This window comes from Falco punctatus (assembly GCF_963210335.1).
Source record: "Falco punctatus genome assembly, chromosome: 3".
In the NCBI taxonomy this organism is placed as follows: domain Eukaryota; kingdom Metazoa; phylum Chordata; class Aves; order Falconiformes; family Falconidae; genus Falco; species Falco punctatus.
Genome location: NC_137582.1, coordinates 117202682 through 117341389, shown reverse-complemented (window position 1 = coordinate 117341389; position 138708 = coordinate 117202682). Strand labels below are relative to the sequence as shown.

General features: G+C 52.2%; 4 protein-coding genes and 1 long non-coding RNA gene across 13 annotated transcripts; 3 read left to right on the top strand and 2 right to left on the bottom strand.

The window, feature by feature from the left end:
• Positions 1 to 27138: 27138 nt before the first annotated feature.
• COL9A2 (collagen type IX alpha 2 chain) lies at positions 27139 to 43789 on the bottom strand. The gene is made up of 32 exons (XM_080379405.1): positions 43707 to 43789; positions 41738 to 41812; positions 40878 to 40913; positions 40721 to 40783; positions 39298 to 39351; positions 39012 to 39047; positions 38759 to 38782; positions 38559 to 38612; positions 38173 to 38226; positions 37918 to 37965; positions 37565 to 37621; positions 36646 to 36699; positions 36282 to 36335; positions 35531 to 35584; positions 35248 to 35301; positions 35107 to 35160; positions 34868 to 34921; positions 34602 to 34655; positions 34271 to 34324; positions 34047 to 34091; positions 33819 to 33872; positions 33382 to 33435; positions 33250 to 33303; positions 32533 to 32604; positions 32404 to 32439; positions 32131 to 32175; positions 31874 to 31906; positions 31410 to 31556; positions 30775 to 30829; positions 30509 to 30697; positions 30238 to 30315; positions 27139 to 29612 (listed from the first exon to the last, which is right to left on the bottom strand). The coding sequence occupies exons 1-32, from the start codon at positions 43776 to 43778 to the stop codon at positions 29407 to 29409; spliced, it is 2073 nt and encodes a 690-aa protein (XP_080235531.1). The 5' UTR covers positions 43779 to 43789; the 3' UTR covers positions 27139 to 29406.
• A 3279-nt stretch (positions 43790 to 47068) lies between these two features.
• On the top strand, positions 47069 to 66277 carry SMAP2 (small ArfGAP2). The gene is made up of 10 exons (XM_080379391.1): positions 47069 to 47228; positions 60549 to 60682; positions 61258 to 61343; positions 62215 to 62293; positions 62664 to 62750; positions 63210 to 63291; positions 63787 to 63887; positions 64005 to 64170; positions 64431 to 64753; positions 65140 to 66277. Exons 1-10 carry the CDS (start codon positions 47126 to 47128, stop codon positions 65263 to 65265), a joined length of 1287 nt encoding a protein of 428 aa, XP_080235517.1. The 5' UTR covers positions 47069 to 47125; the 3' UTR covers positions 65266 to 66277.
• Positions 52843 to 59126, top strand: LOC308060539. Its single transcript, XR_013926772.1, has 2 exons — positions 52843 to 54555; positions 55278 to 59126. It is a non-coding gene; the product is annotated as an uncharacterized lncRNA (long non-coding RNA).
• Positions 66278 to 67042: 765 nt separating the features above from the next.
• Positions 67043 to 95216, bottom strand: RIMS3 (regulating synaptic membrane exocytosis 3). 3 transcript variants are annotated; one of them, XM_080379401.1, is made up of 6 exons: positions 78952 to 95216; positions 77351 to 77492; positions 77109 to 77221; positions 75368 to 75469; positions 75111 to 75250; positions 67043 to 74887 (listed from the first exon to the last, which is right to left on the bottom strand). In XM_080379401.1, the coding sequence occupies exons 1-6, from the start codon at positions 79169 to 79171 to the stop codon at positions 74675 to 74677; spliced, it is 930 nt and encodes a 309-aa protein (XP_080235527.1). In that variant the 5' UTR covers positions 79172 to 95216; the 3' UTR covers positions 67043 to 74674. The 3 variants fall into 3 exon arrangements, with proteins under 3 accessions (XP_080235527.1, XP_080235525.1, XP_080235526.1); XM_080379399.1 differs by lacking the exon at positions 67043 to 74887 and having other exon boundaries at positions 74917 to 75469; positions 78952 to 79221; positions 81854 to 95216; XM_080379400.1 differs by lacking the exon at positions 67043 to 74887 and having other exon boundaries at positions 74917 to 75469; positions 78952 to 79221; positions 88667 to 88673.
• Positions 95217 to 95352: 136 nt separating this feature from the next.
• On the top strand, positions 95353 to 132549 carry NFYC (nuclear transcription factor Y subunit gamma). 7 transcript variants are annotated; one of them, XM_080379394.1, is made up of 11 exons: positions 95360 to 95510; positions 111987 to 112091; positions 113917 to 114029; positions 117810 to 117881; positions 119371 to 119484; positions 121857 to 121952; positions 125915 to 126088; positions 126410 to 126568; positions 130203 to 130310; positions 131059 to 131118; positions 131651 to 132549. In XM_080379394.1, exons 3-11 carry the CDS (start codon positions 113925 to 113927, stop codon positions 131768 to 131770), a joined length of 1008 nt encoding a protein of 335 aa, XP_080235520.1. In that variant the 5' UTR covers positions 95360 to 95510; positions 111987 to 112091; positions 113917 to 113924; the 3' UTR covers positions 131771 to 132549. The 7 variants fall into 7 exon arrangements, with proteins under 7 accessions (XP_080235518.1, XP_080235524.1, XP_080235520.1 ...); XM_080379393.1 differs by having other exon boundaries at positions 111907 to 112091; XM_080379397.1 differs by lacking the exon at positions 95360 to 95510 and adding an exon at positions 99429 to 99599.
• The last annotated feature ends 6159 nt before the right edge of the window (positions 132550 to 138708 follow it).

Genomic DNA, 138708 nt, shown 5'->3' with positions numbered 1-138708 from the left:
CATGAAGCATGAAAGGGTGATGGCAGAAGAGGACAGGATCCCCAGTGTCCCCCGGCGTGGTCGGTTGTACCCCATCCCTTCGGGTCATGCTCTCGCCCAGCACAGCCGTGAGTGCTGGAGGCAGCTGCATGTCCCCAGCTGCGCCTGGGAGCCGGGGCTCTGCTGCCCACCCTGCGGCTACTCCATCCCTGCCTAAAGATGTTGGATAAAACCACAGCAGCACAGAAAGAGCAAGCAGAAAGCATCCTTCTGTGCTGCCCCAGCCCATTGGCATGAAGCAAGGAGAGGCACCCCTGGGTGCTGGTTTTCCCTCTGGACAGAGGTTCCCACAGCTGGCACAGCTCAGCCCAAAGTCATTTGCAGCCACAGCACAGACCCCATTGCTTGCCCTGTGCATGGAGCTGGAGCTTCAACCCGGCACCTTCCGGGAAGAAAAAGGATGATAGCAGCGGCACAGCAGCCGGGAGAGCGAGCTGGCAGGTGTGGAAGCAAAGGTCTTTGGAAAAACTTTGCATACTTAATTGGTCTCAGTTCAGAGTCCGGCCACCAGTCATCAAAAGCCTCCGCAGTCTGGCTTTTTAATGAGGGATTTTCATATATTAACACTTCATTAAGTCTGTAGCCAAGTCATTTTTAGGGCCATTTAAAATGCACGGGCCGCGTGGCCCTGACTCTCACCTGGCTTCTTACAATAATAGTTGGTGCAGCCCATCGTCACCCGCTGTGTCTCCACCACCAGCTGTGGGGAGCTGGGAGCAGAGCTGCGGTGACGGGGGTGCAGATGTGAGCACGAGGTGAAGCAGATGAGGATGTGCAGACAAGAGCTCGGCAGCTTCATCTCCAGGTTGGTGGCTCCGGGTATCACCGCTCCACGTCCCCCAGCCCCATCAATGCTGGGGGCTGCTCGGGCACAGCGGGGGCTCTGGCAAAAGCCCTGCCTCCCCAAAAGGCTCTTGCACATGCTCTTGAGTTGAAGCTGTGGACTGAAGGGCCCCAGGAACCAGATGAAGAACAGCTGAGGGCTTCACCATGAGCATCGCACGTGATCCCCAGCACCTGCATCACTGCAGTGACTGGAGCAGCGCCCTCGCTGCTTTTGCCGCCTGCAGCAATGGGTGCCGAGAGATCCGTGCCCCGCTGTTAATAGCTGGCTTGTTCCAAACATTCATGAGATGTTTTTAATTAGAAGTTTTGTATTTTAAAATAAATCCCCGAAAGCTAAAACTTACTCAGAAAACAACCATCTGTCATCCTAAAATAATACGAGCCACAGTAGAAACAAGCCGTGGAAAACTCCCTGAGTAATGGCTGTGTGTACAGTAAAGTACAAGCAGGAAAGCAAAAGACTGAAACAGTGGTTTCCCCCAGCTGTTATTTACTATTACTCTTTTTATAAATTAAATATAACTGTATGTTAGCCCTTCAGCCTGAAGATGGAGAGATAAGAGTATGTACAGGCAGGGGCATGCTGCGTCCAAGAATTACTCTCAGGAAATATTGCTCCATTTGCCCTTTTAAACAGTCATTTCAGCTTATTACTGAGCACATCACTGTGGCTTCTTAGAAATCCTTCACCAATGCAGCAGTCCTTGGCCTCTTTCCCATTAAAGGATTGCAGCACACATCAACAGGGTTATTAAATCAAGCCTCAAAAATTGGAGGGGCGTGTTTGCACCTTCCAGAGAGGACTAAGGTTAGCAGAAGGTTAAGTGGAAGAGGCAGCAAGAGGGCACCGAAGGTGAGCCCTGCGCTCCAGCCAAACCCCAGGGCAGTGGTCCCCTCTACCCTCTACCCAGGGGCTGGCGAGTCCTGCAGTCTTGTCTGAGTAGGTCCAGGGAACCTGATGTTTTCCCTGCGGCTGCCTCATTGCTGCAGCTTTTTCATGACAAAGGAATGGTGCCAAAATCTACCTGTAATATTTCCATCCCCTGGCCTCGTCCTGCTGCCTCAGCTCCCAACATGCGTGGCACCATCATGGTAAGAAACGTAATTTAGGTGATGGATGGGCACTGCTCGATTCCTGTAATATCCTCATGAAAATTTTAAACAGTGCAGATTACCTTACTATACATAGCTGCCTGCTCTGGGCACCCCTTGTGTGGCAGGGGACCCTCCTGAAAGGCTGGAGGGGTCGTCCGTACAGGCATGAAACTGGTCTTTCTGGTAAGAAGGCAGAAGGAAAGGAGCTGGGCTGTGCTGGGACGAGGCTCTCCTGTTTTCAGGGAGAGGATGCCGGCTGGCAGGGCCAGACGTCGGTAACGCCAAGCTCGGGCACGGCTGCCCATGGTGTTGGTGCATGAGGCAAGGCAGGTTTTCCAGATGCTGCAGGGAGGTGAATCTGCCAGTAAGCAGCTTTGCAGTATTAGTGAGGCTAATTCTTTCGCTGGGTAGGAGCATTGTATTTCAATATTGCAAAGAAGGTATAATACCTTTTCCCAGACTTAGGAAGGTAATTCCAGTGACCCCAACCCAGACACGGATCAGTGTTAATAATAACTTCCTAACATACACCGAGTATGAGGACACCCTGCAGATGCCCTGAAGCATGAGGTCAGGCAGGTTTGTGATCCCAGTATCCAACCCTTCCCTTACCCGGACTGTCGAGCACCGAGGTGTAGTATAGCCAGCCCAGGAGAGCGTTAACCGTGGTGAGGGATGGGAGCTGTCAGCATGTCTTTGGCTCCTGCTCCTCCGCAGCCTGCTGCATAGGGAAGCGGAGGCACCCGCGTGCTTCCTGGGACCCGTACCGTGTCTGTGCACAAATGCACACACGAGCTGGATTTCGGCCCCTCCATCCCCTGACCAGCAATTTCTACTCACTGCTGTGAAGCTGATGGCACTGAGTGGCTCTAAATAGGTTTGTCCCCAGGACGCCTGCTTGGCTAGTCAAGGGCTCTGTCTGAAAGGCGAGCCAGCCTTCCCAGGTCATTCTCAGCCATTTTCCAGCTGCAGAGAAGTAACAGGCAGCAAATTAGTCAGCAGTGTATTGGGAATAGATTTTGTGGGAAGAGAAAGGGAGAGTGATGCAATCCATCCCCCGTGCCGCTTGCAGGAGGTGTTTGCTGGGCTCAGCCTGAGCAGAGCCAGGCTTCCCGGTGCAGAGCATTTGACAGATACTAAAAGAAGAGTCAAATCCCTTTGATTTTTAAATGTCTGGGTCTTGATCCCATAACGCTGTCTGCGCTGCCTGGGAGAAGCCACCCGCATTGAGCGATCTTCATTTACATGTTGTAACAGTGATTTATTCGCCATAAAAGCCGTCTCTGCCTCCTCTGCCTGCTGTCTCCGCCATGCCCCAGTTCCTCTGCTGAAGCCCTGCCACGAGCTCGCTTTCACCCTCCTGTGCCTCCTTCGCAAGGGGGAAGGGAACAGTGCCAGCCCATCTTTACAAAAATCCTTGGGATTTATAGCTGTCAGCATCACCAGATCCATCATTTCTCCTCCAGTGATGTGTGCTGCATAAATAGACTGGAAGATGGGAAGAGTGGAGCAGTGAAGCTGGTTGTTCTCCCCAGCAGAACTGAGACTATTCAGCCCCTTCCCCATCCCCAGGAGCTGAAGACCACGAGCTCCTGGGCTCATCTTGCCCAGATCCCCCTGACCTTCGGGCTCTGCTGCAGCCTGGATGAGTGCGGCTGGATGGACACACGGCTCTCCGGACCGGCAAGCTCTCCAGATCATCTCCAGATCCTGGTGATGCCGAGGGTGCAGGCAGCTCGTGGGAAAGACACCAGCTCTGCAAGGGAGAGAAAGGCAGAAGTGGGGAGGATATACATGAGGAGCAGCTCATCAAAAGTACCCTGCAAGTTTGCTCGGAGCCCATACAAACAGCCAAACCCAGGCTGCTGAGGGGTGCGTGCTTTGGGGGGTGAGTGTCCCCCCACAAGTGAACAACTGGAGCCTCGGAATAAGCTGAAGGTTGTGTTGCTGGGGCATTATTGATGAGCCTCCCTGGAGGAGCTGGGACTGCTTCCCTGGCTCAGTGTCTGGGCACTGCAGCGCAGAAATGATTGAGCATCCCAAAGTCCAACCTGCAAGGGAATAACTCTCTTTTGGTTCAGACCCTAAAGAGACTTAATAACTAACTGAGCTTCTGCAGAGGAGGTGCCCTGCCTGCCTTGCCTCGCTGCATTATCAGGTGCCCCGTCCCGCTGTACCTCAGTGCCCAGGGAGAGCCCACAGCACCTTGATTACACAGTCATTACTAATGAACAGTTTTGCTCGTGCTTGAATGCTGTGATGGAGGCACGGCTCATACACACAGCTAGGTATTGCCCTTCTCCAGAGGAGCCACGCTTTAAACAGGCAAGATAGAGCAAGAAGGGAAACTGAGGCACAGAGCTATGAAAAGGGTAACCTAAACCAGCAGCAGCGCTAATTTATCTTCCGAAGCCGATGCCTCTCCAAGAAGCCAGCGTGACCTTCGAGGAGCCTTCCTGCCTCGCTCTTTGCCTTTGCACCGCCACACAGGGCAGGAGGTGATGCCCTGCTCATCACCATGCTGACAAGAGGAAGAATCACCCCTTCCCCGTGGAGAGCAAGGCATCGCCGTCTGCGACAGCTCTGCTGCAGATCTAGTTAGACCCCAAACTTTCCTCTGAGTTGGTAAATCTCCTGCTCTCGCTGCCCATAATCTTCCTGCTGATTACTCCAGCGGCACCACTGCTGAGGAGTGAGGGAAGGCTTAAGCAGGCAGGGACTGCAGCCCTACACATTTAATCAGATTGTTTTGACCAGATTTGCTTTTTAAAGCCTCAGAACTTCAGTGGGGCTTTTTTATGTTGAACCTCTCCCTGTGCAGACACCGGATTGTTTCTGGCCAGCTGAAAACCTTCTGCTACATGAAGTAATTTTCTGTTAGAGAAGCTTTTGCAGTGGAAAGCATGGCTCATCGGTAAAATCAAGCCAACGGGATTGTAGCTATTGATTTTTTCCCCACTTCTACCACTATTCAGCTGCCTAGAAAACATTGCTGTAGCAAATGATAGTCACTTTGGGGCAGCCTTGTAATTGCAGGAGCTCAGCAGACAGTGTACCTGCATGTAACCTTGTTGTCCTACCAGCAAAATTTTCAAAAAATTGAAAGAAACTGTTTAAAATCTGTGTACAGACACCACAAAAAAAGAGCCAACTAGCCATGCACAGGCCTGCACTCTGTCCGAGGCTGTACGGGTCAAGAACGATGAAGTCTCCTTCCTTGTGTTTTTTAAACAAGAAGTTGCCAAACACAGCTGTCCCGGGGAGTCAGGAGTATAATCCCTGGGGATGCATCTGTACGGCCAGGAAGGGATGTAATTGCGCTGCAGACAGGGTTGAGCTTGCTTTAACCTGGAGTGCTGGGGGCTGGGACACAGGGTCAGCTGAGCGGGGGGCTTCGTAAGCTGCCGAGGTCAGCTCTTCCATGGGAACGTGCTCCATGACCCACCCGCGCAAGGCGAAAGGGGCTAAGGCACACGGGGAAGCGCATGAGCACACGCATTAACGCCACTGTGCCACACTGCCAGCAGCTGAAGCGCTGCGGTGGGCAGCCGTGCAACATGTTGCAGCTTGACCTTGGCTCTGACCTGCCCGGTCCCGCTGGGAAACAGCTGCCGCCGAAATCCCCCAAGATCCTGCCTTCGGAAAGCTGCTCTCTGCTGTTTCATCATCTCCTTCTCCACGCTCCTCAGCAGCAGCACGGGCTCCCCTCTGCCGGCAGCTCGCCCCATGCCAGCCCTGCCTGGCACACCAGTGAGCCAAGGTGTGTCAAGCAGGGACCGCTGGAAAAAGAGCATCTACATCCCAAAGTGCCGGCCCCCTCCAGCAGCGTTCCTCATAGCGAAGCCATGAGCTCTGCCCAGCCTGAGCATTTGGCGCGGGACGCCCGATGAGCGCAGCACCTAACGACGCTGCGCCGAACTAATGGGGAGAGATGGTTTTGGAGCAGGATTGTGCTGCCAAATTGGAGCTGGGCTGTGGTGACCTCCTTCGGAAAGCCCCTGCTAAACAGATGGGAGCAAAATTATGTTGGCAGCATAGGATGATTTAAAGATAACTGCATTCAAATTTTGTCTCCAGCCCAAAGAGATGACAACAGTGAGTGACAGAGCTGCCAGGATTTGAGGTCGATGCAGGGTAAATGACAACCAAGGCCCAGAAATCGTGTACCCTGGGAACTGGGTTTCTTGTGAACCCCTCCCCAGTGCCGGGCTGCCTCGCAGCATCCCGGACCCTCCTCTGCCCCCTCCCCTCATCAGTGCAACAGCTGCCCCGCCGGGATAAGCCCCTTCCAGCATCTGCTGAGTCTCAGCGTCTGGTAGCTAATTAGCTCTACAGCAAGCCATCATTAGGAGGCCCAATCAACGTTATTTCATTTATAAACAGGAAACAGCTGTCCCTTTCTTTGCATACAGAGCTAATTTTAAAGTGCATTAACCCCTTTGGGGAGAGGGGCTCCTGCAATCTGACCTTGGGTGCTGTGGGGCTGCGTTATGCTCGTACCTGTCTGGTGCCTCCGAAAGCTTTTGGATGCAGCACATCCCCACAGCACATCCTCGTTTCAGCACAGACATCACCACCTGGATCCATGTGAGCTGTGGCCAGGGGAGAACTCTGGAACCTTCCCCCGCGCTGGAGCCCCGCAGGAGGGTTACACAGCAGAGGATGTTTTCAAGGTGGCTGTTCCTAACCCTTGGAAACATCTCCACATTGCGGTTTAGAGAGACCTTCGGGTAAGAATTACCCAGGGTGTGGGCACTGGCTTCCCAGGGAAAACAGCTAACGAATTTTGCAGCTGGGTCAGAGGAGAAGAGTCTGACCCTGCAGCCAAGCTGTCCCAGAGTTAACTCCGAAGGGCCCCGCGCAGCCGGGAGAGCAGCAGCAGAGGCACGGCGTGAGCTGCAACGAGCCATCCATCACCGTCTCCAGCAATTTGTCCTGTGTCTTGGAGCTGTCACGGACCTCATCGGCTCCTGCAGCTCACCAGCCCACGTGCTGCTGGTGCCTGCCAAGCAGAAAGGACATCAGGAATAAGCCTGCCATGGCTTTCCAGGGCACATTACAGATGCCCCAGAAGGGCAAAGATCCCGGTTTTCTTTGCACACCGTGTCATCACGGCTGATTTTACCTTCGTTTAGGATCTGCTGCCCACAGAGGTGGAAACATCTCCTGCGGCACTTTGCCCTGCGCTGAGCCTAGCTGCAGGAGGGATGGAGCCGGCTGGATGCACAGTGCTGTGACCATCCTTGGAGCTGCCTGGGTGGAATCCTTGCGACCTTGCGATGGAGATGGCTCACACCGCTCAGACATCCCTCCTCTGGCAAGTCAGCACCTCCCAGATGACAGGGAAGGTGAGTTGTACAGAGGAGGTGGCTGGACCGTGGCATTTTGCCTTCTAAACGGAAAAGAATTGATTGTTGTCCCACTGCAGCTCAGCTCCTCAGTGCCTGATTTTCTGTACCCCGTGCTTAAAGCAGAGAGAAATTGGCTTCATCATATAGTTTCTACCCACCACCCTCAGTGGTTGGTCCAGTTTAAGGCACCTGAAGACTATCACAGCCTTGCAATGAGCTGTTTAAAACAAACTCCTGGGCTGTCCTGCTCTGGGAGCTTGTTTCCCCTCCGCCTTCACAGAGCCAGCCGGGAGCGAGCAGCGCTGCAGGGACCCACGCTGCTGGGGGGGCTCAGCGCGGGGCACGGTGGAGCCGATGCACATGGCGAGAGTGGGGGTGAGCCTGATGTCGGGGTGCCTGGCCAAGGCACGGTGAAACCCTGGGTGTGCTGCACCCATCAGCCGCTCTGGGCAGGAGCGATGGGAACGCACCTCGGCTGCTTTCCAGGTGAGATGGAGCACGGATCCCATGTGGGAAAATTCGGCAGTTTGCCGGTGCGGAGATTAACATTCAGCAGCGCAGGCAGCAGCAGTGAGCTGGGGTTATTCCTAACGCATAAACACCATCTGCACCCTCGGAGCGGGGCCCAGCGCCTCTCGCAGCAGCACAGGTTGCGGCACCTGCTTGGAGAAGCTCACAACGTGGGTGATGCCCTTGAAATCCTGCCCTGCCACCCCCAGGTCTGCCCAGAGCAGAGGAGAAACCAGCTGGATAAAAGAGAGAAACAGGGAGTGAGTGGAGGGGAAGGACGAGCTGGGAGCCCATCAGCCCCTGGAGATGCTGTCACGGGGGCCGGTGTGCTGGACCACGCCAGGCACTGGTGTTCCTCCGTTGCTGGTGTCGGGGGGGCTGCGCAGGCTTAGCTGAAAGGCTTTGGCATTAGTGTCCAGCCCAAGAAAGTCCATTTTTACATCCCATTTGAGGTATTCTCCCAGGTTCCCAAAGGGCCTTTCTGAGAAAAATTTAAAAAATTATATGTATTTACAGGGAATATCAGACAGGACAAATTTTTCTGCCTTTTTCCCATTTATCACCCTGAAGAGAAAAGCTTGTGGCCTCCTTAGCCTACATTCACATGCCGGGATCTTTTACTTTTCTTTTTTTTTCTTCTAACCTAGTTACATTCCCATAAATGTAGTCTGGCCTCGAGGTATTAAAGATGTAGTGAGCGGCAATGCAGCCCGCACGCTCCCAGCTTGGCGGCGGGGGCTGGGCTTTGGGAAGAGCCTGGTGGACGGCGGGAAGCCGGTATACTGGGATTCAATGGGAAAAACCAGGGGGATTCAATGACGAAGCCAGAGGGGACAGGGATGTTTTATTTGAATGTCTGAGAACAAAAATGAAATGCAACGATGATTTGCAGAATGGAGAAATTAGGAATGGGGAAGGGAAAAACTAAGAGAGTGGATGGAGGCGGTGGGCATGGCTGTCTGGGGGCTTTGGCAGAGCCTTAATTAAATTAGGGCTCTTTATAATATAATAACCAACTTTCTTCCCGATCAGTCATAGTTTATTCATGCGTTGCTCATTATTTTTGGAAACCCTCCACTTTCCCCCCCTCAAAAGGCGCTTTGCTTGAAATGTTAATTATCACCTGAGCTCCGGGTGCCGGCTGGGGCTCCGATCCCTGTAGCGAGGCTGTTCGAACTCTGCCACCGCCGCCTCCCAAGGCTTTGGTATTACACGGAACTTCTTCCATCGCCATTAGCATATGCAGTAATTTATACAGGGTTTTTAATTGAATACTCAGACCTCGGGGTCACGTAGGGAAATCGAACAATACCAGGAGTGGCTTCAGCTCCTGAAATGCCTGGGGGTGGGTGCAGCACGGAGGGTGGCAGGGGGTGAGCTCAACCCAAGGAAGATGCTGATGGCTTTAGGAAGGAGAACGGTGCCCGTGGGGGTCAGGAGGGTCCCCACTGCCCATGATGGGGCAGTTCCTGGCCAAGAAGGGGAAAGAGGAGAGCGAGCATCTCCAGCTGCATTGGGGAAACTGAGGCATGGAAGCAATTTAAAGCAGCTTAACACAGGCTACCTGTCTGTGGCTGTTCTGTTTTTCCCTAAAGACCCCCGAGTGCTGGCTCTGATTTGTTTCCGTGGTGTTTAGCATCATTCTGGGAAACGCGGAAATAATAATAACTATTAAAGGTAATAATATGCAATGATCTGATGACTCACGGGTTAACTCTCACTCACAGACAATTATTCCCAGAATGTAAAACATTTTAACAATATTAATGGTGAAATAGCAACGGTGGCCCTTTTGTAGGGATTTTTTTGTTTTAAACTTCCATTAATTCTTTGTTCAATTTGATGCATATTCAAAATGGTGTAAGAGGGGCCCTCACTGTTTCAATTAGCATTAATGCACAATTATTTTTCTCCATATTTATGCTGCTCTTGCAGGGCATGGTTTTGGTTGTTTCTGGGAAGGGGGGGGGGGGGGGGGTGTTGATATTTGTATGTTAATTCAGCATTTAGAATATCCTTCTCCCCAAACTGTTTGCATGGTGATAACGTATAATGAGAGGGAGAGAGATTTATGGCTAAAAGACTAGAGGAAGAAAAGGGCTGCCTATCAAAGCAGGAGATAAATCCTGGCTTTTACCAGATCATAAGATATAATTGCGTCTAACACAGAGATTGCACAGAATCAATTCATTCCTCAGCACTGTTTACTGCCGGGAATTTGCAGCAAATAAACCAGCCTTAAAAATGTCTCGACCCTGCGGCGCGGTGGCGTTTCCTCGCCGTGCTGGGGCTGAGATGAGCGCCCTGGCCACGGGCTGTGCCGCCCTGCCCTGCTGCTGCCGGGGGTCTCACCCCCATCCCGCACCCATGGGTGCCGCGCTGCTCTGCTCTGAGATGCGTGACGGGGACAAACTGGCTGCCAAAGAGCTCCTTGGGAGCTTGGGGCTTTGTGACACCTCTGCGCGCTGGGATGGGAATGGGGGGATCTCCGTGCGCAGTTGTTTTGCCTGGAGGAGATATTAAATTTTGAAGTGCTGGTAGTCACCTCCCTCCCACGCAGCGGGGCGAGTGGGAGATTGAAACGAGCTTCCCCCATCCCTTATCTTTAGAGATACAAAACCTTGATTTTGAAACACCTCTTCTTTTTCTTTATTCCTTTGAAATATTTTTTCTTTATTCTTTTACAACACTTTTTAAATTTTATTCTTTTTTAAAACTTCTTATTTCTTTATTCTTTTTGAATGCTTCTTTTCCTCTATTCCTTTAAAGTACTACTTACTTTTTAAAATGTGGGGTTTTTTCCTTAGCCCTTCTGCATCCCAATGTAATGACATCGGGGTACAGAGGAGGGTGCCTCGGTGGCAAAGCCAAGTGTCCAGCCCTCGGTCCACAGCAGGGTACCAGCGCAGAGCGAGGGGCTGGTGCAGGATCCCACCCGCAGCTCAGCACCGTGAGGCTTCCCAGGCTTCAGCAGTGATGAACCTCCCCCCCATTCCCTTCCCATCAGCTGCTAAAGAAGTCTTTTACTTTTTTTGAGCAAAGAGACAGAGGAAGGCTCTGGGGAGTGGCACAGGCGAGCGCGGTGGCGCAATCTTCCCACGGCCCCTTTGCAGCGGTGCTGGCTGGGCGGGAGGGAGCTGAGCCCAATTGATGCTTGTTAGCCATGCTTTAAAAGGAAAATAGTTTACAGCTTCCACTCGGGGAGGGAGATGAGCCTGCTGTTCTCTTCTCTAGAGGTGGGAAAAGGGCTGGTGTGGAGATGGGGAAAAGCTTGTGCTAGCGGGGCTGCAGCCGAGGGATGAGCTGCTGGCACCCGGGGTCCGTGTGCTCTGCTCCTCAGCAGGGAGGCTGCTGCAGGTCTTGCGGGTCTGGGGGAGAGGGGCTGGGATCTGCTCCCCGCTGCCTTCCACACGCCTCTCCTTTCTGCTCCAGAGAAGGGGGGATTGCGAACCATCAGGCCGTTTCACCCAGGCAGGAGCCAAGGATGCTCCCACGGAGGGGCTGCACAGCATCCCTGTGGTCCACCAGTGCACGGCTCTTGGTGAGCCCGTCGCCAGGCTCAGGGATGCTCCAGCCTTTGCCTCTCCTCCTGCGCTGAGCCCACCCCAGCACCCAGCAAGGACTGGGGATGGGACAAAGCAGGAAAAGTTGCAGAGGGGTCTGGTTTATTCCCCAGTTTAGGGGCTGAACGTGCTGCAGAATTCCCTGAACGGAGCCATAAAGGCAAGCCAGAAAACCCCTCCCTTTCCCACTCGGTTCCATAAATCACACGTTGATTCAGGGCCCTCTCAGCCACGAGCTGGCGGCTGGGAAAGCCTGACCTGTAATAAATGCAGCAGCAGCGATCCCTCTCCCTGCGGTGCGGGTTTATGGAGGCACGTGCTGGGGAGGGGGATGCTTGGGTGACCTGGTTACTTTGGGTGACCTCCTCATCTGCCTCACCGAAACCATCACGAAATCTGCTCAAGGAGCTGGTGCTCCACATACCCCTTAATTCCCTGCGAGTCACCCGTTGCCTCTGGCGTAGGCTGCATTTTAATTGCTGTTTCAGTCCCTTACAGTTAACTCCTATTTGTACACCAGGGGGAACAAGCCTCGGTACAAACCTTGGCTTGCTATTGAGGGTGCTGCCATAATTAGCACCACTGAAATATTTCTGCTGGGCTCCAGTTCACCTCAGCTGCTGCATGGTTCTGAGTAAGTACATGAATCCAACTGGGCAGCTGTTCTCTGGGTCTCAAAGCTGGAAAAAAGGAGGAAAGAAGGAAAAGCCGAGTGGCAGCATCTGCCTGTGGCTGGGGAACCTCCCGACGAGCTGCAGACAGTGCTAATGAAAGGGAAATAATTACAAAATTATACCTTTCTGGCAGATATTTAGGGCTGGTGAACGATGATGGTAAATGGAGCGGGTAATGTCCCATCCACTGAGTCTGGAGCCAGCAGCTCCAACTGCGGTTATGGCAAGGGTGGGTAAAAAGCAGAGCCAGGATTCTCCAAGGAAGGTGCCAACGTGCAGAAACGCTGAGTCCTGATCCTGCACTTGGCCTTGGGCCAAACCGTTGCCGAACTTCAGAGAGGGCTCCTGCAGCCAGCAAGGAGATGGAGGATTTAAGACCTAATTTCCCATTAAATGCGTACAAGCTAAAAAGGGCCAAGGGGATTTCTAATGCCAAAGAACATCTGCAACGGCGAGATGAAGAGTTAGGGATGAAGATATTTATAGATTAATTTATTTTGGCTCCTTTTAAGAGCTTCGGAGACATCCTTTTGTCCCCTAAGAGCTGGTTTCTGTCAAAGGCAAAAAGCTCCAGCAGGGCAGGGGCAAGAGCGGAGCTGAGCAAGGACCCGGCTGCGCTGGGGAGCCGGGGGTGTCCTGGGCTGCTCTCCTGGGGCTCAGGGAATGTTATTTAAACTGAAGAGCATGAACCAGCACTGAAAAAGCACCAAGACAGACCCTGGGGTGCAAACACAGAAGGTTTCAGCCTAACCTCCAGACCATGGTCCCAGCAACCAATATTTGCCCTCTAATTGCTGATTTTTCCCTTCCCAAGAGCCAGGCGATGACATTATTCCTTCAGGCGAGCAGCAGGAGCTCATGGCTCGAGCTCTGAAGAGCTGGAGGTTCAAACCTCATCCTTAGCTCATTAGAGTCCCTCAAGCAGAAGATATTTAAATATTGGGACCCTACTGTTCCAAGCTTACAGGGAGGTGTACATTAAAGCTTCCCTTATTCCCTAACCTGCCGTTATAAGTCGCATCAGCTCAGCTCAATTTCCTTGCACCTTGTGTTATGATGGGGAGTAAAATACACCCTGGAGAGAGCGTGTCCAGCACTGGGGACACCGCACAAGGGCAAGTCACCAACCCAGCTGCAGGCACGGGGGATACACAGCTCGGTCTGAAAGCAAACATGAAAATACAGCAATTTTAGGAAGTAGCCAACAATCTTTTAGTAAGTTAAAAACGCAGTTGTGAGTGTTCTTCTGGTTCTGAATTTTGTCGAACATCTCTCATCGCTTGGGAAAGATCCTGATGACAAGAGCTCACGCGCCTGCCATGCGGGCTCCTAATTTCATAGTTCACTGTATTAGAAAATAGGAGGAGGATTTGAAAAAAAGGAAGAAGTAGTTTAAAACACCTCACAGCTCTTTATGGCAGAGCAGACCTGGGTCCTGAGTCGCAGCAGATGTGGGAGCGAGACGTGCATGCAGAGATATATGCCACAGATGCATTTATTTTAGGATACGCTTAGCATTAATGCACACACGTATGTTTGGGGGCTGAATACAGTTGTAGGAAAACTGAATACAGTTGTAGGGCACCGTCAGGTTGGGAAGGGGGTTACCGTCCCCGCAGCCCCCATTCCAGGTCACGGAGCTGCAGGGCACACATGTGCACACACATCCCCTGTGCGAGCCTGACTGATGGTGCCCAGCTGCTGCTCTTTGATGCCTTTTCCAGCAAGCCTGCCCCACGTTGGCAAACCTTGGCCATCATCATCATCACCCAGACCCTGCCCGAAAAATTCCTTGGCTGTGACGGCTACGGGGCAGCGCACAGTCCCTGCATTTGCTGATGAACCGTTGTATAAAGCGTCGTGTTGCCCTGCACATCAAGCATCTCCCACAGCACCTACCAGAGCAGGATCCCAGATGCCGTGTTCATCCTTGCCGCGCAATGATGCACAGCCGGCAAACACCAATCCATATTCATCTCTATTCATGCATATGGATATATAAGCAGCTATGTCCTAAACGCATGCAGGGGTGTATATAGGGGTCGGTCTGCGTGTTTCCCAGGGATCTGTAGGCTTGTGTGAGTGCGCAGCTGAGAAAAGCTGCTGCAGTCACAGGTGCGCATTTGCAAAGCTGTCCATACCTATATACCTACATGCACATTTTTAGTGCCTACAGGGACTCGAGGCTTACAGCTCTTACACAGGCAAGTTACAACGTTCTGGGCTGCTTTTGTAAGATGAAGAGACTAAGAAATAGTGCTCCTCACCAAAGCCCATTGAAAATCCCACATCTTTGGGAGATATCCATTCCTTTCTGCCTTGCTCTCTCCGCAGTGTTTGAATTTCACAGGCACCTGAAGAGGCACTGTAAGCGGATGGGGAAAAATAAAGTAAAGCAAGATCGATACAGAGCAGTCGGTGCAATTCATGTACATAAGAATGGACTCTGCATCTCTCTCATTCTGTATATTTTTCTGACAAGTCCCACAATATGAAGGAGATGGGTATTTCCCACCTGTTCAGTGATTTGCTGTGAGCAGTATCGTAATGGCACCCAAAGGGCTTTGGCTCAGACCGTTGTGTCTTACCAGGGAGGGGGAACGGGGAGCAGGGGCTGTAAATCCCTCCTGTGATGGGGATCTGGGGACAGGCTGGAGCCCTCCATGGTGGCAGGCTGGGGTGCTGGTCAGCTGCAAGCACCTGCTTACCTCCATTGCTACTATTTCTCCTAAACAAAAAGAGGTGCTGAGCCAGCTCTCCCATCTCCATACCGATGTCCAAGGAAAACTGGGGGGTGAGAGGGCTATTTAGCTCAGAGCAGGGAGGCAAGAGACCTAAAGGGCTGCTGCAAAGACCAGAGGGAGCTGCTGTTCCCCACCCCCATGCTGGGATGGGAAGAAATCACAGCAAAGGGAGGATAGTAAGAAAACCCTGGCTGTGGGAAGAGTGAAGATGCTCTGAAGGCTTCCCCAGGGAGCCAGACAGCATCTCAGGGCTTGTCTACGCAGCAACAGCAGGAGCATGCATCTCGAAAAAGCCGTGTGATTTTTAAGGCAGATGAATTCAGCTGGGTTTTGGCTGGAAGCTGGAGGAGGTGGAGAGAGAAATTCCTTTGCAAAGGAATTCCAACCTTTAAGCTCGCCAGCGCTGAAGGGTGCCAGCCCAGGGTACACAGCCCCACGCGTGGCTGCTCCACACGGCCCGCCCCAGCCCCACCGCCGGCCTCGGCTGGATAGAATCATAAAATCGTTGAGGTTGGAAAAGACCTTTGAAATGATCAAGTCCAACCGTTAAGTTGGCTTGGTCCCCCCCCTAGTGTCGGAGCGGCGGGGGAGCCCGGGCACATGCTGGCACCAGCTCTGCCTGCAGCAGCGAGGGTGATCACAGGATCGCAGAATCGTTTCGGCTGGAAAAGGTCTTTCAGATCATCGAGTCCAACCATTAACCCAGTTGGTTAACTGCCAAGCCCACCACTAAACCCTGTCCCTAAGTGCAACATCTGCACGTCTTTTAAACACCTCCAGGGATGGTGACTCCACCACATCCCTGAGCAGCCTGTTCCAGCGCTTGACAACACTTTTGGTGAAGAAATTTTTCTTAATATCCCACCTAAACCTCCCCTGGTGCAACTTGAGGCCGTTTTCTCTCAGCCTAAATATCAGCAGATGAGCCTCAAGTGCCATTTTCAAGTTACTTGAAATACAATGTTCAATCATAAACAGACCACAGACCTTTTCCTCTAATAAACAGCAGGAAATTTCCAAGGGATTGATTGTGCCGTAGCTCCAGCCGCCTATAAAAATCTACAGGAACAAGTAGTTTGTTGCAGTGCTACTAGATCAGTAAGTTGAAGTAGTGAGTACACAAGCTCCTATTTCTGCCCTGAGTGTACTTTGGGGCTCTATTTTAGACCAGACTCTTAGACCTAATGGCTCTTTACACGCATGGATCGAAGGGGCACTCGTTAGTTCAGACCCAGCTGCCCCCAGGTCATGCTCCAGGCTTCATCCCTTCCAGCTGTCCATCATCTGCAGCATCAGAAATAGAAGAGGAGGGGGTTGCTCAGCTGTGTTTGCAGCGTCTGAGAGCTTGGCGGGGGAAGGAAAACCAAGCCAGAAAACTCCTGCGACCAGAAAATACCCTGTTTCTCCTCTTTTTCCCCTCCCAAACTGATAACATTCCCACCCAGCCCTGGAAGGAAGGTGTAGGTGAGCTCCCTGCAGGGGGAATCCGGCCACCAGCCAGATCGGTGCAGCGTGCCGGGCTGCCCTGGGCAGACAATAGGGAATTTAGTCCGGTTTTCCACAGCTTGCAGGAGGACGGATGATACCTGATCTAGCATAAAGCTGTCATACACACATAGCCTATCAAAACTGCCTGAGCAAATATGAACTGGCAGAGTGAATTTATACTGGATCAGTGTGTTATGTCATATAGCCACAGAGGCTTTTTATCTGGTGCTAGAAGCCCTGAAGCTGGATTTACAGTGCCACGAAACCCTGTGCCTGCTCTCTAGAGATAGGGAGTCAGTTTATCCCAGGAGGAGCAGAGCACCTTTCAATCCATCTTTATGCAAAGATGGATTTTTATGGGTAGTATTATATTTCTCCTTTCTTATAATGCTGTTGACACAGTTTGTTTCGATTTTGACTTGCCTCACCCACGCCAACGTGCAGCGGCGCAGACACAGGCACGACAAGTGCTGAGTTTGCACCAGTATTTATGTACATGCAAATCTCTTCACTTTGAGGCAAGCCATGAAAATCCGTCTCTATCTTGAGCCAAATCCTTAGAAAAAAAAAATATTCTTACGTATCCCAGGGTCGCCCCAAGCACCTTTGGCCGTTGTGTGTCTGAAATGTGGGCTTTGCGGCTGATGCATCCAAGATTTAATGCCATGCAAGCAGTAAATAAATAAATAAAGGAAGGGGAGTTAATGCAAAATGTTAGTGTTTCTCAGACTACAAAGGGGAAAATACCGACTTGAAATAAGCAAGAGATTTGCGGAGCTGGGCTTGGAAGGAAAGCTGGCTGAAGAGCCGGCAGAGATGATGTGGTGCCTTTGAAGATGCTCCCTTGGCAATAGGAGCTCGGCAACCTGCAGGAACGCACATGTCAGGCCAGAGGTGATGGAGAAATGGACTGATGGAGCGGTGAGCTGCCATCAGCAAACAGACAAGAATAAACAAGGAGAGGTGCCTGTTCGTTTGGACTTCCCTAATATTTTGTGCCTTTTGGTCTTGACCACTGCAATCAAGCTTTTTGCAGCATCCCTGGGTACTCACTACTCCTTCTGCCAGCACACACACACCCGTCTTTTCTCCCAGCACAGCCTGTGGCAGACCCTGGGGTTTCAAAGTGACCCCCTGGGCCACAAAGAAGGAAGAAGCGAGACAATCGGATGCGATTGCAACCCCTGGGAGAATCTAGGCTCTTGACGCAGAACTCATCCAGGGAAAACAAGGCTAAAGCATCCTTCCTTCTCTTTAATGGGAGAATCTATGGGAGTTTCCAACAGCCCATGAACTCCAGAGCCGCCACAAAGGTTGCAGGCAGGACCAAGCCCCTGGATGCTGCAGATGACCCAGCGTTACATGCTCCCTGGTCTTCTGATTTCTCAGCAGCCAGCAGGATGCTGGTGAGCACCGGGCTGGGGTGGGAAGGCTCCAGCTTAGGAATTTCTTTCTGCCAAGGATATTACCATGGTGGTCTCAGAGTCTTGGTGGGTGGCAGCAAGTCCCTGGGTGTATCTGCAGCAGGATGCTGGGTCTGGGGAGCTGCTCCCACCCCACCAGCAGGCACTGCCTCTATAGCTTGCTTTAACAGCGTCATGGGGAGGGTTTCTCTCAGCAGACAGAGACCAAGGCAGCAGCTTTAGCAATCAGCAACAGGGGTCTCCTTGCAGGAGTAGAGCTGCAGGACCTTGCTTTTGACATGAGCAGGGAACACAGGGTTTCTTGGTGCTTCGAGAGCTGCTGTTGCCTCGAAAAGAGAGCAAAAAAGGGGAATTGCTGGCACTATTTGCAGCTTGAGCGGTTTTTCTCTTGCAAATCATAATTACCCTCATTAAATCCATCACTACAGGAATGGAGACACAAGATGAGTAATACAGACGAAAAGATTCAAGCCCAGATTCAGGGCCTCATAAAGCCCAGGCAATGGCAGGGCCCCGATGCGAGGGAGGATCGGGGTCATCAGCAGAACAGCCTTTAAGAGGACCCCTGCCACCCCGAGACCTTCCAGCAGAACCAGAGGCAAAGCCGCTGCCTACGGACTGAGCTGCTCGTTCTCCTCCCTAATCCCACCATTGCGCAGGAAAACCTGGGGGCAGCCTGCCTGTGTACCACAGGGAAGGGGCTCTCCCATTGCACCCCTATTATTATTGCACTTCTATTATTATTATTTATTATTATTATTATTGCGTTCCTGTTATTGCTCACCTGCTATTGCACCTGCAGTAAAGCCGGGGCTGTCACTTGCAAAGCTCCTGCAGAGAAATTTTAGTGGAAGGTGTTTCCAAACCCCTGTAAACAGGTCCCTAATAACTTCCCAACACACTCTTAACAGACCATAATTCTGTTTTTAAACTGCAATCAAATCCTTTCGTTCAGGCAGCAGTTTCAAATGTGGCTGGTAAATACAGCATAGTGGGTTTGCGTGGCAAGGGTTTGGTAGCCGGGAGGGATACGGGGGTGGCTTCTGTCAGAAGTTGCTAGAAGCTTCTCCCATGCCCGATGAAGCCTGTGCCAGCTGGCTCCTGGCCGGACCTACCGCTGGCCAAGGCTGAGCCCATCAGCAACTCTGGGATAACGGATTTAAGAAGGGGGGAAAAAACCTGTGCAACTGCAGCCGGAGGGAGGAGTGGGAATAAGTGAGGGCACAGCCCTGCAGACCCCCGGGCCAGGGCAGGAGGGGGCAGGGGGGGTCCTGGCACTGGAGCGGAGGTTCCCTGGCAGCCTGCAGGAAGCCCCCGGCGAGGCAGGCTGTGCCCCCAGCCCACAGGGGAGCAGACATCCCCCCCCCAGCCCATGCAGGACCCCACGCCGGGACAGGGGGTGCCTAAAGGAGCTGTGACCCATGGGCAGCCTGTGCTGGAGCAGCTGCTGGCAGGACCCATGGCCCGTGGGGAGAGGGTGCTGGGCTGGGGCAGGGATGGGGACCCCATGGGGACCCATGCGGGAGCAGGCTGTGCCTGGGGGGCTGCGCCCATGGGAGGGACCCACGCTGGGGCAGGGGGAGAGGATGAGGAGGAAGGAGCGGCAGAGACAGCGTGTGGGGGACTGACCACAGCCCCAGCCCCAGCACCACTCAGCGGGAAGAGGGAGAGACATCGGGAGTGAAGTGAAGCCTGGGAAGAAGGGAAGGGCAGGGGGGAGGTGGTTTTAAGTTTTAGTTTTATTTCTCATTATTCTACTCTGATTTGATTGGAAATCAACTAATTTCCCCAAGTCGAGCCTGTTTTGCCCATGACAGGAATTGGTGAGTGATGTCTCCTGGTCCTCATCTTGACCCACACACCTTTCGGGACACCTTCCCTCCCCTCTCCAGCCGAGGAGGGTGGTGATAGCACAGCCTTGGGGGGCACCCACCACCCAGCCAGGGTCAGCCCACCACATGCCAGGGTTCTCCGAGGCATCACACCTCTGAGGCTTGAGCTGCTTGCAGCTGCTCTTTGCAGCTTTGAGATGTAATGACCGTTTCATCTGATAGTCCCACGCTTCCATAATACCCTCTCTCTGCTGATAGCTGCTCTCAACCAGTGACATCTCCTTCCCCGGGGAAAAGTCACCATCCCAGCTGGTCCTGGGGCTCCAGCACAGCTCCAGGCTGCAGAAAGCGCTGGTCTGTGGGATGCAGAGGGCCAGGACTTGCCGCTCCCCAGCAGAAAGGCAGCATGAGAAGCAAGAGAAAAATTTACTAGTGAGGACAATTTGGAAATCTGGGTGTGTTTGGGATGGAAATACATTGTGAAGGGCAACTGAGGCTGTTGAGAGACATCCAAAGGGCGTTCTATCAACTGTGCAGTCATTAGCTCTCTGCCCATCAGTGATATTTCTAAGCCAGTCCTCACCGGGGGACCTAAACTGCTTCGGCATGGAGGTGACAAAGGATGCCTGCCGTGGCTGCCTGACGTTCCTGCATCTGACAGGTGATGCCTCCCGATTTATTGCAGAGCTCAGCAAGGCTGCTGCGGGTCCCACCGCCCGATATCACCCCAGTCCTCACCTCGAAGCAGCAGCTGGGTAAAAGCTAGGCGGTGCCTTTCCTTCTTGGTGTTAGAAATGTGTTTCTTTTGGAAAACATACAGAGGGAAATGAAAGCTGACATGACCTTGATGGAATTATTAAGGCTATTGATCGGGCTGGGAGTTCAGCGTTGCTAATTCCATCAATAATAAATATGATATTGCAACAGTCAGGCCTGATGATTGGTGGTTCGTCTATGGGTTTAATAACGTTTGCCTCTCTACAGCACCCTTCATTTGTGGATCTCAAAGTGCTTTGGGAACGTTAATGAATGGGTGCTTGCAATCACAAGGTGATGTGCCCAGCATCGGTCCTGAAGGATGTTGATGGATCTACTCCCATGGGCACCGCTCCTGCTAGAGACCAGACCAAGAGGCAGTTAAAAGCTGCTTTCGCCTGTCATAAGCCGGTGACTGGTGAGAATTGTTCCCATTTAATGAAAATCCCCCTTTGTTGGTGTAATTCACAGTTGTACCCATTGCATTGATTGCTGTCTTGTACAGCATGTGCAGCTGGAGCAAAGCCAGCACGTGGCTTTGAGTCCTCTGCAAGCGTGACTCCACCGATGACATCTCTGCAGGAGCTTTTGGTGGGGACCGACTTCAAAGAAGCAAAATCTGATTCTGCCAAGCGCCTGTACCAAAAGCTCAGGTCCAGCCACCTTTGCATGTGGTGGATGCCGGCAGCCCCACACCAAATCCCGTGCCAGCTCCAGTCACCCCAGGTCTCAAGGCATTCAAGGAGCACGGGGAGCCCTCACATGCCTGCATGCCCACGAGAGATTTGGGCACAGAGCATAAAGCAGCTCAGCAGCAGCACCCAGGACCCCTGTCACTCCTGGCCAGGCAGCTTTGCTCCCCTCAAAGTGTGTCCTGACCCCAGCCAGGCTCAGTCCTGCCCTTTTCCCCCTGTCCTCACCTCTGTGTCCCCATTCCCCTCACCAAAATTCCCTGCCGGAGCATACAAGCTGCAGGATGACTCCTCCAGCCTGGCCGAAATTGCCTGTGACCCCAAGCCACAGAATATAGCACTGGTGGGAAGAGAGACGAGAAATTTAGAGCTGTAATTAACCCCTGCAAAGAGATATTTTGGTTTCATTTCAGGCTGCGATCCAAAGGGTACCTGAACATGACAGGCACCTGGCTAAATTGCCTTGTTTATTCAAGGCCCAGAATCACACCGTGAAGTTTGTTGTATTGATTTCCTCGTGTTGAACACGACTCTATAAACAGCAAATCTGCTGGGGATTTTTCTCTCCTTTTCCTGCAAGACAGGGAATAAAGGGCAGAAGAGAAAGGAAGGGATGGAGCAGGCACAGAAGAGGCATTTTCAGTGGGCCATAAAAATGGATCTGACACCAGGCTGCCTCCTGACGGGAGCAAAGTTATTGCAATGGAAATCATCTTTTAAGGGAAATGCAAATGGTGCTCAGGAGCCAGAGCCAGAGCCGGGGTGAGCCAGCACCACCGGGGTGAACACAGCACCGCCGTGGGGCTCCCCAGCCTCCCACAAGCCAGCACCCCAGCCCCGCCAGGGCTGAGTCACTTTTTCCTCTGCTTTTCTCCATTTATCACCTTTATCGTACTCCTGAGTCCAGGAAGGCAGATTCTACCCTGAGTCACACCGGAGCAAATCCCACCGGAGCCAGGGAAGGCAGCAGCACCAGCCCCAGCATCATCCCCCAGCCCTGCAGCCCCGCAGCAGCAGCAGGGAGGGCAGGATGATGCTCCGTGTGATGCAGATCCAAACAGACGCAGTTTTTGGAGCCAGCACCGCAGCTGTGTCTCTGAGGATTTTTTTCCCTTTGCCATGCAAGCCCACATCCCGGCAGCATCCCGGTGGAGTAGGCAGGAGCACGGGGATGGGCAGGAGTCCTCGTCTGCGCGCTGCTGGGCTCTGTGGGAGGACGAGCGTGGGAAGGGGCTGAGTGGGCTCGTACCCAGCGATTTGCATTCGCCCAGCAGCAGGCTGTTTACCCAGACTGCGCTTCCATAAATAGAGGCTTCTGCAGCCCATACGTCTGGATATTAAAATACGTATGTTCTACATAAGGGGATTAAATGTTTATGAGCCATTATAAATTTGTGCTTTTCATATTTCATTCGTAGATCCTTTACTGAGCTCGAGCTGGGCTAACAGACCTGTTTCTGATGTGTTTCCCCCTTTTCCTTTCACGGGGCCGGTTTGTCGCTCACACATGGAGTTCTTCTCCACACCGTGTGGAGGATGGTATATTCATGTAACTCCGACGTGGCAGGCGGAATACGAGGAAACACAGAGAAAACCTCTTCCAGAGAAGAGGGACTTTGGGTTTTCTCCTTGACTTTCCCTTTCCTGGGAGGACACGCTCCCCATTTAGAAAGCAAGCATGAGAAAGCCCAGGGAATGACCAGCCTGAAGCTAATTACCCGGACTGACGAGTTTCCCTGTGGCACCTGCCAGGGTGGGCAGCACCCACTGCTGCTGCCTCCCCTCCCCAGCTGCATGCACAAGGCTGCTCTGCTATAAATGCAGGCGCTGTGGCTCTGTCCTGTGGCTGGTAGCTTGCACTGGGGACCTGCAGCATCTTTATGGAAAAGTTGTGGGTGTTTGGTGCCTGAGAGCTGGGTCCCCCAGATGCTGAGGGGATGTGGTTGCTGCAGCGAGGTGGAGACTTCTCTGTGAGCAGGTAGTGCAGCATGGGGGCACAAAGGGGGGCTGGGGATGGAGGTGGCTGGCCAGGAGCCACCTAAGCACTGAGTGCTAGGGCAGAAGGGAGAGGAAAAGCAGGAGAGGAGTGTGTTTTCCTGCTCCCTGCTGTTTGCTCAGTCAGAGCCAGGGTAGCCTGGCAGCTTGGCCCCATCCCTGGAGTGGGACTTGGTGTGGTGGCAAGTGGAAGTGCCAGTTTCTCAGCTGAGAGGAGAATGAGGTTGAGAATTAATCCTGCTAATGAGATGTCAGGATTAGTTTGTATGCCCTTGTCACCAGGGCAGGGTGACAGTGTGTGAGAGATACTGAAGGGTCCCCGAGGCAGGCAGCTACTTGATTTTTCCTGGAAGGAACCCAAGTTGCTCACCACCAGTGTTGCTGGGGGCTGCGAGACACCTCTGAGCTCGTCCTTGAAGGTTCCCGGGGGTGAGGGAGCTGAGGGCTGCAGGCAGGACCTCCACCCATCAGTAGCAGGGTCTCCTCTTGTTTTGCCTGTCAAGACCCAGAGCCCAGTGTCCTGGGACAGCAGTGCTTGGACAGGGATTAGCATCCTGCATCCATCCATCCATCCCCCTGGCCATCCACACAGCCGGTGGCTTGGGCTGTCCTGCAGCCCCCAGAGGCAGTGCATTTCCAGGTCCCCCAGTGAGACCTTGCCATCAGCAGGTACTGAACAAATTCTTGCGTTTTTTCTCTGCTGAACGGAGACTCTTGAACCTTAGGAGACCTGGATGGAAAGCTAGTGCCCTGTGTTTTCTGGCTGCTTCAGGAGGATGAGTAAAAACAGGATTGGTGGCGTCTCACAGAGCAAGAAAAAGGCTGAAGCACTAATCCTGACTCTGTGTCTTGGCTGAGGCTTGCAGGTGCTGTTTAGGGGCTGAGGTCATGAGTACACGTGTGGACAAGGGCCAAATATCTAGGAAGGGAGCTGAGGGCCCCTTCATCATGGGGTATCCCAGGCGAGCCCCAGACCCAGCTCCCCCCTAAGGCATCACCCCGCTCCATCCTTCCAGTTGCTTTCTATCAGCATGAAGTAATTAAGTTCATAAGGCATCAGACAATCAGCTAGCAGCCCACAAGACGTTGTGTTTAATCATGTACTAATGGCATGTTCTTGGCAATAATTACAAGATAACAGTGTTTGCAGGCTGTAATCAGAACAATTCTAGTAATTAAATCAGCCTTTTGTCAGCATGCTCCTTCCCCCTTTGCCGGGTGTGGGAGAGCTGTGGCAGGACCCCTCCAAAGGAGGAGGGTGCACCCCAGTGAGCACTGGCCGTGCTGGTGGCCCATTGGCACTGCTGATTGGAGTCAGAGAGAAATGGGGCTGCTCACGTGGAGCTGGCTGCAGCAGAACCTGTTACCAGCCCCAAACCCCCCCCCAGGGAGGGCTCGGGGGCTGCGCACCCCTTCTGAGGGCAGGTGGCCATGCCCTGCTCTACCCAAACGTGCCCCTCGGCTGGCCTCAGTTATGTGCAGGGTGGCCCCTCTGCCCCTAAGGGGTCAGTGGCACAGCACCCCCAGCCCCTTCCTCCCCCATCTGCTTGGGGATGCTGCAGGCATCTGCCGCAGGACAGGCACGGAGCGATGGCAGCGGTAAGGGCAGGAATTAATCCCGCGTGTCTTGCCTTCAGCATCCATCCAACCCCCAACGACCCTTCCCTCCTGTGCTGTACAGCTGAGCGTTTGCATTCTGTCCAGGCGTGAACCCATGTGCTTCTCCCCCCAGGAAGCCCCTCTCTCACATTCAGGCCCACTCCTGCACCTGCTCACCCACAAACTTTTAATTTGGTCCCTAATAAGATTTTGCAGCCTCATTATACCAGCCAGGCTCACCATTTACATTTAAATGAATGGGCTATTAACAAAGTTAATTCCCTGTGACACCCTATAGCTGCGTCCCTGATCTGGAAGAGTCTTGTCACTTTTTTTGGGCAAAGCCAGTATCCAAATTTGACCTTTTCCTTTGAGAAATGGGATCAGCTTCTCCAGCTGCCTGCATGCCCCTCGGGCATCCTGCTTGTCCTGGCTTGGGGCATCCTGCCCACAGGGCACGGATGGGGCTGGCAGCACCATTCCCTGCAGTAGAGGGGAAATTCATTCCCCCAGGATATTGCTGATGGAGCATGAGCTTCATCTTCCCCCACACGTCCTGGCTGGTCCAACTCCATATCGCACTCTGGGACACAAGCAGCAGAACAAGCCATTTTAAAAATAACTCCCTCATTTTAAGAGGCAAAAACATCAAACAATAATCCAAGAATAAAAATAAGCAGTTTTATGGCTCCTCCAATAATTAACTTAGTTCTCAGCTGTTAATTTACGTACCCAAAGTCCTCTGTTTAATATTCTAATTTGTGGTTAATCATCTATCAAGAGAGAACAAACGGTGATTAGCTCATTTTTACCTCCTCGAGGGTGAGGGAGGCAATTTGGTCTAATCAATGCATTAGCTTGCTCAAGGAAACTTTTCTCCCATTTCCCTGAATTATTCATCTGGCAGCGCTGCCCCTTGCCACGGGCACATGCGGTGGCCTTGTGCCACAGAAATGTCGCTGGGGTGGGATGCGAGGATGATGCCGAGAGGTGGCTGTGGGTAACCAAGCAGGAGGCAATGCCTCCCCTGGGCAACACTCTGCTAGGGATGCCCGGGGGTACAAGGGTGGTCCATGAGATGCTGGATGTCCCCTGTCCCAGCCGCTCGCTGCCGGGGCTCTCCGGCTGCCCGGAGCTGGGCAGGTGGGTTTCTCTCCTCCCGCAGCACACGTGGGAAGGGTCCAGCCGGGATGGAAGGCAGCCGTTCCGCTGCCTCCTGCCAGGGCTGTGCCCCAGCGCTAATAGCACATTCAGCTGCAGCAATGGTGCACGTGGCCCCGGAGTGGAACAAGTGGTGCTTGTCCAAATGCAAACTGCAGCCAGCACCGCCGGCCTCATCAGCCTTGAATGGTAGTAATCAGAGGCTCCCTAATTACTCCAGGCTACAATTGGACTTCCTTCCCCACACACACATCACCACCCCCACCCCCCACCACCCCATGGCTTTCAAAGCAGAAGGGAAGAGAATGAAAGCTGTGACTCTTGCAGGTCGTCTCAGCAGGCTTGACGGGGCAAGCGGTGTGAGCCCAAAGGGATCTGCCTTCATCTCTTTTCATTTCTTCCCTTTTGTCTTTCCCGTCACATGAAAGCCATGTGATGATGCTTGACTCCACACCTTCATGTTTCTGGAGCTTTTTGTAGCTGCAGGGATGAGCTCGGGAGCAGGTTCTTAAACCCCTTGAAATAATTTTAAAAGATTCCACACATTTTTGCTTTGACAAGAAGTCATGAGTGGCCATGGCCTGGTCCCTGATAGTTGAGTGACTACAGACGGTGAATAGACCGGGCTGCTCTCAGCTGCTGTGGTTTTTGAGCCCCAAGTCCCTTTGCCTGTCACCACAGGGACAGAGGTGACAGGGCCCTGGGCTGGCTCCCCATGGTCCCATCCACAGGAGAATCCATGATGTCAAATTCAGGCAGGAGCAGGTGGAAGAGAAAAAAAGGAAGAGCTCCAGACAGCTGCTTCTTTAGCACTTTTAATTAAAACCTGAGCTTAATCTTCCCAGACACTGGCCTTGCCAGCCTCCGACTCCGAGGCTGCGCAGAGCCCGGCTGTGGCTGCGCTGCCTTGCAGCATCTGCAGGGCAGGGGAGCAGGGATGCACTGAAGGTCACAGCTGCCCCTTGCTGAGGGGGACCTCGGCCACCACGGCAGCTGGCACCTTTGGGGAGGCTCTGAACACCAGTGGGCTCAGCCAGACCAGTGTCCCTGGCTGTGCTGGAGCACTTGCTCCATCCCATCCCCGTGTTGCCTGGGGATGTGTGTGCTCAGGTGCAAGAGCAAGGAGCCCCTGGGCGTCTCGCAAAGCATCCTGCACCCCCCCACACCCCGCCCCGGGCAGCCCAGGACCCTCTGCAGGCACAGCAGCAGCTTCGTCCGCCACAGCCTCTCCTTGCTCCGGGACCACAGCTCAGCTTCCAGCCCTCCTCCTGTCCCATCCCTGCAGCAAACTTCGGCGCCCCTGGTTCCCCCCCCACTTCTCCTCTGCGCCCCTGGTCCGTCCCCCCCCCTTCTCCTCGTTTCCCCCCCTTCTCCTCCACGCCCCTGGTTCCCTTCCCCTCTGCATCTTCCCACCCTGCTGTGCTCATCCCAGAGGTGGGGGGGGTAGGGGGTGGGTTTCTCCCTTTCCCCTAATGGCGAGGGGGAGAGCACAGCCCTGTGCGGGGATGGGGGGACCGCCAGGGGTGACAGCCGCGTTTGGTGGCAGTAGCCCGGGGGTGGCTCCCTGGGAATGGAGGATTCAGCGGGCTGCAGCGCCCTCCTGTGGCGGACAAAAATAGGGACATGGGTGTGATTCGGGCTGCGCAGCCGGGATGTGGCCCCAGATGTGCTGCACAGCTGGAGGCAGGGGTAAGCCCGGCCCCTGGCTGTCCCCGAAAGGGTTTAATAACCTGAATTCCTCCCTGAAAAGAATGATGATGAATCTCCCCATTTGTCCAGAAATGGAGACAAGTGCTCAACAAGGCTATTCCTTCACCCCTCCTAATAATGATTTGTTATTATTTGGGGCAGAGATTGGACGCTTTCCAGCTGTTTCATTTCCACAGATACTTGGGTTTCAATCTCTCTTGTCTCTGTAATAGCATCCAATCTGCTATTTATTGGATGAATATTTATGAGGGCTCTGATGAAGAGGCAGATTCAGAGCGCGTTTGCCACTCATTGGAAGCAACTAGTCTGGCCCCTAATTAGTATGCAGCCTTCTTAATTCCTTGATTAAATTCCAGCTTGCAAATAAAACATTTGCAATTCACTTCCAAACTTACTTTTTTTTTTTTAATGAAGGACTGTCCCCTCAAAGTTAACTGATTGCACGTTAAGTGACAAGGCAGGGGTTTGCAAAGGACACAGAGAAGGTAATTTAAATGGAGGAGGAGTGGAGGATGCTTCTGAAGAGTCTGGGGACATGGGGACAGATATAGATCCATGTGGGAGAGCGCTCTGCTACGCAGTGAGGTGTGTAAGGGAAGAGTAGACGGTGCTGGGTCTGCCTGGGCTGGGAGCTGGTCCTTGCCAGGATTAGCCCCCTCCTGCTGAAGCGTGCCCGGTGGGGCTGCGACTTGCGGGTGGTCCCAGGGCTGGTGGCAGCGATGCTCAGTGCCACGGGAGGGACACAGCCAGGCTTTCCCACCGCCACTCCCTGGGATTTGTTACCCTGCCAAGCTGAACATGCTTTGCTAATAAACAAAAATTGATTTTTATTTATCTTACAAAGCGAAGCCCCATTGCTCCCGCCACACAGCTTTAATCCTTTCTGCTGTCGATGGCAATAATGAGAAAGACACCTGCGGATCCTGTTAGAGCCGCAGGCTTCCTTTTTAACTATTAAAAGATCAATACCCTTTGCAAGGCTGCTAATAGTTTTCTGGCCCATTTGATTGCGAGGAGCCTTGGGCCAACTTGGTCTAACTTGAAGGTGCCCGATGCATTTCTGGTAACTTTACTCAGTCTCCAACCCAGGGAGTTCAGGGGCAACAAATTCCTCTGCACATTTGCAGTGGTGCAAGAAGAAGAAAAAAAAAAAATAATGAGCTTTTGCTTAAGCAACCTATGGAGCAGTTGAAATCATCCCCGAGGATGGGAATGAGCAATTGAGACACCCAATAAGAGCCTTGAAGCAAGAGAAAAGGGAATTTCAGCCCTCAGATAATCCCCCTTCCCAGTATAGTCCTGGTTTAATGCAAAGAAATCAACACATCAGTTCATTGACAATTCATCTAATTTTTATTGTCCGTTTTTAAAAAAGTTGGTGGGTCTCTGTTCATAGTTATAAAATAATCCTATTTTACAAAGATTTACAGCTCTGTGAGTGCCCAGCAGTGAAGAAGGCTGGATCTGGTAAGTCTTAAATTATCAAAACACAATTTTTGGTTGTTCTTTTTTTTTTTTTTTAAAAAAAAAAAAAAGAGGGGGGCAAAAAGGAAATGAGCAATGAGCCGATTCAGCACCAAGCAGGACATAACAGTGAGAGGGTTTGTATAAAAGAGAATTTATTTCTTTGGGAAGGGGCACAGGGAGCGGAGGGCGGGCAGGTAATGAACCCAGTAATGAGGACAGGACTTGGCGTGACCTTTCTTTATTCCTCCCCGTCCCCCCAGCTGTGGGAGGGGGGTGATGCCTACACCAAATTAAATTCCCAAGGCTGCGTTTCCCCTCCGGCAGCTGCCCCAAGCCCAGCACCCTCCCACAGCCGGGATGGGCAGAGGTCGCTCCCTATGGATTTGCAGTTTTCTGGTCTTTTTGCTGCCAGCCCTGGCACAGGTTTGCCAGCCAGGTCTGCTGCAGTGCTGGTGCCTCTTCAGTAGATGGGTCCTTTGACAGCCCCGGGCTCGGTCAGGCGTGCAGCGGCGTACGCCGAGGCTCCCAGGCAGGCGGCCGGCTCGCAGAAGCCCGGCAAGCCAGTGGGACCCGGCAAGCCCGGCCGGCCAGCCTCTCCCGGGGAGCCCGGCAAGCCCCGCTCACCAGCCTTGCCATCCAGCGCGTGGCCAGGGATGCCAGGGAGACCTGCAACGGGAGCGTGGTCCTCAGCGGGTGAGTGGGTGCTGAGCCCAGGCTGTGCCGGGGCAGAGCAGGGGCTGGGATGCAGGGAACGCTGCCAGTGAGGATGGGGATGCGTTAGCGGAGCAGCACGGCAAGTGCTCTTCTCCCAGGCAACAAGCAACGGGACAAGAGGAAAGAGCCTCAAGTCGCACAGTGAGAGATTTAGAATATTAAGAAAAATTTCTTCACTGGAAGGGTAGTCAACAGGCTGCCCAGGGATGGGGTGGGGTCTTCATCCCTGCAGATGTTTAAAAAACATGTAGACGAGGTGCTTAGGGACGTGGTCTATTGATGGACTTGGCAGTGCTGGGGTAATGGTTGGACTTGATGATCTCAAAGGTCTTTTCCAACCAAATGATTCTAAGTGAGCAATGCCGAGGGGCCAGGAGAGCAGCTGGCAGAGCTGTGGGCAGCGAGGAGGCAGCAAAGGGCGCTGCAGGTCGGAGATGTGCGGGATGAACCCATGCAGGTTTGCAGGGATGGGCCAGAAGCTCCCAAACTGCTGCTGGGTTCCTCATCCCACCAAGGGGCGCAGGGCTGTGCTGCCCAGCAGGGACCTGTGGTCCATGCTGGGGGCAGGGGGGCTTACCTGGGATCCCCGGGGGTCCTGGCATGCCTGGGTGGCCACGGCCAGTGTCTCCCCGCTCACCCTTCTCGCCTCGCTTCCCTGCAGGGAAAGAAACCGGGAGGGAAGGACTTGCAGGAGCTGCAGATTGAAACACAGACCCTGCAGAGCTGGGGAGGGGGCTGCCCATGCTCAGGGACTGGGGTGGGGGTCAAGTGTGGCAGGAGGAAGCAGTATCAGCCCCAGGGAGGGTATTTTGTCCTGCATGGTGTGGGTACGACCACCCCCCACCTACCTTTAGGTCCTACGTTGCCGATCTGCCCAGCAGCACCCAGGATGCCGGGGACACCTCGAGGTCCCATGGGTCCATGTGGGCCTTGCTCACCAGGTGGCCCTGGGGGACCGGGGGGTCCGGGGGGTCCCATGGCACCGACTCCACCCAGGGCAGCTCTCTTGGCACTGACTGCCACCTCTGCCAGCTGCTCTGTAGGGCAGAGAGAGGATGCGGGATGGGACACGGAGGCAGCCACCAGGCCAGCGGTGCCCCACTTGCCCCCTCACCTTGCAGCATCTTCAGGACCACGTCGACGATGTGCTGGTCCCCGGCATCCCGACCCTGCCAGCAGTGAAAGGAGGGACATGCCGTAAAGGGAGATGGCTCCTTCTGTCCCCATCTGCACCCGCAGAGCTGGTCCCATCCTGACCCTCCAGCTCAGAGCACCCCCCTGCACCCAGTGCCACCTTCCCACCCTTCTTCTTTTCCTGCTTGGTCCCAGGACAAGTGCTCCAGCCCCAGCTCACACCATGCCTGGCCACGCTACAACCTGCTCCCAGCGTTAACTTTCTGTGGTCCCATTTTGCAAGTCTAAAAGGAGGGTTCTATGGAAAAATTTTGTCTCCGGGCAGGCTGCAAAGGCACATGTTGGAGGTAAGCCTGCTGCTGGTGCTGTATGCAGTGAGAAATAATTAATTCTTCTTTTCCAGAAAGGCAGGATCGCAGCTCAGCCCTCCTGGAGAGCTCATGGGGGAGCACTGGCAGCTCCTGAGCCAAAGGGCAGCCTTTTCCCAGAGGAATGGGTTGGTAAGAAAAGGTGGGAGGCAGTTCACCTGCAGCGCTGAACAAGCCGATGGCAGAGGGACACTACCTGCGTGGTGCGGGAGGCGCGGAGGGGGTGCGGGGTGCTGGGGGTACTCACCGCTATGCCCCGCTGGCCTGGCATCCCCGGCACACCACGCTCCCCAACGAGTCCTCGTGGGCCAGGGGGTCCTGGGTAGCCTCGTACGCCGGGTGCTCCTGCATCCCCCGAGGGGCCGGGGAAGCCGAGCTCGCCCTGGATGCCTTGCTGCAGTGGGGATGGAGAGCGGCATCAGGAGTGGGGAGCTCAGCCCTGCCCTGAGACCCACAAGGCTTCCAGTACCAATCACCGCAGCCAGGCTCTGAACGCCAAAGAGGGTCTGAACCCACATCCAGGGCTGAACGTGGTCACTGAAGCCCTTCTCCAGAGAAAATACTCTCTGAGGCCACCAGTGTGCAGCATGCACCAGCTCCAAGGATCACCACTGCCTTGGTCAGGAGGATCGCCTCCAGCCGCAGCTCCTGCAGAGCCACCCAGCACGAAGGTATGGGGAGCCCCTCGCCCTCAAGCCCCCCGTCACTCACCTGTCCCTTCGGCCCTGGCTCGCCCGATTCACCCTGGGGACAGAGGACACGAGAAATGCAATGGGGAGACGGCATGAATTTAGAGGTGCAGGTGGGGGGAGGCACAAAGACAAGCCAGGAGTGCAACCGCAGCTGCACTGGGGTGCAGTGCTGCAGTGCCTGGGGCCGTGCTGGGCAGGAGACCCCAGCGTGGGCAGGGACCCCTGTCCGGCCCATGTCCCTCCACCCCAGCCCAGGAACCACCGACAGGGACCCACCTTCTCTCCCTTCAGCCCCGCCAGGCCATGAACACCGGGGTCTCCCTAGAGGCAAGGCAATGAGAAATGAGAACCTTGGCTGCCAGCACCCACCTCCCCCACAGCCGCTTTAACCCCCTTGGCACCCGCTGTGCCCCACCGGGATGCCAGGGGGATTGATGGAGAGAGCGCATGGTGTCGCTGGGTGTCAGCCCCCTGCAGAGGTGGGTGCCAGCCCTGTTAGACGTGGGTGTCAGCGATTCCCCACCAATTCACCGAGGGTGATGTACTCACAACGCTGCCTTTGGGGCCGGTTTTCCCTGGGGAGCCCTGGAGAAAGGCAAGGGGGGGTCAGCCCAGCTCAGCGCAGCTTCCCTGAGCTGGACCCCAGAGCAGCCCACCTCCCGCACCAGGAGCAGTCACCTTGTCTCCTTTGACTCCAAGCAAACCTTGGGGTCCTGGGATCCCCGGTGGACCCTGCTCACCCTTCGGCCCCTAGAAATCAAGGTAACGTGGGAAAAAAGAGAAAAATGAGTGAGAAGAGGCAGTGGGAAGACCCTCCTCCCCCATCAGGGCATCCTCCCCATGGCAATGAGATGGGTGAGCAGCTCCCCATTGCCTCCGGTGGTCCAGGCTGCCCCACAGCATCCCAACCTGCCCCGAATCCAGCCTCTTGGGGGGATAGCTCAGAAAATGATGAAGGAGCCTCCCCTCCAGCTGTGTCAAGGCAGGGGGCTTCACCATGGATGGGGCCCCATCCCCCAGGAAGCCAGAGGGACAAAGGTTGCTTTTTGGCCATTTTCCACCCTGGGAAAGCCTCTGAGAGGGGCCAGGCAGCCCCTCACCGGGCTGGGAGGAAATTCCTCTCCCAGCTGGGGCTGCAAACCCAGCATGGCCCCGGGACCACTAATCCTCACGCTACTTGCCCCATCGGCTAATCCCTCACCCCGGCAGCCAGGCACAGCGGGACGGGCACGTGACTGACCCCGGCCACGATCAAAGCAAGCGGTCCCTGCAGGCGGTGCCAGCCATGCCCCGCTGTCCCCATCCCTCCTCCCCAGCCGCACGCCTGGGGCTGAGCATCCCTGAGCTGTGCCAAGGCGAAGCCCGTTTCCCAGCCCGGCTGCGGGCACAACTCACCGCTTTTCCCTGCTCGCCGGGGGGGCCCACGAGGCCACGCTCGCCCCGGTCACCCTGTGGAGACCCGGGAAGAGAGCAGAGTCAGGGGCAGCTCCTGGCAGTGCCACAAACCCTGCGGTGCCCCGGACTCACCTTCATCCCAGGGACACCCGGCGGTCCCTGCTCACCCCGAGGTCCAGGCTCACCCTAAGAGGGGAGGAAAAAACCAAGAACAACAAAAGCCCCCAGACCAGCCACTTCTCTTGGATTTGCATGCCGTCATCTGCCCTTCATCCTTCCCCAAGGAACGTGTGGCCCTGTCCTTGTCCCCTGCAGCCACGCCAAGGGCTGCCACTGCACCGCGTGGCCAAGGAGGTGCTGGATGCAGGGCTGGATGTGGCCCCAAGGGCTTCCCCCGTGAGGAAACTGCTGGGGGGGGCAGAGGGAGGAGAAAGGGCAGGGGGGTTGAGGGGGAGCATAAAATGCCCAAATCTGCTTTCTGTTTGACAGCAAATAGAGGGGAAAGAGAAGAGCAACCCTCAGACCGTAGACCGTGCCCAGGAGGAACATGGTGACCCCTCTGTACTTACAATCTGCCCTGGGGCACCGGTGACGCCAGGATGGCCCCGAGCACCTGCTTCACCCTGCAATGAGGAAACAAGGGGTTCAGGGACAGCAAGGACAGGGAGGGGACAGCATGCAGACAAGGCTGTGGGCTTAGGGATGGAGCGTGGAAGCTGCCGCAGCACCGTGTAGGGTGAACAGGGCTGCAGGACGCTGGGAGGGGGTCACTCTGGTCCTGGCTGCCCCAGACCCACCTTGTCTCCTGGGCCACCTTTGCTTCCCGGCTGCCCTGGCAAGCCCTGTAGAAATAAAACCGGGATCAAACCTTGAGCACAGCACCGGAGGCAGCACTCTGCCCTGCGGCAGCATCTATGCTGGGTGCTGGCCCCACACCCTGGCATCACCCGCAGCTGGGGGTGCACCCCACTGGTAATGGGGTACCTGCCTGGGTGGGGGGATCCCACCCTCCCATACTCACAGCTTGTCCCCGGTGTCCCGGTGTTCCTGGGCGGCCGGCTTGTCCCATGCCACCCTGCGAGGGACAGGGAGGGTGTTACCATGTGATGGAGAAAGATGCAGAAATGAGGTGTCCATGGGTGGGACAAGGGACTCCTGGTCAAAGAGGGACTCTGCCCTTTACCCCTTGGGGACAGCCACACTCCGCTAGTCAGGAGATGCCACATCAAGGGTGGGAACCTTATGCCACTTGCCATCCCAGTTATTTCCAGCAAGTGCTGGTACAAGGAACATGCCCATTCCCCATTCCCGGTGCAGGCAGCACCCAGCAGCCCCTGCCCGCAGCAGCTCACCTTCGTGCCTGGGATACCTGGGGTCCCGTCTTTGCCATCAATGCCCGGGAGACCCTGCAAAAGGGGGAAGAATCGCTCAGTCTGACACCTCCGAGAGGGACTGAAAGGGTCATGGTGGGTGCAAAAAGCTCATGGTGGGGACACTCCAGCCCTCTGCTGAGCCAGGGTGCAAGGAGGCAGGATGGCCCCAAACAGGACAGAGTGATTTTCCCCTTGCAAGGGGCTCAGCCCTAGATGTGGGTGGGGGTGCCGCCAGCTGTACTTACATTCTCCCCCTTGGGGCCGATGTCTCCTTGGGGGCCCCTGATGCCACGACCACCCTAGAACAGGAGAGAGCCAGCGTTATTATTCCAGCTGCCTTCTTGGTGCAGGATATGGAGCTGGGAGAGGGAGGAGATGCCCACCAAGGGTACCCCAGCAGAGCCCCGCTCCGTGCCAGGGAGCGGGGCAAAAGGGGGCATTGGCATCACACAGCGCTGCCCTCCCCATGGGGTAGGTTACCTACCAGATCTCCCTTCTCACCGGGGTCCCCGGGTGGTCCCCTGGGGCCTTCCCTGCCCTGCAGAGGAGAAAGACAGGGGCTGAGCAGTGAAGTGTGGGGTCCCCCACCTGCCCCACAGCCCCTGGGATGAGGGAGGGCACTCACCGGCCGCCCAGCCGCTCCGATGGTCCCGACCATCCCCTTGTAACCAGCAGGACCCTGCAAAGAAAGCATGGGGTGGGGGTGAATTCGTCCCATCCCAACCTCAGCCCCCAGCCAGGTCTGACCCCACTAGCAAGAGGCAGCATCCAGCTCCCCGGGATGGCCAAACAGCCGCGTTAGTGATGCTCCTGGGAAGCAGCTGCCAGGCTGGAAGAATCGCCACGGCAGCTGGTCCCCCTGCCCCCAGAGCCAGGCACAGCTGCCCCTGCATCCCACCGGCACTCACCGTCTCGCCCTTGGGTCCCGCCATCCCAGGGTAACCCCTCAGGCCCTGCGGTCCCTGCGGGGAAGGAAAAAACAGCCAGTTCAGCTGGAAACAGCCCCAGGAGCAGCTCAGGGGGAAGCCGCAATTAGAGGAAAAGCCGGTACTGGCAGTCAGCCGGTTTTGCCAAATGCCAGGTATTGCAGTCCCGCCGCTCGCTCCTAATTCTGCAGCCCCCCACCAGGTGCCTTTCCAGCTGTCGGTTCGATAACGGCAACGGGCCCAAACTGGTGCTGCTTCCCCCACCAAAGCTCTTGGCTTCAAAGCGGTTTTGCCCTTTCCCAGACCGGAGGGGCTCAGCCCCTTAATTGCTTTTCATCTTCTAAACGCTCAGCGAGCTCAAACAGCTTTAATCCCCACACCCCTGCGGTGCGCTGGACACTGCGCCCCCCGTTCAGGTGGGGTCAGGGGGGCTCAGTGTACATGAGCAATTTGTCCCTGGCCGATGTGTTATCCGTGTTAACATGCGCCAACGACCGAGGTGCTCAGGAATCCGTCAGGATGCAGCTTTGCCACCCTCCTGGTGCCAGCTCCATGGCTGGGAGGAGGAAGATGGATGGGACGAAGGTTTCTCTCTGGTCCCAGTGGTGGGTCCCCAGGAGCAGAGACACACTGGGGTCATATCCCCAAGTGTCTGGGGCCAAGCACAAACTGGCTGCCCCCAGCCCTTGGGGCACGCGGAGGGCAGAGCAGCCAAGAGAAATAAGTATGTTACCGGAGGGCCAGGGATGCCTTGTTCTCCAGAAACGCCAACGTCACCCTTGGGGCCCTGGGGAGGGATGGAGGTAAGAGAGGTGAGTGTCGGGGTGGAGCAGGGGTACAAACCACCCTGGGCACCCAAGACCCCCGCAACTGGACTTGGCAGATGGGGACAAGTGTCCCTCCCAGGGAGCCACTGTGGAAAGACCACCCTGCCCACCCTCTGTCTCCCAGCCCTAGAACTCCCTCCTCTCTCTCCCACCCCTTTCCTTCCTTCCCCCTTTCTCTTCCCAAAGCCCCATGCCCTCCGGTCCAGCCCCACTCCCCCAGAGGCAGGCACACCTGGCTCCTGCCGGGAAGCTGCCAGAGAGGTCACTCACCTGCTTGCCCTGCCTGCCGGGCTCCCCGAGGGCACCGGGGCGGCCTCTGTGACCCTAGGGACAAAGAGGAAGATCGTGAGCATCCCTGGGCAGAGCAGCAGGGCTGAGGCAGTTCCCTGATGGCCACATCACCCAGAGTCACCCTGCCCACGACGTCCCACCCTGGGGTGCCTGCTGGTGATATGGCTGGGCCCAGCATCCCACTGGTGATGTGGCTGGGCTGAGAATCCCGCTGGTGACATGGCAGGGCTCAGCATCCTGCCAGTGACGTGGTAGGGCCCAGCATCCCACTGGTGACATGGCAGGGCTCAGCATACCACCAGTGACATGGTAGGGCTCAGCATCCCACCGGTGACATGGCAGGGCTCAGCATCCCACCGGTGACGTGGTAGGGCTCAGCATCCCACTGGTGACATGGCAGGGCTCAGCATACCACCAGTGACGTGGTAGGGCTCAGCATCCCACTGGTGACATGGCAGGGCTCAGCATCCTGCCAGTGACGTGGCAGGGCTCGGCATCCCACTGGAGACATGGCAGGGCTCAGCATCCCACCAGTGACGTGGTAGGGCTCAGCATCCCACAGCTTTAAGGCAGTGCGGTGGGGATGCTCACCGGGTTTAATCCTCCAGGCTTTGCAGCACAGGGAGCCTGGCAGTGGCACGGCGGGGGCTGGGGCTTTGGCACAGGGTCTCGCTCCCCAGGAAGGGGCTGCCAGGAGCTGGAGAGCTGCAGGGAACCTCTCCCATAGCACCTTTGTCCCCAGGGCTCTCCGTGCACACATGTCCTCGTGCTCCCAGGGGAGCACAGCAGCTCCTGAGCTCCCTGTGCCTCCTGGCTGGGGAAGGCTCCTCCACTGAGGCACAGCCCACTGGAGGTGACAGTCCCTGTTGACTCCCTGGCAGCCCCAGGGCTCCCTTACCTTCAGCCCCTGCAGTCCCTGGGGGCCCTTGGGACCTGGTGGGCAGCTGGTCGGGCACTGGTGGGGAAGAAGCACAGACTGAGTTGGGAAAGGACCCAGAGGCTGCGGAGAAGCCATGCTGGGAGGGACAGGCTCCCACACCACGCAGTGAAGCCGGGCTGTGCGGTGACACAAAGGGACCCACTGCTCACAGCACAGTATCGGCTGGGGACCCTGCTCCTCCCCGCCCCATCAAGCCCCCAGTTACCAAATGACACTGGTGGCTGCATTTCAGGCCAGGGCAGCACACGTCCTTCCAGTGGCCATTACCCTGCAAAAGCCTGCGGAAGGGACAAGGTAATGGCAGCTCTCACCAAGAAATCAGCGCTGCCTTCCACTCCCTGGATGTGTCCCGCGGGGCCCTGGAGGGAAGGAGACCATCAGCATCCAGGGGTTAATACCAGCAGTATTTTACAGGAGGGGTGAATGTTACACCTGGGAGGGAAGGGAGCAAGGCACGGGGCAGGAGGTGGGTGCCAGAGCCTGAGTCCCAGCTCCAGCCCTGGGCTGAGCCAGGGTGGAAGCTTCTCCCTCCCACAGAAAATGCTGGTGACTGCGGAGATACTCACAGGTTTCCCTGGAGGGCCTGGGGGACCCCGTGGGCCATCGGGTCCGGGGTCACCCTAGAAAAGAACAATCCCAGGAAAGGAGATTTAGCTGGTGGGAAGGTGGCAGGTACTGCCAGAGCTGGGGTGGAGAAGGGTGACGAAGCACCAGAGACCCAGGCTGTCACAGCAGGAACTGGGGCATCCCCCAGCTATGAGCTAGGAGGGGATGGATGGCATGAGGGGACCTGGCTGCAGGCACAGGGTCCATCGCCCCTCTGTCCCCACTGTAGGACCCCACTCCGACATTGTGGGGTCATCCCTGTTTACCCCAGGAGCCCTGAAGTGCGGAGAAGCGGATGCTGGTGTAAGGAGCAGGGGGGTTCCCATGCCCCCTCCTGGCCCCTCACCTTGGGTCCCAGCACTCCAATCTCTCCAGGAAGGCCAACCTGGCCTGGAAGCCCCTTAAAGAGAAGAGAGACATTGACCAGGTGAGAGAGTTCAAGCCCTGAGACCCCCCCTTTGGGGCTGCTGAGATTTGAGCTCTTCCAGTGCAACTCCAGGCAGGGTCCCTGGCCGCCCACCCCAGCCCCACGATCATGGCACTTACGGGTGGTCCTGGCAGCGAAGGACCCTGCAACAAGAAGAAAGACACGGTTGGTCCAAATTGTCCAACTCCCCCAAAACCACCAGCATTCCTGCCCCGAGCAGGGCAATGTCCATGCCACCACCAAGGATGCAGCTTGGGGGGATGGGGCTGGATCCCCACTCCACTCCCACCCCACTCGTGGGTGCTGAGGGAGTGGGTGCTGGAACCAGGAGCGGGCGCATCACTGGTGCCCACAGGAAAGGCAAATACTCACGGGAAGCCCTGGTGGCCCTGGGAGTCCAGGCTGGCCCTGCCGGGACAGAAGGGGAGAGTCAGGAGCCGAAACAGGAAGGTCTGGCTCTGCCAAGCCCTGATCCGCTGCTAAAATTCATCCCTCCCTGGCCCCAGCCCCAGTGCCCCGCGTTGCCAAACACTCCATCACCCAATTCCTGCATCCGTGCATCCCCTCCACGGTGGCGGGGCTGGTCCCAGCCTGGCCAGGCTCCGGGCAGGGAAGGTGGGAGCCCGGAGCGGCTGCCCCAGAGCAGCCCCTCACTCACTTTAACTCCTGGCCCACCGATGGGCCCTGGCTCCCCTTTCGCTCCCGTCAGGCCCTGCAAGAGGAGAGATGGCAGGAGGTTATCGCCAGCCCTTCTGCTCTCCAGCCAGGCGTTTTTGCTGGGGCTCTTTCCATCGTGAGGGGCCAAGGGTTATTAGCAGGGAATTTGTGCGTATCGCTGCTGCGCACATCAGGCAGCAAACCTGGAGATGAAGCCAGTGCCTGGACCCCAGCCCCGATGGCACAGAACCTCGCAGCAATGCTCTGCAGCCCCTGGGAGCTGCCCTGCGCTGAGACCCCACGCCGGGGCTCAGCAGGGACCCTGGCACTGCTGGGCACATCCTGCACAGCTGCCCCAGCCCCAGCACGGAGCTTGGCCCATCCGTGACCTCGATTATATCAACTCCAAGTCACTGCCTGGCTCCCCTGTCCCTCGCTCCAGCCAGGCGAGGGCTGCACCCGTGCCAGGTTGGGATCCCTGTGCCTGACGGCTTGAGCATCACTCACGGGCTAACATCTGCACGCTGCCGGGCATGGCACGGGTGGAGAGCCCCCCAGCCCCCCTCTGCTCTGCATCCACATTCAAGGGAGCCAACCTCTTTTGCAGGAAGATTAGCCTGGATGAATAATGCATGCTTGTAATGATAGTTATTATTCTATTCATTTATTATTGAAGGATAACTAAACCCCCAAAGATTTATGAAGTGCTGCCCAGAGACTCAAAAGAGGACTCTGTATTTTGGGTTTCCTTTTGATGAGCACCTTCTGGTGCTCACAGGTGCTCACCCGTGCAGCACTGCACTGGGGATGGGGGACAGGCACCCAAACCTCCCCAGGCACCCATCACACAGCCCTGCGTACCCCGGGGGAGGGAGCGTGGGGCCATGAGCTGGCCCAGCACTGCATCAAGGCAGGGCAAGGGGGCAGCTCAGCCCCCTTTCTACCCACCACCTCTGCCCTGAGCTCTGCTGCTGCTGGGGAAGGGACAGTGGGGAAGTCACTGATGCCACCAATGTGGGTGCCAAGGGGGTGGCTCCGGGGAGGGGAGTGGGACACGGGGTTGCTCCAGATTTATTCTGGGAGAAACAAGAGCTGAACCAGGGCTCAGGGCAGCAGTTGCTGTAAAGGACAAGGAAAAGCTTTTTTGTGCTCAGGGGTGTCGGTGCCGTGCTGTAGCTCTCCTGGCACAGGTCTCACCTGCATGGGGTGGAGGGGGGGGGACACTTTCGGAGCCTGGGCAGTGGGAGAGGGTGGCAGCAGCCCTTTGCATGCTCTGCCTGTGTTTGCTGTGATTCAGAGGGTGCTTTCAGCTCCCACACCAAAGGATTTTGGCACTTTCTTATGTGCAACAGAAAAAGACCCTGCTGTGACCTGGGGGCTGTGGCCAGGGATGCTGGGGTGGGCGTGGGGGGGGTGGTACTTACGTCAATGCCCGGCTTCCCTGGGGATCCGTCTGGACCAGGGGCTCCAGGCTCCCCCTTGACACCCTTTAAAAGAGGAGAGGTATAGGGGCAGATTGGAAGTTGCTCCTTGAGAAGGAAAGAGACCACTGGGGAGCTGTGGGCAGGAATGGGTACTTACCGGGGACCCAGGGGCTCCAGCAGGGCCTTTGTCACCCTGGGGAAAGAGAAGAAGGCTGTAAAAAGGGGTCTGTCACCCCACAGAGCCAGGCCCGGCAGCACAGAGGGCTCAGGACCCATGTCCCCCATCCACCTCCACAAGCCGGAGCAAGATGCTGGATCCCCCAACGTGTCAGCCAGGTCAGGATGGGGCCGGCATTGAGAAGAGAGGGTTGTGCTGGGGTTGTGGGAGGGCTGTGGCTGTTCTGGGTATAAATAGCACTAAAATAACACCCTGGGCACAAGTCTCAGAGAAAGGGCACTTTCTGCTGGCTCACAGATCTCCCCTCTGTTCAGGCTCCCTCCCCACAGCCCGGGGAGGGTCCGGAGCCACGTCGCTGCTCTAAGGACTCCTCACCTGGGTGTCCTGTTCCCCGCAGCCCCCGGATCCCCCTCCTCACTGGACATCTCTGGGCTGATCCCTGCACCCAACCCCTCCAGGCTTCTCCACTGCCCAGCCACGGGTGCCCCGAGCACCCTGCACCGAAACCTCCCGGTCACTGTGCTCCTTAAAAACCACTTCAGGCCCCATTTCCCAAGGTGGCCAGGAGGCCACGGGCTGCCATGCTGGGGAGGTGGATGGAGGGCGGTGCAGGAGCTGCACTCCCCAGTGCCATCACTCTGCCATCACTTTGCCACTGGCAAAGCCGGGGATGCTCCATCTGCCCCAGTCCAGGAGCAGCACAGTGCGGGAACCGCACGGCATCGGCATCCTCTGCCCTGTGCCGAGCCTCTGCCCCGACACAATGTCCCTCTTTGTGCTGCAGGTCCCCTCCCTCCCCCCCTCCAGCCCGCACAGGTTCCCGGCTGCACCATACTCACGTCAATGCCATCAGCTCCCGGCACTCCTGGGGGACCGGGGGGCCCTCGCGGGCCGGGCTCTCCTGGTGGCCCTCGCTAAGGGGAAAAAGGGATGGGACCCACGTTCAGGAAGGAGCAGCAGGACCCCGAGAGATGCTGGGGGTCAAGGGGAGCCCAGGGCGCAGCGCTTGCCACCAGCACGTGCTTGGGGACCCGCCTCCAGAGAGCTGGGATGGAGTGAGCACCCCAAGGCATCAGAGCTCTGCCCCTCCCCACAGGTCGTGCCCCCCAGCAAGGGCATGGATGCAGAAATCCAGGATATCTTCCCCCACACTGCCATAACCAGCACCCCATCCCCTGCCCAGTTTCTACCCCATCGTTCCCCCCTCCTGCCCCGACGGAGCAGGGTCTTGACGGGGCGATGGCAGCACTTGCAAAGGCCCCTCTCGTCTTGGGGGTACAACCCAGCCCCGGGATTTCAAAGAACACCAGCAGGATTTAGGTGCCTGAAGCTCCAGCACAAAACGGGGACCCTCGAGCCCCTCCGTGAGAGCAGTGCTCCTGCACTGGGCTGGCTCGCTGCCCACAGCACCACTCCACAGCATCACACAAAAGCCCCATTCAGCCGGCGGCAGCGGAGCTCCCTGAGCAGCCTGGCCCCAGCTTTGAGGTTTGCTCAGGGCTCCGCAGGAGCGACTTTGCAAAGAAATCTCTGTTATCCTAACGGTGTGTTTGGGGGGAAGAGACTCCAGTCCCAGAGACCGAACCCCTGGTGTTCCTGGAAGTGAAAACCAGACAGGCTGGCTGGGGCTGCATGCCTGCAACTCCTCTGTCACTTATGTATTTTAAAGTGAAATATATAAGCATGAGAGGTGTTGCTGATTTGGTCACAGGACCAGGAAAGCCCCGGCTGCACCTTGGAAGTGAAACCAGTGGTTGGGGTGGGAGCGAGCACCGGTCCCTGGGAGCACCCATGAATGACACCTTTGTGCTGCCCCAATGATTTCCAAATGGTTCCAAATAGTTCCAAGAGCTCCCACGTCCCTCTTGCTCCGACCCGAGCCCACTGCCCCGGCCAGACCCTGCCACCACAAGCCCATGGGCATCCCGGGGGGCTGCTTTACGAAGGGAGCTGCCCCCCACCCCCCACCCCAGCTCTCCGCAACAAGGCTGTTTGTGCCAGCAGGCAGCTCAGGAGCCACATGAGAAGATTTTTCCAAAAATCTTTCCTGAAAATCTGATTTTTGCAGTTTGCAAGGCAGGGAGATTTTTCCTCTTTACAAATGGGATCTCAGGAGGAGCACTGCCTGCCCCACTCGCATCACTCACCCCAGGAGCAGGGGGACACCTTGCCTTCGCTTCTTTCTGATACATCTTCTCCTGCCCCTGGGTGAGTCCCGAGAGCCCACCAGGACCCCCAGCCCCTCTGCCGCTGGTGTTCCTCCCTGCTGCCCCTCAGCAAGCCCCCACAGAGCCCCAGGGCAGTCCCTGGAGGGTCAGAACCCCCCTTAGTACTGCTCAGCCCCCCTCAGCCCAGCTCCGCAGCGTGTCCCAGCAAAGCAGAATAAAATAAGCGTTTTCCTGGTGATGGGAGGCAGAAGATCTGGCAGCCGCTGGGGAGGGAAGCACCAGAGAGACCCCCATCATTACCCCAAGGGGAAAATAAAGCTCAACTTGTTTAGCTAATAACTCCCAAATTTCAAGGCATGCAGCCCCGCCCTGTCCTTATCCCATGGGACTGGAGGCAGCTTTCGGCACAGAGAGGTCCCCAGTGGGTTGGGGCTGTGGGTCCCGGCTGGGGGCTGCTCCCACCCCCCACATTCCTGGGAAAAGTGAAGGAAAGGTGCTGGGGAAATAAGCAGAAAGTCCCAGGGATGCTCAGCACTGCAAGCGAGCATCTGCGACGGGGGAGATGGGGACCATTCCCTCTCCATCCCCTCTCCGTCCCCCAGCCCAGCCCGGCGCAGGGGGGTCCAAGCAGAAGACTTACAATCTGGGCCAGGCAAAGGCAGGCGGCATGGAGCAAGAGCCCGAGCTGGAGGATGGGGGAGCAGCCGGCCATGGCGAGGGCGGCTGGCACCGAGCGCCGGTGGCCTCCTCTCGCTGCGCTCAGGTACGGCAGCAGCCCCGACTGCGGAGCCGGGCACGGGAGGAGGAGGAGGAGGGGGCTCATTAATATGGAGCAGTGGGATGAGGGCAGGCAAGCAGCCCCAGCCCCCCCGCCCCTGCTCAGGTGAGCCCGTGGCTATTTTGGGCTGGATGGTGCTGGAGGATTTGGCACGTTGGTGGCGGAGGATTTGGCACGACGGCAGTGGGGGATTTGGCACGAGTGGCACAAAGGGGCTTTAATGTAGGCAAGGGGCTGGGAGAAGAGGGGGACAAGCTGGGGGGCTGCTGCTGGACCTGCACAGTGAGACCCCAGCCAGGATGTCTGTGCAGGCACCCCAGGGGCACCAGGGTGTCCCCTGGGATGTCCCCATCGTGATGCCCACACCAGTGCCACAGGGCATCGTGCTGCCCGGGGCTGGGGCTGCGGTTGCCCCCACACCCTGTGATGGGGTGGGCACTGGGAGCTGGTTCCTGCCACCCCGGGGAGGGTCCAGGGGGGGGCGGTTCTGACGTGTCTGACCCAATCTCTGCCCTGTGAGCCCCCACGCAGCCCCAGGCAGAGCAGCTGCCCCACTGTGGGTGCTGGGGCACCCCTGAGAAATGGCCTTATGGCCCCAGTGTGGCACGGGGAGGGGAGGGGGGCTACACCAGGGGGTCACCCGGCTGCTCCCCACAGCCCTGGCAGGGCATGAGGCCCCCGTCCATGGGGGGACGGATGCCCCACTCACCACCCCCCAAGCCCAGCTCCCCCCACCTGGCTCAGCCTTTGCTGGCAGCTGCCCCTCCAGCTCGCCACCCCCCAACTCCCACTCCCGGGGATGGTGGGGATGATTCATCTTGGCGATTTCTTCCTCCTCCTCACGGAGGGCTTGAAGGCTCCATGTTGAGACGCTGAAGTCTGATTCATTGGTATTGGGGGGGGGGGGGGGGGGGGGGGGGGGGGGCAGTGGCCCCAGGAGCCAGCAGGCTGCCACCTGTACCCCAGTGCAGGTCAGGGGTGGCAGAACAGTGGTCTGCGCCCCCTCCAGTGGGCACGGGGCCATCCCAGCACATGGACCAGTTGGGGCTAATGATGCACCGCTCTGGGCTAGTACCCTCTCTCCAGTTCTTCCTCCCACGTGCCAGGTGGGCACAGGGAAGGCCGGGGGGCTCCTGCCCTCCCCACGCCTCCGAGAGGTGGCAGAAGCCCTTCTGAGCTGCACTTACACCAAAACCTGCTGTTACCAGACAAAAATCCTTTTGGCTCGAGGCTGAATGCACCTTCTTTTCAGAGCATCTAAATTTGGATTCCTCAAATTTAGGAATCTGAGACCTCCTTGGAGCTGCTGGGGTGTTTCTGCTGGTGCCCGAGGCGGGCGCATCGCAGCGCTGCCACCGAGCCCAGCACCTTTCTGGGACACGAGTGTCACTTTTTGGAGGAATTATGTAATTTTGAGCGCTGCTTAGATTACTACACAGTGACATTATTTTTTTTTCCTCCTTTTGATGCCATTGCTCATTTGATTGCAGCTTTTTATGCGTCGCCGTTGCTCAAATTCTACCCCCAGCACCCCAGCACAGCAGCACCAGGGTTTGGCTTGTCACCTCCGTCTTTTTTCTCCCCACTAATTTTACCGTGGGATCCAACTGGAACATTTGCCCTTGACCAGTACTGTGTACCCCTCCCCGAGCTGCAGGGTCTGCCCCGCTGCCCCCAGGGTCCCCCTCCTGGGAGGATGGGAGGCCTGGTGGCCTGGTGGTGGGCGGTGGGCGCAGAGCTGTGGGGGCAGCCCCCGTGCCGCTGTGGGGCCAAGGTGTGGGGCTGAGCCTGGCCTGGGTCCTGATGAAGGTGCAGAGCAGGGACGTCCCCCTCTGCCTCCTCCAGGGAGCACCCGCTGCGCAGCCCCCCCAAACCCCCTGCACCCCACAGCCCCCCTCCATCCTGAAGCCAGCACCCAAGCCACCAGCCAGCCAGCACCCCAAAACACCCCAGCAACATGAACCCCCACACAGTCCCCCCAGACACACAGCCAGCACTTCCAGGCCCCCCAGGCCCCCCAAGCCACCAGCAGCCCACCCAAGTCTCTCATCCAGCATCCCTAACCCCCCCAGCACCCCCAGTCCCCCAGAAGCCCCCCCCAAGTCCCCCATCCATCACCTCATACCCCCATCCAGCACCTCTGTATCTCCACCCAGCACCCCTAAATCCCCTATCCCCCAACCTGCCCCAGCCAGCACCCCTGGACACCCAGCCAGCACCTCCAGACCCCCGATCCCCCAGCAGTCCCCCCAAATCCCCCCGCCAGCACCCCATACCCCACCAGCACCCTCAAACCCCCAAGCACCCTGAACCCCCCACCCGCCACCCCTGCACCCCCACCCAGCACCTCCATGCCCCCCAGTCCCCCAAGCCTTCAGAAGACCTCCCAAACTCCCAGCCAGCATCCCAGCACTCCCAGCTAGCCCCCCCAAATCCCCTAGTACCCCAAACCACCATCCAGCCCCCCAAATCTCCCAGCTAGTCCCACCAAGTCCCCCAGCACCCCCACCCAGCACCCCCAAAACACCCCAACTCCCCCAGCCACCCCTCCAAATCCCCCAGCACCCTGAACCCTCACCCAGCACCCCCACCCCCCCAGTACCCAGCATCCTCCCAGCATCCCCAAAGCCCAACCCCCCAGCCAGTCTTCCAAACCTCCCAGCACCCCAAACCCTCACCCAGCACCCCCACCCCGCACTCCTATGCCGCACCCCACCCCTCCAGTACCCAGCACCCCCAAAGCCCCCCCAACTCTCCCAGCCACCCCTCCAAACCCCCAGCACCCCAAACCCCCACCCAGTACCCCCAAAGCCCCCCTGCTCCCCCAGCCAGCCCTCCAACCCCCCCCAGCACGCCCACCCCCTAGTATCCAGCACCCCCACCTAGCACCCCCAAATACGCCCCAACCCCCCAGCCAGCCCTCCAAATCCCGCAGCACCCCAAACCCCTCCCCGCACCCCAAGCCCCCCTCGCACCACTGCACCGCTCAGCCCCCGCCCCGCCCAGGCTCCGCCCCAACCGTGCTTGTCACGTGACCATGCCCATTCATGCCTCCCCTGCCACCGCCCCGCGTCCTCCGATTGGTTCCCGCGGGCGCTGAGGCTTCTAAGCGAATCAACGGCGAGGGGGAGCGGCGGGGGGAAGGCGTTAAAGCGCGTGCGCTGCAGCCTATTGGCTCATCCCCCCCATTGCCCCGCCTCCGCCGCCGGCCGGAAGCAGGAAGCGGCGGGTGCCCGGGACGGCGGCGCCGTGACCCGCGGGCGGGCTGCGCCGGCCGCGCCATGACGGGCAAGTCGGTGCGCGACGTGGACCGGTACCAGGCGGTACTGGCCAGCCTGTTGGTGGAGGAGGAGAACAAGTACTGCGCCGACTGCCAGGCCAAAGGTACTGGCGGCCTCCCCGCGGGCCGCGCCGGCTGAGGGGGGCGGCGGGGCCTGGTGGAGCCGGTGGGGCCGGCGCGGTTGTGTCTCCCCCCGTGCCGGCCTGTGGCGGGGCGCTGCCCCCCCCTTCTTACCGCTTGCCGCCGGGGCGAGGAGCTTTCGGCGCCCTCCGGTGTCCCCCCTCCCGGAGGAGCCGCTGCTGCGGCGGGAGGGGAGGGCGCCCGCTCCGGGAGGGCAGGCCTGGCTGGGCCCTGGGGGGCAACGGCTCCGCGCTCTGGCCTCCCCCGTGAGGGGGCAGAGAAGGCCTCGGCCGTGCTGTCGAGGGCTGCTGCGGCGGGGCCGGGTGCTTCCAGGGTAGATGTTTCCCTGCTGCTGGAGCAGGCGCTTGGTATTTGGCTGAAAATACGTAAATAAATAAAAAACCGCCCAGATTTGCCTTTATTTAATTCGCTGTTAGTCGCAGCAGCAGTGCTGCAGCAGGCTGGGCAGTGCTCCTGCCAGAGAAACCTCTCCGGGTGCCTCAGACCCCGCTCCTGCAGCTTGGCTGTGCCTATCCCTCAGCCAGTGAGTAGGAACTGCCCGGGATTTGCTGCTGGCAACTCATCCGTCACATCTCTGCCTGTGCTGGGATGTCGGTATGAAAACACAGAATCGCATCTGGGGACCGCTCTTCTGCAGGAGTCTTGTGTTAAGAGAAACCTGGAAAGCTGGTGTTGCGTAATATTGGAGGGCATTCCTGCCGGAGGAGTAATATCCTGTAATTTAGAGCTGCAATGTGGGCAGCAGATCACGGTTAAAGGATCAGGTAGGAGCAGTATTAGAAGGTGCAGTGTGTAAGGAGAAGAAAGGAACTGGAGCACGTGCCACTGAAAGGATTTCGGGTCCTTGTCCTGTGCTTCCTTTTCTACTTCGTGTTGATTTCAAGGCATGTTGTGATCCTTACCTTTCTTAGAAAGGAGTGGGAGAGGGGTAGAGAGGAAGTCAGGTGTAAATGTTTGCATTCCAGAAGACAAAACAATTTAACAAAACAACTGTTACTTGTTCCAGGGTGATGCAGATACATTTCTGTAGTTTCCTACTGTGAAATGCTTTGCTTTCCTGTAGCACAAGAGTTGAGGTTAGGCCCATGCCTACCTAAAATCCTATTTTAATGTGCAGTTATGATTTGGAGAGATCTGAACTTGAGGCAATGACCTCAGAGCAAGGGCTGTCTTTCTGTGCCCGATTGTAAGTGGGAGTCTTGGTCACCTCAGTATGACCTCTAAAAACTGCAGAGAGCACTGCTGAACAACATTAAAAAGGGTGCTATTAAGATTTGCTTTCAGCTCTGCCCTAAAAAAAACCCAAAACGTAGTCGCCTTATTGTAACAACCTGTCTTGGAGATGGTGTGTTTTGAGGCATGGTTCACAACTTGCTTTGGTTGACCATGTAGATTGAACATTGTGATGTTGGCAGAGAGCAGAATGTGCCTCTTGCTTTGCAAATCCCTTATCTTTTGGTGCCCAATGCCAGCACCAAGGGCAAAAATAGCTGTCTTATCTTGTCTTTTGAGGCACGAGACAGTAATGTACAAAATGTGGAAACAAATTCTCCTCACAGTTCCAGGGTACTTGTTTTGATGTGATTATGTGGCTTCTCCCGTTCACAGTACCTCCTGGAAATGTGGTATTCTGGTTAATACTACATAAAAAAAAAAAAATCGAAGTGTGCAGTTCAGCATTCCCACAAAAGCTGGAAGCTGCTTGTGTCTGGGAAGATAGATTCCTGCAGTCATGAAGTGTAGGCTTCTGTTGCACTGAGTTATCTGACAAAATAATTATCCATTATGCTAATGAGGTTCGTGGAGATGTGAAATCTCATTCTTGAGGGCAATGTACAGAGTTTGTGGCCACGGGAGGTTGTATGAGATAAGCTCTCCAGCCCGGGATCTGACTGATAGTTGGTGCCAGTCAAAGCGTGATACTGGGCTGTGTTTTGGTTACTGTGGCTTGACGTGGTGTGCTCCCAGCAAGGCACTGGAACTGGTTTGCAATGGCAGGAAGGGCCTGGTGTTCTTAACTGCTGCTGTAACTGCAACCTTCAGCTTTGCTTATGGAAATGAGCCCCAGGTGTACTTGCGCAGAGTAAAGAGCACATTTTATTTGATATATGGCTTCTTAATAACTAAAAACTCTGCAAGTCTGTGCTAATGAGAGGCCACGTGGTATTTGCTAGCTCCAGGTGGCTTCCCTCAGTGTTTCTAGCACTGCCTGAGAGGATAGCTGCTTTTCTGTACAGCTGATTGTCGCTCTGTTTTAACCGATTGCAAGTCTGGCTATGCTAGTTGAGACGCACAAAGAATGTGCTCGTGTAAAATCCTGTGAGTAGTAGTTTGCCAAGGTCACGGCTGAAATCTGGTTGCTGCTAGCAAATGATGCTGGGGGGGTTAGCTGGTAGTGGCAGGTCTTTATTTCTTATGCCAGCTCCCTCCTTTGTCAGCTCACATTCAGTATCCTAAGGGTTTTTGCGTGAGTTTCAGCAAAGTTGAAGGCGGAGTAAGAACCTGGCAGCTCATACAGCACCTATCGAGACAGCTTTACACTAAAACGCTGCCCTTTGACCATCTGGGTTTATGTTGAAGTGACTGAATTCTGTAGTGGTTTGCCACTTGATCTGAGCGTTTCAAAGCATGACACATAGGCAGAGGCTGTTCAGATGCCACCCACACTTCCATTGTGCCTGTTCCCAATGACCTAACTACTTGCTGGGTTTCATTACTGTATTTTTTCCACTTCTATATACAGAACTAAATGAGATTACCGTACCTGTTAGTGTGAGCCGCAGCGCTAGTGTGTACCTGCTTGATTTCATGCTCTACAGGAATTCTCAGTGTTGGGGGAAAAGTCTGCTTTTCAGGAACATCAGCTCTCTGCTGTTGGCTGCTGGTTGGACTCAGCACTCTGGGACCAGTATAGTGAACGTGCTCTCGTTTATTATGCCATGCTGGTGAACAGTTGGGTATCTTCCATTTCTTCTGCCCTCAGAGTGATTGCTTACGGAGAAGGTGGCCTTCTGTGTTCGTGTTATTTGCATTCCATCAGGCAGTGTGTACAAGTGATTCCTAATCCAGCTCATGCCTTTAAGTGTGATAAGGGAGGAAGACTAGGTTTCTCCAATATATTTTCCTTCCCTCATATATCTGGGATTCAAGTAGCTTCTGTGGGCCACATCATTCTTCCCAAGGTGTTTCTTCTGACAGGCTGTTGGAGACACTGGTGGCTTCACGTGCTTTCTGTGCGTAACTTTTCTGGAAGAGCTACTCAGAGGAGCCTGAAAGAGCTGCAGAAGCACGAGCCTGATGGCCTCCCTGGACAGCTGTTAATGTCCTGGGTCTGAGCTGCTGGTGGAGGGGGAAAAAAGGACATGGAAACTGGGAAAGAAAGCTCGGGGTGGTTTTTGCTTCTGCAGCAATAAACGCTGCAGTGGTTAGAGGCTTTTGTTTTGGAGGAAGCTGGGTGAGATCTCTCCCCTGCTTCTTCCTCTTTGTATTGCAGAGTTTCTGTTCAAAGTGTGGGTAAGTGGGGTGATCTGATCAAAAGCGGCTGGACACGTACCAAGCAGTACATCCTGTGCTGAAGCAGAGTGTGGCTAGGCTGCTGCAGTGGAGCTTAGGGGTGAAAACCTGTGTGTCTGAGAGGGGTCTTCATTACATGGTCAAAATGGGACTCGGGAGCTCAGTGGCAGCCTTTAGGACATAATCTACCCATGCTGGGCACAAACAGAACAGCAGATTTTCCCCTTGCAAGCACAGCCAATGGTTTCTTGTCTCAGTGGGTTTCACATGCAGCTCTGAATACTGTCACAATATTATTATTAATGATCAAAAGCAGTGATCCAGCATGGAGTCCTAGCACCACGTGCAGTGATGCAGCTCTCCCCTTGGGACTGCCCAGCATGGCTAAGGTGGTAGCATGGCTGTCAGCTAACAGCTGGAGAGGTAATTGGCATAATCCTCTTTTTGACAGCCTTTGCTGTACAAATTGCTTGAACAAAACACCTTAAAAGAGAAGCTGTTGATGAGGGGGACCTCTTCTACCAGTGCATGGCGAAGGGCTTTCTGAGGGCGGTTGTGGTTTCGTGTGTGAGGTAGCATGACTGTCAGGCAGTCTGACTGTACTGAGTGTCCATCAGAAGATTCACTGCTGAACATCAGAATTGAGTCTGGAGGCTGAAATTGCAACGTAGCTGGAGGGATGTGGTGTAATTGGTGCAAGTTGGACTTGACCTAAGCATTCGGGTACCTTCCAGGAGATGGGAAATGTCTTGTGTTGAGTAACACTTATGTTAACTGGATTCTTCTCTGCGTTTCTGACTCTAAAGCTCTGTGCTGAACTTGTGTGAGATACAGCTAATTCTATTTGATTCTCTCCTTCTCCCAAACTCTTCCCCTCTGCTCTTCCAGTCCTATCTATCCAACAGGCTCCTTGGATCCAGTTCTGTTGACGTCGGAATGGCAGGTTCCTCCACAGGGAGCACCAGCGAGGACCGCGGTATCTGTCCATCAGTTAAGGTTGCCCTGTGCTCCTGGTTTGTCTGACTCTTCCCTTCATCCTTGTGTCTTGTGAGAACTGTGGGTTCCATGCTGAAATCAACCCCTTCTTCTAACTTCAGTGGTTAGATGGGAAACCCTTTGTCGCTAAACACAACACCAAGCCAGATCTGATTCTTCAGGCAGTCTTTTCTGAAACAGGGTAGAACTTTGGGGGGGGGGGGGGGGGGGGGGGAAAAACAAACCCAAACTGTAAAGAGGTGGTTAAATATTGGATGGGGAGCAGAAGGAGCAGGTTGAAAATCCTGGCGCTGGGGTAGGTGCAGTTAAGGAGGGATGATTTCCAGTGGAATGGGAGAGTTGGCTTATTACATTTGGTTTAGTCCAGCCAAATGAGTATTAATATAAAACATGTTAATATTCAACAAAAATCTGTTGACTCAACTCTTCCATCAGCAGACTATTGAATTGCAGCTGAGTTTCCTCTTCAGCAAAAGCAATTTCAAGACTTAACTTTTTAAATAGCTGCCTAGAACAACTGCATGTGATGAAGAAATGCTCGTTATGGGAAAACGGAGCAGTGGGTAGTGATGCATAGTTTGCCTGCAGTGGGCTTCAAAAACCAAAGTGGTGGGACTAAAGCTTCTCAGCTTGCCTTAGAAAATCCTGTATTAGGAGAAAGCTCAGGCTTATGTAATGGAAGCTTGCCAGAGGGGGTGCATATGTGCTTGTGTACTTGTTTTAATTCTTAGCCGCAGTCACAATATTCTGCCGTTATCTTAATGAGCGCTGCATTTTTTCTTCTGCTTTCGAACTGTTCTACTCTTCTATCAGGTCTGAAAGGACTATCTTGTGCATAAGGCAGTATTAATTTCAGGTGGGTGTAAATGTTCAGAAACTAGCTTTGTCTGTGAGACTGGCTCATCCCTTAGTGACCTTCATCTGAGAAGCCTGAGCAGTGCTGCCGTGGTCCAGGGCTCTGGCAGGGGGGGAGCGCAGCTCTGTCTAGCTGTGAGCCTGACTCTACCTATACCTGCCTGAAGTAAGTTGTAGGTTCCCACTCAAGCCACAAAGCAAGGGCGGGGGGGGGGGGGGGGGGGGGGGAGTGGAGCAGAAAAAGCATCAGCCTTTCCAGTGGGGGACTTATTCTGGAAGTGGTTTGTGCTTGGGAGAGTTGTAGGAAGATACCCTTTAAGGAAAGAGAGGCAGAGCTCTGAGTCATATAACATGGATGCGTGTCTCTACATCTGCCAGAAATAGGTAACAAAGATAATCCTCTGAGCGGGAGGCATCTCGGCAAACCGTGTCAGCTTTAATAGCGTTGTTCTTCTGTACCAGCTCGGTTGACCCACCTGTGGAATGGAGAGCCTGTGTGGCCAGTGGCTGTATAGCAGAGGGTGTAAATTAAGGGTCCAGAGATGCCATGTGATTCTCGGAGCATAGCTGCAACTTTCAGTAAAAGTTTGTTCCTATAGTAACTGCCAGAGGAATTACATAAGGTATCAAACATGTTCAGGAGCTCGTGTGCCAGCCTCTTCAGAAAATGCCTCTGCAGTTTAAAGGTAATTCATCTTTCAAAATGCAAGTAGGTTATCAAAGCCAACTAGAGAATCAAGAATAGCTTTGGTCTCCTTCAGTTGATCCAGAATAGTGATTACTTCATGTGTCCTCGGAAATCTAGGACAAAGTTTGAGCTTTTAAGAGAAACTGTCTTAAGAGCAAAGCTTCATCTGACTGCGAAGCTGGATTTACCTGTGCTACGGTTAGACCTACAATGCCTTGTTAAACTGCTTACCTCTATTTTTGGCAAAACATGCCAGTCCTTCCTGGCCAGGTTACACCCTTATGAATGTCAAGTCATTTTTGGTAACTGATAGTGGAAACCAGTTTACGTCTAGCTCTAGATTGAAGAGATGATCAGTCAGGCAAAAAAGTGGCCCAGGAGCTGAGACTCCTTCCTCTGTTAGGAGCTGTTTTAAGGATTTAGTGACTTCTGCGTATCTCCACAACTCAAATGAGACTGGCAGACAGAGTCTAAATGCTTTTAACACATGGTGAAGAATTAAAGACATAAGGGATTTGATGGCAGGGAAACTCTAAGTTGAATTTCGATGGTGTAAAATAGTAGTGCTAGTGTGAGTTTCCATCCTGCTGCTCTGTTTACATGTGCATTTGGGCACGAGGATGGTGTTTACAAGCTACCAAAATTTTTTGCATTTCATGGAATTTCAGGCCTCCTTGAAATCTGCTGCCTTTCCCCTAGTAACTTCCAGGACTGACTAGTGTGTAATTTTGGTCAAAACCTAGTGACCGCAGGGAATACATGGATTGTGAAACCTGACTGATATTTTTATCTCTCTAGACTGTGTTGCCATCGGTATTAGTAATGTTAACGAGCCCTCTTGCATGGATTGTCACTATAGCATCTCATTGAAATTGTCACTTTCACAGTTTATTTGCTGAAGTAATAAGCATCACTTTCTTAAACAGCAGGAAGGATCCACCTTGCTGTTTGCAGCATCTATTTTAATTTCCTCCACCTTGCTCCATCTGCGTTTGTACAATCACAGTGCTGCTTCAAAGAACAAGATGGTAGCAGTGATAAGAGGTGCACTGAAGGCTGCAATTCTTCTGTGAGCTTACTGCTACTCAAAGTTAGATCAAATGCTGCTGCGTAGCTTCTTTTGAGGCCACGAGATACTCAGTGTTACGCGTTTCTGGTAAACTGTAGAAGATTCAAAGCCTGTTCCTGAGAGGAAACGGAGCCAGCATCAGTAAGCTTGGTCTGACTTGGCCAGTAAGGTACCTGTAGCAAATATTATGGTTTGGGGAGGATATACTGGTTGCTACTAATGCAGCCAAGAAGATTTTTTAAGGCAAAGCTCCAAGCTGTTGTTGGAGTCTATATTCTCAACCCCCATAGATGCCTCTGGCTCTTCCTTTTTCTTGCTAAGAGTGGTTAAAACCTATAACTAATGCAGCAGTCTTCTACGGGGGGGGGGGGGGGAAGGGGAAGGCAAAGAAATTCTGAAAGCAGCCCTTGCGTCTTTCGGAACGGAATGAAGTTGAATTTTTGAACCGCTGAACTACTTGACTAGGTGTATATCCTTATCAGACTCCCTTGTAGAGCTTTTTGGATTTAGCAGCTGTTCCAATGGCTTCCTGAAAACTAATCAAATAGCTTAGCCTGGTGCTAAATCTGGGGGTACAGCGGGTGTTAGCACTTCACAAATCTCAGTGGTAGGTCCGTGAGCCCTGCGTCAGTATGGCCCTGCTCAGGCCATACTAACTAGCCTGTGTTGGTGAGTAAACAGCATAATTTAGAGATCTTGATGCTGAGTTTAACTGTGCATTTTACTTACTAGCAGAGTTTGCCTCGTTTCCCCAAGCTGTTCTGAATGCTTGACTGTAGAGCACATCTCTGCAGTAAAGAGCAGAGGAAGTTCTTTTGTAAGACAGCCTTTGTCATAGCTTTTCTATGAGTGGAATGAATTTCAGTAAGTCATTAAGCAATCTCTTTCCAGAATAAGGAAGCCACAAGTCAAAGGAAGCTCTTGGATACTTGACTATTTCTTCATTTGGCTCTGGAAAAAATTAGGGCTTTTCAACTTTGACTGGATGAGAAATTTCCAAGTACTGGTGAAGGCTTGTACGAGAGGATGTGCGTGTCATCTCGCAGCGATTATCTGGCTCCAGGGAGGATTTCCCACATCCCCTTCCCCTGTGAGTGCTGAGGGGGTGGCTGTGCGGTGCCATAGTCCCACACATGGAGCAGTGTTAGGGGGGATCAATGGGCTGAGCAGGCACATTTCCCTCTTACAGCTGGGCTCTTGCTGGAGTGCTTGCAGGCAGGGAGCCTGCGAGGCAAACGATTGTTTGCACTAAGAATATTTCATTAGGCTTTGAATAGCGATGCTCTCTCCTTCCTGCCTATGAAAGCATCTATTTTTTCCTGAACCCCCCCCTTCTCAAAAGAGCACTGGCTTTGCAGCCAACTTCTGTTTTATTTTTAAATGCCTTTCGGAGGGTTATTACCAAAGAAACTCGTGTGAGTAGCTTGAGACAAAATTTTAATGCCTGAATAAAGGGTGAGGAGTGAATCCCCTTGGGATTCCTTGATTAAAAATGCCGAGGGTGTGAACTTTCAGCAAAGTGACTGAAGACATGATGTGAAGGGGAACAGCCAGGCTGTGCTGGGGTTGCGAAGGGAATTGGGAGCCTCTCCAGTAAGGGCAGATCATTCAGGCAGTCCTTGCAGGCATTAATGATTCTGGCTTAGATGCTAGCTGAAGCTGCTATGACCAGCTTGGTATGCAGTGTTTATTTTGACAGGCTGGGATATAAAACAGGCTGTGAAACTGTCTCATGGAAGCACTGCCCAGGCAGCTCGTTTTTTTCGCACATAGCTTTCTAGTCTCTGCTGGATGGTGGCGCATCCTCACTTGGGAATACGCTCAAATATTCAATGCAGCTTTCTGAAATGAAAACTGACTGAGCAATAGATGCTTTTAAGCTCATGATCTTCCTGCAACCGCTGCCAGGCTAGGAATATATCCCAGGGTGGTCTCATCTAGCCTTAATATTGTGCCAGAACCAAGTGTATAGCTGGGCTTTCAAATCTGTTTTGATTCTTACTCAAAACTGGTGTTTTCTTTAATCTCACGGTCACCTGCAGATGGCTGGCATTCTCCAGAAAGGATTTGGGCACATATGAGGTGATGTACAGGGGCATGAGATGCTTAATCAGATCAGAACAAGCTATGCCCAGCTGAGGTTAGTGCCATGTAACTTACTGCGGAAGTTTAAAATTGGCCAAAATACTGAAACCAAAGTGACTGCAGCATTAGGCTTGCACGTCTGATACTGGCTGTCATTGCAGCAAACCCCCAGTTTTGCATATGGGAAGCGAGTTTTCATTTAGCCCTTAAACTCTATAGCAGTCTGGTGGCTTTTAGAACATTAGCAAGAGCATTCGTGCGAGGACCACTTTCTTTTATGCCACTTTCTAGCGGGTTAATGAGCAAAATGCTTCTGTTAGCCTTGTCCTAAAATCTTTTGCATGTGAGTCTCCATGATTAGGTGAAGCCAGAGGGTACTGTGGTCCCTGTGGCATGGCGTGCCCTCCTGGGAGCAGTTCGTGGTGTCAGGGTGTGCACAGAGGCTGCAAGGGAAGATGGTGCTCCGCTGCAGCCCTAGCAATGCTGATAAGCACCGCTGTGGTGTTCTTTAAAGCAACTTACCCACATAAAAACATTTTTCTCTGAAAAATGTCACCCTTAACTTCTGCAAAGGTGTTTTGCCCCTTCTGTCATCACTCAGTCACTGTAGTTTCTGTATACAGTCTTCAGCTTGGCTTAGTTTTGGGGAAGTTAAATGCTGCAACATGTAACCGAACTCTCATCTGTAAATACCACCTGGGTCTTTCTGCAAGTCAGTCACCTTGAAAATAGCATGTGAAACTGTGGGGGAAGCGACTCTATGAAGTTCTCCCCAGCCAGAGCTTCACTGGGCACTTCCTCCTGTGATTTCTAGCGAGAGCTGCTTCGTCGTGCCCTCAAAAGAGGGAAGTGGGAGGCTTGTGTACATTTAAGTGATAACCCATCCCCCCCTTGCCCACAAAACGAAGTCCTTCATCATAAATAAAATCATAAAAATGCCGTTTTATCTTAAGAGTTGGGTGCATTGGATACTAGCAAAGCTGAAGGTCAAAACAGAATGTGCTTGGGCTGGTGCTTCTGCATGTTATGTTCAACCTAACCAGGACATCTGAGCTTTGTCCTGCTGCTTCCTTGCTGGCAGCCCGCTCAGGCCAGGCTGTCTTGCTTGGGATGCCCTTGCTTTCAGCGAAAGAAACCCTTGTAGTGTTCCTCACCGCCCAAGGCACCAAACGATAATTTTAACGAGCATGATGTTATTTGGAGTTTGATTTGGGGAGGCAAAACGGATTGCCTTGCACCGCTGCCGACAGGCTGCGTGCTGCTCAGCACTGATTATTCAAGCAGCAGCTCTTCCCTGTTGTGTTGCGTCTTGCTGTGTCAAACTCTCGCTGCTGTTGAGGCAAGTGGTTCTCTTGTGCAGCTGCTTATCTTAAAGCAGCTTTTCACTCTCGAGGGGTGTAGCTGTATCTTGTTCCTCTTTTTATCACAGTGTGGATAGAATACAAGGCTGCGTAACTAGGCTAAAAGAATTGCCAGTTATATCCAAAAGTATGGAGGGCTTGGATCTGGAATTCAAAATCATATGCCTTGCAGAGCTGCGGAGCTTTGGGCAATATTTTGGAGAACCATCCCAAGTATTGCTCTTGAGTGGCTCTAGAGTCACCACTGTGTCAGAGAACAGACTGCTGAAATTCTGCCATCGGTCTTCTCCCTGGCTCCAAACAAAAACGACCCCCCATCCCCAAACTTCTGGCAAAAACAACCCCATGTCCCCAGACCTCTGGCATTTCCTCGAGGCTGCAGACCTGAACATGGCAAGGACACCCAAACCCTGGCTGGAATAAGGGTCAGTGGAGAGAACTACCCTTGGTTGTGTAACAGTGTTATCTCTAAACCAAATGCTAGCTGCTAGGAGGATTTTTGAAAGCCTACGTATTATTTTTTTTTTTAAATATTCACAGGCATAACGAAGCTGCTTCAGTATTGGAATCACCCAGAGCTGGGATCTAAGAGTTGCAGCAGTGGTCAGCTGTTAGTCCTGCACTCAGCCCTTGCTATTTCAGATCCTGCATCACAAATAAAGGAACACTAAAGCAGCGTGGCTATAACAGCCTGTACCACTGAGTCATTCTCTTATGTGGCATCGCAGGGTAGGAGGAGGTTGCAGGGGCTTGAGCTAGCACATGTGACAAACCAGTGAGCTGATTACTATAGCCCTGATGTAGTATCTAGCTGGCTATTAATCCTTTTAGTCCTATAAAGGCTAAATATATCTAGAGTTTACATCTAACCTTGAATCTCATGCTTAATCCTGCTGGCAGTCTCACGTTATAGCCTTCAGGGTGCATCCTGGGGAGAAGGGCACAAATAAATGAAATGAAGGAGCAGAGTTTTCTGGCTTCAACCTTGGTGTGCTACAGGCGTAACACTGAACAAGCCTTTTGTCCCCACGTCTCACTTTGTCACTGGTGTACTCGGGTGCTGCTGAAAGTACAGGCCCCCGCTTTGCTGCGTTCAGCCCTAGATATTGATAGGTATGGTAAAGGAACCAAGGTATAGGCAGCAGTACGCTCCTGTTAAGGTCTTCACCAAGAGCTGTTCCTAAGCTGGGAAGTGACTTTCACCAGTTTCATTGAATTAGTACCATTCTCCAAGGCCACTCTTCAAGTGAAAAAGCAGAATGCAATGGCAGGCCAGGTGACTTTTTTCTTTTTTTCTAAAAAAAAAAAATCGTAACATGGGTTAGCTGGAATAGGTACTTGGAGGGAAGTTAGAGGTTCCATGCCTTTGCCCTGGAAGGGACCATGAGCCACTGATAGCATGAGCGGCACCAAATCCCTTGGGATACTCTAGGCTTCCCCAGTAAATAGGAGTTAAACTGTTAACAACAATCTAGCATATCTAGGAGAGTCAAATACAGCGCTGCTTTTTTAGGGCTTTGAAATTACACTTTCCCCCTCTTCCCCCTCCCACCTCAGCCTCATTAGCTTTGAGGCTTGCTATTTTAGTTATGGCAAGAAAAGACAGAATAACTCTTCATCTGCCACAATGCCTGTAACGCTTAGAAAAAGGGCTAGAAAAAAAGAAAATTAGTTTACTGGAGGCTCTTGGGTCCCTTACTCAGGGTGTGGCTGTGCAGTGGCTGCCTGGCCAGCATGGACAGGGATATCTAACCCATGGTGGAAGCTGCCACGGATGATTTAGTTTTAAAACCTGCCTGTCTTGTACTGCAGAGGACTGCTTCCGAAGCTGGCTTTCCTTCAGCAGGACTGAGGGTTTCCATGGCCAGGGTCTGTTGGCCCTGGCTGGGAGGGGGGCTGCACGTGGTGGCAGTGCCTGTGGACCTCCTCGGTAATGCATTTGCTGGGTTTCCTTCAGAGACCTGTTTGCAGTGAGTAAAACTAAGCTTGTTAATCTTTCCCCTGTGGATTGTTTGGTTTTTTTGACCCTGGCATGATCTCCCTTCTACACCTCGGAGCTGTCCTGCCTGTCTGAAAGCCGCATGCAAGCTGTGAACCTGAGCTGAGCTGTAGAAACTGCGGAGTGAACTGTCCATCGGTCTTGGGCCGGGATTGCAACCTGGGTTCTGCCCCTGGCTCTAGGTTTTTGGTGGCCAAAGTACCGGGTTTTGCGCTGCTCTCCTTACTCAGCTGTAGCTTCCTGCAGAAGACTTGATGTCTTCTTCTGGTCCCTATGTCAAATGCTGAGTATTTTATGCTGCTTTTCCTAGAGCAGTAGTGAATATTCTGGAACAGATTCCACTGCAGTAAGGTTATCTGAGAAAGATTCTCCATTGCTAAAGCAGGAACACGGGCTTATATTGACATGGCTGTTACATGGGTTTAAGCAAGGTGAAATCGGGGGTTTATAGTGTCTGGAGTGTTTGCCTATTCTTCCCTCCTCCTCTTAGACTTGTCTTGCATAGAGCTCTCAAAATGGAAGAGGGAGGCAATGAAATACTAGCTTTAAGTCTAATGATTGGGAGACAATATTTAAACATCCTGCTGATGTCTAATTCCAATGGCTAATCTGGATGAAAATCTAAATGCCTCAGTCCCAGTTCACTTGGTACAGTTTCTCAGTTGCTCAAGGCAACTACAGGTTGACTTCATGTGAAACACTTGTGTTTCTTCGCAGGGCCACGATGGGCATCCTGGAATATCGGTGTATTCATCTGCATTCGTTGTGCTGGGATCCACAGGAACCTAGGAGTTCACATATCCAGGGTAAAGTCCGTCAATCTTGACCAGTGGACACAAGAACAGATACAGGTAATGTGAGCGAAACGTGAACAGGGTTGTTCTGTTAGCGGGGCTCAGTAAACTTGGAAGTCAACAAAGTCTGAATAGGCCAAAGGTGCAGGAAGATGACGCCAAGTTAGGTTAGATCGGGAGGGAAAATGTCATCATTTCAGGCTCTGCAAACATCAGGGTAAAGACAAATGCTCGGCAAGTTTCTGTAAAAATGCCAGTGGCTGCTACTGTCTGGAGCAGGAGCTGCTGCCCACCTGCTCTCCATGAGGTTTCCAGAAATCAAATCCTGGACTTACAGGGTGACTTCAGGTTCCTGATGTGCTGTTTATCTTTGACTATATATTATGCTGTGGTGCTTAGGACTGGCTGATTGTAAGGGGAGGGGGGGATCATGACGACTGCATCAAGGATTCCCAGCTAGAAGGTTTGCACCAAAGGCCTGAAGAGTGGCTTTCAGGTACAGAACAGACTTCAAAAGTCTACACATGTCTTCTAGTTAACACAGACTCTTGCTTGGTAACCTGGCATGCTAGTATGTGTAAGGGCTTTAATGTCTGTAAAACAAACAGCTCAAGGATTCTTTTGAATTGCAGTGCATGCAAGAGATGGGAAATGGAAAAGCAAATCGTCTTTACGAAGCCTACCTGCCAGAGAACTTCAGGCGACCTCAAACAGATCAGTATCCTTTCTTCCTCTGCTGCTGGGGAAATGTGGAGTCTTTTCATCTTGTGGCTTTGTAGCTGCTCCTCTTGCACAGGAGGCTTAACTTCATGTGCTGGGGCATCAGCTGTGAGAATGAGCTCCTAGCAAGGCACCCTCTGAGTGTTGCTTCACTTGCAGGCTGCTTGCTTACAGAGTGAGGCAGAAGAGGGCTAAAAGGGTCATTTCTGAGCTGTAAGGGTGGAGAAGGGCAGTGCAAATGTTACAACCTGAAACTGTTGTGTGAGATGCACTGTAGAGTCCGTGGTGAATAGGAGGGTTGACTTTCAGAAGTGCCGAGCATTTAAAATTCTCAGTGGAGACAGATTAAAAAGGTGTAACACTTCTGAAAATTTAAGCTGGAACTTTTACCTTTCAGGAGGGTTTCTAGATGCTGGGTGCAATGGGGGTGGTGACATGAATCTAAAGAAACACAGGAGAACCTCTCCGACTTTTTTTTTTTTTTTTTTTGTCTTGAGCTGGTGGCTGAGGTGCTTTTGTATGCACAGGATTCATTTCTCCAACCGCTGTGTGATTTGTGTTAATGATATGTATGCTCTGAAGTGATTGCTAAAGTAAATATAAATCAGTGAAGAAAATACACCAGGAATTTAAGCCCTGATTTAATATACCTTTTATAGCACTGCCATGCTTGGAATAACCCAAGGGCAAAAACTGAGTAGCTAAAGTAGTTGGATCCAACACTAAATTATTTTAAGAAAGTTACTGCTGGAAATGCTCTTTAAACAGTCATTAGTTTAGTTACAGCCTGTACCTTGTATCCACATGTCAAATACTACTACGTAAGTCTTCTATTCTTGAATTATTTGTCTTTAACAAGCTGCTTGCAGAGCTGTGGAGAGCTTCATTCGGGATAAATACGAAAAGAAGAAATACATGGACCGAAGTATTGACATCAACGCATTTAGGGTTTGTTTCTAATCACTTCTACAGAAGCTTGAATACATGTTGAGATGCAAGTGTGTGTCTGCCTTATGAGTAAGCGGTGACACTATGAAAATAGACAGTTTAAATGTTTCCTGTATTAGTGACTAAGCTCTTCTCCGAAGCTGATTGCATTCAGTCATTCTGTCAAAAGAATTTAAATTGGAGGGAACCTTTGAAGGCCGTCTTGTCCAACTCCTCAAAGCAGGGCTGTCTTCAAACAGAGGTCTTCAGCTGTATCTTTGAGGTTTTCTTAGATTAGTAACAGCATCATGTAAAGCTCTACATGAACTTTCTCTTTGTGTAATGACATGAGTTTTGACCCTCATGTCAGTGGGGTGTTTTTTCCTTACAGAAGGAAAAAGATGACAAATGGAAAAGGAGTAATGAGCCAGTATCAGAAAGAAAACTGGAACCTATCGTCTTTGAGAAGGTGAAAATGGTAAGACCAAAAGGCATGGTCGTGGATCAATTGTAAAGACTTCTCTCAAGCATATCAGAGGTAATCCAGCTTGATATGGAAGCATTTTTTCTGGCCTCGGTCATAGCAGTGGATGCATTCGGTCACACTAATGGTAGTAGCTTGTTTTCCTCTGCTCAACCAGATACTAAGCAGATGTGTTCTGCCATGCAGCTCTGAGCAGGTTGGAATCCAGCTACTCCCTGCTTAGCTTTCCAGCTTGAGCAGTTACTTTCTTGCTAGTTTAGAGCATGCTTGAACTTGACGGTGGGTTCCAACATAATGGGACAATAAAACAGTGTAATACTCTGCAGTTGTTTGCTTTGGAAGCACTTATGGCCCCTGGAAAAAGAATTTTAAGGGTTAATCTCATTAAAGCCTCTAAAGTAGCAGAGCAAAATCAGAATTTGAACAAGGCTTCTGATGTTCGTTTTTCCCTAGCCTCAAAAGAAAGAAGAAATGCAGCAGTCTAGAAAAAGCTCCCCTAAATCTACCGAACCAGTAATGGACTTGCTGGGACTTGGTAAGAGCCTTTCCAGCCTCAACACACTGTTACCCTGACCCTGTCCATCTTTGAGCGTGTGAATTTGATGAGCTCTTAGTACTTATTTTCCATGTCAGGTGAAGAATAACTGATAGGAGCCGTAGAGCATTTTGCTTAATTACTCCAGTGCAACTCGAGCATGGTGCTTGACACTGCAGCAGAAAGTTTTCCTTATGTTTTCCTTTATGCTGGTGCAGTGATTGCGCCTGTAGCATTACAGGAGCGGCTGTGGTGGTCTCCAGACAGCATGGCTCCCGGCTGCTCTGAGGTTAACAGGGCAGTTGTGGTGCAGTGTGCTTCTTGGTCCCCAGCCAGTTCCTTCTCAGCACCAGCAGGATGAGCAAAGAGCTGGCAGTGTGTGGCTGCAGTAGGTTAGGGGTCAGGTCACTGGGTTGAGTGGCATGTTGGCAGGGAGGCTGCCCCTCAGCCTGAGGCCATCTGGGTGAGCATCCATCGCGGCTTCGTTTCTCCCAGATGCTCCTGTGACAACCACAGTTACAAACGGCCGGCCTAGCAGCCTGGAGAAGGATCTTGATCTTTTTGCATCGGTGGGATCAAACTCTGACTCCAGGAAGGTAAGGAGGGAATAACAGTGCTCGACAAAGCCGCGTTAGATGCTGGAATGAGATGATGATCTGTGTCTTCCCCTAGTGCTGAGTGCAGCTGTTGCACTTGTGCTGCCTCTGTCTCAGGTCACTGGCTCTATGCCAACATCTGGAAGTGCTGGTTCTGTTCCCGAAAACCTGAACCTCTTCCCTGAGCCAGGAGGCAAAGGAGAGGAAGCGGGGAAGAAGCAACTCTCTAAGGACTCTATCCTCTCCTTGTACGGCTCTCAGACACCTCAGCTGCCTGCGCAAGGTAACAGCTCTCAGAATAGAGCTGCTGACTGGCAGCGCACTAATTCAGAGTGGGTGGGGTGTCCTGGTAGCTGACAAGCGGAGAAGTGGGAATGTAGGTGGTCCTTCTTGAGAACTGGTGAGTCGCATAATAACAGCTTAGTCTGGATGTTTCGGGGCCAAGAGAATGTTGTGATAGTCCCAGAGTTAAAGGTTGGCATTTCAGCCCCTGGCAATGAGTGTAGCGGTTCTTGCCTTCATTGCTTCTCTGCCTTTTTCCAGGAGCCATGTTCATGGCCCCAGCTCAGATGGCATATCCCGCAGCGGCGTATCCTAGCTTTCCAGGAGTAGCCCCCTCCAGCAGCATGATGGGAAGCATGATGGCACCATCGGTGGGAATGATGGCCCAGCCTGGAGCTGCCGGGATGGTGACTCCCATGGCCATACCAGCTGGATACGTGGGTAACGTGCAGGCTGCTGTCATCGGCGTCCCCAATGGGATGATGGCAGCGCAGCAGGCTGGCTACGTGGCTGGCATGGCAGCAGTTCCCCAACCAGTCTATGGTGTGCAGCCAGCACAGCAGCTTCAGTGGAACATCGCTCAGGTGAGGTGTCATCTGCTGGTGACCTGAGGGTGGGGGAGGCACATGTGACTAATCCAGCCTTGTTACCTGGAGATTTCAGTGATTCCACAGCCTGGCTCCTGGGGCTGGGTGAGGTTCTGCTGATGCCACAGGCAAACCGAAGGATCACCAAGGGGTGACTTGGTCAGAGGTCTTGGTGCTTGGTGGAGAACAAAAATCAGGGCAACGTTAGCTGAAGTGAAAACTTCCTCAGCTGGGCATGCACCTGAAGAGCCAGTGGCTTCACGATAACCCTTCTAAAAAACCTGCTTAAGCCTGGGATGTGGTGGGGATCGTGAGTTTTGCCTCTGCTGTGGGCTGGCGGTGTCCTCGACGTAGCCTTGACTTCCCTCCTCTCCCCTTTGCAGATGACCCAGCAGATGGCTGGGATGAACTTCTATGGAGCTAACGGCGTGATGGGATATGGACAGTCAATGGGTGGAGGAGGTGCCCAGGGAAGCAATCAGTCCCTCAGCACTCAGATGTGGAAATGATCCCTTGCGTTGTGACCATTTTTGCCTTCTGTTCTGTTCTTCAAAACTGCTCCATGAGACATTCAGGGCTTTTTCTTTCTGGCTGGCTGCCCAGCCTGAACCTCCTTCCATCCCCGAGACCCATCTCTGCCTTTTCACTGTCAGACACGGTGAAAACCTCAAGTCATCAGAACGTGAGCTCCCCTGTATTTAGCACAGTCAATGCACTCTTCTGGGGTGGACCCCCTCCTTGCACAAACCTCCACTAATGCTTCTGGGTAGCACTTGGTGTCCTGCTGGGTATCTTAGCAGAGATGTGACTGAGCGAGTTGGGAAAGCCGTACTTAATACCGCCTGTGACATCAGGCTGTTTAAAAATCACTTAAACTCTAGTATTAGTAGGGGGTTTGGTTAGCAGAGGGGTGAAAACCTTGTTTGGTGCTGAGGAACTGGATTTTAACCCAAGCCCAGGGGCAAGCAAGCCTTGCTACCTCCTCCCTTGAGTGGAGTTCTCCGGAGCTGAGGCCTCGCTGTGCTTGGCTCGCCAACCCTCATTGGAACCAAAGTCATTTTGAAGACCCCTCTCCCTCCCCCCGTGAGCAAGCAGGATTCTCGCACAGTGTGGGGGCAAGGTGTTTGGAATGTGAAACTTGCACTTCAGAGTGGCTTTTCTGTCTAATATGTGGTATTGATGTATTTAACTTTTAACAATCTAACTGAGAGTTAACTTATCAAGGGGCTGAGAGCCCACTGCAAGTTTTATTACAATTTTAAAATGACTACGGCATCCTAATTTATACTTTTTTCATGGTTTTTTTGTTTTGTTCCTGTGTAATCCTGGTACATCTTCCTGGCTAGCTTTTGACATTTGAATTCTAGGCATAAGAAGTGGGTGGGTCAGATTTCTTTTCACATCTTCAGTAGAACACAACTGCTTAAACTCATCGGCGTGAGCAAGAAGTCAAGACTTCTGTGGTCTACTTTATCCTGTGTATATGTAAATTCCCAAATAAAATATTGCAGTGAAACCTCAGCTGACTTCTCTTGTTTTTAAACAGCGTAACAGATTGTGTTAAACACTGTCACGGGTGCAAGTTGTTCACTTCAGGTGCCTTTTTGGAGCCTTTCATCCAAATCAGACCTACTCCATCTGCTTTGTAGCAGGGCTGCGTCCCAAATGTCAGGCGAGAACAGTGTTTGCCTGAAAGCGAAGGACTACCAGCATGCAAAGAACCAGGCTCAGCAGAGGCAGAATCAGGTCAGTTGACACTTTTATATACAAGAGAGACTCACAGCTTAGGGGGGGTGGGTAAACGCAGCATTCCTGCAGCTCGGGCTGCGGGGATGACTTCAATTATTAACTTCAATTATTAGGGCTGCAGCTTCACACTCGTGTCCAACAAAACCTGACCGAGGCCGATCCAAAAAGGTAAATGTTAAGCTTTAACAAAAAAGTGGTAACAGTGAGAACAGAAAAGGCTTGGGGGGGGCGGTTAGGAGTCACCGAAGGGACAGACACGGAGGCCAGTTTTCCTTCGGCTGGTGGGTGGCTGTGTGCAGCTGCAGGGGAGAGGGCTCAGCTGTTTGCGTGAGCCTTGCTCGGATGGTGCTCCACTTGCATATTGATGATGGTATTTCTTTCCTCAAGTCCAAACCTGCTCTTTTCAGAAAAAAGAGGGTTTCATTCTCCTCCCCTCTTCCCCAGCATATCTGTTTGGCATGGGGAGGGTTGGCTTTTTTTTAAGCTACACATGGGTTTAGGCTGGGTGTGTTGAGAAGCTCAACTCAAGCACAGGAAAAAGTTTTTAAGCTGGCTTTAATCATCTTCACTTGCTGCCCCAATACTGTACATGCAGGTACAAGCCAATGAAAACGTGAGTAATTCAGGTTTTTTCCTCCTTGGGAAAACTGGCTAAGAATATTTTACAAAATAGCGTGCACCCTCACAGCCATCAGTCCTGCTGCATATAAACCACAAAAATACAAGAGTTTTACATTAAGAAAGACCACACACATATAAAACATCACTTAACACAGGTATAAAATTGCCATTTGCTTTTTTTTTTTAAATATTACCATTCTCAAGTATCTATCACAAGCCCATCCCCTTGTCTTGAACATGGAACTGGGGCTTAAAGGACCCCCCTAGTTCACCCCTCTGCTGCTTTGATTTTTAAGGTGGGGTTTGTTAAACTTATGAATCTGTCATCAAAGCAAAGTTTATCACAACGTAAGTGTGGGCTGGTGGAGGCAGCCAAACGTGTTCACTAATGCAATTACATCCTGGCTTCCAGGAGCGTGGAGCTCCCCGGGGTGAGCGTGGTGGTCCTGCACGAGTTCTGCACCTAACTCTCCTTTTCCCCGTAGGTAACGGGCGCACACAGAAAGGCGTCAGGTTGACGTGTGCCACTCAAACGGTGAGATACCTGCTACCTTTTTCATTAGAGATGGAAGGCTAGGCTTGTAGTAGCAATTAACTCGTGGAGTTCCGGCAGCTTCCCAATCTAATGGGACCCTCTCAGTTTAGGGAATTCTTTTCAATGCAACTTGTTGGGGACTTCAGGGTGGGAAATGTGAAGTAGCATAGAATTCTGTGTCCTTGCTTGGCTGTATTGCTCTCGTATGATGCACCTCTGTCAAGATACTCGTTTCAGCCTTCTGAAGCATCTGTCTGGAGAAGGTCTATGGTTAAAAGTGGCTGGCTGAGTTGTTCTGGGTGCATCTCTCATCACCTTATGCCTTTAAATATCTTGGACCCTTTTATGCTCCCTCATAATTTTTAGAGGGCTGATGCGATTTAAAAGGTATAGGCTGTGTTTAAAGATTTGTAAGGTATAGTTAAAATTCCTCCTGTGTCTTGTTTGGGAGTATACATTCTGATTTTTATTTTTTTTTGATAGGACAAATGCTTCCGTTTAGGTGCTGCTGAAAAACTCATTGGTGCTTTTCTCTGTGTGCTTATGTAGGTTTAGTTTTGTTGGGTTTTTTTTCCCTTGGTGCTGTTTGTAATCAAATTCAAGGACAAACTTCAGTTAAAACTTGGAGCTGCTACTTTACTAAGTGTTGTTACTAAGATGTATATGTTTTTTTACATTTGAGGCATAAACTTCTGAGATTAATGACAGATTCTCAAGTCCTGGATAATATCTTAAACAGTCCAGGTGCTTGCTCGTAGCTTAATTTTGAGGTGGGGAGTAGGACAACATGATGGGGAAGATTAATCAGGTTTAACTGCATGAAAAGATCAAGCCCTTTTAAAAAAAACAAGGCCACCAACTTCAAAGTGCTAACGTTCACGAGGCATCCCTGGCCAGCTGGGTACAAGGAGGGGAGCGCTGCTCCGTCCGGAGGCCCCCTGACATCAGGCATTGCTTCACGGTTCTCATCACAAGCGTTAGGACAAAGTTCTTTTTTTTTTTTTTTTTTTTTTTCTTTTTTTAGCGAGCACTGGGATCTAGCAGATATATACAGGCAGCGATCCTGTTGGGGACTGGGGTCGCTGGTCCATACGTGCCCTCCAGCTGGAGGGACGCCCTTTCGACCTGCGGAGGCTCCCGCTCCATCCGTGCTACAGGCAAAAGCTTTCGTGAGGGTTTAGTGCCCTTCCAAGAGCAGCAGCGCTGTCCTCAGTGAGTCCCACGTGAGATGCTCACCTCCTCGCCGGCCCTTTGCGGGGGGAGCAGGACTGCGACCACCACCGAAGGCAAAGGGGCAGCCTTGGGAGCGCTGTTTATCTACATGTTTTGTAACAGGATGGATGAAAGGGGGGGGGGGGCACCTACTGTCCAGCCACATCATCCCTCCCTCCAGAGAAGCGCCCTGGCCCCTTGCTTCCCTTGCCCTTTAGCTCAGCAATTAATAGTGCAAGTGCTAAACGAAGCAGAGGTTGGGCTGGCAGGAGCCAGCATGGGAGCAGGTGGTAAATGCACACCCCGTGTAATTGCTCTTCATCGCACAGTTAGAACAAAAAATAACCTGAATGTGAGAAGAGTGCACAAAGCTCTGGTTCTTAAAAAAAAAAAAAAAGGGGTGGGGGGGAGCGGGGGAAGAAAGAAAGAATGAGGTATACCGATAATCGGAGCTCCAGGCACAGTGGTCACACCAGCTCTCGGGTCTCGGGGGCAGCTCTAAACCGAGCTGCTTTCTCCTGAGTTCCTGGATGCTGCTGGGCTCCGCTCTGGTGTCTGTGCCCAAGGCAGATGATGAGGGTTAAACAGTGTGGCGGTTATTCAGACAGCAAGACAAACACTTAGGCCCTTTACTGTACATTTTTTCCAAGTCTACTTTTAAAACCTCCATCTTCCCCAAATACGGACCAGCTGGGTTAAGGTGAGCTTTATTGTCCCGGCTGCTCACTGAGTCCGTTTCGTGTAACGCACAGCACATCGCTACCCCACCAGCTCCAGCCATGTTTATTGCAGACACTTCTTTTTCCATAGGAAGTCTTTTTGGCGGCCTTTCCACCTTCTTTTTTAGCTCATCAACATCATTCTTGCACCTCTAACAACAGCCGAGGGTTGGGGTGGTTTCTATGCTTGTGAACATGAAGTAGAAGGAAGACTTCCAGTTGAAAGAGCTTTGCTAGAGAAACACTGGAAGGGGCTGTCATGCCTTTGGCACATCACAGGGTGCAAACCTTGTTTTTACTGCAGGTGATTTTCCAGATCTGTCTGGAGGTATGAAAGCCCAAAGGAAAGCAGAGCCATCTCTTAATAGCTTTTCTTTTTCCATCTGTGATGCAAAACACGTTTAGACTTTGAATTCAGCCATCAAGAACGGTGCCTGCACACTGTTCCTTGACCTTTAAAATGCAGTTATTTTCCAAATCGGTACCCAAACACACACCTCTGAGGAGGTTTGCAGATGTGCGTTGTCCGAGCGTTTCACATCAATCTGGGAAAGTGTCTGAGTGAACTGGAAGAAAATAGAAGGTGGTGGGCTCTTTATGCCTGAAAAAACATCACCGGTGCTGTTTTTCTAAATATTCTTGCATCAGTAAAGACTCTTAAACCGTACTCAACGCTGTGGAGTGTTTGCAAGCCCACTTAAACAAGCCAAGGTATTTAAAAGTGTTAAAGTGTACAAATACAGGCTTGACTTCTCAGGTCTCGTCGCTGCTAGAGCAGTCGTGTAAGACAGTGAATAGAAGCAATTCCCTGTCAGCACAGGGAATCCTGATCCGACTCCTGTAGGAATTTCTGGTCTCGTATTTGCAATAGAGTGCTACATCCGTAACTGGTGCTGGAGAAGAGGTTTGAAGAGCTGGAAAAGGTGGCCGTGGAGGGAATGTTTCCCACCAGCTCGGTTGCTCTGTGGCATTGTCCAAAGCCACTTAATAGGTTTAGTTCTCTGATTGCTGGCTAGGTAATTGGTTCTGTATCTCACCGGATTTCAGGAAAACTATGTCTAAGCATCTTCTCCCTGTGCTTTCAACGTGCTATAACGTTGATGAAACAGGAGCTAATTTCTGATCGAGCCCAGAAGCCTGGTCCACCTTCTGGCGCCCTAGAAAATTTTTGCTCAACTTTGGCAAGCAAAGCCTATTCCAGGCTTGTAGAAAACCCAGGGATAACAGACCTGGGCATGAAAACGTGTAGTGTTTTCCATGCTTCACTGCGTGGCTGTGACTTCTTCTTTTTTTTTTTTTTTTTTTTTTTTTTTTTACTAGCATTTAGGGGACGTTTAAGTATCATTTCAAGGCTGTTTTGGCAAAATCCATCACTCGGGTAGGGTGCCTTGATTCTGACACCAGCATCTACTGTCAGCTGTGCTACAGTAGGGTCTTCTGTGTCTCAGGTGGGTGCTGCATGCAACTTTTTCCTTACTGCTGGGAGTGCTGGGTATAAAACGGGCTGCAAAGCTGATTTGGTTTAATATTAATTATTCATTCTAGGGGAAAATATCTAGAAGGTCCAATGGGTTGTATTTCCTTTCATGATAGAAGGTGGAGGAAAGAAGCTAATGCGTAATACCTAATCAGTGCAGCCACCTTTTGGAAATCATATAGTACATTAAAAAAAATGCCCTTTGCAATAAAACATTCCCCCAGAAAAAAACCCTGGAGTCCAGAAGCTTGTGGGTTTTCTGGTGTGTCGCGTGTAGGAAGCAACTGGGTGTCTTTTATTCTTTTTGGTGGAGGGAAAACGTCTGACACGTGGTCTCGTGGATTAAGAGATGAGAAGGAGCTGACGCTGCAATGTACACATGGCACGCTTTGGTCTCTTCTCCCAGTTTAGTTTTTCCACGCCAGTGTAAGGTAGATCCTGCCCCAGATGCTTCCCCGGAGAACGGAGCAGCAGCTCCCCGGGGGGACTGGAGGCGCGGTGCTGACAGTGAAGAAGTTAAGGTCTTGATGGATTTCAGTGAGGCTAGTGAGCAAGTGACACTCGTTCCAAGTCGCCAGCAGGGTGGCTCCACCTCGCTGGGCTCTTAGCGAGCAGGAGGACCCGTTCCCACAAGCCCATCACATTGCCACCACCGAGAACGTGCCACGGCAAAAGAACCGGGGTGCCCTTTGTTCTGATGTCAGCTACGCGGTTATCCTCCAGTGCAGCCTCCGTCTATCGGTGGTAAAAAAATAAGCCAAAATATTGGAGTTTTCCCCGTTCCCTGGAGTACCCAGCTGTGCCTTCCAGATGATAGTGTTTTCCTCCGGATTTTCCACATGCCACCAAGGGCAGGTTGTTCAACTGGCACAGAACTAGGGAGCCTTTCGCTAGACCTCAGGCGCCTGCTGCTGTGGGTGCGCGCCTGGCTATCCCAGCGTTCCTGCTGCTCTCCATTCCCGTCTGTTCTCTCTTTCCGGAAAAGCTCATGGAGAAGGGGAGCAGTAAAGCTCTGCGACTCGCTGGAGAATTTTACAGCCAGCGAGCTCCGTGCTGGAAGGGGAAGGGGGTGGGATGCTGCATCCGCACCAGCCAGCAGAAAATACACGCAGAGCTCCCTGCTCTGCCCACACTGCTATGTCACTTCCCTGTGGACATGATTATTGTGCCCCACAGGCAGATTTTTCATTTTTCCATTGAAACAGAGTTGGTAAAGCAAAAGTAAATAATGTTAGCTTAAAGGAGCAGAAAGCTTTTCCACTTAAGATGCCTTTCCTCACGCATATTCAATAATCTGGCATGCCGGGGCAGAGAAAGTTTAGCCTCATCCAGACATTGTTGACCTCATATAACTGCTTCGTGCTCTGGAAGGAACATCATGTTCAAACCATTGTTTATTCCCGTTTCAGTAGTCAGGGCACCGAGTTTGCTTCCTCAAACCACTTGAGACTGTTAGCGCATCCCACAGTCCTGTACGTCGCCGTTCAGCACATCCTTGGAAATCGGCACATATCGCTCACATGAGCACTTGCTGCTTTAGGAGACAAGGATTTAATTCTGTACAAGGCGGGAGTTGGGGTCCTGAAGGAGACCGCTCTCCATCCCCCCGTCAGCAGCAGCCAGCCTGCTCTCTTCTGAGAGATCTGCTGTGATTCGGATTTGGTAAAGATCCAAAGTCCACAACAGCAGCTCAAATGCCTTGACACAACATCACCAAAATTGTGGCGACGTCGGGTGAACCAGCTGCCAAGCGGTGGAGTTTTGCTGACCCCCACCCCGGGGTTGGGTTTGGGGAGGGGACGGCTTCATCGCAACATTTTCCTTCGCAGTTGGTTTTGTTCCATCGTGGCAACAGGTTCGAGCTGGTTCCTCCTTCCTGGCATCCCAGGAGAATCACAGGTTGGTTTTGTTGTGCTCTGTGCATTGGGAAATTCTCTGCTTTGCCAATAAATAATAGTAAAAAAATCCCAACTGTGCTGTGGGTTGATTTCTGTTAAAGACTGAAGGTCAGAGCCATCTGGTTGGTAAAAATTCCCCATTAACCTTTTGTCCTCTTCCAGTCTCAAGACTGCTCATCTTTTGGTGTGTTGGTTTGGTTTTGGTTTTTTTTTTTTTCCTCTCTTTTGGAAAATGATCCTTCAGGACAGTCATTTAGTTAAGTATATTTTATGAAGAAATCAGAGTTTCTAGTGGTGTCTCCCCTGAGTATTTTCAGCAAATTTCATTAGGCACCTTCAAAAAAAGCTTCCGTGATTCTCAGTTTTGCTACAAGAACTGGTCCCTCGGAGGGAACCAAAATGCTGCTTTAAAAACAAACAAACAAAACATACAAACAAAAACCCCAAAACACTCATCCTGATAATAAATTCAAAGCATCTAGTCCTTTGTTCGCAACCTCTCAGTCACCCGAGTTCCAGATCAGCAGAAGATGCTTTTGAGATGTTCCCCTGTAGCGTACCAACAAGTCGAGAGTTGGAGAAAGGTGCGTCCTGCCGCGGGGTCTGGCAAACCCTCTGCTCCTACTTGAAATTCAGGTATCGAGGAGAGCATCCCAGCCCTTGAGCTGGCCCTGGTGGGAGGAAGGGGCTGGAAGGCAGACGATCAACCAGCATCACGGTATTCCTGCTCCGTCAGGTCACCTTCTCCTGACTTGAATTTTCACGTGAGGCATCACAGAGTTTATATTTTGGGTCTTGCTTTGGCCGTGCAAGACCACGGTCAGTGGTGAAACACGAGGATAAGACCAGCGTATGCATGGGTGAGGTGAGTACGCCTTTTTCTGTTCTCTCTTGCTTTGGCAATGTCACTGGTCACAGGCTACATGCTACCGGGGGAAAAAAAAAAAAAAAAAAAAAAAAAAAGAAAGAAAAATGGCCACCAGAAGTGCTTGCTCAGTTCAGAAAACGAACAAATGGGAAGTGACTGGCAGATGTTTCCGGACAATCCGGAGTCTCTTCAATATTGCAGAGAGTGAGTGTGTTGTTAGCACGTGGCAAGCTACATAATAGAAGATGCTACATTCCTCGGAAAAAAAAAAATAATAGTGCTGAGTTGGATTTTTTCTGAGGTTTGTTTTTTGTTTTTCTTTGAAAAAGCTACCGTTTCCTCAGAGGCAAGGAAATGAAATCAAAGGAAAAGAAACCTCGTCGACACACTGCTGGCAGCGGCGCTGCATGAATCGGACCGAGATGCTCTCACCGGGTGGTCAGGAGAGAAACGCGTCGCTTCGATTCCTTTCCGACGGGGTGCTGGGACGAGGTGCGGTAACAGTCTCGGGATCGGTCGGCATTCGCAGCCCTCGGTCTGCCTCATGGGGAGGGGGGTGGGTTGTGGGGTGGTGGGGTTTTTTTGCTTCTCCTTCCCCCTGCCTCAAAACACACGGCCCTCGCTCCCTCTCCGACATCCCCCTCTGCGCACCGGGATGCGTGCTTGGGGAGGAGCGTGGAGAGCAGGTTTGTTTTGGGAAGGAGATTTAAAAAAAAAATAAAAAATAAAAAAAAGGGAGGGTGTGGGGGAAAGACAGGATATTTACAGCTATCCACTAACAGTTTTGGTAGGTCAGGACGTCTCCTTTCCCCTCCCAGCCTCTCCCACCGACCCGCTGCCTACGGGCAGGAGGGACTGGTGGAGCTCTCCAGGGAGGACTGGGAGAGGCGGCGCGTTAGAGGTCCGATGCTGGAGTCGGCCAGCGAGGAGGTGGGGAAGAGTTTGTACCAGCCCGTGACTGCGCTGGAGAGATCGAGCTCCTCCAGGATGATCTGGGCCATCCCCATGAAGCATTTATGGTCCATGCGCCCGTAATCTCCCCAGACAATCACCTGCAGGGCAGAGAAGGTGTTAGGGGAGCTGCCCCGCTCTCCAGGTGGGAGTTTTGGGGAAAACTCGGCAAACCCAGCGTGCCTGGCCAGAAGGACCTTGCCACCATTGGGGTAGGCAGCCTGCGGTCTGAGGGACAGCAGTGAGGATGCTGCGTCTCGGTGCCCTGTCCATGCTCCCCTAATCCCTCCCTGTCCCCAGATATTCGTGCGGGGAGTGTGTCACCTGCAGGACTTTGCCCTGGGGGCTCTCCTCAAAGAGCAGAGGCTGCTGGTACGACGGGTCGCAGGTTTTCTTCACCACCTTGGTCTTCTTCTTGGCCAGGCAGATGCCGTTTTCCAACAGGTAAACTTTCACGTAGGTGGCTGCATTGGGAAACGGGTGAGAAGCACTTGGAGCAGGCTCCTGTGACAGTCCCGGCACGGCGCCTGGCCCCATCGCTCCCCCTCCATCCCCAGTCCCCTCCCTCCCCAGCCACCTACCAGGGATGGACTTGGAGCCCATCTTTGGGATAAGTCCCCTCGCCTGGATCACCTCCACCTCCAGCTGCCCGTTCCGGTCAGCCATGCCGACATGGACATCACCTAGATGAGGGATGAGACGTGCTCAGCAACCTCCCTGACAGCCACCTCCCCCCAGGGGTGGCCGCAGCCCTGCATCCTCACCAGCTCTCCCTTTTGGTGCTGCCAAAAAGCAGGTGGGAGATGTCACCTCCAGGGCTGGCAGCCCCGGCACTCCCACGCTGCTGCCTGCTCCCCACGCTCGCCCAGCACACTGAGCATCCTGCCACCTGGTGCGTGATTTATTGGGAATTTAGAGGAAGGACAAAGCCCAGGTGATGTGGAGACATCTGGATCTGAGCAGCGAGGAGAGAAACAGGTGAGAACCTTCCTCCTCCCTGCCAGCTCCATCCCACAGCACCCTTGCAGGAGGATTTTTTCCTTCATGATGGGAAAAGGAGCTGGGATTAACCGGGGCTGTGCCTTGGTCAGGCGATGCCCTCAGCCGGGGGGTGACAGGCAAGACCCTGACAAGGGCAGGAGAGGCTGGGGCAGGAGGTCAGTGGCTGAGCACCCCACCAGGGCCAGCACCCACCAGCCCCATCTCCCTGGGGTGCTTCACCAGGGTCTCCCCCACTCCCTGCAGAGGGAGAAAACGTGGCGGGCACCTCTGGAGCTCGGTGTGAAGCTGTTCTCGCACTTACGCTGTCCTGCTCCTACGTACCTATGTCCCTTGGCCGGTGGGTCCCTGTCACTTGTGGCCTTGTGGCCCCGGGGGGGGAGTGGGGGGCGGGGGGAAGGGGCCACCTGACATCCCAGCGGGGTTTAATAGAAGCGAAACAAACCTGGATGTTCTCAAAACACACTCGGCATTTCAACAGCAAACGGGGGCCAATGCTGGGGGCTGTGCAAGGAACAAGCTGATGCCGGGGGGGGGATGGCAGGATCCATAGGGATTCGGCATGGCAGGACCTCGCCCCAGGGGGAGTGGGTGGTGTCCCCTCCCAGGACAGATGGGCAAACCCAGAGGGGTCCAACTGCCCCCTTTCCCCTTCCCTTCCCTCCTACCGGGAGCTTATGTGAGGCCAGTGGGTCCCTGTGCTGCAGGAACTGGGGGGCCCCTGGTTCCTGTGTCCCCCCCTGGGGCAGCTCTCCCCACTGCCGGCAGCTCCGGCCCCTTAGCGGGACACCGGGCAATCACCTTGGTGTGCCCTGGGCGCAGCTGGGGACACGCTGCTGCTGGCTGGAAAAAAAGCATGATTTTCTAAAGGCATTTTGGATTTAAAAGGGAAAACCGGACCAAAACGCCGTTTTGTTGGGTCTCGTCTGCAGCGGGATGCTGGGAGGAGCTGGTGCACAGCAGAGGGGCAGGAGAGGCCTCGGGAAAAGGCAGAGCTGCTGCTTCCCCCCACGGGTGTCCTGCCCCAAGCCCTGCACGGGACATTCCCTCCCATCGCGCAGGCGGCAGCAGGAGCAGCAGGGGAAGGCCAGAGCATCTGCAAACCATGCACCGAGCCGGCACGTGCTCAGCACAAGGGACACTGGCAGGATGGAGCCTGCCGCCCGAAGCCAGTGCCCTGGGGAGGAGCACGCAGCCCCCTTCCACCCCACAGCCCCTTCCCTCTGGCTGCAGCATCCTTCCGCAGTGCCCAGCCCCGCACCAGGCACGCACAGCGCTCGCTCTGTGGGGCTGGAGATGGCACCCAGCTCCCCGGGCACTCACCCATCGGTGGGGTGGCCAGTGTCTGCCGCCCCACCAGCTGGCCTGGCCCCAGCCCGTCGAGAAAGTCACTGAATTGGCTCTCGGCACCCAGCCGGGTCGTGGGGAAGATGAACCTGTGCCAAGGAGAGCAGAGACAGCAAAGGGCTTTTATGGAGCATCGGGCTGCCGGGTCTCAAGGGAGATCCCCCGGGAGCATGTGGAAGGTGCCCAGCCCCAGCTCCCGTCCCACCACGGTGCCTTACGTGCCGTCAGAGCTGTTGCTGTTGGTGCTGCCATCGGTGGACTCCCGGCTGCCTTGCCGGGTGACCCTGGTCCTCATCTCCACCGCAATGCCGGTCTCCGTGCTCCTCCGGATGTTGCTGCGCAGCTTTTTGGGGCCCCCCTCTGGAAGCCGAGACAGGGGGTGAGCCTGGGAATCGCTCGCTGCCCCCAGACCCTCCCATGGGACAGGCACCAAACCAGACAGAAGAGCCAGGGCGCTGTGCATGGCCAGAGCCTTCCCACGTGCTGCTCCCTGCCTTCCTTCGGTACGTTATTCATCGGGCAGCCTTTCCCTGGGGATGGAGCCCTGCAGGACCCTGCACGGGCACGTATCCCGGTGCCACACACACTGTGCTGGAGAGCCATGGGATGCCCGCACCCCTGCCCTGTGTCCCAGCCCCATCCCCCTGCAGCCCTCGCTCAGCACTGATGCCATCATGCCCTTGCATGGCTGAGAGCCCCACCTGCACCTTCAGCTGTCTCCCACATGCTGAGACCTGCAAGACTCAGCTCACAAATGCTGAAACCATCCCAGCCCACTGCCTGGCCCATGCTGCTGCAGAGCCACATCCCAGCCTCCAAAATCCCCAGGGCACTGTCGACACATACCAATGTTCCCACACCACAGGGGACAGGCACCCTCAGTGCCACAAGCAGGCACAGCCCCAACATGGACTGATGTCTCCCTTTCTCCACGCAGTTACACCATCCCCACCGCCATGTGTCCCAGGTGGGGGCAGATGGCAGAAGGAGGAGTGTGGCATGAGCATCCACCCCTGGCATCACCAGCAGCCCTGGCATCGCTGGCAGCCCTGGCATCGCCGGCAGCCCTGCTCCGGCCACGTGAGCATGTGTGTGTCAGCACCGCGCCGCGGATGCTCCTGGGGAGTCAGGTTTGTCCTGCTAATTCAGGGCTGCCTCCATGGAAGCATTCCCTCGAGCCTGGCAGCCCCCCGCCCCGGCATGGATGCTGCATTGGCAGCCAGGAGGGTCCTGATCCTGCCATCCCCAGGTGTGGTTCTGCCTGGCTCCGGCACTTTTTGCTTGGCTTTTGGGGATAATTTTGCCCCTTCAGAAAAACCTCAGATGCACAGGGCTGGAGGGCTCCAAATTAACTTTTCCCAAATCACAAAATGCCAACGTGAACTAGAATAAAAAAGCAATAACTAGAGAAAAAGCCTGCACTAAAATGAGCTTTTTGCTTCCCCCGCCCTTTAAAAAGCTATTTTAAGCATTTAAATATTTCCCAGAGCCAGACCATTTGACAAGTCCTTTCTCCAAGTTCCCTCCATGCCCGCAGCCCTGCAGCCAGGACTTGCCGTTACCTCGGGGGGAGACACACCGAGGGCAGACCCCCCAGGCGGGCAGAGCTCCAGCAATGTCCCCACTTCTGGTCTGCAAATGGTTTTGGCACCTGGAGAAGCACCAGTGTGCCGGGGTGGGGGGGTATTGACAATGCGCTTTTGTAGGTGTTTTCATCAGACACGGGTGGCTAGAGCATTGCTTTGGGCAGCCGGGAGCATGCACCTCTCCTAAAAGCAAAGGGGTGAGCTGGGGGGGCTGGCAGCACCGGGGGGCTCACCGGTCTGGTTGAGCTGCAGCGTGCTCTTGCTCCACTGGGACAATCCCACGATGGCCACCATCTTCGCACCCAGGCTGGAGCGCCTCTTCTTGCTGGCAGTGATGGTGACAGAGTCGGCGCTGCCCCGCGCACTCTTCTCGATGTTGTACATCTCACCGCTGATGCTGGAGCTACGGACGACATTCCTGGCCGCCGAGGAGCTGGCATCCCCGTTGAACATGGTCAGCCGCTCACACGCTCGCCGGCCCCGGCTCTGCTGGGTGGGATCAGCTGCAGGGGGGAGGCAGGGGATGTGTCAAGGCCAGCCACGCTGGGCAGCGCCACTGGCCACGGCACTGCAGCCGCACCCAGAGCAGCCCCACAGGGATGGACAGTCCCCCAAGGCACTTATAAACCATGAAATTCAGGCGGCACAACCCATCGGGACCATTTTTCCCCACCAGTGTGGGCAGGAGTTGGCACAGGCTGCGGTGAGAGAAGGGGTGCAGGACCCCCGTGCAGCTGAGTCATGGCGTGGACCCTGCCAGCCCAAGCTCTGAGAGAGACCCACCGGAGGGCAGAGGGCTCTGTGTGTCCCCAACCTGCCTGGCTTGGGAGAAGGGGACCCCAAGGCTTAGGTACGGCCCCATCCACCCCTGCTGAAGGTGTCCAAAATTACAACCAGCAAAGTTCCTCCTGTGGGTCTCCTCCTCCGAGAGGCTGCAGCATCCCTACATGCTGCTCCGCGTGCGCCTCTGCTCCACCCCGAGACAGCTGACTGCCACGGGGGCCGGATCCTGCCCCAGCCCACCAAACCACCCCGGGCTGCTGCTGGGGTCCACCATGAAGCCTTGGCAGCAGACGGTGCCCAGAGGGATCCTGCAGATGTGCTGAGGTTCCCGGGGTGCCGGGGTGCCAGGGACCAGGGTGCTGGGGTGCCGGGGTGCCAGGGTGCTGGGGACCGGCGTGTTTGCTGGTGGCAGAGGCTGTGATGTGGCTGCCAGACCTCCTGCACAGCACAGCGGTTGCTGCCTTCCCTTCCCCATGAATATTTAAACTCCAGCGGGATGGGAGCATCCATCTTCCAAGGAAAGGTGAATTATTAACTCCAGGCCAAGTGAAGCCACTTTATGATAATGGATGGAGGCAGCGCCTGGAAAAATATTTCTCTTTCAAGGGAGAGAGATGGCTGCAAAAGTAGAGGATAAGTTATGGCTGGGAAGAGGGGAGTGGGGCAAGGGGGGGGCTTCTGCTGCCTGTTGCCATCAGGGGAAGGAGTTTTGCAGGGACACAGTTGGCCTGGGACCCAACAGGAGCCACGGGCTTGGCTCCAGCGCTGCTGAACTGAATTGATTTATCAATTACAGAAGGGATGCAAACAGGGGCAAGTGGGTGATTAGTCATTAATATCATTAATGAGCTCCCAGAGAGCAGCAGCCGTCCCATGTTTCCCTTCTGGCTGGTGTTTTCCTCCCCTGCTCTGCCCCTGGCTCCCTCGGGCGAGCGTGTGGTGACACACTGCTTTCACCCCCACTCCTCACACCCAGCCACGCTCATCCCTGCGCAGGACCCCGGCATGGCCACGTGCATTCAGCAAGATTTGGGGTGCAGCATGACCATAGCACATGCTTTCCCTCGTGCACACACATGCACAAGGGATTTTTTCGCCTTTGCTGCTGAACAAACAGTTGCACGAAGGCCCAAGCCCCTTGGATAAAGCTGTGGGCATGGGGTGAGCACCGGCTCCAGAGCCACCCCGGCAGAGCCATGTGCCGGTGACAAATGATGCCAAATTCACAAGCTGAGACAGGCAAAAGCAGCCAGCAGCACTTGTCCTATACTGGCATCTGCTCGAGAGTGGGGTCAGTGCTGAGCTTTGGGATCCTTTGGGACCTTAGGGATGAGCATTTTCTGAATGCCACTTGCCACTCTCCAGGCACCCTCCAAGCTCCAAACCCGCTGCAGCTGCTTGCAAGGGCCAGGTTTTCTTTTAGGAAGCGCCTGCCACAAGTAATGGATCCCAACCACCTCCTCAACCACTTCCCCAAGGCCCCCTCTGTTGCACGCCGCTCCCGTTCCCCATGCCTCAGTTTCCCCACCTGCAAACCTGACGTTAGACTGTGCCTAAACAAACACACATCCCTTTGCACGAGGGCTCAGCTGGGCACAGCACCCAGCTCGGGCCTCTCTACACAGCGTTATGGGCAAGAAAAGCTGTGCCACAACCGAGCCCCGTTATTTGTACAGCCAGGAAAACACACCAAGCTCCTGGCTGCTGTTTTCCCCGCTCGATGCTTCAGTCACCCGGAGAGCACCCGGCTCTGGTGGAAGCAAATTAGATCAGGAGAGCACCGCGCTAATGGGATCATTTCCAATGCAACACACATAAAGATAATCCACCGCAAAAGAAGCGGAGCGCACGCTCCTCAGCCCAAAGGAAGGATTTTCTTTACCCTGCCTGTAATTTCACCCCTTATCCCTTTTCACAATCTGCTTCTGGCCTCTGTGGAGAGCGGGTGCCAAACAGGGCGATCAGGGAGGTGCCCAGCGCTCGCTGCTGAGAGCAGCTTGGCCGGAGAGCGTGCCCAAGCACCAGAGCCCACAGCTCCCACAGCTGAGGCGGCCTCAACACCACGACAGCATCCTCGGCAGGCACAGACGGCCCTGATGCTGCCTCTGCCCCCAGCTCCCGTTCCCCAGCAGCGGGTGGGGGATTCAGGGAATGGCACCAGGTTTCCCTGCACCTCCCACTCTGCATTTCATCTATTTTCTATACTGCAAAACACCTGGATTCCCAGAGCAAACAACCGTGACACTCCAGCAGCGGCTGGATCGCATGCAAGCCCCCTCCTTCCCTGCTGTGGAAGCACGTCCCCGAGCCGTGGGGTGGGGGGCAGCGCCCACAGCCCCCGCCAGCGCTTACCGCTGTCACACTGCAACGACAACAACCACCGCGAGTGCCGAGAAGTTCTCCAGCAAGCCAGCCCCGGTTTGCCACCGGGCTGGGATGGCTGCAGGATGCACGGAGCCAGCGGGCACCGGCTGAGCAGCTGGGAGAGGTGTCATGGCTGTAGCATCCCCCCGGCTGCTCCGCTGCTTGGTGGACACGCAGCCAGCCCCTGACGCTGATGCACAACACGCAGACAAGCACCACCAGCAAGAAAACAGCTTCCCTGTTGCATTTCGATCGCTGCTACGGCTGCCTGGGCTGAGCCCTGCCCTCCCCGCACATGGCACCCCAAAGGAAAAGAGGAGACGGAGGTATCTTACCGTCCTGCGCAGGTGGAGGAGGACTGGGCAGCGCCCACCCCGCTCTGCCCGCCAAGAAGGCTCAGCCCCCCAGCCCCATCCCCGGCTGGAGATGGAGGGTGACGGGTCTGGTTAATCTTTAAAGGGCTCTGGAGAGTGGGGCTGTGCCGACGCTGCTTCAGCATCTCCTTCAGCATCTCCATGGTTACATCGCTGACCCAGTTCTCCTCCCAGCCCCAAGCAGGGGCAGAGCGGTCCAGCACGGTGGGATGCACCTCAGTGATGCTGGGGGCATCCCTCTGCCAGGCTTTGGGTGCCCAATGATCCTGCTGGATCCCCCCAGCCGGGTGTCACGGGTCTGCCGGGGGACGATAGATCGGGGAAAAGTGGGATGCAAGGCGGCACGGAAGGTTGGGGTTGCAGGTGACCCCAGGGAGCAGACGGGGCTCTAGAGCCCCACGGCTGGTGCATCCCAGTGACCGGACAGTGCCAGGGTCTGCACATAGCAAGGGACTGTTTGGGGCTTTGAGGGAGTGCTGGCCTCAAATATGCCACCGAAATAGAAATGAGGGGCAAAATATTGATGGAAAAAATCGGGTGCTTTGGCAAAGGCTCTGGGGAAGGAGGGAGGAGCCCAGGAGGGACCCCACACAGGTGGGGATGGGTCCCTGACACAGGTGAAAAGAGGAGGGTGGTGATAAATGAGCATGGTGGGGCTGGCTGGGATGCTGCCTTTGTGGGGAAAGAGGCAGAGGGATTTTAGGGACCGTCTGCTCCCTCAAAGACCTCAGGGTGGGTATCCCTAGGGAATTTCCTAGGTTGGAAAGCCCTGGCAGTGGGGCCACAGGTCCTCTTGCTCCTGGGCTGCCCCTGCAGTCCCTGGCCCCCTGCAGTGGGGTTGCTTCCAGCCTGGAGGGGAAGCACTGAAATGCTGCTGACATCTGGAGCAGGTAGGCCCTAAAATCAGCGGTTTGGGGGAAAGAAAACTTGCTAGAGCTGCCGCTATGAGGCCCTGCCAGTCCTGAGCAAGGCACAACGTTCTGGGGCAAGCCACAGCAGCACAGCTCGCAAGCACATATTCCTCCTTTTATTAGGAAATAAGGCAAGGACATATTTCCCCTAAAAGTACTTAATTCTAATTAATTGCTTCAGGTTTGATAGGCTCATATAAATTTAATTGCCCAGCAAGAGGTATAATTCAGTGCACATGAGCTGAGAACTTGCAAGTTAACTCCAGCTACTGGAGTTAAGCATCTTGTGGCTCGGGCAGGGTATGGAAGTTATATTCTGGCTGAAACTTGCTGCAGGCACAGCATTAATCTTCCTGCACAATCTCCACAGGAAACAGAAACCTTGAAATTAAAGAATGATTCCAAATGTGCTCCATTTGTAGGAAAAGTGGAGCTTAGAGAAGTTTGGATGGGGCCGAGCCAGGGCTGTGCTGAGGGGATGCTGTATGAGGATGCTCCAGCTCATGCTGGCCCCTTCCCATGCACCGGGAAAAAGGCCTGGCTGCTGCACGAGCGAGGTTTAGCAAGCCTGTGCCTGGAAGGAAGAAGAGGAGGGCCATGGGGCAAATCCCATGGCATGCTCCTGCCGTGTTGTTCCAGTCCAGGTGATTCCCCAAAATGCAGGTGCCTGCATCTGGGTGGGAGCAGGAGGACAAAACACCAAAGCTGCTCACCCACCCCATCCAGCACCGGAGCTGCTCTCTGGGAGGGATGGCAGAGCAGTGCCCTGGCGTGCGGGGCTTTGCCAAGAAGGAGACCGTGCAGCCCGGTCTGTCTGCAGAGCCAGAGGTTTTCCATCTGGATGGGAAGTGCTGGTGGTAGTTTTGTGGGTGAAGAGCTCGGTCCCCTGCCCAGATGTGGTGACAGTGGCCAGTGCTGTGGCCTCAGGACATCCCCAAGGGCTTGAGTGATGGCTTCACGGAGACCAGCTCTTCCAGCAACCCAAGCAATGCATCGCACTCTTATGGGATAAGCAGTGGGATGGTATTCCTCAAGCCTGGCAGTGGCTCGGGTCTGAACAGCCCTTCTGGTGCAGGTGCTCCTCTCCCTGCTGCCGTGCTGCTCCCGTGCATGGGGACGGGCTGGGAGCACCGCTGGGACACAGAGCAAGAGAGAACTGGAGCTGCAGCCCTGCGTGGGGTCCCCAGTGCAGCAGTGACACGGAACTGACTGTCCCATGCCGGAGCGTGTGTCTTCCTCAGTCCTGGCTCTGACCAAATGCCATTACCTCGGCCATGGAAATTTACTTGCCATCCCCTTCACAAAGCATGTGTCACCTCCAGCCAGGCTGGTGCCGCAGCTCCAGCAGAAGTGGCGCTGCTGGCAGAAGGGATCCATCCAGGAGCACTGGGACAGGGAACAGAGTATCTCCAAGAGGAACAGGCAGGAACACGACATCTTCCAGCACCCTCCTCGAAGTCCTCTTTCACTGGGTGGGGGGATGGCTGCGGGAGCTGGGGGCACCTGTGTCTGCCCCTGCCTGGTGGCCAGATCTTGGGCTAAGCCCCCTCTGAGATGCCAGGATCCCAGGGCCAGCGCCCTGACCACACCGTCCCTTTCCCCCATGTCCCTGCATGACGTCTGCTGCTCGGTTAAATCAGATCTGTGCTGAATCCTATCGTTTCCTAGGCAACATAAAAGAATCAGAGGAGCAAAAGCCACTCGGCGGGACTGCGGCTGGGGGACAGCCAGCTCCTACCAAGCCCAGCCTGCTGGGTTAGCTGCCCGGCAGACGAGGGCTCGTGGCACTGCGGCAAGCACCAGGGCATCCCTGATGGTCTGGTCTCATCCTGCAGACATGCTGCCTGGACCAGGCTCCCGCAGGGCAGAGCTCAGTGCCACTGCGTTGGCTGCACCCTGGTGCTGGTTTTGGTCATGCAAGGCAGCTTGGGAGGGAGCAGAACCTCACTGGGGACATGCGTGAGCAGGCACGTGGCCGCTGCCAGCAGCCACCTTGGGTACCATGATGCTGCAGCCATGTGGCCCCCAAAACTGAGGCACTTCCATGGGGGGACAGCAGGGATGTCCGAAACCAGCCCAGGGCCTTCAGTGTCCCCAGGGATGGGTTGGGGATGGCATCGCTGGCACCCAGACCCCAAACCTTTGCCTGGTGCTTGAGCACTGAGGGTCTGCACCACCACGACAGGGCCAGGGTTGGTACCAATCTCCACCAGCATGGAAGGGCTGTGGAAAGGAGCTTTTCCTACCCAGCAGCCGCTGCCTTCCCAGCTGCACAGCTTCGAGTTCTGCAATGCAGCTCACACAGCTCGTCTGCTGTGTGTGAATCCCATCAATATTTCATGGAGCTGCTTCCTCCAGGGGAAGGACTGCTATCAGCTCTGGCTTTCTGCTGCTCCTACTAGCGCTCCTCTTCTTGCAGAGAACATCTGATTTCCTTCCACTGGCGGCCAGCACCCAACAAAACCCCCTTTCCCTCCCCTTTCTGCATTAGCAAATGCTGCTTTACCTTTCAGGGACTCTGTATCCCACATGGGCCAAGAGCTCTAAAGTCCTCTTGGATTCAAATCAAAGTACTGACCACATTCTGCCCCGTGTCACTTAAGCCTGCCCGCAGCAGAGCCACACAATGATACAGCCCCATGTTGGGCTCCCCAGGACCAAGCCATCAACCCCGCAGCCCCAGGATGGGTGACCAAACCCACCCTGTGGCCCCTCCAGCTCTGTGTCCAGCAGCAGGATGGTGAATGTGGCCCCCTGACAGCATCCAGTCCATGGGTCCCAGCTTGCTCCAGAGTCCGGCAGGAGCCAGGGGGTAAGCAGGCTTGTTTGCAGAAAAAGTTGCTTTTTAAATGCTAAGGCTGCACTATTATAGCAAAGCTTCTTCAGGGATCAGCAGAAAACCTGCTTGCCATGGGAAGACTTCTGTCAGCCAAAGTGATGCCAAGAGACGGCGGGAGCCTGGCACTGCCCATGGCAAACACCCATCACTCTGCCACGGTCTGTGCCTGATCTGATGTGGGAAGCCAGGGCAGCTCTCCTGGGCTGGCACCAGCACCCATGTCCCCAGCAGAGCCGGGGGACAAGCCAATGGGGCACTGGAACAGCTGCTCCCAGCAAGGCACCGCTCACTGGAGCCCACATGCCTTGGGTGGGGAGAGGGACAACGCATGAGTGTGCCCAGAGGCCAAATGCTTTTGCATCACCCCACCACCCAACAACTAAAATAGGTGCAATTTGCTATTTGCAAGCTGAGAGACCTCCAGGTCCAAGAGCCGCTTTGTCTGCAGTAAGGACAAGGAGCCCAGGGAGGCTCTTACCATGATCCCTCTGCGGCTGAACACAGCATCCCAAGGCAGATGGGGAGCCCCTGAACCTGGCAGGCAGCGGGCACGGTGTGTCAGCGTCAGGCTGTCAGTGCTGTGCTACATCTCTTCAAAATAATTATCAAATAAGCCTGTTTCCCTGCTATTTGAGATGCTGTGACAAAACATTTTAAGTGCATCGAAATGGATGCAAGGAGATGGTGCCGTGTGGCTTGGGTTTTAATAAGCAGGAAAATTAGGTATTTTCATAACCTTAAACTGCATCTTGCGTCAATGTGATGCTTCCTGTAGGGCTGTGCGGCAGCGAGAGCAGGCATGAGCCCATGGAATGCCCAGTCCACACGGGCTGACTCAGCTGAGCTCCAGGGGCAGGAGAAGCTGCAGGAGGACAGACCTGGGGTGTGCGGGGGAAGCTGGTGGGGATTTTTCCCCAGTGCCACAATCTCATCCTTTGTCTGTATCCCACAAAGACCATTGCGACCAGTGCTGCGAGGACAGGGACGAAGCGAGAGCCCAGCAATGCCATGCCTGCGGAGTGGAGCACTGGGACGTGGGAGGCAGCAGGAGCGTGCCCTCGCAAAGGGATGTCAGAGGAGGTACATTGCTCTTCAGGAGAGATGTGTAAGCACAGCAAAAGGGCTGGCTTTTGAGAGGTGTTGATATAGAAAGAAATGGGCACACGTCTAAACCGGGGCTGGTGGTGAGAAGTGTGGGAGCAGTCACTTGACTGCTGGGGGAAGCGGCCGTGTGATGCAGTCAGCCATGCCAGGGCTGGTTTGGGCAGGTGGCCCCTCGTCCCACAGCAGTGGGATGACCCCAGGCTGCTGTGCCTGGCAGCAAGGCCTGTTCCCATGTTGCTGGCCTAAGGGGATCCGCAGGCTCCTGCTCTCAGCACACTAATGAAATAAGCAGCAAAGCCCCGCGGGATGTTTCCTGTGCACCAAGTGATGCAATTCAGCCCAGAGCGAATTGTTTTGCTCAGCCTTGAAAGACCCCTCGCTATGCTTCCCAGACCCCCCGGAGCGGGCACTGGCCATCGCAGAGCCCGGCACAGCCACCACCTCCTGGGGAGGGCAACTTTGCAGCTCAGTGTGAATACCCACGTGGGGGCCCTCGGGACCATTTTGAGGTGCAGGGTGGCCACTGCTCCGCAGCAGTTCAGTAGACGTGGTGGCTGGCCAGGGCCATGCGCATTTGGGTGCTTCTCTGCTGTGGGGAATAAGCAATGCCCACGCTGCCCTCAGGCTTCTCTCCACTCGCTGTAACCTGAGTTAAAGTAAGCAGGGAGCAGTGCAGGGGCCTTTGCCCATCCTGGGGCATTATTTCACTCTTTCTTACCAGTTCTTTAACAGATTTCCCTACAGAACCAGCCACAGCACCTGCCTGAAACACCACAGAGCACAGAAGGGTCTCTGGATTGAGCAGAGTCAAAGCAATGTACGAAGCGCAGGCTGGAGACGCTGGGAAGCCCGGGGAGAGGTGAGCGCCGGCGTTACGTGGGCTGCTGGGTTCAAGGATGACGCCCTGAGGCAAGCCCTCCCGAGGCAGGACCCCCGGCTTTCACCGGTCCCGACCCCCGGCTTTCACCGGTCCCTACCCCCGTTTGCCCGGCGGTGGGGACCAGCGTGCACGGGACGGGGTTGACGTCAACGGGCTTTCAGCGGGGATGATGGATGGCACGGGAAAGCACTCCCGTTCCCCAGCCGCTGGCTGGGAAACGCTGCCCATCGCCCCGAGCTGCGGAGGGCTCCGGTACACCGGCCCCGGCAGCGCCCGGCTGGGGACCCCCTGGGGACGGGGCGAGTGTGGCCGCAGCACCCACGCTTTCGGTGCAGCGACATTTTCGGGGTGTCCACGTCTCGGCTCGGAGCCTGGGGTACGTTTTCAGGGTGCCAGGCACACCTCGTAGGCAGCCGTGGGGTGCGGGGGGAGCAGCAAGGCTGTCCCACCGGGGGTCGGGACCCTTCCTTCCTCCCTCTGCCCTCCCCGGGGCTACCGGAGCGCCCATCCCGCTCCTTCCCAGCACCGCATCCGCGACGGCCAACCCCCAAAATCGTTGCCCCCCCCCACCTGCCGCCGGCCGGGGGATGCTCCGAGGCAGGTGCGGCCCCGCCGCTGGCCGCGGGGACCGAGGCGGTCGCCGCCCCGGTGGCCCGGGAGCGCCCCACCCGCACCGCCGCCGCGGGCACTCACCGCCGCTGCCGCCGCCGCCGCCGCCCGTGCCCGCTCCTCCCCTCGGCCCCGGCGGGCTGCTGGGAGCGGCGGGCGGGGGAGCCCCGGGCCCGGCCCCGACGGCCTGGGCTGCGGCGGAGAGGGGCCGGCATCCCCCCGAGGGTCCCACCGGGGCCCCCCGAGAGCTGCCGGCTGCGTCCCGCTCCTAGCGGCTGCACGCTGAGAGCGGCCAGCTGGACCCCAACAGCCGCCGGCCAGAGCTTACACCCAGCAACTGGATTCTAGGGGCTGCTGGCTGCACCCGACACCAGCCAGCTGGACCCTACACCCATCAGCTGGACCCCAAAAGCCACCAGCTGGACCCTACACCCATCAACTGGACCCCAAAAGCCACCAGTTGGACCTTATAACCATCAATTGAACCCAAAGAGATTCCAGCCACACCCTACACCCATCAACTAGACCCCAGGAGCCTCCAGCCGGACCCTACAACCATCAGCCAAACCCAAAGATATTCCAGCCACACCCTACGCCCATCAGCCGGACCCCAAAAGCCTTCAGTTGGACCCTACACCCATCAGCCCGACCCCAAAATCCTCCAGTTGGACCCTACGCCCATCAGCCAGACCCCAAAAGCCACCAGTTGGACCCTACGCCCATCAGCCGGACACCAAAAGCCACCAGTTGGACCCTACACCCATCAGCCGGACCCCAAAATCCTCCAGTTGGACCCTACACCCATCAGCCGGACCCCAAAAGCCACCAGTTGGACCCTACGCCCATCAGCCGGGCCCCAAAAGCCACCAGTTGGACCCTACGCCCATCAGCCGGGCCCCAAAAGCCACCAGTTGGACCCTACGCCCATCAGCCGGGCCCCAAAAGCCACCAGTGGGACCCTACACCCATCAGCCGGGCCCCAAAAGCCACCAGTGGGACCCTACGCCCATCAGCCGGACCCCAAAAGCCACCAGTTGGACCCTACGCCCATCAGCCGGACCCCAAAAGCCACCAGTTGGACCCTACGCCCATCAGCCGGACACCAAAAGCCACCAGTTGGACCCTACACCCATCAGCCGGACCCCAAAATCCTCCAGTTGGACCCTACGCCCATCAGCCGGACCCCAAAAGCCACCAGTTGGACCCTACGCCCATCAGCCGGGCCCCAAAAGCCACCAGTTGGACCCTACGCCCATCAGCCGGGCCCCAAAAGCCACCAGTTGGACCCTACGCCCATCAGCCGGGCCCCAAAAGCCACCAGTGGGACCCTACGCCCATCAGCCGGGCCCCAAAAGCCACCAGTGGGACCCTACGCCCATCAGCCGGGCCCCAAAAGCCACCAGTTGGACCCTACGCCCATCAGCCGGACCCCAAAAGCCACCAGTTGGACCCTACGCCCATCAGCCGGACCCCAAAAGCCACCAGCCGGAACCCCCACCCATCAGCCGGACCCCCGGAGCTGCCCACAGGACTGCGGGAGCCTCCAGCCAGACCTGAAGCGCTGCCAGCCGGTCCCTGCTCAGCCTGGGTGGCCGCGGTGCCTGCTCCTTCGGGAACACGTAAACCTCCCAGCTATGATCCCTTTTGGTGGCGGGTGCAAACGTGGCCCTCCCAGGGGGAACGAGGACTGAGGGGGCACTTCTTGTGCCCTGGTTCTTGCTGAAAGAGAAAGTTTGAATGGAGAGGCAGCCCTGGTTCCTGCACTGCCCTTGGACTCACCTTGGCTCCCTGAATGCAAACACTAATTTTCCTCTAAGCAGCGTCTCTTTTTACTCATGTTAAATTCCTCTAGTGCTTTCCCTGCGTTGCCTCTGCAGGCTGAGCACCGCAGCTGACATGGAGCCACGTGCCAGGAGGAAACCCTCCTTCACCGACTTTAACTCTGTCCCTCCCTAAAATAGCACTGGGCTTGGATTTCCCAGTGGGTGGGCTCCCCATCTTTGCAGTGCTGGGGGTCCCCGAGCCACTGGCAGCACCCTGGGCTGCAGGGAACCACCCAGCCTTCAGGGGTAAAGCCTCCACCAGGTTCCCCGTACTCGGGTCAGAGTCTGGGTGCAATTTGGGACCGCATCCCTGGGGTGGGCTGGTGGGTATGATGCTCAATGGGCATCCATCAGTGCAGGGAGGATGGGGAAAAATTTCCCCCTGCGGTGGGTGCTGGAGGGGAAGGGGATGCTGGGGACAGCGGGGATGTGGCGGGTCCCGGTGTTGTGTGCGGGAAAGCTGGTTAAGGAGCAGGAATAGCTGAAAGAACTAAATATGGAAACTTGGATAAAACATCGCTGAAGTAAGGAGATGGTTTCCTAACAGAATTCAAAGCATATAAACAAACTCAGGGAGGGAGAGAGGTTGTCTGGAGGGGGCCTTTATGAGTAATAGTTAGAAAAACTAGCTGAAAATATCTCGGTAGGGAAGGCTATTTCATCAAAGCAAACTTCAAGCTTTCTGGGGAAAGTGTCAGTCCTGGGAACACATTGTTTTGGGGAAAGAGATAGTGAAAACACGTGTCTCAGCAGTGAAAAGCCTCTGCTAACTTTTTTTTTCAACTGCCACATTTCAATGATAAAACATGGCATTTCATGACAATAATAAAATAATAATGACAAAGTTTTCAGTTTGATTGGTAGGAAACTTTCTGACCTGCTCCGGTTTTCTGCTTCCCTTGGCAGGTTGCTCTGGGATCCCTCGCTGACCTCCCGCTGGCAGGGACTCCATGGCTCGTTCCTGCACGTTTGAGACCAGGGGTGTGTGACACTGACAGCCCCTGTGGTAAGTCCCCCGAGAAGCGCTTCCCCAGAGCGGGATGGACAAAAGCCCTGGGCTTGGTCTTGCACTGGGATCCCATCAGGGCTCTCCTATCTCTGATGTCTCTTAATTCGTTAAGGAGCTCAGCTCTCTGGTTTGCTGGCTCTTCTCCACCGTCTCCTTTACATTTTGTTTTTGCACCAGTGAAAAGGGGGTGGTTTAATGCGATTACTCCGGTAAAGCCCACGTAAGAGGATTCGTGGAGCTTGACTTTATGGTACTGCAGGGGCTATTGGCAGCATGCAGCACAGGGATGAGCGTGCTGGCTCTGGGTTAAGGGAAAGCGTGGAAGAGGTTTTGCAAGCCCTGCCACTGTAGGCACCCCAAACCATGCTGTCCCTGCAGGGGTGACCCTGGGATTTTGCAAACCCCGTGGCTGTCATGTGCTGCCGTTACCCTGCCTCTGCTGGGCAGGCATCTGCCCGTAGCATGGCTGCTGCTTGTGCTGGCAAGAGGTGGATGTAATGGGCAACAGAAAACACAAAGAAGGGGCAGAAATGCTGGGAGACTGGAGCTGCCCTGGGGCTGGGGACTAGATAGACCCAGTGTGTTTTGCAGAGGCTTCTCCAAAATAATGCTGCCCTGGACAGGTGCTAGTCCTTGTCCAGAGAGCCAGGCTGTGGGGTCAACCCCGGGTGGGCCGAGGGGCTTGTCCCCTTGGCACCACTGGGGCCTTTGCCCATGGAGATTGATGAGCACGTTGCTGCTGGGGCTCAGGGAGGTTGTCGGTGCTGTGTCAGCTCTGCAGCTTGCTCTCTCGTTCCTGCACCATGTCCCACTTCTCGCAGAAGGAGCTACGCTGAGATGCTGTAAAATCTCCTTTCGCTGTTCTGCAAGGAGCAATCGGGTCATGTGTGCTCACCAGTATCCTGCTGGGAAAGCTAGCATGGTTGATCTGTGCTGGGCACCAGCCAGGCAAGAGGCACTAACACACCATCTGCTACTCCTTGGGATGCTGCAGGCACCGGGAAACCCACTTTCCTGCAGCGGGACCAAGCAAGCTGAACCAAATCCCAGCTCTTGAGCTGAGAGCTGCATCCTCTCCCCACTGCTGGCAAGGTGAAAGCACTCACCTGGGAATGGGGTCCCCAGTTAGAGCTGGGCTGAGCATCTCGGCTCAGAGTGGCTCATCTGCAGCTCATAAGGTTTCTAGATTTCATAACCCTGGTGTTTTTTTACCCATTTCTGTCATCTCTGCACTGGGGATGGAGGGCTGGGAGAACTAGGAAGAGCATGACAGTTGTTTGGGGCCAGAAAAGGTAAAAGCGCCTTGCTGTTCTGGGAGCTGAGCTTAGACCTCGAACTACTAGAGTATAAAAGTTGCTGATGACTCACAGCACTGGGGCTGACACTAGATTTTCCTTCAGGTCTTTTGGTCCCCCAAGGAATCCTTTGGCAGCACCCAAATCATCATCTCTCTCATGTCAAATTATCCTTCTGGGGTTTTCTTTCAATGCAGAAGACAATGTTTTCTACAGGGTCTTCAAAAATATGTGTACAGGCATATACTCTGAACTTAAACATACTTAAATATCATATAGATGGTCCCCAACTGGGAGATGTACCGGGTGGGATGTGGCAGTTGTGAGCTGGGTTAGGAGCTTGGTTTGTAGCCTGGCATCAGGTGTGAACAAAGATGTGGCACAACAGGGTGGCCTGCAGGATTAACGGGACCCAAAATCTGGCCCTAAACTGCCTCTTTCTTTTTTTTTCCCCCTCAAATCTACAAGGCAGTGTGTCCATGTCCATGCATAATTTATATCCAGGTTTTTCTTTTCTATGCCTCAAAGCAACAGCTTATTTGGGATGAGTCCAGAGGACTGATGTAATGGGAGTCCCAAGGGACGGCAGGGGGCTGAGCTGAGAAGGGCCAGGCGCGTCACCTCTGCTCTAAGAAACAATCTTCCTAAGTGTCAAACAAATTCAGCCTTTCCAAAAGCTGGCCCTGGGGTGCAGGCAGTGCAGCACAGCTCCTCGGGGTCCCACTGCCGGCACAGGAGGGAATTGGCTGAGAAGGTAGCAGATGTTGGTTAAATACAAACTTGTCAAACCACGAACAAATCTATGCAAGCACCAACAAAGCAAAGAGTGGAAAAGGGCTTTTTTTCTTTTTTTTCCCTCTTTCTTTCTTGTTTGTCTTGGCTTCTACGTGTTTCAGGCTGACACAGAGACCTCTGTGTTTGCAGATGGCTGCGATCCTTCTTGAGGAAGCTGAGCGGCTCCAGACAATGCATCCATTGCTGCTGACAGAGCAGGTGGGGAGGAAACGGAGCATCACGGGCGCAGCACGACGGCACACAAAAGGATTCAGCTGGAGGAGGAGCAGAGTATTGTGCAGAAACCCCTTGAGTGGGGCCTGGTCCCTGGCAGGAAAAACAGCTGGCTGGTTTGACAGCTGTGCCTGGCAGTAAAGTCAGCAGCAGTGCCGGCTAATTGATTTATAAATGAGTCATTTTGAAGAGAGGCCATATACCATCACGTATCATCACCCTTGAACGTTACAACAAAAGGAAGCTAGCTCAGAAATTGTAAGAATTAAAAAAAAAAAACCAAACCCAACCAACTGTAGCATGACTTATTTCTCTTGGCTGCCTTGCAAGTGTCCTGAGATCACCAAGTTGCAAGACTTTCAATAAAACTGCAGGAATTTGCTGCAAGATATCTCCTACTTCAGTGCCAACAGTTTTCAGGGCAGCCAAGCTCTGAAACCACAGTGTATGCAGAAATATGTCCCATTTCCTACATTTGGGCAAATGTCACACAACAGAAAGAACTGATCTGAACTCGTTGTGTTTACAGGACACAGAAGGGATTTTCTCCTCTCTTGCACAGGGTGCAGAGCCTGCACAGCAAAACGTTGTATCAGAAACTTCACCAGGAGCCATCACCAATTTTGGAAACTCCATGGAAAGGGCGAGGGGAAGTGCAGTAGCCACACAGGGCCCAACCTTCCTTTCCCTTCTCAAATCACATTTAAAGCACCTGTCAGGCAAATCCTTTTTCTAGTTGTAAACTGAATGCAAACGATTTGGGCACCAGGAAGACAATAAGGAGGCAAAGATGGGAGTCACTTTTCAGGATGCACTTTTTCATGGGAAAAACACTGGAGCAGTATGAGTCACGCCTCAGTGTAACATGTCCCTGAGCCAGAAAAGCAGTCCCTGGGAAATGAGATAGCTGGCTGAACTGCAGCACAGACTTTTGCTTGAATCGGCTCCAGCTCGGGTAGGATAGTAGCAGAAAAGTTATCCTGTGATGATAGATCAGAGGCCTGTGTGAAGAGTGTTGGACAGCTCACTGAGGTTTAATTTGGACAGCTCTCAGGGCCATGACAGGCTGTGCTGGAACCCTCCCTGGATGAGCCAACAGGCTAAAAAGAGGAGCAGCTTCTCCACCGAGGGCTGTGGGATGCAGAGCTCTGACCCGTCACCCCAGGGGTCCTGGGAGAGCCCTCGGGCTATGATCCCCGTGCTGCAGGGGGCTGTCGGGGGAGAGCCAGGGCTTCAGAGGCAATAAGCAACAGCGACGGCTTCCTTCAACACCTCAGGGGAGACCCCGGGAGCGAGACAGCAGGCCCCCTGCCCAGGGCACTGCCCCACGCCTGCCCGCACAGGCCCCGCTGGCGCCCGGGCCCGCACAGGCCTAGGCCGGGGAAGACCTGGGCCAGCCCCTGCCGCACCCCGAGGCCTGGCGCAGCCCCGAGGCACAGGCCAGCAGCCGCGGGTCCCTCACGCCGAAGCCCGGGCCACGGCTGCGGCCTGTCCGGACCCCCCGCCCGCTGCGGCCTCACCCGCGCCGGCCACGGCCCGCCCCGCCCCTGCCCGGCGCAGCTCTCGCGAGATCAGTCGCGGGTCATGCGCCTGCGCAGTGCGGCCGCCCGGGGAAAGGGGTGGGGCCCCGCGCCGCCGCCTCACGGAGCCACCGCCATCTTGTTTCTCGGCCGCTGGGCGCTCGCTGTGCTCCGGCCGCCCCCCTCCCCCTCCTTCCCGCCTCCCGCCAACCGGGCCGGAGGCAGCGCGGCCGCCGGGCGGAGGAGGCGGAGGTCGCGGCGCCGGCCGCCCCGGTGAGTGCGCGGGAGGGCGGCGGGGGGAGGCGGCGGCGGCGGCCCGTGAGGGGGCGCGGGGCGGGGGCGGCCCGAGGGGTTCCCCCCTTCTCCCCCGCCAACGGCCGCGCTGCGATTGGCGGAGACGCACCGCGCCCGCTCATTGGCCCATGCTGGGGGAGGCGGGCGGAAGGGGCTGCGCGCTGATTGGGTCACGAGGAGCGGACCGGGGAGAAGACAGGAAACCGAACCGTTTCCCCGCGCAGCCCGGAGTGGGGGAGGGGCGGGCTCGGGTCTCGGCCGCGGAGATGGGGGGACGGGGCCTGGCCGGGCCCGGCACTGCAGGAGCTGCAGGGCAGGATGCGGGGCCCTCCCTGGCAGCCAGCAGCTGGGGTGGGGGCAGGCCCGGCCTGCCGGGTCCCGGCAGGGGGTGTGCTGCGGGAGAGGTCGGTTTCACGTGCTGGTGATGCCGTATCTTACCGGTGTCTGGGGCTTTTGCTTTGCTCCGAAAGCCTTAAGGACGCTTACCCAGAGCGTGGCCCCGACGCTGGGTGGGGAGAGCGGTGGGATGATGAGCAGTGGGTCTCTGGTAAATATCTGAGGGATTGTCTAAGCTCTGCTCGAAACCCCCGGGCACGGAGCGCTATGAGAATATCTGCACATAAATACGGTCTACCTAGATGCTGCTTTTTCCTGAACTGAGAAAATGAAGGAAATGCCCCCCAGTAACCAGTAAAGCACCGTGTGTTAAAAGCAGTATGAGTATGGCATGGACAGAAGCTAATTCTTTCTGGCTGGGTTGGATTTCATTCAGGTCAGTTCATTCTCCAGCCGCATCATTAGCTGTGCGGGTGTTGGGGGCAGCAGGGCTGAGTGGTGGGCACAGGACAGGTGGGGTGGCAGGACAGCCCTTTGGTGGCAGGGCTGGCTTATGCTTCATGTTGACTGAGCCATGTCCCAGGGCTGGCTCTAGAACCTGGAGCTCTGGTAGGCTTCAGGTTGCTGACAGAAGAAGAAGTAATAATGCTCAATAGTTCTCAAACGTGACTTCATATCGCCTTTTGAGACACTTGTCTTGTTGAGTAAAGTATTCTCCACATACTAATGAATAACTACTTGTGTGTCTCAACAGCTGTCTGAGTACAGGCAATTAAAAGGAAAGTCTTTAACTGGCTTCACTTGTGATGCAGAGCAAACAGCCTGCAAGCATGTGGTTAACTCTTCCTTTAGTCCTGCATTCAGAAAATAGACCTCCTGGGTCATCAAACATCGTTTGCTGCTGTTGCCCTTGGCAACATTGTGTGCCTTTTCTTAGGCTTAACCATGTCCTTATTTAATTAGGTTACGTTTTTGGACTAAGCTGCTCCTGCAGAATCAGTGTTTGTCTTCAGTTGAGCTGTGCTCTGGTACCAGCCTACCAGTACTGTCCCTTAGGCATTGCTCGTTGTGGTGGAACCTGATGTAATGTCACATCTGGCATCGCGTGCTCCGTCATAACCATGCTGTGTTTTGTGTCACTGTTAAAGGGGCTTGTTTGAGACGCCGGCTCACGCAGGGGCTACTGTGATCACACCGAGTGGAAGATTTAGACACATTTTTGGATGAACACAGAGTTCTCGGTCAAAGCAAAAAGCGGTGCCTTGAAAGCCCTGCAGAGGACAGATAGCTGTTTGCTCTAAGTGAGGAGTGGGAATCAAATGCAATCCCGTTGGTTCTCAGGTTGCTGCGGGGTGGCAGGGTAACCTTGAGCCCATCGTTTATCCTGTACGGCCAACCTGTTCCGTCTCATTATTTTGTACTTTATAAAGATAACCGGTGTTTGCCAGTGTACGTTCTCATGCCATACGTGAATAATGTGCAGCAAGGCATTCTCAGAAATGCTGCAACTTGCAGAATGCAGCAACAGACAACAGTTCCTGGGTTAAGAGCATTCCTTTCTCCCTGTGTCTTCCCAGTGGCTTTGTAGTTAAATCTTTCAAGTGGGATTTTGGCAGTTTCTCAGTGTTAGCTCAACTGCCCCGCGTGATTTCAGAGCAAGAACAGCTGCAGTGATTGAAATAAACCCTTTAGTGTAGGGCTTCCAAGAATTAATTTGTTTTTCTTCACGATCATGAAGAATTATTAAATGCTGTGAGAGCATTAGCTGTTCCTGTGGCCACGCTGGGTCCTACCTGTGTGCAGGAGAGGGGCTCTTGCTCCATAGGGGACTGGGTCGCATCATGATGTGAGAAGGCGCATGGGAATGTGTTTGGGCAGTTGTTACTACTCGAAATACCAGCCAGGCATTCCTCTTCTCTGCAGGAAAGGCGGTGGACTGTTCTGGGTTTGTTTTGCATGCCGCCTGAAAGTACCTTGCATACCTCTAATAGTAAGCATACCGCAGCTCAGAGGCCCTTGCTTTTATCTGAGGAATGACACAGGAAGAGAACAAAGCATTGCTAAGTATTACTATTTTTTCTAAGATGTGTTTTAAGCAATTATATTTAATAAATCACCAGGAAGGTCTATTTTTAAATTAATCTCTCCTTGCTATCTGATTCAAACTAATTTAATCTGCAGGGTTAGCGAAGCGTTGGCTGTGCTTTGTAATATTTTTTCCTCTGCTGCTCTATATAATCCTGTAAGCACATTATTTTCAAGCAGTAAATTGTATCTTGGAACGCGGCTTGAAATCTGTTCAGATATTGGTAACTTGCTGGAAGTGATGGGTCTGTAGAGGTTAAAATATCATCTGTGCTTCATAAACACCCCGTTCCCATCTCTCAGTCCCATCCAAGAGCTACAGAAACGTTCTTGGAGGCTCCGAGAACCGCGGTGCGGGCAGAGCGAGGCTGGTGGGATGTTGTGTGCGGGGCTGAAGCCGCAAAGGGGGAAATCTCCAGCGTATGGCCAAGAGGGGAAAGCTCTGCCAGTGCTTGCATCGCTTCCCGGAGCGTCCTTCGAGGAGGAATGTCGGAGGCATTCGGCCCTACGGAGAGGGGTCGGGCTCTGCACCAGGAGGGTGTCTTTTTGGGCAGCCACCTGCTAAACCAGGGGCTTTATCTGTCTGAAAAGCAGGCTTTGATTGATTTCCCACCCCCACCCCTCTCAACCTCTGGATTATTTTTTCAGTCTCCCATAGGCACCAGAGCATGCATGTGATCCAGGCCGCTATGTGCTGTGTATGTGTGCTCGGTGGCTCAGAGGTGGGAAGTGCCACCGGACCAGCCGTTACCCGCGGCTCCCGGTGGCTGTGAACCCTCCACCGGGAAGAGGCCTGTAACAGCCCTGCCACACAGTGCCCCCAGTCCCACGGGCTGCAGCCCCTTTGGCTTTGACGTCCCGTGGCTCAGTCCCGCTGCCCGCTCGGGGACCTCCGCGCTCCGTTCTGCGGCAGGGCCCGCTTTCTCTTAGCGGGAACCTCCCGGTGGCGGCTCGGGCCTGCCCTCCGCACCGCCGCGGGGAGAACGGCCCTCGACAGGCACCGGGGGGCCCCAGCAGGCACCGGGGGGCCCCGGCCCGCGCCCGCGGTGGGCCACCCGTGCTGGACGTGCACCCCCCCGCCGTGTGCCGGTGCGGCCCGGTCGCGGCTCCCTGGGCACCCGGTGCCCCGCCGGCGGCGTGTGCAGTACGGCGGGCGCTGCTTGGAGTGACAGCGGCGCGGGCCAATCGGTGGCCGCCCCACGAGCCTCCGCTTGTTTGACTTGGAGCTGCGCGGCCAATGGGAGCCGCCGGGGAGGGCCCGGCCGCCGCGCTGCGAAGGGGCCGCGGGCGGGGAGCGCGGCGGAGGCGCCGCTCTGACCCCTGCGCCGCCTCTCAAGGTAACTTTAAAGCAGGAAGTGGCCGGCGAGGTTGCGCTGCCGGCGGCAGCCAATGGAGGCGCGGGGCCGCGCCCTCCCCCGGCGGCGCGCAGCCAATAGGCGCGGGCGGGGCGGGCCGGCCGGGCGCAGCAGGGTAGGCTGAGCGGCGGCTGTTAAAGGGGCCGGCGGCCCGGTCCGGCGGGGACGCGGAGTCCCGACAGGCAGGGGTCAGCTCAAAGACAAAGGGATGGCGGGGAGGCCCGGGTGCCGCGGCATCCCCGCCGCAGCCTCCCCGCGGCTGGCGGGCAGGGCCTGTGGTGGCCGCGGCCCGGTAAGTTGCTCGCGGCGGTCGGAGCCGCGCTGACTGGGGCGGGGGACGGCCGCGGCGCGGCCCCGTGGCGGGGGAGCAGGCCCTGGCGGCGGGGGGCTGCCCGCCCGGCCTCGAGGTGGCCGGCCTTGTGCGGCAGGAGGAGGGGGAGGCGGTGGGGCGGAGGGGGGGCGGTGGTTGGGGCCCGGGGCTGAGCCCCCCGGGGCAGGCGGGCATGGCTGGGGGCAGCGCGGGGCCGCGCCCTGCCCGCAGGGCCGCGCCGGGGCCGGTAACCGGCGCTGGGAGGGGGAGAAAATGGCAGCGCCTCCCCACACACACACAGCCCGCTCCCGGGGCTGCCGCCGACCCGCGGGTGGGGGGGTCTCCCCCGGCTGCCCTTGGTGGGGGCTGCCCGGCTGCTGGGAGTGAGCACCGGGCAGAACGTGGCTCCTTGAGGCGGGGGGTAGGGGGACAGCGGCACCCCCATCACCCCCAAACCCCCAGCCCAACTCCAGCCAAGTATCAGCAGCCCTTTGTTTTCCTTTTTATTTGTGAATAAGCACTGAAGGTCATCGGAGCCCCGCAGCCCGGCGGTGACAGGCAGAGGAACGGGTGACGGTAGCTCTTAGCTTCCAAGTTTTCCAGCCTCAAGGGCTTTCGGGGCTGGCCCGGTGACACCCCGAGTCTCGGCTGGGCTTCCATACAGCTGCCACCGGCCGTGCCGTGCCGCAGGGAAAGTTGCCGGAGCTAGGCCTGCCTTCACTAGCACGAGTGACCTTGAAATACCACTGCTCCCAGTTTCCAGAATGAAGGACAAAGTTTGTTGATGGCACTTTGGACTGCAACAAAAAAAAAAAAAAAAAAAAAAAAAAAGAATCAAAGTAGAAAAATGAAAACTATTCCCAGTTGACATAGAGGACATGGAGAATAGTTTGTAGATCAGAATTAAAGTTAGTTTTCGGCAAGGAGGCAAAGCACATTGCAGGCATTCCTTCTGCTCCGCTCCTACGGAGAGATGCTAAATGGTGCTGTTGGCGTCCTTGCCTTCCCGGGGATGAACTGGGTAACATAGCTCCAGTGTCCTCAGTCCTGCTCTTCCCTTTTTTTATTGTTGTTGTTTTCCCCGTTGCTAATTGACCTTCAAAGCCCTGTTTTGAAAATTAGAGGTAATTACAGTGTGCAACTTATTTTTGTAGGGATGTTAGAAAAATGGGCCCTGGCACGTGAACCTGATCTGCACGTCGGTGTCAGCTGCTAACAAAGGACCGAGTCGTGGGGTTGAACTTCAACCTGAATGGTCTTTGAATTGTTACAGCCTTCGAGTATTATTTTGGGTATTTTAATTTAAATTAAGACTGGTGAATAGCATCACCTTGTGCTAAAGCTTATAAGGCAAAGCTTATTCAACTTCCTGTGGCCCCTGGCATGTCATACTAGTTTCTGTCTGAGAAGGGGGGGGCAGAATGAGAAACGTCATCGTAAGTCATCTGTTAATAATGGTGGCTGCTCCGGTACGTTAGTGGAATTGCAGTAACTTCTGTAGCAGGCTGTTGGCCAGAATCGGGAGATTTACTGTGAGCGTGAAGGTCATTGTTAGCATCTTTAAGCAAAAATGAGACTTGTTAAGATTTTTGCTTTGAAATTAGGGTATATTCAGCTGCTATGTGCTGTTAAGGGTTGGCAGAACGCGAGGGAATCTGCAGCTACGATGAAATAAGAAATACTGCAGAAATGTTCGTTATACCCAATGTTTGTCGTGTTTCATTGCTGAAGCTTGCAAGAGCTTGTAGCCGTGTAAGAATAGGTGCTGCTTGGTCTAGAAAGCAGGTCAAGAGCAGCAGGAAAAAACATAAAGATTTTGGTAGCACTGTAAAGGGTTTATTATTAACAAATTACACCAGTTCCTGACTTTTTCTTGCAGCACTGTGAGGGAAAGGAAGGTCCTTGGATCCCATTTTACACCACTGAGAGAAGTTAGTTGTGTGTCCCCTGGGCTTTCCTGGTAGTTTTACCTGCTGGGAATGCAGGCTCAGAAGACAGGCCCATCTTTTTGTTTAAGGGACTTCATGCTTGTTTTTTGTACTAACTGAACGGGCAGCACAAGTAGCGAAGGCATGAAGAACAAGTTTTATCGTGGGAAACTGTGGTCCCTGGGTTGAACACCTCGGTGGCTGGGAGGAGGAGGAAGAGGATACATGTGCACCTGGCTGGAAGGATGGTGATGCCCGCAGGAGGTCACCTTTCAAGCCACTGTATTTGGTTGGTTGGTGTGTTGTTTTGTGTGTGGTTGTTTTTTTTTTTTTTTTTTTAATCGGACTAGTAATCTTGCATTTATATAATGTAGCGTGACATCTGTATTTTAATAGTGTTGGCACATGAAGCGGTTTCTTAATTTCAGGGCTTACCAATCTGCCCATGTTGTAAGCGATTTAAATTTTTATGGTTGCTAACTTAAACTCTTTTAATTACTATCTTTTGATAAAGAAGGCAATTTACCTTCTATTTCAGAGGGTCAAAAAATATAGCAACTGTTACAAGGGGCACCAAGAGCAAGATCAAACTTCAGGATACCTGCCAAAGCTTCCCAGGAGTTACAGGAAGTTTTTTTTGGTTTGTTCTCAAAAACTGAGTATTTTCTACATGCTGCGATCTCATTGTGGGGATTTTCTTTCTGTTGTCTGTTTATAACTTGCTCCGCTGTTTGGTCACTTCCTGATAAATCAAAACAGGTTGCTTTCACTTGTCTTTTCTTCAGTCAATGAAAGTGACCCAGAAGGTTACAATTTGCTTGTTTATAACACAGGATCAGTTTAAAAAAATAAATTAAAGAAAAAAAAGGCAGGTTTGATGTAGTCCATCATGTCTGCCTGTGGAGCAGTACAGGTTGGGCCTCATTCAAGTAAGATCTGCTGATCTCAGGAGGCAAAAGACTTATAGTTGTTTTTATGAAAATAATAATACTTTCGCAAGATGACATTTCATAATTTAACTTGAGTAAGATTAGCTTAAGGGATTGAAGAAAGTAATAGGAACATTGGTTATTACAGTAGTCCCTATAGAAAAATAACCCGAGAGCCCCCTAAAAGCAGCACGTTTATTTGACTTGCCAACCCAGGATAACAAAGTTCGCAGAAGACATGCCCAGTTATAGACTGGTACGGCCTTTCACTCTGCTCTAAAACCTCACAAGTTCTTGTGAATACCTCATATTGATCACTCATGGGTTTCTAGACTGTATGTGCTGCCGCCCTGCTTTAGTTTGAATCCTTCTTTCTGCCTTCCCCTCTTCCCTCTCCAGCAGCACAGTGGTGGTCGAGGCTAAAAATGCAGCAGAAGAGCAAAGAGACACGCCACACTTAAGGCTGCATTAGAATTAAAAGCATAACTTTGCCCTAAATGTGCTGCAGCATCTGTGTAGCGCAGGATCATCATATGACGGCTGTCTGCTCCAGCTGCTGCCTGGGTCCCAGTGTAACCAGGAGGTTAATAGCAAGCACCCAATTTAGCTTTTTCAGCCAGTTGGCTGTCAGAAAGATGAGAGAATGTGAGGACACTCGCAGGACTTCTATATAAAAGAAACTCTTAATTTAATGCAGAATTATTTCTAACTAATTAAAAAATATCAACTGAAATAATATTTTAAAAAATAATAATCTCCAGGCTGAATGTCTGTTTAATCCATACTGTTTTAACAGGCATTTTCCTCCTGCTTGTACTCCAGAGCAGGATCTATGTATGTTGCGTGATCAGAACTGCCACTGCCTAAAATACAAAATAAAAGAAATGGGCAAACCAACCCAAAGGCAGGTCAGACCCCTCTTGCTTTTGTGAGCTCTCAGGGGCAGCGGTCCGAGGTGGTCTCTGCGATGGGTGCCTGCGTGGTGACAGGTACCCAATAGGTACCACCGAAGCTGAAAACTATCGTTGGATCTTGAAATGTTTGAAACCCTTTCTGAACCGGTGAAGCCTATCACTTGGTTAACACTGCTGATGCCAAAATAGTGCCTGTGGGCCTGAAAATATTTCTGTTGGATTTCATGTTTGAATTATTAATATACCATATGCTGTATTGTATACGTTCAGGGTGTGTGACAATCCTTTTGTTTTGTGACTACCTGATGTCACTGCAGTTGTGGCATTCCATTCCCACATGGTACAAGTCTGGGTGAGATGCCTCCTGCCTCTGAGAGCAAGACACTGCCTTAATATTTTTCGCTAAATTTTTAAATTTTTTTTTCCCTATAAAAGTGTAAGCACGCAACTATTCAGGACTGAGACCATGTAATTTTGTTAAGGTGAGTTTGTTTTATTGTGTTTTTTTCTTGTTATTAAGGAGTAAAACGCATGTATACCAGTACTGGGAGATAAGTTGTGAGGTGTGTAGCTTGTAATTTCTTTTACATTTATAAAGCTGCAATACCTAATATCAATTTTATGCCAAGTTGGTGGAGATTAAAGTTTATAAGGTGAAGTACGGGACATGCAGTATTGTTTTGGTATGTGCCAACTGTTTTATCGTGTGAAGTAGACTTGACGAACTTGAACATGCTTTACTTAAAAGAGCTTTTCCATTTCTGCTGGGTGTTTAATTTAGGAGCTGGAGAGGCAGCACGATTCATTTTAGACACTTGTTACTTGTCTGGGAATTTTCTTCCTCTGCTTCTTACTCTGTGTGCTTGCCAGCCAAAATGGCACTGCAAAGAGCCACTATTTCATCGTGTTTAACTGTTGAAACACCGAATATCAAACGTGACCCTTGTGCTGTTTCATTCAAAGAAGAAAGGAAAGTAAAATAACCAGTAGAAACAGAAATTCAGACCATTTTGTTTGCTTTACCTTTTAAGAAAAAAATTGGTCCTGTGCTATTTTTTGTGGTGGTCTAATATTTGCAGCCTCATTTTTGACTTGGTGCCACACTGTGGGGAGGTCATGTCTTGATTCTGTAGCATGGTTTCTGATGCTGTGCCGTGCTCCTGGTGGCTTTCTGATCCCAGCCTTTAGCTGTAGGTGTGCTCTCAAAACCCTGCCCAGAGTTAAGCCTAGACTGTGTATCATTTTTCTGTGCACAAATTGATGTGGACTGCTGCTGGACCAGAGGACTTTTAGCAGTGCTGTTAGGTACTTAGTGCATTGCAAATAGAAACTCAATACTTCTGTAAAAGCAGGCATTAGGCCTGATTTTATTTTTTTTTATTTTTTTTCCTCCTGAAGGAGTAAAGCCAACTGTCAATCCGCCTGCAGAAGGCTGCAGCATACCATTGTCTGCACCAGCAATTGCCTCTAACTGCTAGGTCACGCCGTCTTCTGTGTTAAGATAAGAAACTCGACACGGTTTCTCTGGGTGCTTGTGTGTGTGTTCAGTAAAATGCCTTTGCTGTGCATTGTCTGTGCTGTAGGATATGCTCTTCCTTCCCCGTGCAGCTGGAGCAGCGCTGGAGACACGGTTCTCGTTCCTGCTGAGCGTGTAGCACGTGTCTTCCTGCGAGGCCGTTCCCAGCTCAGCGCCCACTGAAAGGTACGGGCTTGTTCTGATGCAGCAACCTGCAGGATCAGGGCTGTAACTTCATAACAAACTCCCCTATCGGGAAGGTTATCTGGCCCATTTCTGCTTTGCATGAACGAAGTCAGGGTGGTTACTCTGGCCCTGCCACCTCCACGCCAGAAGAGCCGGGATCAGCTCTGTTGCTCGCTCTCTTTTTTTTCTCTTGAGTGGGTGGTGGAGAGGCAGCTCTTTCCCCCAGCCTGCCGAAACCCAGCTGCCGACTCTCCGGGGAGGAGCAGAATTCCTGCCGTAGGTACTGGGGTGGAGAAGGGGGAGAGTAGGAGGCATGCCTGCGTGTGATCCAGCCAAGCATGGATTGCAGTGCTCTCAGCAGCAGATCAGCAGTGGGAGTGGTGCAAAGCGGATTTGGCCCTCCTAGCTGCTGAAACCGAACGGCGCTGGTTTAACGAGTTGTCTGTGTTGGTGGAAGTGGTAATCCAGATCTCCCTCTCTGGCTTTGTAACTGGTTGGGGTTTAAATCAAATGCCGTGCTTCGCATGAATGAAAACAGAATAATGCATTAGAGGTATTAGGGAGCTAATGTTCAAACAGTGCTTTGAAGATAGAATAATCTACTGCTAAGTATTTGTAGAAAAAAGAGCTAGAAGGCACCTGAAGAGGTCATCTTGTTTATTTTTTTCTGCCCTAAGGCAAGATCAACTCAATTTAAACACCGTTTCGCAGCATTCTCTTAAAAACCTTTAGCAATAAGTACTCAATAGCCCCCGTAGGTAACTTAGTGCAGCATTTAACTAGCCTATTATGTTCAATTTTAATTTTATCGAACAAGAGAAATCTGCAAGTACGCACCTTATCCAGCAGCCTAGAGTGATTCTCCCATCAGCTGAAATCGACCACTTACGGTGCCAGCTATATGCTTGGAGGGTTGTGTGTGTAATACTGCGAGAGGGAACAGATAAAAATAAAACTGAGGAATTGCAAAAGTTTCTTATAATAGTGCACTGGGAGGAAGCACTGGTGTTTTGAATTATGTTGGTTTACTGCAAGCCTCTTGAAATTGTTTTCAAAAAGCTGCAAGGTTGTGTTTTCATCAAGAGCAGAACTTCAGGCTTTCCTGAGTTTGTCATTATTGCTACCTTTAAAGGCTGCATTAGATTTTATAGCACTGTTTTATAGAAATGGAAGAGAATTCCTGTATCTTTGAGATAAATAAATCTAGTGTTAAAGTCTGAGATTTCTGACTTTGGCGTATGGCTTAGCTGTAACTTTCTTCATAATTTGTGCCTGTACATAATGATAGAAGTTTTTATGTTTTAATAACATCATCATCATTACTGGTGTGATGTGCTGAAATAATTCTGCTGTGTATGTAATGCTATGGATTATATAGTGAATTACATTTTATCTTTAAAGTGTTCCTGCTTCCTTTCTATGATGATGTTGAGTATTAGGGTTTGTTCAAAGCTGATCGTGTGTCCCAAAAAACCCCGTTGTGTAAATCCCTTTAAATGTGGTGCTCGCCCGCCTCCCCCCCCAGCACTTGTTCGGGTGATGTTATATAGGCAAAGCCTTTTCTGTGCTGTCTTGTTGACATACCAAAACTGGAAATGAGTCTCAACTGGATGTGTACGTTGAAGCGACTCCTCCTTCAGAAGGCGTTTGGCATACGTAGCGATGGCAGCACATGCCAGCCCGGCTCTCTCCAAGCCCCATTCCCAGCGTGCGCATTCACTGGTTTTTCTCATGGAATCATTCAAGGCTCATGTGTCGTAACCCCGGATCCTTGCATGCTACGGCTTGTGTCTTTCCTTTTGCTTTGGCAAGACGAGGCATAAATCTTCGTGCTTCTGTCTGTTGTAGTGCTTTGTGCCACGCTGTGGCAACATCTTTTATGGTTTTTTTAGACCTCTGTAGCGAGATTTCAGTCTCGGTTTGTTCAGCTTTTGCCACTGGTGGCAACTACCAATTCTTCATCAGGTCGGAGATGTGGGGTTTGTGTACGGTTTTGATGGGACTTTGTAACTGCGGTGCCTCGTTTCAATGGCTAGGAAACCTTCTGTAGAGGGTGATGCACGAGTTGTGTGCCCACATACCCCTGTGTTCCCGGTGGCCTTCTTCGTGTGCTCTCGTTGTCAGAAGTGGGGCAAGTTCCCTCCGCCAGCCTGAGAGCTCGTACCGCTTTCCTGATCAAAGCTAGAGCTGTGGGGAACAGGAGGTGCGGAAAACAGAGACAACACAAAGTCCGCGGCATTGGTTTGGAAGAAATAACTGTTCGCAGTGCCAACACAACTGCCAGCATGACTCAAGTTTCTGAATTGCATTATTGGCTTAAAAATTTTACGTAACTGAGCGGGCAAGGCCTGAATATTAAGGTAGAAGAAGAAACCACTGATCTCAAACATGATTAAGAACTATTTTTATACCACCACTGCTGCCCCCCAAAGCAAGTAAAAGTAATTCACGGCTGTGGTTGTGGCACCTGTGTATTTCCAGCCACGTTGTGCGCTTGTGCTGCTTGGCCTCTGTCTAGTGAACATGTAGTTTGGACTGTAATGGAAATAAATTTGATCTTAATTTCATGAAAGGCGGCTTGGCTGAAATTATCTCTGTTGACTTGAGTAGATCTTGAAGCAGAGAAAATGTATGGTGAATTGAGGCATGGTATCTCTGTGGAAGCAATTTTAGACCATTAACATGACTTCTCCAACGTTTGTTTTAAAGTAAGATAGCACAGGGCATGATGTCATGCAAAACAAGTGCCGTTGATCTGCTGCACAGAGACAACCTCTCAGTGTGCCTTCAGCCGTTGTGATTGCTGCCGAGACCAACGATTGCTGTCATAGTCCACTTCAGGCTGTATATTCTGCATTTGATATTCTGATACCGCAGATTGTTCTAATTGAGGTAATGAGAGCAGCATCTCGGAAGGGGTGCAGGTATGTGGCTTCCTCTCATACGTGGAAGACTCGTCCTTTGCTTGCCTTTAAAGAAATGCGTTACTAAATTCATGTAAAAGCGTATTTATTCTTCTTGTGAAACTAGTTCTTGGTTGCTAGATTGTTCCTTCTGATTCTGGCAGGATCAGGTGTCTGGCGCTTGCTGCTACACAGAGCTCATTCTTTAGATATGCAAGTGCGGCTCTGCACATTTTACTTTTAAATCAAGGGACAGGCTCCCAAAACAGAACGCTACATTTTTGAGAATTAGTGCATCAGACTGGGAGTATCACAGATACAATGCCAGGATTAGTATTTATTCTAAATATTAGCTTTTCAGCTTTAGGGATCTATTTTTAATTCTTCAGACTTCCAGGGTTTTTGCTAAGTGCCGTGGCATTGGTTTTTATTCTTTGCTGGTAAAGATGGTGGATTTTTAAGGTTTTTTTGGGTTTTTTTTTTAACGAAAAAGAGGAACTGCATTGCTTATTTTCTCCTTTTCTGTAACACTACTTCCTAATAATTAACTTATGAGTTTTGTGGGATAGCCGATGTTGTAAAACCAACAACATCTCAAGAAGAGTTGTGCAGGGTTTTTTGGGGGGGTGGGAGCCTTCTAAGCTGTCGGTGTGGAGGTGGTAAGTCTGTATTTGTATGCTGGTGGAATCTGTCGGGGATCTGTTTTTGCAGTGGCAGTTTTCAGAAATATTTGCGCGTTATCCTTTTTTGTAGCTATAATCTAAGGATGTTGAGGCAAAACGTTTGCCTGAGCTGCTGTCTCTCTCGTTTCTTTTTAAGCCTCCATCTTACTTTGGATTTAGCCGTCTTTTTAAGGCGCTTGGATGGAATATGATTCTTCTGCCATGTAATACTACATTGCATAAAACGGGCTCTTTCCCATAACGTAAGTCATGGGAATGTGACTGTACTATATGCAAAGAACCTGACATTTCTGATATCACCAGGGTCTGTGGTACTTGACGATGTTGCTGAGTTACTGTCTCCTCCATCGAGAGCCTCGAGGCTTTTCAGTACTTCCCTCTGGTATTCACCGTTTGCATATCCCTTCAGATATTTGGATAAATTTCATTTAGATCTGCTCTCCACCCAGCTGATTTCGTTTCGTTGACTTCTTAGTCAAGGCCAGCTTGGGAATAATTTAAAAGTAGGCACATCAGAAGTTGTGACATGAGCCTCGTCAGCCGGGGAGGTTGTCCTCCGGTTCCCAAGCTCACTTGGCAAGCGGTGCTGGCAATGCCTGGGAATGTCCCGTGGCTGTGGCAGGCAGCTGCTGCTCTGCTGGGTCTGGTGGGCTGTTCCTGGCCGTTGGTTTTGCAGCTGAAGAGCTCTTGGATACCTGCTCCAGGTGGAATTGCAAGATCAGAGGACTTGGCTTTATTTGTGATTATACTGTAGCTTGTGTGTTTTCAATAGCAGGTTCTTGCTCAAGCGTGCAGATCATAGGCATCCAGGGTGAGACTGCTTCCCCCTTCCCACGGCATTAAAGAAGGAGCACAAACTAGCATTGGTTTAAAAAGGAAAAAAAAAAAAAAAAAAAAAACCAAACAAAAAACAACCAACCAACCAAACCAAAAAACAAAGCAACAAAACAAACAAACAAAAAAAACCAACCGCAGACACCAGAGGTGTCTTCATGCTTGCTTTGTGCTCCTATGAAGTGGAGCTCTTAAACGTTTGTCAGCTGCCACAGGAGTTTATAAGTTTAATGTTTGTAAAAGGTGTTCCGCTCCGGTGAGCAGAAAAGCTCTAATTGCAAAGTCTTGATGTCTAGTTCTTGAGATGTGCTTGCTAATCTGCTCTGTAATCACCTCGGGGCACTTTATGTGTAAGCCTCAGCTTTTTGGCCATCGGTTTCTTTTTCCCTTAGTCTGGAAACAAAATCTTTGCTGTTATGGAGCATATTCCAGGCTGTGTGGACTGGTTGGCTGTTGTGAAGGTGGTGTATCCCGGTCTCCCCTGTTGCTACGCTCTTAGTTCTTGCTCTGTATGGGTTTGGTTTTGGGGGTGTTTTTTTTGGGGGGGGAGTGGGGATGGTTGGTTATTTGCTTGCTTGTATCTCATTCCAGTAACGTGTCCATGTTGTCACTGTGTTTTGTGTGTGCGTGAACCTCATCGTCTACATCCCTCCGCAAGGGCATCTCCGCACAGATGGAGTTTTAGGTTGCAGGCTCCCGGGACTCGGGCTGGTAGCTCAGCGGAGCCGAGCTCAGCGTAGCACCCCGTTTTGCTTTTCAGCCGGTGAGATGACTGCTTTGGGTTAAGCGAGCGCTGTGCGGGGCAGAAGCGTGTCAAGCTTGCAAGGTACTTGCCCAGCTTCTGTATGGAGACGCAGCACTGCTGGAGTTGGCAAGTTCTCTCTGGTTACGGTTATGCTTTGTGGCAATCAGGTGGCACGGGAGGTGGACTTGTAACTTCTATTATACAGCAGCAAAACCGGGTCAGAGTAGCCAGTTTACTCTTAAAACCTCTGAGAGACCATACCCTGCGTTACCAGAGTGCAGGACAGGGACCTGGGGGGTCCTCAGAGCACCTCTCCCCTTCTGCACAGAGTTGTGGAGGAGGAAACCTTTAGAGGAGGAAGGATGAAGTATAATGAGGCTCTAAAATTTCCCTGCAAGCTGCATATCAAAAAAGACAAACAGGTTTAGATGCTGATACTGTGAAATTAGAGGAGCTGCCTCCCTGTTAGCTTTGGTGGGCTTATCTTCTGTTGTGTGCTTTGGATTTTTTTTTTTTTTTGTTGGCACTAATCCTGTGAGGCATTCTTAAAAGAAGAGAACACAGCTTCGCCTTGGGTGAAGGAACTTACCTAATTGTACAGGAATGGTTTCATTAGTAAAGTTGTCTGACAGAGCCAACGCTGTAGGTTTGCGTGACGGTTTCATTTTTTCTCTTTTCCTCAGAATTCTCCCCTAATGCTCGCAAGTACCTTCACCACCACTCATCTATCTATATTTTAATGGAAAGAAATTACTGTAGTAACGTTCTGAGCAGTTTTAACCTGCTTAGGCTTTTATTTCAGAGTTTAAAGTGATTTCATTCTGTAAGTTTTTCAGAAAATCAGCCTGTTGGTGATTCGTTTCTACTCTTACTCAATTTCCTAAAAATTATCCTAAACAGTCATTTAAAGTGGCAGTTGTCCCTTGGGTTAAGCATCAGGCTGTTCGTTTTGCGTGCTGAAATCAGTCCTGTGTTTACCTTGAAGATCGGAAAATTTTTGTGTTCATCGACAGGACTTTTTAAATTATAGATTGACTGGAATAAACCATTTCTAGCTCTTCCTGAAATCTGGATGAGTACCCCAGGGGCATATATTTAATGCGAGAAATTTGCTTTTACATGCAGTAGGAGGAGGTAAAGCGGCGGTGGTGGAATTTTCTTCCTTTTTGCTCCATTAGCTTTTTTCTGTTTGTTTTTTTTTGTGTGGGGTTTTTTTAACCTGTTGTTTCTTGGGGTTATATAGAGCATTATATTCCATTACAGCATTTAAGTGGGTTGAATGCAAGTAATTTATGATTTTAAATAAAGCCTTGAAAAGTGTTTTGGCTTGTCTTCAAGATGAATTGCACCTCGGTTGCAGAAAAGACCCCGTCTAGTGTTAGCGTTGAAATACTGCCAGTACAGAGCAGATTTCAAGGATTAGCTTTTATTTATGTGCCTGAACTATTTTTTGTCTACATTTAACAATGCAGATCAAGGGGAGGGCAGGGGGGAGAATAAACTGCCAGTTTTAACGCTCTCATTAGAATATTTATCCCTGTGTATTTTCTTACAAATACTTGAAATATCTCAGTTTGTAGGCAGATAGTATTATAATGCGAATAGTTGTCGAAGAGTTATCAAGTAACTTGTCAGTCACTTATTTCCATAGGTTCCTTACCTGGAGTTCTTCCTGTCTTGCTTTGAGACTGAAAATACAATCTTCTGACCTCCTCTTTCATCCCCTGTCAGAATCCCCTTCGGCTCTTCCCACGCCTCCTGTGTCCTCTTCTCAGGTTGATGAAAGAAAAATACAACTGTCACAGAGTCTGCCTTGGGAAGCGTAGGCTGCAGGAGGTAACGAACTAATTGTCTGACATTCATCTCTTTGATCTGTTAATAAGATTTTATGGATCGTCATTGCTTTGGAGTAGTAGATCTTGAAATTACCGGCAATTGCCCGCTGCCTCCCATCGGTATTTTGGTGCGTCGTACAGTGTTGCTGTGCTTCCCTTCGGCTTGAGGAAGGGCTGAAATAAACCTTTACATGGCAGATCAAAGCAAGCGGGCATTGTGCCTGTCTGTCTCTGAGCTAAATCGATCCTTGTGTCTATTCTCTGTTACACAACAACATACAAACATCTGTGCCTATCTTGAGATCTTTCCCTATAGAAGATGCTGCACCCTTTCTTGCTGCGCGTTACGAGAGGCACAGAGACTTACTGTTTGTGCATGGTGTGTGCGTGTCATTCATGGAAACTTCAAAGATGCTCTGGGTGACCCTGTAAGCATTTAATGTCGGTAACTTGCTGGCTTCCTCCGCTCTGCTCGCTTGAGAAGTGAGCAGTGACTCTTCCGGCATCCACCAAGATGCTTTCAGCACACGGGAAGCACCAGTCCCGTCCTGTCAGGTTGTGTCTCGGCAGGTCCTGCATGTGCTTTTGGCCCGTCTGCCCCATCCTTCCAAGCTGTGATCCCTATTGGGAATCCTGCCGGAGCCCCACGCACTCCTGGCACACGGAGGAAGCCAGCAAGGCAGGTCTTGGTGTTCCAAAGGTTTCCCAAGTTGGGCATCTGACTTCATTTTAATATTAACTAGAGCTGTCTTAAGACTTTGTCATCAAAAAGGCACAATTTGATCTAGGAGTTCAGGGAGGGGAAAGAACTGTGTCAAGCTGGAACTTGAAATACCCCCGGACAATGCCACGTGGGCTGGCACAGTCTCGGTCACCCAAGGATGAGGTTAATCAATGCTGCTTGTCCTGACCTCTTCACCATCTTCACTGCAGCACGGCGTGGTTATAGGGGAAAGCCTGAACCCCGTTACTGTCCCTTTGTTTTCTCTACGTAAGTTCCTGGTGACGACTGGTACCTCCCATAAAGCCCTTTGCAAAGATACCAGTCTTAATGCACAGGCAGCGTCCAGCGTAAATTTAATCGTAGCCAGACTTGCTTAACATCCTGCAGTTGCAGAACACTTAAGTGACAACCTTGAGGCTTTTTAAAAATTGTTTCAATTAAAAGATTTGCATTGTAAATCATACTTTGTGCTTTTGACATTCTGTATTGTACAGACTGTTAATTTCTCTTTTGATTATACCCAAGGAGAAGAGGTTTTTTTAAAAAGTGTAAAGCCACAAAACTTGACACCTTTCAAATAGGTACAGAAGCAACCGTTTTGTTACACATTTAGAAACAATATCAGGCTGAGATTGACGTTCTGGTTTCAACTTGAGGCGGGTTTACTGCCACATCCCGCACTGTTGTTGGCTGTTAGAAGCAAGAAAAAAAAAAAGTTTTTATAGTGAATGTGCACTGGAATGCAAGCTGTGACGGGGCATCAGTTATGTCTTGTAACTCCTTGTGAAAAGGCAAAGCACTAATAGGGAAATAAGGACTACTTTTGTTTTGATTTTTTTTATGTTCTTTTTCAATCTCTGGAAAAATAAATAAAATAAAAAAAACCAAAACAAAACACAAAACACAACCAATTCCAGGGGGTTTGAGTCTCTCTGCACTGTTGCCATGAGACCTGGACTGGCATATCTTATTTTGACAGTTTTCCAGAGCGATAAGCCAGGCTGGCCCCTTCCTGTGTATTCCTGGGACTTGGAGAGAATCTTTGGGAGCCTTTTGACTCCTGCCATCCCTAGTTGCTAATGCTTGTTTTTGTTTCTCCCAGCTACCAGAATGTCCACGGATGGTGGCTTCGGCACAGCTAGCAACAGCGATGCCCAGCAAAGCCTCCAGTCCTTCTGGCCACGAGTCATGGAGGAGATACGCAACCTCACGGTGGTGAGTGTCCCCAGCAGTTGTGTCATTTCTGATGGTGATGTCTGGTAGCAAGATAAACCTCAGTTTGCCCATACTCCTGCTGCTTATGGGATACGGCAGAGTTGGCTGTTTACACACTGCAAGGCAGCCTTAATTGCTGAATGATAAATAAACCGTTCAGCCAGGCTTTTGACTGTTGGCTACAACTGGCAGAACTGGAGGTATAAACAGAATGCAGCTAATTAAATAGCATCGTGAGATGTAACAGTCATACCCCCAGCTCTTTCTGGGCTAAACGAGACAACAAAGTTGATTCAAAGGTTCTTTTAACAGGCTAAATGATGACCGTGGCTGCTTTCTAGAGAATTGCTGCGGAATTACCTGTTTGTTGGGGGGGGGGGGGGGGGGAAGGGAAGTGATTGTAAAATAGTTGCAGGCCAGTGTAGCTGCCATGTGCTGTTGTAGGTAAGAGGAGACTGAGGGATTTGAGAACATACCTCACATTATACTACAGGGGCTGGTTAACTTCTGTGCAGATTCTGTAATATAACATGTGTGACCAGCATGTGAGGGAACCCTTATGCCCACCAAAGGGCAGGCTGCATCAGCGTGCCCCGGAGATGTTACTCTTCAAAATACAACGTAGTCTTTTCACCCCTTCATAAATTCAAACACCTGGCTATTGGCAGACAGTTACAAGTTTGTGAATGAATTTTTGGGTTTAGACTTTTGTGTAGAACTATGATGCCCTCTTCCAGAACCATCTCCTCTGACAAGCCTGAAATTTTGAAAATCTCTTGAATGCCAAGTGCATCGTTATCACATGCTTTATTAATTTAAAGCCATTTGATTAAAAAAAATCCTGTATAGGCTGAGGATAAGAATTGGACTAAGTAGCTTCTATTTTTTTCCATCCCCAAAAGAGATGTGCCTGAGAACAAGGGCATATAATAAAAATGACTTTTCAAGAGAGATTGATAGATGACTGTGATACAGTGGTCCTGAAAGCATACTCCTGTGCTTTTAATGTAACTGAAAACAAAAGAACTCCAGTTGAAGACGGGCTGTTCAAAGTGAAAACCCCAATCCACTAGTCTGAAGATAAGCTTCTTTTTTCAGCCTGTGTGCAGATAGTTGATTAAAGAAACAGATGTAGAAATTTGTATGCATAACCAGAATTAATTACTTTCCTCTTTCAGCACAGTGAATTCTTGTGTTCAAGAGCTGTAGTTTGTCTTCATCTCCACATGAAAGGGGTTTATTATGCAGCTTATCAAGTATGGGCAGCTTAATTTTTAACTGTCGTATGAATCTATTTATTGCATTGCAAGCTAGTAAGTCATTGAAAATTTAACTGAGGACAGCGAAGGGGAGTTGGAAAGGAAAAGGGATAACTGCAAAACATTCCTGTGTAGTTGTCCCCTGCGTAATCAAACCCTGAAATTTATTGTGCGTCTTATTGAAAGTGCTCCCATGGATGTGGGCATAAGTAAACTTAAAACTCATCTGCATGTGCATGTACAGCATAGTGGAGGTCAGGGCAGCTGTTTGGTGGAAAGCTGCTTTGGTTGTCTGCTTTTCAGGGCACTCTCTGCCTGGTTTTGTGTTTGCTGTGTGCTGCTGGTCGCTAAAATTCAGGGGGCAGCGGGGGGCAACCCAAAGGAGTTGCTTTAGAAGAACAAACCAGAGCTCCCTGCTCTCTGCCTGATGTAACAGACGACTGTAGCCTAGCTTTGGAGAAATAGGAAACAGGACTAGGCTGAAACTTGCCTTTCAGCTCCACAATGAGTTAGAAGAGGCCTGTGAAAACATTGAGACCTAATTTGGAAAAAAGAAAAGATGAAGAATTGGTGTCTCAAGTTTGTTCTGCTGGGTGGTAGCCAGTAGTGGTCATGCTTCCCTTCACCGTGGTACTTGCGTATTAATTTTGATTTATGTGACGTTTGCTTGTCTGCCTTAAAGGAATAAAGAAGCTTTCATTTTTTCTAATTTCTCCCACTGTCTCTTTTCTCTAAAGATTTTAATAGCATTGTATCTATGCATGTCTACTTGCAGTTCTGCTCTTCATAGGAGTTAATGTACTTAAGACTGTTACGAGTTTCACAAATTAGAAATTTTGTCCTCATTTTTCTTTGAGGCTTGCTCAAAGCTCACGAGGCTCTTTAAAAAGCAAAGAGCTTAAAAAAAACCAAAAAAAAACCCCAAAACCCCCAAAATTTAAAAAAAATGAAAAAAAAAACCAACCCAGAAAAAAAGGCTGCTTAAAAAAACCTTTGGAATATTTTTCCATGCCCTAGCAACCCCTTAACTTGTTTACATGGCGGCGGTTACTGGTTGAAAATGTCACCCTGAGCATATTGTGTGTTCAAGCACAGGTCCCAGCCCTGGCTGCCCTCTTCTCTCGTTGCCCAAAATCTTTCCAAAACACCGTGTTCATCAGCGGGACACAGCAGCCCTCGGCACTCCTTGCAAGGACCCCACACACCCCCCAAATTAGTTCTGATTTACAGCATATTATCAGGAGCACCGCATTCACATTTCTCTCCAGAATGAGGGCACAGAATGCCTTTTCAGTACATATGCCTATAAAATAATGTATATAAATAAACTTTTTATATATACATTAAATAAAATGCTCCCTGCTGGAGCGCTGACTGGACCATGCGCAACCTCTGTATTTTGCTTCAATAGAAAACAGAATTTTCAGCATTTTTCCCCTCTTTTGTTTCACTAACATGTCTTGCGGTGCTTTCTTCCCTAGAGGAATGACTTTCCTTTTATTTTCTAAAACATTCTTGTAAGAAGGAAAGTTTTGGGGTGTTGTTGTTGGTTTTTTAAGCCCTTTGTGGGCAGGGCTGCTGCATTCCTGATGCAATGGTACGTAGCCTCAGCCCTTCTCCCTGTTTCAAGCAGCTCCTGGTAGCAGCACACTGTGGGTTTGGGTTTGTTTTTTTTTTAATTTATTTTGTTTTATTCCTCTCTATACCTTGAGAGAAGGGAAAGCACAGTTTATAGTGAAGCTTGGCAGTTTCCCTAACCCCAGGAGCTCTCTGCAGAGGATCTCTCCAAGGGACACGTTGGTGCCTTCTAGTATGAGCAGATATTAGCTCGGTGGTGGCTTGGGTACGTGCAAACAGCTGAGCAGAGCAGGATGATTCAGTACAATGACAGCGCTCCCTCTCTGTCTCCTAAACCATCATTACACCATTTTGAGTCAGCACTTCTTTGTGCTGGAAAATAGTGAGAAATCCATAACACAGGAATGGGAGAGATTTTATATATTATTTTTTTTTAACAAGATTCTCGCAAGGTTTTTAACACCAAAATTGGTATTGGACAACAGGAAAGTACAAATAAAGCAAACAAAATTTCATCCTGTGGCCCCACATAACTCCTCTTTGCCTTCATTTTCTCTTGTGTCTTTTTGTAATTCAAATGGTTTCTGGGTCCCGAGACACCTAATTGAATTAGTTGCTTCAAATATAAATAGATGCAGAAATGTGTAACATTAGAAACATTCTGTTCTGCAGAATGACTTCTAGCTTTGAGGTGAAATAGTAGATACAAGTGTCTGACAGAAGATTTAAGTAGAATTATATCAGCGTAAAGTATGGAAAAGCAGATGAAAGTTCTCAGGCCTGGGGAGAGGCTGCCATACCTCAAAGAAAATAAATCATTTTTATCAATCTAATTTTAGGCAGTTTAGTTCTAGATGACACAGGCTCCTTTTAACATTTCTTATTTTACCTTTGTTTTCAGTTAAGTATCAGTAAAGAGTCTCAAATGTGAATTTCTCTGCAGAAAGACTTCAGAGTTCAAGAACTCCCTCTGGCTCGTATTAAGAAGATAATGAAACTAGATGAAGATGTGAAGGTACGCTCACGGGATCTTTTTTAAGTATTTATGATCCTTTTGGTGGGTATTGTAGCTATAATTCCTTGCAATTCATTACTACTTGTTACCATTATTTATTATTGTTTCTAAAGCACATTTTAATGGTCACCTTGAAAGCAATATTAACTGGCCTTGTATAATTAAACTGAGCTGGGAAAGCAACATCACTTGGGACCTTTGAAGACTTGTGCAGTTTTGCTTTCTCCTGGTAAATACCAGCCTACTGTATAATTCTGGGGATTTCCTGGTTTTTCCAGGTCTTAACTGTCTTTTCTCATGTTTCCTCCTGTTTCTCTCGACTTTTCCTTTCACAAAACTGTAGGGTGATACCACTTCAATGTGTGCTGCACTGTTTCAAGTTTTTTTGGAAAAAAACCCAGTAATTTAGGTGGATAACATGGCTTTGATACCAGTATTTGAGCTAAACATGTGACTGATGATGGTAACACGTGAACTGACTAATTAAAACTTACTGACATGAAAGGAAGGAAAGGGAATCACCAGCAGGGTTTGACTCTTGTTTTTTTTAAGCTGGAAAACTGTCAAGACACTTAACTCCTAAGAGCAAAGGGAATGGTTTGCACTTTCTTCTTGTTTTTCTCAATGTGCCACCATCCTTCGGTTAGGGCAACCTTTACCATTTAAATGAGATGCCGAACAAGGTGTGTGTTGCCTTCCGACACAAGGGAGCTATTCATTCAGCCTGGGGAGGGGACCAACCCAGGCTTCTGAGGTCCCAATTCAGTGTCTGTGCCAAATTTTTGATGATGATGGGAAAGATGAGATTTTTTAGGGCAGGGAGGGAGGAAGTCTCTGGCCTGCCTGCAACATTATTTAATAAGAAAGCTGTACTATTGAGTAAGCGTTACTGTTAAGCTAGCTAATAATAAAACTGCTTAATTTGAGTAAAACTTGAGTTAGATGCTTTTTTAAGGAGAAAAAATTTGGTGAGGCAGAGTCTTTACTCAGACCTCCAAACCTCCTTTGTAATTTCAGTGTTCATTTCAAATTATATTGATGTTATAACTATAAAGTAAGGGCCAGGCTTTAAAATGAGCCATCAGTCTGTCCTCTTCAGTTTCCAAATGATTTATACACATGCCAAGCACTGCCAGCAGAAGCTGCTGGTTGACACCCTCTTGGTGACCGTGCCCTGATGCCATTTAGTGGCCTGCCATTGTCCAGCAGGATATGAAATTGCATCTGACTAATCATGGCTTTCAAGACAAATTTTAGATGCTCAGTACTCCTAATGCTGCGTTTAACGTGAGGCTGATAACTCTTTGGACCATCAGACCCATAGATACTCCGATGTGGGAATTTCCCTGCTGAAACAGTGCAACCATTCAGCTTTGACTAACGTGATAAAGTTACTCTTGACTACCACTCTGCGGTATTAGGATACTAATGGTAAACTTAAAAAAAAAAAAAAAATATATATATATATAAAATTTCAATGTAATTGCAGATGATTAGTGCAGAAGCTCCTGTGTTGTTCGCCAAGGCAGCTCAGATATTCATAACAGAATTGACTTTGCGAGCATGGATACACACAGAAGATAACAAGCGCAGGACTCTGCAGGTAACGGAGCTGCTCCTACCTACCCTTCAGCTGCTTCGCAAACTGTTTCCAACTCCTTGTTTCCATAATATGAGGCATGTTTTGTAGACAGTAACTTAGTACCCGTGTTTATCACTACAAACCCCTGTACAAAGCACAGCAGGCAGTGTAACTGTGCAACTGAAATGCTTTTTTGTCTTAATTTGTTTTTAAAAGAAGAACCAAACAACAACAAAGCCCAAAAAATCAAAGCTGCAGCTTTCAACTAATTGTAACCTGCTGCAACGGCTCAGGATAGCTGTAGCTGTTGGGCTTCTAGCTGATTTGTTTTTCAGTAGTAGTTCTAATGTAAGCTTGTAGATGTTAGTTTGTGTCAATTTATGTGTAGAGATGAAAACAAAAATACCCTCCTCCAGAACAGATTACTGTTTCTTCTGTTCAGGAATAGTAATTTTTTAGTGGTTCAAGAGGAAACTGTAACTCTTTAGGGTCTTTTATGGGAGGGAATAAGACAAAAGGCATTCACTTTTAGTCTTTTATGTTGACCAGAACTACCTGAGACTATAATAACCACCAGTTCAGGCCCTCGGATCAGAGGTGAGAGATTGTGATATTTAAGACCGTGTCAGCTCTCCTGTTCCGTGGTGCAGAGATTGCTGTAGCAGCAAGGAGACATGTCTGACCTCAGTCCAAAGCTGCCCTATTGAGTGGGCATCCAGCCACTCGGTCCCCACTAAATTGCACGAATGCTATTCCCTTAACCCCGGGTTCAGTGCAGTTACTGAGAGAAGGGTGTATCTGATGCACATTCAATGAACAAGATGCTTCTGCAGTACAAGTGACAGCTCAGGCACGTCCTGTTAACAGTTTTCAAGCTTGGATGGATCCGTTTATTTCAGGATCACACTTAAATCCTGATCCTAATGTGTAAGACCTTGATGTCACTCGGGTTTTCTTTCTGACTGCCTTGCCTTCCACCACAGCTGCCATCCTGGAACAGCTGCTCTCCGCATGGGCAGTGCAGCTGGAGAAATGCAGTCTGTGCGTAGCGAGTATTTGGGATGAAAATTTCGACTGGAGCGGTCTGACTTAGGGAAGTTTATTCCTGAGGAAATTGGATTGAACCCAATCTTCAGCATGAAGAATGAAATATGAGATACATCTGCTCAGTAAAAGTTTTCTTCCTGCTGAAGATACTTTTATAATACAGGCTGCCTGCAGAACAAAAGAAATGTCTCTCATGCTTTCTACGTGATTGTTGTTTGGCCATTAAATGCCAGGACAGCACAAGGTTTAGAAATGTCAACTAGCTTGAAATAAGAGAGCTGATAGTCTTTTAAATTTTACCTACTCATTAGGCAGTGTAGGCATCTTTGTCTGAAATCTTGTTCATGTATATATATAAGCTTTACAAATTTATTTTCAGCTAATGAGAATGAGACATTTAATAGCTTCTTGATGAGCCCTGCTTTTTAAGATGGCTTGCAAGAATTTAAAAATGACAGAGTACTTCCCCCCCCCCCTTTTTTTATTAAGAAATTCAACTTTTTTATCTTGGGGGTTGATTCGCATCTTAAGCAAATACATTTAAGTGATGACTTATTGCTGGGTAACTGTTTGTTCAGGTCTTTAATGCTTTGACCTAATGCTATCCTTTAGATTTCTTTTTCAGGCAAGGTATAAAAGTAAAGTCACAAGCTGTAACTTACCTTGCCAGTTTTCCATAGAAGCTCGTTGGCTCTTGCACATCCTTTTTCTGATACACGTTTGGCCAGTTTGCTGAGTATATGTTTTAATCTTCATGCTTTCTTTTAACCATTTTGCCCTTCCACATGCTGAAGCTTGTTCTCTCAACACCTCTTGGGATTCCCCTGCCCTGTATAAGATCCTGTGATACTTTATTTTTTTTTCTTTTTATTTTTTTTTAATCCCATCCCCAACTCAATGGATTCTGCATATGTGTTGCTACTAATACATGGAGCACTCATCGTGGTCTTTCTGCCAAGTTTCTTTTCAGATATCTTTGGGATTTTTAAATTATTTTGGGATAAATTCCCTGTTTTAACGTGCTAAAAGGCTTATGGTCGTTGTCGTGAGCCCTCTGTAGTGAATTTACAGCAGCGCTGTTGTGGAGAGCCTGATTAGGCCTGGTGGGTGAGTCGATGAGCGTAAAAGCCTGAGTTTGATAAGCACCTTCTTACTGCACATCTCGAAGGCCGCGCGCAGCACAGGACAGTGTTGGGACTGAAACGGAAGGGTTTGCCACCACCTGGCTTGACCGCTTGGGATCTGGAGAAGACACCCTCCCTGGACTCGATTAAAAAGCTCTAACTTCATTTATCCAGTGACAAAACAGACTTCTGAAGAATGGTTTTCTCTCTTTGTTGTTATAGAGGAATGACATTGCCATGGCAATTACAAAGTTTGATCAATTTGATTTTCTTATCGATATTGTTCCAAGAGATGAACTGAAACCTCCAAAGCGGCAGGTGAGACACAAAAATGATTGCCTTGTTGTCTGTCCTTTCCTGGGTGTGATTTCAGTCTCTTAATTAAAAGGGAGTTGATAAAGGAATACTGAATCAGATTTAAACATGAGGTTTGTGCCTCTCTCCTTGACATATTTGTTTACGGTAGTTTTCAGGTTCATCATTCTTAATCATTTTATGGAAATAGAGCTTGAGTGGAAGTTTACAGAAGACTGACTTGGGGTTTTACTTAAATGACAAAAACTACTAACTAGTTCTGATGCCAGATGTTGCCAGTGTTAAAAAAATGTGGGAGTGTGCTGAGTCCTCATCCTTTGGCTTGTAAAGGGAGAAACAGGCTTCTTCGCCTAAAGTACCACCTCCTGCATCCTTTGGGGCAGTCGTTGCTACTGTAAACATCCTTGACTGGAAGCTGTAAGGTGTTGGAAGGAGCTTTCAGTCGGATGTTTACAGCAGCAGGCTGCTGCTGTCATCTGAGTGTAAGATCTCTGAAACTTAGGGGCCCTTGTGTTTTACAAAGCCCTTGTTTCCCTCCAGGTTTGAGGCGATGCTGAAAATGCAGTGAGGTGGGGTTGAAGCTCAATCTTGCCGCTTCAAATGTACAAAGAAACAGCTCCTGGTAGATGTAATTCATCTCCTTCTCCTGAAAGCTTGGTGTTCTGCTCCTGAAAGTTCACCAGTTCAGTTATTACACGTCTCTCTTCGTTGCAAGTTGTCTGATTAGATGGTTGGGCTAGCGTCAGTACACCTCTCCTAGGGAATGGCTCCGTCTGGACAGTGCTGCACCTTGTTCAGCAACTCCTGGAATCGCTGCCCAGCACTCAACTGGAGCAATTTCTTCTGAACAGTAAATGCAAAAATTCAAAAAAATGTTCTAATAATTCCTTCAACTGGCTTTCTGATCCTGTTGAAGGTTTGCAATGTAGTTAGCCTTTGAAAAAAACCCAAGGTTAAAATAGCTTCTCTAGCGAGTGCTACTGGAGAGGCTGGCGTGCTGTAAAACATCTTTCTGGCAAATGCTTTACTTGGAATTTTTTCTTTGATGTGTTTTTTTGTATTCCAATATAAATTCTGGATAACATGCAAAAAGATACCTGCTCTGAGTGTAGAGACCAGCGTTTCCACTGGGGACTTGGATTTTGGGAGTTGCTGGTTTACTTCTTGTCATGAAGTCCTTGGGCTACTGAAGTGATGGCCAAAGGGAGGAAACTTCACCCTTCATGATGATGTCCTGAGTTGAGTTTAACCTCGTGTTCTGATTTCCAGAAGCAGCGTGACTCTGGTAAATGAGGAGAATACCTTTCTGTGCCACAATATGTGCAGGAGAGTCCGTTCCGCTGCCGCAGTCAGCTGCGGTTATAATTAGTAGCATCCCAAGGCTTCATTACATGTGTGCTGGCAACTCTTGTCTTCTGTACACATAGCGAGCATCACACGTAGGAGCATGGCACAGCTCCTTCACCGAGCTCCCCGTTTTATCCCTGCGGCAGTGCGGCAGAGGCAATTTATCCAAAGATCGTTAGTTGGGTATTAAAGAAAAAGACAAAGTCGCAGCCTGCACAGCCGGTCTCGGTGCTTTGCTTAACTGGGGGAAAGAAAACCCACGTTCAGTTTATTCAGCTGAGTAAGCTGGCTGCAGCCTGGAGTAACACAGGTTAATTCTGGCATTGCAAACTCAGTTCTTTCTCCTTTAGGTGCCTCATTCAGTTATTCTACTCTGTAGTCCTATTTTTAGTAGTACTCCATGTTTGGGAGGGAGAACATTGCCCGTATCTTTTCCTTGCCGGAGACTTTTGTTTCGCATCAGAATGTTCTGATTACAGAACATTCAAGTTCTATAATCAAATGAACACCCAAAGGGTTTTAGTAGCGTGTTAGAAGCGTATAGGTTGCCAGATTAACGTGTCGTGATGATAGATCGCACCAGAGCTGTGTCTTTTGCATTGCACAGCATCAGCAGTGGAACCCTGTTGGGGTTTGGTTTGAAACAGGCTTTAGAGATCTGTCTCACGCTGGTACATCCGCTGCCTGTGAAAACTGCTGAATCACTAGAAATAACTTCTCAGGGCAAGAGAAGTTTAATGGAGAAAGAGCTGCGCGGTACAAATGCAGGTTAGGACTCTGCAGGGGAAAATACAACGGTGTTGAAAAGCGGCTGCCTACGGGCTGACAGCCCGCGCTTTTTGGCCTGGGTTACAATCTGTGTTTTATCTCTACCACAGAAAAGACTGTTTGACAAGTTAGCGTTCATTCCGTGGAAGAGCTGGGAACGAAACTATGACTGTTATGTTGCTCTGGTAACTAATGCCATGGCTTGAAAATAAAAGATGGCAAGTGATGTGGTATAACATCGTTCAAGCAGATTTGGATTTAAAACCATTTTTGCCTGTAGCGAATGCAACTTAACCTGGAACAGATACTTACAGAAGTACTCAGTTGCCTTAATTGTTTCAGGATTCAGCTAGGATTTGAGGCTTGGAATGCTCTAGAAATAATGTATCTGAAGATGGGGCTTTATAGCAACAGCCACAGCTCTTCTATGCATGCAGTTTTGTGGTTGACAGGAGCCATGCCCTGTTGAATATATATTTTAAATTTGTTATTAATCCTGCCCCCAAAGGATTTGATGAAGTGAGTGGGAATAATCAGTGAACTACCATATGTAGGCAGTATTTGAAGTGTTTGATTGCAGTGGTTTGCAGTACCGTGGGATAGTGCTGATGTTTGCTCTGAGAGCCAGGCTTAGAAGTTGCTTCTTGATTACAGCCAACTGTGAACAGCTTAATCTTTGGGGGGGCAATTTTCTGGTAGGCTATTGAGGAACCTCCCAATAGTAAGCCTCTTCCTTAGCTGCTGTCCGTCCGAGAGACTAGCATCTAAGCGAACGGGCTCATTTACTCAAACCTGATGCTCATCTAGACAGCATATGTTGATCTCGTTTAATGTGAATTCTTCTTTTCCTATCCAGTTGGATATACTGAAGGTAATCTGTGAGCAAGTCACATTTAATGCAGGGGAGTCAAGCAGACAGACTCATGTAAGTGAGAATCTACCATGTTGTAGCACGTGTAAACATCCTACACTCTCAGCTGTGAACTCGAGGTGGCTGGGAGAGGATTGTTTACGCCTTCTGCCATGGAGTGAACGTCTGGTGAGCTGCGTCTTCCATACAGTGCAAGATCCAGCTGCTCCTCTAGAGAACTGGGGAATTTTGATTCTTGAGCGTTAACGGCTTGCCACTTAACATAATCTCATAAAATCTACTTCTTTGTCTAAAATATCGTTAATCATAAGGGGCTTTTCTCTCCTAAAGACTTGCTTAGATAAAAGAGAACAGCAGTGTTACAGCCTGTGCTTCTGACAGTGAGCTAGAGCAGAGCCTTTTGTTTCTTCACGCTGTAGAGTTATTCCTGCTACCAGCAGAATCAGGCTGTTAAGCCATGACACAAGATGAAATTGTTACCGTTCTGGAAAAGCTGGATTTAGAGAAATAAATAAAGGCATGACAGTATGCGTCAAATCCGTGACTGTTATTCCCAGGGGTTTAACATTGGAGCTAGACTGAGATTCATTTTGGGCACCTGGGCCACGGAGAGGGTTTTGTTGACAGATGAGACTTTGTAAGTCTTCCTGGTGCATTTGCAATTCACTCCGTGTTAAGATAACAGGCGAGGATGGAATTTACTGACGAGGAGTTGCATAGATTTCACCTATGGGAATTTTATCCATGTGCTTCTCATAATGCAATGGGTGACTACATTATTATACATAAGGTATTAGAAATGGTTTTGATTTCCATATAGCTGCATAAATGAGGAAACTCTTTTTGATTTATCATTTCAGGTTTACTTAGTTAATACCTCATTTGTAACAGTTTAAAGATCCTTTCCCATGGAGCATGCTTATGGGGGGGATGTTGATCTGTTCCCTCCCCGTTTACCTGTCTCTTACCTGTGCTGCAGGAGGAGGTGCGTCAGGCTGTGACCCCAGCGGAGCCCGTCCAGTATTATTTCACGCTGGCTCAGCAGCCTGCTGCAGTGCAGGTTCAGGGCCAACAGCAAGGCCAACAGACCACCACGTCTACAACTACCATCCAGCCAGGACAGATCATCATCGCCCAGCCTCAGCAAGGGCAGGTGAGGGATGAGCAGCGTTGGTTTTGCAGTTCAGTGGAGCCAGTGAAACCCTCTGCTTGCCCCGTATATTGTGACATCCTGTTCTCACTGCTCAGAACAGTCTATAACAATATAGAAAAGTGTTTTCTGGTCACGACCAGGTGTTCAGATGCCTTAGTAACAAGGGTTACCTAGGTCCTGGGTTCCCTTCGTGGTGGTTTAAGCATCAGCAAGTAACAGTGGGTCTGGGAAGCAGTCTCTGTCTATTACAGTGTCTGTGTCTTGTGGCTGTTTCCCCTGTGTTCAGTCCTTGCTTTGTCCTTATCCCCGTTTTGATTGCAGACCACCCCTGTGACGATGCAGGTTGGAGAAGGCCAGCAGGTCCAGATAGTGCAGGCTCAGCCGCAAGGACAGACCCAGCAGGCTCAGAGTGGAACTGGGCAGACCATGCAAGTCATGCAGCAGATCATCACCAATACAGGAGAAATCCAGCAAATACCGGTAAGATTTTGCCAGTAGAAATGTGCAACAGTCTTGTGAGCAAACTCTCCGCTGGTGTTCTGGCATGAGACTGTATATGTATGCTTTTTTAACTGTAAGAGGAGGTTTTGGATTGAGTGGTGTGTTTTGTGCACTTAGAGAGAAAAACTAACCAGGTGTGACACAAAGTGGGAAATAAATCTAACCCATCTAGTGCAGATTGATTGCCCACCCCCAACACTTTCCCCTGAGTGAAAGACTTAGGAAGCAATAAATAAAATATTTCCTGGATAAACCTTAGTTCTTTACTTCAGCATGGTTTCAATAAAGCATAATTAACTTCTTTTGCCTTTACTTGGTTCTGCCTCTGCAATCTGAAGTCATGACCTGGCAGTCTGAGTGGGAAAGGTGCCATCACTTTCATGTTATAAGAAGTATTTCTGCAAAATACTTCGAGCTTGTTGGAGGAATGATTTTGCAGAACCAGAAAATAATCTTCTCGCTTTCACGTCAGTGTAGACCTGCTGTGGCCTTAAGAATGGGATTTTGAGTACCCAGCATCAGCAGTAACATTCTGGCACGTGTCCTAGGTAAACATGTGGGGCAAAAAAATGTCACGGTTTCCCACCCTCCCCCCCCCCGACTCTGTGACTTAGGATCACAACAAAGTTGGGTCTTTTGGTTCCCATCTGGAAAATTTCACACCTCTTAAAGAAAAGAAAAAGAATCTGTCTGTCCAGTTCTGTGTACTTAACCAGCAACCCAAAGGTCAGACCAAGTGACCAAGACAAGTATTTCACTTTGTCTTTGATTTCAGTTATTAAGAACTGCACCCACAGCTGTGGCAAAACTGATCTTTCACACAAGTTTCACTTTTCAAGATTTGCTAAGTTTCCCCCCTGTACCTCTGGCAAATGTTCATGCTTTGACTCAGCATCTTGAGAAAGGTTTGAATTGTGGGTGCTGCCAGATTTTTCCAACTCGCTTCCAAATTCTTTTCATCTCTTAAGTCTTCAGCTGCTTCCTAACTGCTTGGCTTAAGGTGTTGGTCAGAAAGGAAGTTAATTGCTTGCCAGATATGGTGGTCTACTACAAACAAACTTTTTTCTTCTGTGCATTCTCCAGTACCTTTCTTTTACTTTTTTTTTTTCTTTTCTTCTGCCTTTCATTATGAAAGTCTCTGCAAGATACTTGTTCTTCAAAGCATTTTGGAAGGAGATCTCCACCTCCAGCCTCAGTGAATCCATTGCAACAGTACTGAATGTTGCAGCATCCTCCTTTGGCGCAGCAATAAAAGAACAGCTCAGACTTGTTTTCCAGTTGTCTCCAGTGAGTGCTGTAACTCCCTACAAGGAGGGGGCTTGGAGATTTGCTAGGAGAAAGAATTCTTTATCAAGTAGCTGTGAGGAGGCCATAACCTTCTGCAGAAAGGGACTGTTCACGTAGGTGGATCCTGTTGCAAGTGGTCTCGTGTTCTAGGAATGTGAGACTGGAGACTTTTTAATTAGCATCTGGTTTTCGCCAAGCATATGCTTCTACCTTCCTCTTGCCTGGGAGCATCTAAGAACAGGTAGTTGTGACTGGTCCTCAGAAACTTCTTGTGCTGCAGATGTGAGATGGAAACTGCCAAGTGCCAGAGTGACATCTTTAGCTTTTGGGAGCGCTTGAGTCTCTAATAATTGTAAGACCACAAAACAGAGCAACTTAGGAGCAGTGCTTTAATGAAATACTCACAACTTGCACTTCTCTACCTAGCAGAGATACCGTTCTGACTGTAATTAAGTGGATTCTTAATCACAGCATGCTGAAGAGTCACAGTTTGTGCTGAAGGAAGCATCTTTCCCCTTGCTCATTTTCAGCAAGCAAAGTAAAATAGAACATGGAGCCATGCTCTTGCTGCGAGAGCTTTTTAGTGCTGTAACCTGGAAAGCACTTTTTGGTTTCACAGAATTGCAGTCCTTTGTCGTCTTCAGTGCTGTTGTCCGTTCTGCTCTTCTTTCTGCTGTGCTTTTCTTATTTTTCACCTTGAGTTTCTTTTTTCTCTTGGTATGGTTAGTGCTGTCTTCTGGTAGTTCCTTTTCACTCTGGTATTTGGTAGGGTTCAGCAAGAAATCTTTCATAACACAAATGTGACAGTTGGAAACACTCTCATGAAACTGGTAGTGCCTCTGGCGATTGCAGGAGTGTTGAAAAAATCTTGCTAATGTGGTCTGCTGGTTTTCCACGTGCTCCTGATACTGCGTGTACTTCTCTGCGATGATTTACCATTTGCTCTAGGACCTGTGGAAAGCCGACTTACATTTTTATAAATGGAGAAAAATTGGAAGCATATTAATGCAATTAAATGGTAATCACTCATTTGCCCACATTAATTCCGTGTTAAATTTAATCTGTGTCTTAGCTGGACTTCATTAGGCAGGTTCTTTGGAGCTTACTCTCGTTTCTGGAAGACCGCTCTTTGTAAATCGCTTTGGCCTATTCAGTTAGTAGTGTAGTTGCAATCTAAGCAGGCAGCCCCCAGCATGGAAAACGTGATCTGTCGGCAGATCTCGGTGCAGAAACAAATTCTTTATTGAAATGTTTATGCTCATGTGGAGTTTATTTGCTCTTGAAATAATATTGGAGCTTATAGACACAGCTGGTGAAGTCAGCAGCATTTGTGTAGATGCCAAAACTATGGTCTAGGCACTTGAACCTTTGTCAGCGAGCAGTTTTTAAAGTGTTTTCTATGTCCTTCTTTCCCCTTTCGAAAAAGAAGAAAACTCAAACGTTTTTTGTATATAATTAACCTTAAGACGGTGAATCTAAATGTTCTAAAGTTAAATAACACATAATGGAAAAAATTCAGCAGTAGTATCAATTGTACTGTGACCTTTTTATTGCTTCTGGGGTGTGTATTAGCAGTATTAGCTGTTTGCATCGCAGGTTACGATGATGACGTTGTCTTCATATCCCACACCCCCAAGCATCTAACCTTGCAAGCTCAAGGCTGTACAAAATAAATTTACATTTCAATGTTATACACAGAAGTATTGACCTTTTATTTATATAAATTTACTTATTTATATAAATATAATTATATTTAATTACTGGCCTTTGCCAAGTGGGGGTTGACATATATTGGCAGAGAGTTGCACTGTAAGCCTCCAAATATATCCTTGGGTTTTGCCATCTCTGCCGGCTTTATTTATGTGAAAATTTCCCATATATTCTTTAATATTTTTTTGGCACGCTCTAATGGCAGTGTCGTTACGTGCGGCTAGCTCGTAACAATTTTCTTTATGTGAAATGATAGATCAAAGTAGTAACTTGATGCTTGTAACCAAACAGAAAAATAAGCGTTCTCAAAGCTCTCTGAAATTTAGCAATTAATACGCTTTAGCTACTAACTGACCACTCCCGTTCTGGAGAAAGGAGTAATGTTGTGCTTCCTCGGGGTTTTACTTCAAGAACCTACAGGAGTTCTGTGGACTTCATTCTTGCTTTGGCAGGGTCTGTGGTAGTTACTCATCTAAACTGTGAATCAACTGAAGCTTCCCGGTGTCATCTATTACTCCGGCTTCGGTTATGGAAATAAAGAAGGCAAGTTTGTGTGTTTCAGGTTACACAGTTACCTGTTTAATTTTCTTTCCCTGCCCCCTCCACTTGTCTCCAGGTTCAGTTGAATGCTGGCCAGCTGCAGTATATCCGCTTAGCCCAACCTGTGTCAGGCACCCAGGTAGTCCAGGGGCAGATCCAGACGCTTGCAACCAATGCACAGCAGGTATGCACTATAACAGCAGGGCCGACATGAACCGGTAAAGTGTTGTTCCCTAGCTCCTGAAACTGCAAATTCCAGTCGAATTTACCAACTCTTGGGCTAGGATTCCTGCATTTCTTTTCTTCCTGTTACTTTCATCGGAATAATAAAGCAAGGAGCATAGCGGAAGCCTCCTTTACCTATACATGAAAGGTGCATGCATATATGTACGCGTGTGTGTGTGTGTCACTGTATAAAGCTCACGCTGCTTCTGAGCTGATTGCAGGTAAAACTTCAGTTCATCAACCTTCTCTTTACTTCTGCTCCTTCTGGCTGGGTGAGGGAGGAGCAGCCGTGCAACCTCTCAGGAAAGCTATTGCAGAGGTGAAACATCAAGACCAGCGTTGCTGCCAGCAGGTTGTCTCATGTTCTTGTTGAGACTGGTCGCTAAGGGATTCTTCTCTGCCTTCAGAGGATAGGAAGGCTGCTGCTTTTCTGTGATCCTGGAGGCCGCCTTCTCCTCGTGAAAAGTCAGAGAGGACAGGCTTGTGTTTGGTTTGGAACAACTGAATCCCATGTCCTTTGTTCTTGACTCGCGGTTAGCACCAGCATGGCTGCGGGCTGGCGGCATAAGCCACGTCTTACCACGTGGTGGGATAATGAAGCTTGAAAGAGTCTAAAAGCTCTTGAAAGGCAGCAGCAGAATGTTGTTAGTGGGGTTCTGACCCTCTGTGAAGTGCTGGCAGTGACCATCCTTCTCTTATCCTTCTAGATAACGCAGACAGAAGTCCAGCAAGGGCAGCAGCAGTTCAGCCAGTTCACAGACGGGCAGGTAAGAACTTGGGGTTCGGTGGTGCTACGTCCCCTTGAAGTCAAGGACTGGAAGGACTGGCCTTGAAGGCTGCGTGTTCTGGCAAATTGGCTTCTCACAATAAAGCCCCCTCTTCTGCTAGCAAACCCGGGAGCAGAACAGGTGAATGCTGTGCCAATCTTAATTCAGGTGGATTCTTTGTGTTCTGCTGCCTTTGCTCCAAATTAATCCAGTCCCCTGCACTCTGCACTCCCTGTTGAGGAATAAAGGTCTTAACATCTCGTTATTGATGGTTGTGTAAGTAGCCTGAGCTCCATCTGGGCATCAGAAACCCGTAACTTTGTTAGGATTTACAGCAAATGTCCAGAGGCAATCTGTGGTCTGGGTGGTTTTTTGGGCGGGGGGGTAGACATGACAGATTTTACTCTGACCTGCGAGTTGCTGTTAATGCTGCCACTGAACTTCTGGGTTAATGCACAGCGTTGCGCTCAGAGGGAGCTGTTGCCGGCTGCAATGAGAACTGACAGTTGTTTCTTTCCCCTGTCTCTGCCAGCAACTTTATCAGATCCAGCAAGTGACCATGCCTGCAGGCCAGGACATCACCCAGCCCATGTTCATTCAGTCCACCAACCAAACCTCAGATGGCCAAGCCACACAAGTGACAGGAGACTGAACAGGGACGTTGTAGCGAGTCTTCCCTCTGCGTGGAAGCGAACACGTACCAGCTTGACGCTTGCCATACCAACCTGGTCTGATGAATACATCTGCTTCTGTGTATCTGTACTTGATATTAAGCCTATAGTAGGCTGCAATCTCTGGTGCACTATACACCTTCCTCTGGTGGGTATGAGAGAATATCCAACAGACACTGACAAGAATGCAATATTTTTATTTTTATTTTTAGAAATCAAGATTTCAGTATATTCAGCTGCCTGTTCAGACCCATAAAGCTGAAAGAGAACTAATCAAAAGGAATTTGTAGCATCTCATTGAACAACGTGTAAAGTATTTTTACCTAGTACAATTATTGAAGGGTGCTGCATCTGGTTTGTTGTAAGAGCTTTATTCCTGGTATTCTGTTTGTAATTTTTCCTCTGAATAGAGCTAGATTCAGTCCTCCCATCTCAGTGGTTTGTTAGGTAGGGGTGTATGGGGGGCATGTGTGTGTTAGATTTTCCTCTCCTGCCTCCTTTTTTGGTAAGCATTGGCTGTATGCAGCTTGAGGGCAGGGAGTAGGGGAGGAGTAATTAAAGTGAAAACAAAAAAAACATTCCTTGTATCATGACTGTATTTTCTAAGGGCAAAAGATTCTTTAATTTGGCCTGGTTTATTCCAGAAACACTAATGGAAGTCTGGACAAAACCCAGCCCTGCTGTTAACTGTTGTACTAGCTTCAGGCAATGCATGTAATATAAGCTTCATAAAGTGAAATAAATTTCCTTTTTAAGATAATGTGTGTGCTTTCTTTGAGATCCAGTGCCTGGTGTCAACCTGCCAAGCAAGGAGCGTCCTGAATCCCTGGAGAATAGTACACCTGAAGTAGTGAAACTAGCGCCAGGGTGTAAGGGTGGCCTGGAGAAGGGGGTGGACAAGGGTCAGGTGACACGAGTGGTTAAGATGTCCTACCGGGATTAATTCCACAGAGCACAGCCCTTCAGCGGTGGGTACCTGTACAGTGGGTACCTGCAGCTTCCACGTGATGTCCAGCTGAATCGGCCAGGAGGAGTTTGGGGCAGGTTTGAGCGAACTCCAGAGGTCAGGTTTAATGCAACACGCCGCAGGGATCCTGGCAGCGTTAAGCCCAGTTTAGGGCTTAGCTAAAAGTGGGGTGCAAGTTTGTAACAACCTTTGTGCATCCAACATCGAGCCGTCTGACATAGTTGGCGTTTCGTCCAGGAGAGGCTCCGTGCCTTTGTGCAGTGCTTGGCAGAGCTGGGAGACAGCGCCGGGGCCGGCGCCAGCGCTGGCACTTGCTTTGCGCTGGCAGGAACGCGGCGTTTGCCGCGGTTTTGCAACGAGGAGAGGCTTGGCCATTCCTGCACGTGGCGTGGAACCCGGTGCCCAGGTGCCGGCTGCTTCGCCCCTGGAAGTGCTTTCCCTGGCAGCATCCTGCCCGGCCATGCAGGATGCGGGCGCGAAGCTGGCCCTGGTGCGGGGAGCTGCTGCTGGGGAAGGAAAACGCTGCCTCAGCACTTGGCTGGTGCAAGCTGCTAAATGAGGGCATGGTTGTTCCAGTCAGGCAAGGGAGCTTGCTGCATTACCTGCGTCTCCTGGGCTACATAAATGTCAATTTTCTCCTTTTTTTAAAATTTTCCCCATCCTGTAATTCCTGGGAGCCAGCAGTGTCCTGCAGCGGCACTGCAGCCCAGCACCTTCCCAAGCATCACCCCCGTGGTACTGCAGCCTCGTGCGTAAGTAGCCTGGAACATCAAAACCCACCAAATCACTTTGTTAGGATTTAGCAGCACGTGTCTAGCAGCCGTTTGTGGGTTGGGTTGTTTTTTGAAGGGGGGACGGATTTTACTTGGACCTGTGAGTTGCTGGTAACGCCACCAGGAAAGTTGTGGAGTTAATGGGCGGCGTGGGGCTGGGTGGGAGCTGGGGTTGGGTGCGATGGGAACCCACGCTTGTTTCTTTCTCCCACTGCTGTCTGCCAGCAACTCTACCCACCCAGCAAGCGGCCGTGCCTGCGGGCATCGCCCAGCCCTTGTGGCTGCAGCCCACCGGCCCGGGGCGGGGTTCCTTGGCAGGTCTGGGGATGTGCCCTGGAGCAGCATCTCCTCCCGTGCAGGGAACAGGTGGAAGTGGCGGAGGGGAAAAAGAACCTCGTGGCGGGGAAAAGCACCTTGCGGGGAAAAAACACTTTGCGTGGAAGGTGGGAGCGGCCACGAGAGGGCGCCCGTGGGCGGTACTGCCCGGGGAGGGCTGGGGGGGGGGATACCCCGGAGGAGCGCGGGGCCACCGAGGCTCCGACCCTCGCTGCCCCCTGCCCAAGCTGCTATCGGTGCCAGCAGCTGGGTCCCACCCGAGCCGAGGTGCTGTGGCCGGTGCTGGTGCTTCCCACCCGCCCTCAGCAGCACGGCGGGAAGGGATGCGCGGCCTCCCCCGCAGCTCGGTGGGCGAAGCGGCGTTTTTCCTTGCGCCGAGGAGCGGAGCTGGGGAATTGGCTTGGAAGGATGGAGAGAGACGTGCCGGCTCCTGGAATCGGGAGCAGGGGTAGCAAGCCAGGCTTTTCTGAAGGAAAGCTCTTTACCCAAAGCAGTTGCGTTTGCTTGAAATAGTTTAAATTTGAATGGGAATAAATTGCTTAAAAGACAGAAAATAGGAGGAACACGTGGGATGCTGCTCCTGAAAGGAGTTTCCAGCAAAAGCCTCTGTCAAAGGGGAAGCTGGTTTCACCACGCTCGCTGTTGTCTTGATGGTCGCCCAAAGCCTGATCTCATCCAGGAGTGTGGGAACGTAACAGACATTAATACTGAAGCTGATTGTGTTAATATTTAACTAATAATGGAGATAAGATGCTGCCTGCGGTGCCAGAGGAGCACCCTAGCTGCCTCGAACAGGAAGGCTGTTTTGAAGAGCTGAAGTTTGTTGGTCACAGGTGCGATAAACCTGGGGTGTTAATGAGAGCCAAATCCTCCGGATAAGGACACGCGCCTTCATTTGATCTTCCAAGGGAGCGTGAGGACAAACCGAGCGGTGCCGCATTCCCCGAGAGGCTGGGTGAGCCATGGCACCCACTGGGGGGGACGCCGGACCCTCTGTGGGCAGCTCAGTGAGTGCCCCCAGGCTTTGTACGATGTACGAAGGTGACAGAGCCCATCGCACCTTCGGGGACCCGGGGGATGAGGGGTGATGGCGAAGCAGCGCTTTCCTCCCAAGGAGCGGTTGGAGATCCCGTTTCTCCTCCCGTTTGGGCGAGCGGTGGCTGCTGATGCTCAGTCACTGCGGGGTGTGCTGCTGACAGCTGCCCTTCCCGGGGGGCTGCTGCATCCAGCCCCCCTCCTGCAAGGAAAAACTGGCTGCACTGAAGGTCACGCTGCTGTCGTGGGGACCAGGAGCCCTGAGGGTCACCGGGTGTGGGAGCCACTGGGCACGTAGGGAAAGGGGCTCAGGTGAAGCAGCCCCTCCTCGCGTGGGCTCTGTGTCCGCTGCCCGCAGCCAGCCCCAGCAAACCGTGTTTCCTCAGGGAAAAGCTGCCGCCCCTGCAGGACTCTCCATCTTCACAGGGACCCCACGCTGCTGGAGGGATGTGGCTGCCAACCGCCCTGAGGCTGCTGAGCCAGCGCTGGAGAGCCCAGGGGTGCAAAGCTCTCTTGAAGTCTTCGTCTGTTCTTCATTCCTCACCTTTGGAGCCGGGAAAAGGAGCCGAGTCCCTGCCCCGTCGCACTCCCTGCAACAAGCAGCGTCACGGCAGAGCGAGGTGGAAGCACTCCTGTTCCTCCCAGGGGGCTGCTCTGGGATGCGCCCCAGCTCCGAGCTCAGCCTTCGGGCAGGCCAGCGCCGACACAGCCACGCAGCAGCGCTGGGACCCGGGCAGGGGGCTTGCCCTGGCTTTGGGGCTGAACAGCCCCCCAGCCCCTGGCCTGGAGGGTTCCCCATCGCAGCGGGAGGGAGGGAGCCAGCCCTCCGAAGCCAGGACGGGGTGTCCCAGCCACTTGTTCGTGAGCAGCGACGCCAGGAGCTAATTGCCCTGCGCCAAGGCCAACCCTCCAGCAGAAGCAGGTGCTCCGCAGCGCTCTCCCATGTGTTCCCGGCTCTCTCAGACCCTCAGCGGCAAATGCAAGTGTTTGACCTCTGCTCCTGCAGGGAAAGAACCAGGCAGGACTTTTGCTGCTGGCCCTCACCAGCCCTTGGCCACCACAGATCGACCTCAACAGGGCTTGGGCTACCTGCTTGCCAAGCCGAGGAAATGGCTCCAGCACTTTCTGAGCTCTGACGGATGCCAGTGGTTGCAAATGCAAACGTCCAGCCTCTGCTCCTACGCAGAAGGCGCCAGGAGTTCTGCTGCTGGCCCTCACCAGCCTTTGGCAGCCACGGACCTGCTGCAACAAAGCTTGGGCTACCTGCTTTCTGAGCCAAGGAAATGGCCCCGACGCTTTCTCAACTCTAAGGTCGCCCATCGGCTGCAAATGGAAATGTCTGGCCTCTGCTCCCACACAGAAGGTGCCAAGCACGAATTATGTTGCTGGCCCTCACCACCCCTTGGCAGCCACGGACCTGCTGCAACAAAGCTTGGGCTACCTGCTTTCTGAGCCAAGGAAACTGTTCCCCGCGATGCTGCCCGCTCCCTGCTCCGCTGCCGGTGCTGCCGGCTGTCCCCAGTGCTTGCCCTGCTACTGGGGTAATGCCAGCCCTGGGTCCGCTGAGGCCACCGGCCCCTAGCTTTGCCTGTCCTGGCCACCCAGGCTCCCTTGCACAGAGGGGGCTGCTTGCATCTTCCCTGACCAATGCCACCCTTAGTTCTGCCCAGGACTCCCCAGCATCCCCCCATCCAGGCAGCCAGGCTGGGATTTTGCTCCAGTCCTGGTGCCCGGGGAGGAGTGTTGGCTCCCCCCGGTCCTGCCTGCCCCTCTCCTCAGCCCCCAGCCCTGGGCTGCATACCAGGGCTGCAAAACTTACTGGAAATCCTGTAGATGCAAATCCCAGCCTCCCATCCGTGCCAGGAACTTGAGCTGCAATCCCAAGAGGGCAGCCGGCTCCAAGCACACAGGCCTCACCATCACCCGGCCTCGGAAATCCTCTTTAAAGGAATATCTTTAAAGGATAAAAAAAAATCAGGGCTGGAGGACACGAGCAGCTCTGCGGGACCCCCATGGCCAGGCAGGTGGGGGGCAAAGCCAGCAGAACCCGGGACGACTTCCCATAAACCTCCGCTGGTTCTGACGGGTGGGTCGGTACCGTGTTGATTCAGACTGCCTGGCTCCATCCCAAAACCTCCCAACTTCAGGATCGATAGAGGTTCCCAGTGTCTGGGGGGAGGGGGACAGGTGATGGGACCTGCCCCTTCCCCACATGTGGTGACCCACAACGCCAGCTCGGTGCCAGCTCCGTGTCCCCGTTAAGCCACCCCCGGGCATTCAGCCCAGCCTGGGGCAACCAGCATCACTGGTCTGTGCCTGCAGCCTTGCAAAATCTTACACGCTACCGGGGGGCTGCTGGGGGTCCAACCTGCACCAGCAAAACTGCAGGAGGCCAGAAAGTGAGAGTAACTGGGGGGGGGGGGGGGGGGGCGGGGAGCACACCTTCTCCCCTAATTTATTAGCAGCTCGCTGATTCCAGCAAACAATTTAGAGAAGTGACGTCTTTGTTTTAAAAAAATCAGCAGTTCTTCACTTACAAACAGCACAGCCGATGCTTCCTTGGCAAACCCAGGACATCAGGCTGGATGTTGCCCATCCAGCTGCGAAGCAGCAGCAGGAATAAGACAACTGCCCACCTCCCCCAGCTCCTCTCCAGCCAGCGCCCACCTTGGGCAAAGTCCTTTCCAGGTCACCTTGACCCTGCCCCCTCCACAGCTCAGAGGCTTTAATCAATCAATCGCCAGGTGAAACCTAAACCATGCAAGCGAGGGGAATACAACGAACCAAAGGGCAGCCAGATGAAGGTCGAGGCCGCAGCGCCTCGGCTGCAGGGAGCATCTGTCAGGGGGGCGAGATGTGCGGGGGGGACCCTGTGCACAGCTGGGGCCATGCTCCAGGGGCTGCATCCCCCTGGGGAGTGCGGTCAAAGGGACCCAAAGGGGTGAGAGCTGGAGGGGAGCGTGGAGGAGACACCGCGGATTCACTGGGGAGAATTTGGTTTGGGTTTAGAGGATTTCAGCCTCCACGGACACGGCTCTCGGCCCCATCTCGCTGCCATGAGGTCTGCGTGGGGGTGGGAGGGAGAGGCATCCTCGGAGCGGGGGTTTGCAGGCTGGTTCCTGGGGTGGGTTTTACCAGCACCATTTCCCCCGTGCCCCAGTAACTACGATCGTCTATTTATTGTGTGTGTTTCCTGAGACCTACCAAATACCGCAGTGCTCACGAGGGCCCGCGCCGGTGCCAGGATCTCCAACCACCACGTTAAATAATTCACTGGCCAAAGCCTTTAACTTGCTCTCCTCTCCATGAGCACAGGCCCTGGGCACCTGTGTGGGGTGGGGGGACCCAGCTTCTGCAAAGCTGTGGAGACCGTGTGGATACAGCTGGGACGGGGAACCGCTGCCCCTGGCTTGCTTGGAAAGGGGATGCCCAGCAGCGTGCCTCAGTTTCCCCATCTGTTAGTGGGAGCCCAGGGCAATAAGGTGGAAGAGCAAATGGCTGTGGGTGTTGGTTGGGAAACAGTTGGAGCCTGGCTCGAAGCTGAGTCTGCAAAGGATGGATAGGTGCGGGTGGGGTGAGCTCTGGCTGCTGCAGGGACACCAGGGGGAACAGGCTCCTGGCCTGGGGTGGGGAGGATGAGGATATGTCCTTCCCAAGCAACGTGAAGCCTCTCTGTAGGTATTTGGTGTTCCTCTACACCCCGGTGCCTCCAGCAGTTCCTAGACCTAGAGCAAGGGTGGGGAAGGGGGGATGCCCTGCCCTGCGGTGCTCGCTGCCAGGCAGCCTGGCAGGCTTGGTGCTGGCTGCC

Bases quoted from the DNA above. Each gene is read 5' to 3' on its own strand.
- NFYC (XM_080379392.1), top strand. From the start codon at position 113,925: ATGTCCACGGATGGTGGCTTCGGCACAGCTAGCAACAGCGATGCCCAG. The intron at 114,030-117,809 runs GTGAGTGTCCCC...ATTTCTCTGCAG, and splicing joins AGATACGCAACCTCACGGTG to AAAGACTTCAGAGTTCAAGA. The intron at 126,569-130,202 runs GTAAGATTTTGC...ACTTGTCTCCAG, and splicing joins GAGAAATCCAGCAAATACCG to GTTCAGTTGAATGCTGGCCA.
- RIMS3 (XM_080379401.1), bottom strand. From the start codon at position 79,171: ATGTTCAACGGGGATGCCAGCTCCTCGGCGGCCAGGAATGTCGTCCGT. The intron at 77,493-78,951 runs GTGAGCCCCCCG...CTCGGCTTCCAG, and splicing joins GCTGCAGCTCAACCAGACCG to AGGGGGGCCCCAAAAAGCTG. The intron at 74,888-75,110 runs GTGACACACTCC...TCTGCCCTGCAG, and splicing joins CCCAGGGCAAAGTCCTGCAG to GTGATTGTCTGGGGAGATTA.
- SMAP2 (XM_080379391.1), top strand. From the start codon at position 47,126: ATGACGGGCAAGTCGGTGCGCGACGTGGACCGGTACCAGGCGGTACTG. The intron at 63,888-64,004 runs GTAAGGAGGGAA...CCTCTGTCTCAG, and splicing joins CAAACTCTGACTCCAGGAAG to GTCACTGGCTCTATGCCAAC. The intron at 64,754-65,139 runs GTGAGGTGTCAT...TCCCCTTTGCAG, and splicing joins TTCAGTGGAACATCGCTCAG to ATGACCCAGCAGATGGCTGG.
- COL9A2 (XM_080379405.1), bottom strand. From the start codon at position 43,778: ATGGCCGGCTGCTCCCCCATCCTCCAGCTCGGGCTCTTGCTCCATGCC. The intron at 38,227-38,558 runs GTGAGGGGCCAG...GTTCTTTTCTAG, and splicing joins TTGGAGTGCTGGGACCCAAG to GGTGACCCCGGACCCGATGG. The intron at 30,830-31,409 runs GTGAGTACCCCC...CACTGCTGGCAG, and splicing joins CAGGCCAGCGGGGCATAGCG to GGTCGGGATGCCGGGGACCA.